General features: G+C 34.0%; 1 protein-coding gene across 3 annotated transcripts; it reads right to left on the minus strand.

Annotated features, from left to right (window-relative positions):
* Positions 1 to 20548: 20548 nt before the first annotated feature.
* LOC120422535 (carbonic anhydrase-related protein 10) lies at positions 20549 to 109263 on the minus strand. 3 transcript variants are annotated; one of them, XM_039585997.2, is made up of 9 exons: positions 109122 to 109263; positions 80046 to 80737; positions 58581 to 58628; positions 26265 to 26401; positions 25695 to 25886; positions 24780 to 24942; positions 24563 to 24717; positions 24364 to 24504; positions 20549 to 21446 (listed from the first exon to the last, which is right to left on the minus strand). In XM_039585997.2, the coding sequence occupies exons 2-9, from the start codon at positions 80095 to 80097 to the stop codon at positions 21318 to 21320; spliced, it is 1017 nt and encodes a 338-aa protein (XP_039441931.1). In that variant the 5' UTR covers positions 80098 to 80737; positions 109122 to 109263; the 3' UTR covers positions 20549 to 21317. The 3 variants fall into 3 exon arrangements, with proteins under 3 accessions (XP_039441931.1, XP_039441932.1, XP_039441933.1); XM_039585998.2 differs by having other exon boundaries at positions 109056 to 109183; XM_039585999.2 differs by having other exon boundaries at positions 21416 to 21553.
* Between the last annotated feature and the right edge of the window lie 34916 nt (positions 109264 to 144179).

Here is a 144179-nt window from a genome sequence, read left to right on the forward strand (position 1 = left end):
TTTTTGGATTACTTAATAAGGAAAGGAGCCAAAATTCCTAGAATTTAGGAATTTGGTACTTTTATTTTTTTTCAGTGTAGCTATTTGAAGTCAGCGGTTTCAAAAAACGGTTGCCACAATATCTCAACATTGCTTCGACCAAATCGGCTCAAAATTTTGATGAAGACTCGTTAAACCGGTCCCGTGTGATTTTCAAAAAGTTTATTTAAAAAAAAAGATAAAAATATTTTTCTGCTTTTCATATAAAATATCGCCAGTTTTTGAATTTTGTTTTTTTTTTTAATTCAAAATTTCATAATCGGGCTTCGTCGTGCACACGGGATATGTCTTGGGAGTCTTCACCCAAAATTTCAGCCAATTTGGTCCGTCCCATCTCGAGATATCGTGGCACCCGTAAATCAACTTGGTGTTCAGAGAAAAACGCTCAGAAAGTTAGACAATTTGCTTTGCGCATGGCAAAATTCGGAGCTTAAATCGTCTCTCACTCAGTTAAATCATGAAATATCTTTATGAAACTTTCAGGAGTGATTGAAATTCACAAAATAAAACACAAGAACTCAACCATTCGTCCTGGCTGCTTGCCCAGAACTCCCAAAATGGCCTAATTGACCATAATGATCAAAAGGTCATTTGACCTAAGCGTCAAAAATAACTAAATCTCTTTCTACAAACGACCAAAACGAACAAAATTTTCAAAACGACCAACTTTAAAAAATCGATCGAAATGACCAAAACGAGTAAAATTACCAAACGACCAAAATTACTAAAAATCGACAAAAATAACCTAACATTACTAAAATTACCAAATTGACCAATCGAGTAAAATGACAAAAAAGACCAAATCGACGAAAATGACAAAAATGAGCAATTCGACTAAATCGACCAAAATTACCAAAATGGCTAAAATGATTAAATTACTAAATCGACCAAAATAACCAAAACGACCAAAATTACCGTATAGACCAAAAGATTAAAACTACCAAGATGGCCGAAATGACTCAATTAACCAAATCGACCAAGATGGCCAAAATTACCAAAACGGCCAAAATGAGCAAGATTACCAAACAGACAAGATTAACCAAAATGACTAAATCGACCAAAATTGCCAAAACGACTAAAATTACCAAATTGAAGAAACGGTCAAAATGACCTAAATGGGCAAAATTACTAAAATGACCAAATCGACCAAAATTACTAAAATTACCAAATCGACCAAAATTACCAAAACGGCCAAAATGAACAAGATTACCAAATCAAAAAGGTCAACCAAAATGACCAAATCGACCAAAATTACCAAAATGACCAAAATGACAAAAATTACCAAAACGACCAAAGTTACCAAATTAGAGAAACGGTCAAAATGACCTAAATGACCTAAATGGCCAAAATTACGAAAATGACCAAATCGACCAAAATCACCAAAATGACTAAAATTACTAGCAAATCGACCAACATTACCAAATCGACAAAAATGGCCAAAATTACCAAAACGGCCAAAATGAACAAGATTACGGTCAAAATGACCTAAATGGCCAAAATTACTAAAATAACCAAATCGACCAAAATTGTCAAATCGACAAACATTACCAAATCGACTAAAATTACAAAAATGACCAAATCGACCGAAATGACAAAAATTACCAAAACGACCAAATGAATTTTGGAAGATCTTAAGAGATATCCCTTGATCCCAATTTTAAACCAAATCGGTTAAGGTTAAAGGGTTGCTGTTGAAGGTTGTATGGGAAAAATTGAAAAAATGTATGGGGAAATGCAAACATTTCAAAATTCAACCAAAAGGTGACGTTAAATGTGACGTTAACTTTGTCGAAGACGCAAAACGATCCGAGTGATTTACAGAACACGTTTTTGTATGAAAAGATTTTGAATTTGACGATCTAAAGCGACCCTTCAACCTGAACAGATTTCGCTCAAAATTGTCAAAGTTACTTATTTTTGCCTAATGAATCCCCAGTCATGACGTTCTAGCAGGATTCTAGGAGACTTCTTGCAGAGCTGGATATTCTTACAGCATTCTAGCAGAAATGTTCCACCGTTCTAGCAGGATTCTGACAGAACCAGCTCTGCTAGAATATTTCGTGACTGGGTCGAATCAGGATCCCTGAGGTCGATTTTTTTATTCCTACTGTACAGTCATTTTTATTTCCTACTGTACAGTCATTTTTTTAATTTAACTGTTTAGCTTCTTCTCAGCCAGTGTTTGAAATTTCTGAGTTTTGTTTTGTGGCGAGAGTCGTGCTCTCTGCTTGATCGTTCTCTCTTCGCTCCGAGAACGGGCGCTCTCCGAATCGACTGCTCGAACAATCTGCTCGAAAAGTTCTCATCCGAGCCTCGAACCTTTCTTCCCAGACACGAGTCTTTCTTGCCAGGGGTTTGAGCTCGATTTTAGCAAAAGCACAACCAAAGTAAGTTTATACACATCGAAATCCGAAGAACTGGGTGGTGCGGTGCGTAAACGCGCATCTTGGCGATCGCTTTTTGCTTGAGCAATCAGAGTTCGAGTCCCGGTGCCATCGACCACAAACAAAAAATGTGACGTCATCCTCAACTTAGAAACGATTTCTGGTAAATTTTCCAGTTTTCAGCGAAATCAAAAATCTCGGACCAGCTCAGTTTCAGGATTCAGGAAAGGGGAGGGAGGGTCAAGAGAGGAAGTGTTTGCGAAAACATGTGTGTGAGTGCGCGTGTACACTACTGTGCCGCGAGCTTGTGTGTGGTTATTTCAAATAACTTATTTGTAATTGTGAAGCTCAAGTTTCTTCAAAACTGGAATTTAAGGCACATGAGTCTGAAACTGGGTGCAGAATAGTGGTTCGCAAAGCGGCCTCAATTTAGAACTGTCAAAGTGGAACCAATTTACTGTTCGCAAAATGATACCAAGAAGTGGCAAGTATTGTAATCGATCTATAAATTAATTTTGTCGGTGGCGTCGAGCTTTTGAGGTATTAAAACAAATCTTAAAAAGAGGGTAGAAATCGAGATTGTGTAAATTCGTCGCTAGCATTTCAATAAGCGCTATGTCTCACGCAAAACCTACGTTTATGACGCTTTTTGAAATATTAGCGACGAATTATCAATAACTATGAATGGCACATGCCAAATAATATTGAATAATCTTACTCCAACATTATCACTGCGCTTCAAAGATACACAATCTCGGAACTTCGATTCGGTTGTTCTTCTGATTCACAAAATTCCACCCACTTCTGACGCAACATTTCGTCACGAGGAAATTAAAAAAGGCCTCTTTTGGCCGCTTATCGATTAGTCTACGAACAAAAAAAGTGCGAAGCCATTAAATGTTCAACGAAAATTTAAACATGAACAGATAAAAATATATCAAATCTAGATTAAATTTTCAAAAGGTCCTATCTGCATAGGAAACCCATGAGGGATAGGTTGTTTTGAAAATTTAATCTAGAAATATTCATTTCAGCAGCAAAAAATATGTCACGCTTGAGCTTGAACATAGCCTTCCACTTTGTTTATGTTTACAGCTGTAGTGCAGATGTATTAGTGAGGAGCAGTGGGGAGCATTCGAAAATCACGTTACGCATTCTGTCTTTTCAGCACCCAGGTCTGAAATTGAAAAATCTTCAGAAAATTCACAAAAATCGAATACCAAGTTGAATCGAACAAGTATTTCCATCTTGCAATCATCATCATGATGTAATGTTGGCATATCAGAACTGCTCAAGAAGCAACTCATAAAAAGCGTTTTCAACTGAAATCAAGTCAGCTTAAGGGTGAAACGGGAGGGGGAAGCTTGTCTCGACTCGAGTTTTTGAAAGCACCTTTGACAATAAGTACCGCCAATAACAACATTTATTTTTGATTCAGACGAAAAATTGGACGATGCAAGCAATCTACCGAGCCCAGAAATGCATTTTAGTGGACGGAGAGTTTAGTAAGAACGAAAGTCCCCAAAAATGACATTATAAAGTCTTTCTTTCCTACCAAACTTTCTGTTCACAGCATAAAAACTATGTTGTAAATTTTAATTATATAAATATTTATATATATTTCTATAAATAATAATAAAGCATTCGATTATTTTTTTTGTATGTGAATTCAATAAATTTAAGAGCGATCTTCAATAAAAATTATGTTGTCTTATCAAACATGAGATCCAAGAAAAATAATATTTGTGGTTTCATACGAATATGATTTGTCGCCGAGTTCAATGCCATCCTCTTTAATACCGTGTGTCCTCGCAGATCAAACATCGAATCCGCAGTTATTTGAAATTCTTCTTTCAAAATAAACGAAAAAAGGAATCCGCTCAAACCAAACCGACCAAATCCCACACTTCTTCGCACGCCGCCCTCGACACCACCGGATCATATCCGGAGAGGGTACTTTACACCGGTCTTCCAGTTCACTTGACATGACTTGGTCCCTCCCTCCGCGCCATTTCTTCCACACAGTACACACACACACACACACATCATCCAAACCAGACCATCTAATCCATTACACTCATTCACTTTATTGGAGTCCTGGGAGTGCTCCTACCTTCGTTTTTTTTTTTTCGAGCGCCTTGATCCTTGCTCGCCATTTGAAAGTAGAAAAAAAGCAAGCTCAAGAGCCAGAGGTTAGAGGAAACTGTGGTGTGGGAAAGATATTGATATGCCCGGAACGGTGATTTTCCGATTGAATTGCGATTCTCGTTTTGTCCGGAGGAAGGTACCACTCGACTCTTTTGCAGCTTACCTTCTTTTTTTGCAATTCATTTCTCCCGAAGTGATAGTGGGGGCTTTTATTTGGTTGGTTTCCTTTTTGGTTTCTTGCTCGAACACATACAAATAAAAGCGAAGAAAGAAAGTAAAAAAAGCCAAGTGTAAACACTTTCACGCTTGATTTGAAGCTTTTTAGTCGTGCTTTTGCTCTTTTACAGGTGCGGAACTGCAAAGGTGAACGGTCAATCGGAGGATTTTTTAAGCAAGGTCAATCGTAGAGGAGAAACGGGAACAATACTATTAGTTGATTTACAATTGAGATTTATAATATTTCTAGAGTTTTTTAAGGAAAAAATCCAGATTTTAAAGATTCTTTTTTTGCAATTCCGCTGTGAATCTTTCAACTTTTCCTGTCCTTCTGGAGAAACGACGCCTACTTTTCCCTAGCAATAATAACAAAATGGAAAATTAATACTTTTCAATACCAGGTGCTGAAAAGTTGAACTTTTCAACACTAGCATCGAAAAGTAACAGTTTTCAATATTTTTTTGTTTTGAAAGTTGAATTTACTCGGTGAACCTCGTTGGATAAATGTACAACTCGTGCCGAAAAAAACTTTTTTTTTATAATTTTATTAAAAGTTTTTGTCTCAAATTTTTAATATTTTGGAAATTTTGGAAATTTTGAAAATTTTGGAAATTTTGAAAATTTTGGAAATTTTGGAATTTTTGGAAACTTTGAAATTTTTTAAAATTTTGAAAATTTTGGAAAATTATGGAAAATTTTGTAAATTTTTTGAAATTTTGAAATTTTTGGATATTTTGGAAATTTTGGAAATTTTGGAAATTTTGAAAATTTTGAAAATTTTGGAAATTTTAAAAAATTTGGAAATTTTGAAAATTTTGGAAATTTTGGAAATTTTGAAAATTTTGGAAATTTTGGAAATTTTGAAAATTTTGAATATTTTGGAAATTTTGGAAATTTTGAAAATTTTGGAAATTTTGGAAATTTTGGAAATTTTGGAAATTTTGGAAATTTTGGAAATTTTGGAAATTTTGGAAATTTTGGAAATTTTGGAAATTTTGGAAATTTTGGAAATTTTGAAAATTTTGGAAATTTTGGAAATTTTGGAAATTTTGAAAATTTTGGTAATTTTGAAAATTTTGGAAATTTTGAAAATTTTGAAGATTTTGGAAATTTTAGAAATTTTGGAAATTTTGAAAATTTTGAATATTTTGGAAATTTTGGAAATTTTGGAAATTTTGGAAATTTTGGAAATTTTGGAAATTTTGGAAATTTTGGAAATTTTGGAAATTTTGGAAATTTTGAAAATTTTGGAAATTTTGGAAATTTTGGAAATTTTGAAAATTTTGGTAATTTTGAAAATTTTGGAAATTTTGAAAATTTTGAAGATTTTGGAAATTTTAGAAATTTTGGAAATTTTAAAAATTTTGAAAATTTTGGAAATTTTGGAAATTTTGGAAATTTTGAAAATTTTGAAAATTTTGGAAATTTTGGAAATTTTGGAAATTTTAGAAATTTTGGAAATTTTGGAAATTTTAGAAATTTTGGAAATTTTGGAAATTTTGGAAATTTTGGAAATTTTGGAAATTTTGGAAATTTTGGAAATTTTGGAAATTTTGGAAATTTTGGAAATTTTGGAAATTTTGGAAATTTTGGAAATTTTGGAAATTTTGGAAATTTTGGAAATTTTGAAAATTTTGGAAATTTTGGAAATTTTTAAAATTTTGAAAATTTTGGAAATTTTGGAAATTTTGGAAATTTTGGAAATTTTGGAAATTTTGGAAATTTTGGAAATTTTGGAAATTTTGGAAATTTTGGAAATTTTGGAAATTTTGGAAATAATAATAATCACCACGATCAATATTTCTGGTGAATGGTTTTCTGGGGAACGTGACACAATCTGTTTTTTTTTTTTTTTTTTTCACAGAAATTAAAAATATTTACAAACGGGCCCAAACATGCTTAATATTGATTATAAATGAAGTAAAATGAATTGATTTTTTTTTTAATTAAAATTCGTTTTCCATAAATCTTGATGTCTTTTTGCTCCTTGATTTACCTAGCCGATTTTAGTTCCAGCAATATAAAAAATAATAATTTAACATATTTCGTTAAGAACACTTGGAAAATTTGCCAACCAATTATTGATTTCCTTAGGAGGTATTTCAATAATTAAAAAAAACAACATTCAAATTTTCAATTTTTTATACAGGTTTTGGGTCAAAGTCCACATTTTATGACCAAGATAATGTCCTTGGCAAAATTGGACAAAGTTTGCCTTTATTTCTAGTAGTTTTTACCCTAAATAAAATATAATTACAAATTTAATTATAGAAATTCTTGGAGGGGATATATAAAAAATCAACAACAACTTATAAATGTTCAACTTAAAAAAAAATAGGGATGAAAGAACACACATTATTTGTTATTCTCACCTACCCGGAACTACATATCACGATTTTTTGTTCCTTTCAAAACAATAATTTAAATTTTAATTCAAGCGAAACATGTTTAAATGTTTAAAACATGTTTAAAATGAGTATTTTCCTTCTTTTTAAATTGTTAGGTTTTGTTTAAAAAACTGATTTTATCTCATCGTGGTGAGGTAGTGCCTATCTTACTCAAAAATCAAAGTAGTTATGTCGTGACATTACCGGAATGCCGATGAATAGTTTAGTTAATCGAGAGGTACTAGAAAGTCAATGATTGCATTCTAGGAACTTGACAAAATCTTCGCAGTGATTGAAATTTCAATTTCCTACCCCTGTCTCAAATCTGACAGCTAAAATCTAAAAATAATAAGTAATAAATGTAAATAATGACCCAACAAACACACACACACCCACTCATCTTACTTCCAACTCTTCCATGGCCGTCTGTGGTTAATGCAACTGAAATATTTACGACCCTCTCGCCGCACAACAACAAAGGTCCCATGACGACGACAGCCAGCAGCAGGCCATGCTGGATGCTGCTATTTACGTAAGGTTTTGAGCCCAGAACAACAACAGGACTCGGACTCGGATTCAGCAGGAGGACGATGCTGTCGACATGACAATAATAAAGTGTGTCCCTTCTGTGTAAATTCCACCCGCAAGTGCTGACAGTCCAGTCAGTACGGGGGTGGATGGCCATTACGGCATGAATATATTCAATCGAACAATAAATGCAGCATCAGCAGTTGTTGCTCCTCATTTGGTTGATGAATCTTGGGCATTGTTGTTCTCGAGTTAATTTACGTTTGTTGCACAAATAGTCCCATCCCATCCCACCACAATTGGGGCTGGATGTCACCGTCAAGCTCAAAAGGAGTGATTTATTGATGATAATTTCTGCCAGAGAATGATGATCTCATTTCCCATTCTCGCCAACCAAGCAGCAGCAGACCTAATTGAGTCACACTTCTGGACGATTGCCAGCAAAAGATACAAGTCGATAAAAAAAGTGCCAACGAGCTCTTGGTATAATGGCACCGAGAATTATATCCAACCATAAAATAAAAATGACAATGATGCCAGACAATGTGGCGCGACGGATTTTGCAAGTACAGTAAAGACTCACTAAATTCGAAAGAAAAAGCGATTCCCAACCAAAGAGATTACAAGATAGCTCAACATTACACTACAACCAGCCACCCAAAAAAAGAAAGGAAGTTTCCTAAAAGTTCCTTTACCCCTCACCATAACCTACGGGGTCGTGCATAAACCACGTGGCCTTTTTTTGGAGTATTTTTGACCCCCCCCTCCCCCCTCATGGTTTTTCGTGGTTTCACAGCAAACCCCCCCCCCCCCCTATATGACCACGTGGCTTTTTCCTCCCAAGCGAAAAATCTAAAAAAAAAAAAACAAAATTAGTTTAGATTTCAAAAATGTTTATCCACAAATTATATGCTGTCAGTGGGGATGACTTTGGGTCAAAAAACGATATTACTGTTGTTATTTTAACACAGTAAAAACATTTCAAATTATATCGAAATAAACAATGTTGAGGAATGTTCCTAAATGATTTACCAACATTTTCCCAGAAGTTGAGTATAATCACAGGTACAGAAAGTAAAAAAAAACTCTCAACAAAACAAGAAACTAAGTAAAACATATGCATTCAAAATTATGGAATTGCAGTGCAATTAATTGCATCCAGAATAAATATGCTTTAAGAATTAAAACTACTTTGTTATATAATCAGCATTCATGATTTAATTAAAATGCGCTTTTAAATATTTTCATTAAATCAAAATTATTAAATAAAAAAAAAGTTTTGTTTCAGGAAAAAATATTTTTATATTATTTTAAGGAAATTATCTAAATATGAAAGCTTATATTTATGTTAATATTAATTTTATTCCTAACATTCATAAAAATCCAATCTAAAGCTACAGTGGACTCTCTGGCTGTCGATCTTCTCGATATCAATATTGCTCCAGCTGTCAATAAATTTTTCAGTCCCTTTAAATAGATTGCTTTGATTTTCCGTTCTATAATTTGATCACTCCCGCTCTCGACGGTCCCTTCAATATCGACAACGAGAGAGTCCACTGTACTTTTCTTTTTAATTAAACATGATTGATTCCAAAGATTCAGTGTGTCCAAAAAAAGTCGAGTTGTGTAATTTATTTCTGCAACTATTTTTAAAAAAGGTACCTAAAAATTGCTATAACTTGAAAACGGTGCACTTTATGAAAATTTCACTGTAATTCAATTTTACATCGAAAAATAAAGTTGAAATTTTTTTGCGTTGAAAATTTGCGATAAATATATCGATTTTTTTAAATCATTATTGATTTAAAAATTCATAACTCAAACAAAGATTTTTTGCCCGTTCTGGAAATTTCTGAAAATTAAAAAAATACAAAAACCTGTTTAAGTGACAAAATGTGAAACAAAAAATCAGCAAAATAAATAACCATTTATCATTTTTTTCAGTGTAGTCCATATCCATACCTACAACTTTGCCGAAGACACGTAATAGATAAAAAAATTCCTTCAAAAGATACAGATTTTTGAATTTTCATATTTCAATTTGTATGGAAAACTATATGGACAAACTAATGATGCAAAATGGCTTCTTTGAGCATACCGAAGGCATCAAAAAAGTTTCAGACCGATTTTGTAGACCGATTTTGTAGAGAATTGCACGGCTGTACAAACAAAAGTTATGTGAAAATAATCGAAAAAATCGATTTCGTGTCTTTGGCAAAGTTGTAGACAACGCGCTAAAAACCATTCTTTTAATCATGGACCGCCAAATTGTTTAAGTCTTACTCTTACTTTAAATTGAATTTGCTGTCGACTACGTGTTTTGATAAATTTAAAAAAAGATTGAGCTTAAATTTGGAATTGATTTTACAATATATTTTCAGTTGTTTAAATAGGCTATCTGAATGATTAGGAAATTATCTACGATTTAAGATTTTTGATCCAACTTTTGGTTGCTGAGATATTACCTCAAAATATATACAAAAAAATAATTAAATATAAGTTATTTTTCCAATCTTTTCAATATCTTTGAAATTATTAACACTGGGACGCCCAACGTATGTCCAATATACACGGATGCCCAAGTCTCCCTAAAACGTTGGAACGGTAACTTCAACTCGCAGGTTTTCGGGCTTGTCTCCGCGGAATTTCTGGCGTTTTTTTACAAGAGCAAACAACAGTTGGAACGACATTTTTGATCGCAAAAATTACAGATTTGATCAAATCGAGCTATGCAAAGTTTTAAGATCATCTAGACATCCTTATAATTCACTCAAAAAAAATTGTCCCGGTTGGTTGAGTAATGCCCGAGAACCAACGAGTTGAAAAAACCGTTCCATCTTTTTAAGGAGTTTTATTTATGTTGATCTTTAACGGCATTGTATTGAAATTTATTTCACATATTGATATCGGTATTTGAAAATTAAGTGACTCTTTTAAACTCAAATTATTTTAATGTGTCTATATATTTGAGTGGTTTTATTTGAGGTATGAAGTTGAAGTTATAGGACATTTTCCCAGCTTAACCCTCTAATACTCAAATTTTTTTCGAATTTTTTTATTTTTCCCGTGTTCAGGAAGTCATTTTGAGCAACTTTTGTTCTACAAAAAACTTTACTTCTCTTGTTTTATGTTTTGCTTGTTTAATTTTAAGTATTTTAGTTTGCATTTATCTTGTTTAGTTTATGTTTGTTTTTGGTAGTATTTGGCCTATTTTCAAATTTTTTCTTGTTTTTACAGTCACTTTTTAATTTTGCTTGTTTTTCACATTTTCTGCTACAAAATAGCACCATTTTCATTAAAATTGTAACAAATCCCGTCTAAAGGCGGGGTTGGGTTCTTCGATCACTTATAGGACCAATAATCACCGTAGCTAAGATCTAAGATTTTGAAAATATATTTCTACATCTACTTTCAATGCAAATTTGCAAGCACATTTTTAGCTACAAGATACCATTAACATAAAAAAGAAATTTTGTTTGCATTTTTAGGGTATATTAACTTTGGATACTGTCACTTTATTTTTTAACAGTTCGTCAGCTGTGTGCTATCTTGTGACAACGACCATTTAGTACTATTCGAAAAAATCGATTTTTAAAGTTTGATGATAAATATTTTCAAAACTATGAATGGTAGAGCCAAATTTTTTGAAGCAATCGGTTCGCAAGCAATCGGTTTGTATACTATCGCTTAACAAACGCTCCAAGTTTCAACTAATTTGGTTACACCAGTTAAAAGATGCAGTAAATTATGTAATCAAAAATCTGAAAAGCACGTGTCACAAGTGTGTTTCGAAAGTAAAATTGTACTACGTGTCATAAGTGTGCACAGAATTTCCATACAAACAAAAATAGACTTAAATCAATAGTTTATCCGACTTAATCAGTATATTTTCAAAAAAAAAAAGATTGTATCGCCTTCAGAAAATGTGTATCAACAGAAATTTGTGAAAAACAAGACAAATTTTCCACATTTTCAAACAACATGTATGACGTGTCACAAGTGTGCACGATCATTTTGATGATAAATTGGTCTATGTCACAAGTGTGTATTGCGATATCCGGGAAACGGAAGCGAGTTTCCAAAATCGGGTTAAAGCATCTTGTAGTGTTTGTAAAGTATAGCAAAACGTCATCAATAACTCATTTTTGACCAAAATGGTCTATGTCACAAGATAGCACACAGCTGACGAGCTTTTAAACTTTTGTAAGAAGGAATTACATGAGTATTAAAAAGTGTTCATTCAATAACAGGCTCAAAGTATTGATATGAATCTGCTGATATACATAATTAAATATTGAATTGGAAAATATTGTGACATTGAAATATAAGCAATAATTCTAAACACAATAGTTGTGTGATTTTAAAGTGTAACAAAAAATGTATGCATATAAGTAAACTTAATGAGCGTATTTTTTTGTTTTTTTTTTATAGAAAAGATTTTTTTTAAAGGCCACGTGGTCAGCCGTCGACCCCCCCCCTCCCCCCCATGGCTTTTCATGGTTTTTTTCGGTCAGATTTTGGACCCCCTCCCCCCCCCTAAGGAGACCACGTGGTTTATGCACGACCCCTACAGCTTAAGTAACCACAATGAACTTGTGCAGCATTTTTTTTTATGGCCGCTCATCCCTTATTTTCTACACGTTTCAAGTGGTGAAAATCACGAAGAAAGCAACCTTTTTTCTGATGGGGGCGAGGAGGGAAGGTAAGCCCTTATTTTGGCCTTTAGTTTCAATTGCTTTTTGTAATCAACCGAAGCAGATGGACCGCCGCCAACTTGGTTTAGAGTTTGTGTGTATGGTTGTGTGTTTGCTGTGCAAGTTCATCTTTGGACGTCGGAACTCGGCGCCGCCTACTGTATTGGTTGGCCAGGGCAGGGTTAAGGTGAAACAGATTTTCAGGCAAAAAGTTTCGCCAGTCTGCCAGTGTGTAGGAAAAAGTTAGTGATTAAATTAAGCTTTGCTTTTGTTTCTTGCTGTTTTCCACCTGAACTTGGTGGTGGCCAGTCGAGGTGGTCGTCCCACCGGATGAAGGGAAAAACTCTACTAGTAGAACTAGCCAGTTCTGTAGGACTTTCGTCCGGTGGTCATGGGTTGGTGGGATGGGAGAGAGAAAAGTGTGTGCGAGGTGTTGGTCCTGAAAAGGAATTAATTTGTTTTCAAGTAGTGCTGAGCAGTTTCGTAGCGATACCATCACTTCTGGGAGTTAAACAAGCTACACCCGGAAGGGTTGGCTGCACTGCGATAACTGCTGGAAATTTCCTCTTTTATGGCATGCTTCGATGGGAGGATTTGGAAGGCTCTGTAACGGGTTTTACAGTTTTATTTAAACTCATCAGCTGTATTTTAAATTAAAGTAAGATTTTTTTAGAAATGTTAGAAACTATGTTGGTGTACCATGCGTCTCCATTAAAGTTAAAAATATCTATTTGAGTGATTTATTTCAAAAGTGGTGAAGAAGGAGATTATCTCTAGCTCCGATTTGGCTGAAAATTTCAGAGTTGAATGATGCAGAAAAAGAGCACTCAAAGACTAAGGACAGGCATTGGAAATCAAGAGCCCAAAAACATTAAAAATCTTAAAAAAGGGTCATAAAACCCCAATGTAAATTTTTATGTACAATGGTAAAAATCACGATTTATAACCAATTCGGATCACTGTTTTTTTATGCAAAAAAAAACTGACAAGACAATATCTCATTTTGGATCAACTACGGTCGGTCGGTATGATTAATTTATCAACATTGATTAAAAAATCAATTTTAAACCCGTTTTTTATTAGGCTCAAACTTTGTGGTGGCTTTTCCTATGATCAAAGAAGCCATTTTGTGTCATTGGTTCACCCATACAAGTCTCAACAATTTTAGCAGCTGTCCATACAAACGTCTGCCTGTGTGGATCAATTGGACCGCGCACTGGACTCACAATCCAGAGGTCGCCGGTTCGAATCCCGAGGCAGACGCAAAAATTCTAAGTGTTATTATAGGTATTCGGTGCCCTCTCCCCATGCCATACCTTCACACTTAGGAGACCCGGGAGGCGGAGTCTTGTCGCAAAAAGAACGGTACACGCCTGTGGATCCGTTGACGAAACCGCAAGGTTTAAGAGGGCCACATTATAAGGTGTTACGTCGATTCCATACAAAAATGGTACGTAAGTATTCGAAAATCTGTAACTTTTGAAGGAATTTTTTGATTAATTTGGTGTTTTCGGTAAGTTGTAGTTATTAATGAGGACTATTTAGCAAAAAAACAGATACAAAGAAAAAATTATGCCGATTTTTTTAATTAACGTTTTTCACACAAAAAAAACGATTCCCAAAATCTTTCACGGTATGGAGGAAGCAAAATATGATAAATCGAAAACACGCATAGGAGATTTATACGTAGAAAGTAGTGTTTCACCTTCCTGATTAAGAATATGTTCGATTCAAAATATTCTATCGGTCAAAATCGCGTTTTTCACAAAAAAATATGTTTTTTCATACTAATGGAGACGCACGGTAATAAATAAAAATAAAAAAAAAATAAAAAAAGTACTTATTTCGAAAGTTTATGCTAATCAAAGGTAAAAAATGTAAAACATTTTGAAACACGTCATATAATAAGGCTTATTAACAAATTATTAGAATTTACTTGAGCCACCATGCGCCTCCTCCCATGGTACTTTATATGGGAAATCACAGTTTTTCTGAAAAACCCAATTTTCACCGACAGAATATTTTGAATCGAACATATTCTTAATCAGGAAGGTGAAACACAACTTTTTACGTATAAATCTCCCATGTGTGTTTTCGATTTATAATATTTTGCTTCCTCCATACCGTGCTTTATTTCTTTTTTTTATTACCTTCTGTCAAGAAAGGTCGCAAAGTTAATCTTTAAAAATTGATTTACACGGATAAAAGTGATCCACGGAGGAATATATTTACGTTTATAGTGCAAATGCAGCATTAATAAATTCCTTCGTTGTTCTAAAAATTCATGAACACAATTCACGATTACGAGAGTTGTTTTTTTTTGTGTAAAAATACATTTTAAACCTTTTTTGATTGTACAAAGGAGTTCTAAAAACATAAGTTCTATCAAAGTGAAAAAATAATATCAGTAATTTATACTCAATTTTAGGACTTAGTTGCTCGCCTCCTTTTTTTAATTTTTGTTTTTTTTATGTTTAACCCTTTTAGGCCTAAATTTTGAAGAAAAAAAATCATTTAAAGATGTGAAAATGGTTTTTAGAGCCTTACGAAAACTGTAGACTAGATTAGAAAATTTTGATTTTGGGTCAATATGAACAATGAGACCTAAACTGCCCATGTTCGCATAAATGTCCCATATGCAAAAACAGCAAGCTGAGAAAAACGCATTTTGAACCAAACTGCATCAATAACTCGAAATCGATGAAAATGCATATGGGACATTTATGCGATCATGGGCAGTAAAATGGTTGAGGGAACAAAAATCACAAAAATCCGCAACTTTTGAGTAGGGTGCCCAGAAAAAATGACCCCCTGCTCCACAAGCGGAAAACGGTTTATTGGGTTATTTTAAGCATCTGTGCAAATTTTGAGCAAAATTGATTGAGATTAACCGATTGATACCCGAGCCTAAAGTTTGTGAAAATGTTTTTCATGCATACATTTTTTCGATTTTTCCCATACAAACTTCACCTTCGAGTATCAATGGGTAAATGTTGACCGATTTTGCTCATATTTGGCTCAGAGTCCTAAAATAGGTCAAGGAACAATATTTAGCTTGTGGAGCGAGGTTTTGAGAAAAAGTCCCATACTCTGGGCACCCTAATTTTGAGCCATCGAAAATACGGACGAAAATGTTACCGGCGAGTTATGTTTTTTGATAAAAAATGTCTCTTTCAAAATTGGCCCAAAAATAAAAAAAATCAAAAAACATAAAACTTTCCATGAATATAAAAGTCTAATCTAAAACAATCCAAAATGATTTTCCACTTTGATAATCATATTTGGCATGTTTTAGTTTGTTTAAAAATATTTTGAATTTTCATGAAATTCTGATGAACAGAACCGTAAGTAATATCGTAAAATTTTGAAATCAAGTCTAACATTTCAACAGGGCATAGAACAATCGTCCAACTGCATGCGAAACTTATTTTGGGATACCGTGGAGATTTTCCCATGTTCCCTTTAAAAAAGTGGAGCATCAACACTTCCAAATCCCTTTCCTAGTCTCTGGAGCGTGGTGAAGATGGGGACAGCCAGCAATGGACGGCTGTCATGGTGTTGAGAATCTGGTTCAGATGGAGTTGGTTTTATTCACAATTATCAATTCCTAAGCAATTTGTTTTGGAAAATCATCACATCTCGGATTAGTTTTCAAAAAGACGTAAGAGCCATTGGTTAACAAAGCCTTTTTTGCATCGGTATTCAACCTACTTACGAAAAAACAATTTCAAAAATGCTTGAGATTGTTCATCTACACGTCCTTCAATCGCCCTAAACTTCAAACAAATGAAATAATGTTTCAATTTTGAGAAAAACGAAAATTAGTGCCGGAGATCGCGGTGGCTCTTATGCCTTTTTGAAAAATCATCCGAGACATATACATGGCGAAATCCAGTCTGCAATCCACTAAAAAACGTCTCCAAGCGAAGAAAAATCATGATTAAACTTTGAACAATATTTACAAAAAAACATGTTTATTAGCAAAACTGCCACTAAACAGATTATCTCATTCCAAGTGCAAAACCCAACAACAAACCGAAAAAAAACAACAAATCAACTTTGATCTTCCCGCATCCTGTGACGAGGAAAACAGTACCGACGCCCACCACCACCCAGCCTGCTGTGATTGCGTGCCAAGTTTGTTAATGCAAATTGCGTGTTTATTTACCTTTCGTGCGCGTGGTTATGTTTTCTTCGCCAAGTCTTATTATAGCCTCCCCACCAGCACCAGGTTGTTGGCAATGATGATGGTCCAAAGTATGAGTTCCGCAAACAGAAATTAAAGAATACCAATAAAAGCACCAACTTTGTGTGGCGCGCAGTTATCCTCTCGCGGCTGCTTGCAGGCTGGTTGAAGGGGAAAGTTTCCACCAGCACATCATCAAGCAACTCATTAAAAGCAACCGATCGAGGGAGGAGCGACGACTTTGGAAGAAATGAAATAAAGCCAATGGGGGATGAGAAAATTCATAAAAAAGAAGCATATGCAGCATGCTCACGTAATTCCGGAGCAGAATTAAGACAAGATTAGAAGCGGTGTGGCTCTCGAATCGAAAACATCATCATCATCATCCAAGGATGCCTTGGATAGCCTTAGGAACCCGTGCACGGGTAGGACAAACTTTTTCGATCAACTTTTTGCTGGTTTTGTGAAGTTTTTTTCTGATCCAATTTTTCTTGTTTTATGTCTTCCTCTGCTCATAGCACTATATTCGAGCCCGGAAAATTGAGCAGCCCTTTGTTGGTTTCTTTTTGCCTTGTTATTACGACGAAGATTTTTTTTAAAGATTTAAGGTCGTTTGTCATCACTTGAAAAAAGTCAAACAGTGAAATTGATTAATCACTTTTATTTATTTTATATATAATTGTTTTTGTTTTCTTGTTTGGGCTGCAGTTTTCGTGTTTTGTTTTTTTTATGGTTAAATAAATTCATTACGGTATAGTAATAGCTTCAATTGGTAATATTACTTGCGTTTTTTGCCATTACAATTATGCAATTCAGTTTTTTCTTCTTTTATTTTTGATTCGGTTAGGAGTGGAGGGTAGTAATAATTTCGACGAGTATTCTCGTCATTTTCCTAATGCATTTGTTATAAATTCCATGTTTCACCTTTCTTTCTTTTTGCTGTCAAATGTTCCATTAAGCGCATGTTTTGTTTTTTTTTTGTTTCGTAACAATTATTCGACGTAAGTGTTGTTGTTAAGTATTTTTTTGGATGCTGAGTATCGCAACAGTAACTGCCGAAATAATTTGAGTTCGTTTTCCAGCTAGGTAGTGTTTCACTAATTGATGCCCGTTTATTTGATGATTGACAGATGCTTTGCTCGGTGACGTTCGCTCGACGCAGTCATACGCTCTCACTTCCAAACACACACATACACATTTTCATGACAGTCACGCAAAGAAGAACGCGCTCGTAACTCAAAGCCAACTTTGATCCCGAAAAACTGGACTAGCACGCACGTTGTGCTTGTGCAAGGTAGATGGATTGTATGAGGTAAGGCAGATTCATATAGAGAAATTCAGAAAAGAGAAAATGTTATCATTTTTTGGGAAAACTTCATCCAATTTCCCTGTTTTTTTTTAACATTAAATTAAAAACCGTACTGAAAAAAATCCGGTGAAATTTGCACGAAAAGCTTCAAAATTTTAACATTTGAGCAATTCTCTTCCAAAACCGGAAATCGATTTTATTTGTATTTTTTTATTTGGCTATAACTTTGTGGGGGCCTTCCCTATGACCAAATAAGCTATTTTGTGTCATTGGTTCACCCATACAAGTCTCCATACAATTTTGGCTGCTGTCCATACAAAAATTGTATGTAAATATTCAAATAGCTATAACTTTTGAGTCAATTTTCTGATCAATTTGGTGTCTTCGACAAAGTTGTAGGTGTTATTGAGGACTTTTGAGAAAAAATAGGTACAAGAAAAAAAAATTGCAGTTTTTTTAATCAACTTTTTTTCACTGAAACTCAATTTCCCAAAATACGTATTTTTTGATTTACGAGATTTTTTGATATGTTTTAGGGGACAAAAATCCATAGAGAAACATGGTCAAAAAATCTGCCGCCAAGTTATGAATTTTTCAAAAAAATTTGATTTTTGGAAAAAATCGAAGTTTCATGCAAAAACAAATTTGACATTATTTTTTATGCAAAATTGAATTTGCAATCGAAAAGTACATTACAGATTTTTTGATAAAGGGCTCCGTTTTCAAGATATAGACACCGAAAGTTTGATTTTAGCGAAATATGTGCAGTTTTTAATTTTTTTTAAATAGTAACCAGGAGTGACCATTTCTAAAAATATTTTTTTTAAAAGTTCAGAAAATTTGCTATAAAATTGTCTAAGAGACATTGTAGATTGGACCTCAGGTTGCTGAGATAGAGCCGCTTTAAGAAAAAGAAACACGAAAATTGAAGTTTTCTAAATCTCACCAAAACAACTCACCATTTTCTAATGACGATATCTCAGCAACTAATGGTCCGATTTTCAATGTTAAAACATGAAACATTCGTAAAATTTTCCGATCTTTTCGAAAAAAATATTTTCAATTTTTTTTAATCAGGACTAGCATTTTAAATGGGCGTAATATTCAATGTTTGGCCCTTTTAAAATGTTAGTTTTGATTTTAAAATCTTGAAAATATTTTTTTCGAAAAGATCGGAAAATTTCACGAATGTTTCATAAAAAACATATCAAAAAATCTCGAAAATAAAAAAAACGTTTTGGGAAATTGAGTTTAAGTGAAAAAAAAGTTGATTAAAAAATCTGCAAAAAAAATTTCCGTACACCTATTTTTTTCTCAAAAGTCCTCTACAATACCTACAACTTTGCCGTAGACACCACATTGATCAGAAAATTCACTCAAAAGTTACAGCTGTTTGAATATTTACATACCATTTTTGTATGGACAGCTGCCAAAATTGTATGGAGACTTGTATGGGTGAACCAATGACGCAAAATATCTTATTTGGTCATAGGGAAGGCCCCCAAAAAGTTTGAGTCAAATAAAAAAATACAAAAAATAAAAATGGTCGAAATTGGCCGATTTCGTAGAGAGTTGCTCATTTCTGAAAATTTCAGTATGAAATCCGATTTTGTGCTAACCTTGGTGGTGTGAGCTGTCAGTTATGGTTAAAGTATTTAAAACAAAAATGTTAGCTAGAATCGTTATTTTATATCGCGTAAATATTTTTATATTTTTCAACCAAAATCATATTTACCACTGATTAAAACTTGAAAACACAAATCACATTTCAAGTAGAATGAATTCATCAGTATCAGGTACAAACCCAAATTTCGCCTGCCTTTTGAAAAATGCAAGGATTTTTTTAAACAAAATTTCAAAAAATAACAGTTATTTGAACACCTTCATTGCTCTAGTAATCATCAAAAGGAAAAGCACAAAGCTAAAGCGACAAATTGTAAATAGAAAAAGATCATACAAATACTGCCGCTCTAATCGAGTCCGTCCCATATCTAAAAACAGCAAGCCGAGAAAAACGCATGTTAAATTTGTCCCGCCCATAAGGCAACGTGTTAGAATTTCACGAAAAAGTGGATTTTCTCCGGTTTTCTAGAACAAAGTACTAAATTTTATTGGTTGTTCTGATAGTTCACATGATTTCAATCCAAACTGCATCATTACCTCAAAATTGACGAAATTACATATGGGACGGACTAGCTTCGAGCGGCAGAATTGTACACACAACTTTTCAATAAATACAATTGATTACTCACAACTGTCAAAGATCATAAAAATAAAAAATAAACTTTTTGAAAATAAAAACTTTGGTTCGAAAATCTGGCATACCTTGAGCTTTCAAAATCTTGAAACGCTGGTACAATCTTGACAGACCTCGCACCAACTAGGTGCTAACTTTAATTTTTGACAGCTGAAAAATCCGCCTTACCTTGTAAAATACAAATACCTTGCTGCTGCGTGCGCGAAAGGGTTGCCAGTTTTTTTGCGGGGGAAATTTTCTATAATTGTCGCAGACGCCAGCAGTTTTTGTTCGTATGGTGAGATTGTTCAAGTTCTCGCTTTTTTTCTGTTTAGGAAAAACTTTTTACAGAGTTTTATTACGCTACTATTATCAACCTAGCAAAGACAGGGGGATCAACATATTCGATAAACGCTTGGGGGTTTAGAGGCATCACGTTATATAAAAATGGCTACAAGAGTTAAGGATTTTTTTTTTCTCTAAAGGTTAACTCAACTCGCTGTATTTTGTGTGTGATTAATACTGCTAAGGTGTTACTTTGTTTTCGTTAGAAGCACTTTTTATCATGTTTTTTTTCGGAATTGAGGCTGGCATTTATTTACACAGACACACAGTTTTGTCTCAACAGGAGCCGTTTTCAAGCAACTATGAGGGTGGACTGGAATGTTGTTTTATACGTTTGTTGTTAGTGTTGTTCAAAAAACAATACATTCAATACCTAAAGCGCAGCACTTTGCCAAAATGATGCACGAGGCTGAGACAGAAATGGTTTATTTTTTTAAAGGTTGATGGAAACTCTAAATGACTTGAAATGTTTGAATTATTGTCCACCCCAAAGGGGGCTCCGTGAATAAATAACCCCACGTGTTTTAAAAACCTTTCTAGTCTTCCTAGTCCTGGCAATTCTTTGGCAATCATTTATTCGAGGAAACACCTTCTATTCCGCCATTAGTTAGTATAGAACTAATAACAATTTCCTTTTTTTATACAATATTGTGTACTTTGCACTTTTTTTCTATTCTATACGTCCATCCGTTCGTGTGAGTTTTTCATAAAAATAGGAATTTAGTTCGGTTGGTTTTATTTTCTACACAAGCCTAGTCGGGGGAATTGGCCGCCACGGCACTGCTGCTGCTGCCACTTCTACCCGCAGCGGCAGTGTTGCCAGTGGTGCCCCCGCGCCAGTTCCACTACGGTAGCGACTGGAACACGGTGTCAATGTCTGGAAGACCTCGCTCGCGGCCCCGGGCCGCTATTTCCGACGTCCAACGGTTCGCCTTGTAGTACATGTCCTTGGACATGGTCGGACAGTTTTGATTCTTCGTTTTTGGGAAAGTTTAGAGTTGTAGAGTCGAAATACTTATTTTTAAAAAGCGGTTGCAACTCAAAAAATATATATATTTTGATAAACAAAAGCTTGATATTTCTGAAAAGTAAAAATAATGTCAGTAAACGCTTAAGGTATGATAAATTTGGACTCTCTAAACACGCTTCAATCGACAAAATTAAAATTTGGTGAATTTCGAGCGACAAAAATAAATTGAAATTTCGTGATAATTAATGCACTCGATCTTAAATTCTCGACTCAATTTCCCAATCGTAACTTGTCGTAAAAATTCAAAAAATTTAAAAATTTCAAATTTTTTTAAAAATATCAAAAATTTTAAAAAAGTTTAAAATCAACAAACAAATCCTAAGCAAACAAAATTACATAAAAATAATATTTATTTTTTTATTTTTTTTAATTACTAAATTTTTTGAAAGCATTGAAATTTTATAATTTTTTTAAAAAAATTCAAAATTTAGAAGTTAAAACCTTGAAATTTTTTTTTAGATCTTCTGAATTTTTTAAATTTTTTAAATTGTTTGAAGTCAGGAAAGAAATAATTTAGTTTTATTGAAATTTTGTTGGTTTTTACATCAAAAAAATAATCTTAGATTTTTTTAAATATTCCGTTTAATTTCAAACATTTCAAAAAATAAAAGAAACTACAAATTATTTTTTCAGGAATTTAATAAAAAATCCTCAAAAAATCTTTTTAGACTTGAAAAAAAAATCTTTTTAAATTTTCAAACTTTTCAAAATTTTGAAATTTTAAAAAATTTAGAAGCTATACTTTTAAACATTCTTAATTTTTAAATATTTTCCGAATTTTTGAATTTTTTTGATTTTTTTAAATTGTTTGAAGTCAGAAAAAATAAACCGTCGTAACTTGTCAATGGTAGATTTCAAAAATTTTGAAAAATTAAAAAAAAATTAAAAAAAACTACAAATTATACAATGAAATAATGTCAGTAAACGATTAAGGTATGATAAATTTGGACTCTCTAAACACGCTTCAATCGACAAAATTAAAATTTGGTGAATTACGAGCGAAAAAAATTAATTGAAAATTTCTATTATAAATGCTACGGAATCAACTATCGTGATGATTAATGCACTCGATCGTAATTTCTCGACTCACAATCGAGATTTCCCAATCGTAATTTGTCGTAAAATTTCAAAAATTTTAAAAATTTCAAAAATTTTAAAAATATTAAAAATTTTAAAAAAAGTTTAAAATCTACAAAAAAAAATGTTTTGGAATTAAATAAAAGAAATCCTGGGAAAACAAAATTACATAAAAATAATATTTTTTTTTATTTTTTAAATTACTAAATTTTTTAAAAGTATTGAAATTTTTTAAATTTTTTAAAAAAATTAAAAATTTAGAAGTTAAAACCTTGAAATTTTTTTTTAGATCTTCTGATTTTTTTATTTTTTTAAATTGTTTGAAGTCAGGAAAACAATTATTTATTTTATTAAAATTTTCTTGGTTTTAACATCAAAAAATTAAACTTAGATTTTTTTTTTTAATATTCCGTTTAATTTCGAACATGTAAAAAAATAAAAAAAAAATTTTTTTTTAGGAATTACATAAAAAATCCTAAAAAAACTTGTTTGACTTGAAAAAATTTCTTTTTAATTTTCAAACTTTTGAAAATTTTGAAATTTTAGAAAATTTTGAAGCTAAACTTTTAAAATTTCTTAATTTTTAAGTATTTTCCGAATTTTTGTTTTTTTTTTTTTGATTTTTTTAAATTGTTTGAAGTCAGAAAAAATAAACCGTCGTAACTTGTCGATGGTAGATTTCAATAATTTCAAAAATTTAAAAAAAATTAAAAAAAACTACAAATTATTTTTTAAGGAATTAAATAAAAAAAACTTTAAAAAAATTAACTTGAAAAAAAAATTAGTTAAAATTAAATTTTACGAATTAAATAAAAAATCCTCAAAAAAAAATTTTGACTTGAAAAAAAATCTTTTTTAATTTTCAAATTACTAAATTTTTTGAAACTTTTGAAAATTTTAAAACTTTCAAAAATTTAGAAGCTAAAACTTTTTGAATTTCTTAATTTTTAAAAATTTTCCGATTTTTTAAATTTTTGGATTTTTTTTTAATTTGAAGTCAGAAAAATATAAACCGTCGTAACTTGTCGATGGCAGATTTCAAAAATTTCAAAAATTTAAAAAAAAATTAAAAAAAACTACAAATTAATTTTTTTAAGGAATTAAATAAAAAACCAAAAAAAAAATAACTTGAAAAAAAATATTTAAAATTACTTGAAAATTAAATTACTAAAAAAAAATAACTTTTAAAAAAAATAATTTTATTAAAATTTAGAAGTTAAAACTTTTATAATTTCTAAATATTTTAAAATTATCTGATTTTTTGAAATTTATGGAGTTTTTTAAATTGTTTGAAGTCAGCAAAAAATTAAATTTAGTTTAATTTCTCTATTGTAAATCGTAATTTGTCGATGGTAGATTTCAAAAATTTCAAAAATTAAAGAAAAAAACCACAAATTATTTTTTTAAGGAATTGAATAAAAAAAAACCTAAAAAAATTTTAACTTGAAAAAAAGGTTTTTTTTTCATTTTTGGATTAATACTAGGAGCGTGTTCAGGAAGCCCAAATCTATCATACCTTGAAACTAAAGCGTTTACTGGCATCAAATTCAAAAATGTCGAGTTGTGTTTTTCAACACAACAACATATTTGGAAAAAAAAATCGAGGCTACTACGATTGTTTGCGTATTTTTCGTCATTTAGTAAACGAGTGCATTCGGCCTACTTGTTAAGAAGGTTGCCGTAAAAAAGCATATTGTTAGGGCATCTCCACCGCGCGAGTCCAACTGGGAGGCTAAACAGTTAGAAACGCTCGGCGGAAATGCCCACAGCGTGCAGGTACTTACCTTGCTGGCCCCCGTGTGGGCAAAGTCGATGTTGGTCCGTACCGTCCGGTGGTGCAACGCCTGCAGTGGCCTCGCATTGTTGCCGAGGGGCGCCTTCGGGGTCTGTTCCGACCCTTGCATCAGCTTGCGCAGCGCGTACAGCTGGGAAAAGGGTTGTTGGCGTTAGTTGATGTTAATTTTTGTAAGTTTTTTGTTTCACCTCTTGCTTCGTGATGTAGATGGGTTTGTTCAGGATGATCCATACCGTGCTCTCCCAGCACCCGGGATGAGTGGTGGACCCCTCGTACGTCATGTACTGCTCGGTGTTGGGCAGCAGCGATCGCAGCGAGATGTGGCGGATCGGGGTGGAAGAACCTGTCAGGGGGGGGAAATTTCGTGAGTGTGAGTAGATCCTCGTAGACGGTAAAATTACAGACCTTTGTAGAGCACCTTGTTGAAGGTGCTGGTGATTATCCGCAGCTCCGGGTTAGGCGTATCGCCGATCTGCACCATCAGCGAGATCCCGACGATTCCCTGGGCCTTGTGCTGCGCCTCGGACATGTTGTGGTACAGCTCCTTGTTGAAGCCGTATAATTGAATCTGCCCGGAGGTAGTGGAGAGAAAACGTTGTCGTCATCACGATAAAAAGTTTCCGATAAGACCACGTGGTTGGCCAGTTGGCGTCCAACGAAGGAACGGTTAATAAAAGGTAATAATCGTTTGGTTTTACAGTGTACATTAAAAAAGTAGCGTCAGGTTGGGCCAATCCCGAAGGAACATACGCCACTTCCGGTAGACCGGAGGATTACCCGACGGAAGTCAGGTCCACGGGAAAAAAAAAGTGAAAGCACGTACTTTGGGTCTCCGCTGAGCTCTTACAAAACACTAAATTACACGTTATTAACATTCCGTTTTCTTCGCCGGCGTCGCCTGCTTCGTCGTTACCCGAAGCCATTATTTCTGATTACCATCACGTTGTCTTAACTAGTTTTCTTTGGAATTTTTTGCTCCGTTCAACCAGGACTTTTTATTTTTTAGCCCTCCAGAAGGGGGAGGGGCAATGGGTAGGAAACTAGCTTTTTTCCCTTCTCTTAATAGCAACATCATGTTGCATTAGTACAAAGCCCCAAAAGTTGGGAGGTACGGCGAAAACAGAACATGGAAAATATACCGGAAACGTGCGAACGTGGTACTTATTTACATAACAAGCTTAAAACCTGACTTGTAACACCTTGCTGATGGTTATGCACTTCTCCCCGCGCTCGAAGGTAGTTTAAGGATTAAGTTCAAGTTGCTGGCCAACCTACGTGATTTTTAAGCAGAGTGAAAACACACAATTTTTGAAGAATTACCTCCCCCGGGAAACTGTACCCGTGCACGTGATGCTCCGAGCCCTGGTTGTTGTCCGTGCCGTAGTGGAAGTAAATCTCCTCAAACTGGTACCGGTAGGCCAGCGGGCCGCTGGAGATGTTCACGTGCTGTTTGGTGTCCTTTTCGACACGAAATACCAACGACTGGCCGGTATTGTGCAGCGTGCCGGAGATCTGGAACGAAATTGAATGGATTTTGAAATATGCTGCGAAATTCAATTCTCTTCACCCGGTAAAACCCTTATTTTTATTGCCTCGATGTTATTGCTGCGAAAACCACCGCCCAAAAGTACCTCTTTATAGAATTGAGCATGCAAAATCCCGAACCCAGCCCCAGTCTGGCAACACTGCGATGATAAATCCCTGTGCGAAACTCCGAAAAGACCCGGAAAGCCGCACCATAATCAAATTCACGGCGACGAAGTGCTCAAGAAGGTCTTTAGCTGCTCACCCCTAACGAACGAAGAGGGGAGGAAAACTTTTCGCGCGAAAATTGTCTTCGTCGTCGCCTTCTGCGATCCATAAATCCGTCCACCTTAAAGTCGCACCTACCTTGTGCTTGTCGATGTGTAGCGACCGCAGGTACGGGTCGAACAGCAGCTTGTCCGGCTCGACGTTGATCGGCGACTGGCGGCGCCCTTTGTTGCACATGTTCCACTGCGGGTTGATCAGACCCCAGAAGGCGGGACCTGGAGGTGAGAAACAAAAAAAAATATTTTTGTTAAATAATTAAAAAATGTGGAAAAAAATCCGATGCATCCAAGTGACCACTTGAAGTCATTAGCAGCCAGGGCTTGCTGTGACCATTGTTGGTTGTTATTTGGCGAATATTTTTGTGCAATGTCAGGTGAGATGAAAAAAAAATCTGGAGCTATTATTTGCAGACACTTTGCTTGTTCGATAACACTCACGTTTGAGTGGTCATTCAAAAATAACAGAAAAAAATCATTGAATCATTCTTTTTAAATTTAAAATATGACAAAACAGTTGACTGCAGCTCTGCACCCGATTCGAAACAATAACCACTATGAGTAATAAATGCGAATTTCACCCCACTGACAGAAACTTCCGGATGACGGAGGCTGTCTGTTTTGGTCAACCTGTCAGTCAGAGGAACAATCGGTTCGGTGTTAATTAAAATCTCCGACATGACAACTGATTGAAAACGATGATTGGAATGGTGATACAACAAATTCACCTCAATACAATAAACAAAAACAAGATTTTGGGGAGAAAATCAATAATTAAAAACAATCAACTTTCAAATTTTTCACTTTTTAAAATTGTATTAGAATAAAGACCACATTTCATGGCCAAAATAATGTCCTTGACAAAATTGGTCAAAATTTTCACATTTCTGGCCATATTTAGCAAAATAAAAAATAATAACAAATTGGGTTATGGACACTTTGAAAATTTTCGAACAAATTGTTGATTTCCTTAGGGGGGTATATCAATAATTTAAAAAAATCAACTTTCAAATTTTTCACTTTTTAAAATTGTATTAGAATAAAGACCACATTTCATGGCCAAAATAATGTCCTTGACAAAATTGGTCAAAATTTTCACATTTCTGGCCATATTTAGCAAAATAAAAAACAATTTCAAATTGGGTTATGGACACTTGGAAAATTTCCGAAAAAATCGGTGATTTCCTTAGGGGGTATATCAATAATTAAAAAAATCAACTTCCAAATTTTTCACTATTAAAAAAAGTTTTGAAAAAATTAGTCAAAATTTTCACATTTCTGGCCATATTTAGCAAAAAAAATAATAATAACAAATTGGGTTATGGACACTTTGAAAATTTTCGAACAAATTGTTGATTTCCTTAGGGGGGTATATCAATAATTAAAAAAAAAATCAACTTTCAAATTTTTCACTTTTTAAAAAAGTTTTGGAATAAAGACCACATTACATGGCCAAAATAATGTCCTTGACAAAATTGGTAAAAAATTTCCCATTTCTGGCCATATTTAGCAAAAAAAAAATAATAACAAATTCGGCTATGGACCCTTTGAAAATTCTTAAACAAATTGTTGATTTCCTTAGGGGGGTATATCAATAATTAAAAAAAATCAACTTTCAAATTTTTCACTTTTTAAAAAAGTTTTGGAATAAAGACCACATTTCATGGCCAAAATAATGTCCTTGACAAAATTGGTAAAAATTTCCCATTTCTGGCCATATTAAGCAAAAAAAAATAACAATAACAAATTGGGCTATGGACCCTTTGAAAATTCTTAAACAAATTGTTGATTTCCTTAGGGGGGTATATCATAATTAAAAAAAATCAACTTTCCAATTTTTCACTTTTTAAAAAAGTTTTGGAATAAAGACCACATTTCATGGCCAAAATAATGTCCTTGACAAAATTGGTAAAAAATTTCCCATTTCTGGCCATATTTAGCAAAAAAAAATAATAACAAATTCGGCTATGGACCCTTTGAAAATTTTTAAACAAATTGTTGATTTCCTTAGGGGGGTATATCAATAATTAAAAAAAACAACTTTCAAGTTTTTCACTTTTTAAAAAAGTATTGGAATAAAGACCACATTGCATGGCCAAAATAATGTCCTTGACAAAATTGGTAAAAAATTTCCCATTTCTGGCCATATTTAGCAAAAAAAAATAATAATAACAAATTGGGCTATGGACCCTTTGAAAATTCTTAAACAAATTGTTGATTTCCTTAGGGGGGTATATCAATAATTAAAAAAAATCAACTTTCAAATTTTTCACTTTTTAAAAAAGTTTTGGAATAAAGACCACATTTCATGGCCAAAATAATGTCCTTGACAAAATTGGTAAAAAATTTCCCATTTCTGGCCATATTTAGCAAAAAAAAAAAAATAATAATAACAAATTGGGCTATGGACCCTTTGAAAATTCTTAAACAAATTGTTGATTTCCTTAGGGGGGTATATCAATAATTAAAAAAATCAACTTTCAAATTTTTCACTTTTTAAAAAAGTTTTGGAATAAAGACCACATTACATGGCCAAAATAATGTCCTTGACAAAATTGGTAAAAAATTTCCCATTTCTGGCCATATTTAGCAAAAAAAAAATAACAATAACAAATTGGGCTATGGACCCTTTGAAAATTCTTAAACAAGTTGTTGATTTCCTTAGGGGGGTATATCAATAATTAAAAAAATCAACTTTCAAGTTTTTCACTTTTTAAAAAAGTTTTGGAATAAAGACCACATTTCATGGCCAAAATAATGTCCTTGACAAAATTGGTGAAAAATTTCCCATTTCTGGCCATATTTAGCAAAAATAAATAAATAACAATAACAAATTGGGCTATGGACCCTTTGAAAATTCTTAAACAAATTGTTGATTTCCTTAGGGGGGTATATCAATAATTAAAAAAATCAACTTTCAAGTTTTTCACTTTTTAAAAAAGTATTAAAATAAAGACCACATTTTATGGCCAAAATAATGTCCCTGACAAAATTGGTAAAAAATTTCCCATTTCTGGCCATATTTAGCAAAAAAAAAATAATAACAAATTCGGCTATGGACCCTTTGAAAATTCTTAAACAAATTGTTGATTTCCTTAGGGGGGTATATCAATAATTAAAAAAAAATCAACTTTCAAATTTTTCACTTTTTAAAAAAGTTTTGGAATAAAGACCACATTTCATGGCCAAAATAATGTCCTTGACAAAATTGGTAAAAAATTTCCCATTTCTGGCCATATTTAGCAAAAAAAAAATAACAATAACAAATTGGGCTATGGACCCTTTGAAAATTCTTACACAAGTTGTTGATTTCCTTAGGGGGGTATATCAATAATTTAAAAAAATCAACTTTCAAGTTTTTCACTTTTTAAAAAAGTTTTGGAATAAAGACCACATTTCATGGCCAAAATAATGTCCTTGACAAAATTGGTGAAAAATTTCCCATTTCTGGCCATATTTAGCAAAAAAAATAAATAATAATAACAAATTCGGCTATGGACCCTTTGAAAATTCTTAAACAAATTGTTGATTTCCTTAGGGGGGTATATCAATAATTAAAAAAATCAACTTTCAAGTTTTTCACTTTTTAAAAAAGTTTTGGAATAAAGACCACATTACATGGCCAAAATAATGTCCTTGACAAAATTGGTAAAAAATTTCCCATTTCTGGCCATATTTAGCAAAAAAAAATAACAATAACAAATTGGGCTATGGACCCTTTGAAAATTCTTAAACAAGTTGTTGATTTCCTTAGGGGGGTATATCAATAATTAAAAAAATCAACTTTCAAGTTTTTCACTTTTTAAAAAAGTTTTGGAATAAAGACCACATTTCATGGCCAAAATAATGTCCTTGACAAAATTGGTGAAAAATTTCCCATTTCTGGCCATATTTAGCAAAAATAAATAAATAATAATAACAAATTGGCCAAAATAATGTCCCTGACAAAATTGGTAAAAAATTTCCCATTTCTGGCCATATTTAGCAAAAAAAAAAAAAATAACAAATTCGGCTATGGACCCTTTGAAAATTCTTAAACAAATTGTTGATTTCCTTAGGGGGGTATATCAATAATTAAAAAAAAATCAACTTTCAAATTTTTCACTTTTTAAAAAAGTTTTGGAATAAAGACCACATTTCATGGCCAAAATAATGTCCTTGACAAAATTGGTGAAAAATTTCCCATTTCTGGCCATATTTAGCAAAAAAAAAAAAATAATAATAATAACAAATTGGGCTATGGACCCTTTGAAAATTCTTACACAAGTTGTTGATTTCCTTAGGGGGGTATATCAATAATTAAAAAAATCAGCTTTCAAGTTTTTCACTTTTTAAAAAAGTATTGGAATAAAGACCACATTTTATGGCCAAAATAATGTCCCTGACAAAATTGGTAAAAAATTTCCCATTTCTGGCCATATTTAGCAAAAAAAAAATAATAACAAATTCGGCTATGGACCCTTTGAAAATTCTTAAACAAATTGTTGATTTCCTTAGGGGGGTATATCAATAATTAAAAAAAAATCAACATTCAAGTTTTTCACTTTTTAAAAAAGTTTTGGAATAAAGACCACATTTCATGGCCAAAATAATGTCCTTGACAAAATTGGTGATAAATTTCCCATTTCTGGCCATATTTAGCAAAAATAAATAAATAATAATAACAAATTGGGCTATGGACCCTTTGAAAATTCTTAAACAAATTGTTGATTTCTTTAGGGGGGTATATCAATAATTAAAAAAATCAACATTCAAGTTTTTCACTTTTTAAAAAAGTATTGGAATAAAGACCACATTTTATGGCCAAAATAATGTCCCTGACAAAATTGGTAAAAAATTTCCCATTTCTGGCCATATTTAGCAAAAAAAAAATAATAACAAATTCGGCTATGGACCCTTTGAAAATTCTTAAACAAATTGTTGATTTCCTTAGGGGGGTATATCAATAATTAAAAAAAATCAACTTTCAAGTTTTTCACTTTTTAAAAAAGTTTTGGAATAAAGACCACATTTCATGGCCAAAATAATGTCCTTGACAAAATTGGTAAAAATTTCCCATTTCTGGCCATATTTAGCAAAAAAAAATGACAATAACAAATTGGGCTATGGACCCTTTGAATATTCTTAAACAAATTGTTTATTTCCTTTGGGGGGTATATCAATAATTTAAAAAAATCAACTTTCAAGTTTTTCACTTTTTAAAAAAGTATTGGAATAAAGACCACATTTTATGGCCAAAATAATGTCCTTGACAAAATTGGTAAAAAATTTCCCATTTCTGGCCATATTTAGCAAAAAAAAATAACAACAAATTGGGCTATGGACCCTTTGAAAATTTTTAAACAAATTGTTGATTTCCTTAGGGGGGTATATCAATAATTAAAAAAATCAACTTTCAAGTTTTTCACTTTTTAAAAAAGTTTTGGAATAAAGACCACATTACATGGCCAAAATAATGTCCTTGACAAAATTGGTAAAAAATTTCCCATTTCTGGCCATATTTAGCAAAAAAAAAAATAATAACAAATTGGGCTATGGACCCTTTGAAAATTCTTAAACAAATTGTTGATTTCCTTAGGGGGGTATATCAATAATTAAAAAAAAATCAACTTTCAAATTTTTCACTTTTTAAAAAAGTTTTGGAATAAAGACCACATTTCATGGCCAAAATAATGTCCTTGACAAAATTGGTAAAAATTTCCCATTTCTGGCCATATTTAGCAAAAAAAAAATAACAATAACAAATTGGGCTATGGACCCTTTGAATATTCTTAAACAAATTGTTGATTTCCTTTGGGGGGTATATCAATAATTTAAAAAAAAAACTTTCCAATTTTTCACTTTTTAAAAAAGTTTTGGAATAAAGACCACATTACATGGCCAAAATAATGTCCTTGACAAAATTGGTGAAAAATTTCCCATTTCTGGCCATATTTAGCAAAAAAAAAATAATAATAATAACAAATTGGGCTATGGACCCTTTGAAAATTCTTAAACAAATTGTTGATTTCCTTAGGGGGGTATATCAATAATTTAAAAAAATCAACTTTCAAATTTTTCACTTTTTAAAAAAGTATTGGAATAAAGACCACATTTTATGGCCAAAATAATGTCCTTGACAAAATTGGTAAAAAATTTCCCATTTCTGGCCATATTTAGCAAAAAAAAAATAACAACAAATTGGGCTATGGACCCTTTGAAAATTTTAAAACAAATTGTTGATTTCCTTAGGGGGGTATATCAATAATTAAAAAAATCAACTTTCAAGTTTTTCACTTTTTAAAAAAGTTTTGGAATAAAGACCACATTACATGGCCAAAATAATGTCCTTGACAAAATTGGTAAAAAATTTCCCATTTCTGGCCATATTTAGCAAAAAAAAAATAATAACAAATTCGGCTATGGACCCTTTGAAAATTCTTAAACAAATTGTTGATTTCCTTAGGGAGGTATATCAATAATTAAAAAAAAATCAACTTTCAAATTTTTCACTTTTTAAAAAAGTTTTGGAATAAAGACCACATTTCATGGCCAAAATAATGTCCTTGACAAAATTGGTAAAAATTTCCCATTTCTGGCCATATTTAGCAAAAAAAATAACAATAACAAATTGGGCTATGGACCCTTTGAATATTCTTAAACAAATTGTTTATTTCCTTTGGGGGGTATATCAACAATTAAAAAAATCAACTTTCAAGTTTTTCACTTTTTAAAAAAGTTTTGGAATAAAGACCACATTTCATGGCCAAAATAATGTCCTTGACAAAATTGGTAAAAAATTTCCCATTTCTGGCCATATTTAGCAAAAAAAAATAAATAATAATAACAAATTGGCCAAAATAATGTCCCTGACAAAATTGGTAAAAAATTTCCCATTTCTGGCCATATTTAGCAAAAAAAAAATAACAATAACAAATTGGGCTATGGACCCTTTGAAAATTCTTACACAAGTTGTTGATTTCCTTAGGGGGGTATATCAATAATTTAAAAAAATCAACTTTCAAGTTTTTCACTTTTTAAAAAAGTTTTGGAATAAAGACCGCATTTCATGGCCAAAATAATGTCCTTGACAAAATTGGTGAAAAATTTCCCATTTCTGGCCATATTTAGCAAAAAAAAATAACAACAAATTGGGCTATGGACCCTTTGAAAATTTTTAAACAAATTGTTGATTTCCTTAGGGGGGTATATCAATAATTAAAAAAATCAACTTTCAAGTTTTTCACTTTTTAAAAAAGTTTTGGAATAAAGACCACATTACATGGCCAAAATAATGTCCTTGACAAAATTGGTAAAAAATTTCCCATTTCTGGCCATATTTAGCAAAAAAAAAATAATAACAAATTCGGCTATGGACCCTTTGAAAATTCTTAAACAAATTGTTGATTTCCTTAGGGGGGTATATCAATAATTAAAAAAAAATCAACTTTCAAATTTTTCACTTTTTAAAAAAGTTTTGGAATAAAGACCACATTTCATGGCCAAAATAATGTCCTTGACAAAATTGGTAAAAATTTCCCATTTCTGGGCATATTTAGCAAAAAAAAATAACAATAACAAATTGGGCTATGGACCCTTTGAATATTCTTAAACAAATTGTTGATTTCCTTAGGGGGGTATATCAATAATTAAAAAAAAATCAACTTTCAAGTTTTTCACTTTTTAAAAAAGTTTTGGAATAAAGACCACATTTCATGGCCAAAATAATGTCCTTGACAAAATTGGTAAAAAATTTCCCATTTCTGGCCATATTTAGCAAAAAAAAATAACAATAACAAATTGGGCTATGGACCCTTTGAAAATTCTTACACAAGTTGTTGATTTCCTTAGGGGGGTATATCAATAATTTAAAAAAATCAACTTTCAAGTTTTTCACTTTTTAAAAAAGTTTTGGAATAAAGACCACATTTCATGGCCAAAATAATGTCCTTGACAAAATTGGTAAAAAAAAATCCATTTCTGGCCATATTTAGCAAAAAAAAAATAATAATAATAACAAATTGGGCTATGGACCCTTTGAAAATTCTTAAACAAATTGTTGATTTCCTTAGGGGGGTATATCAATAATTAAAAAAATCAACTTTCAAATTTTTCACTTTTTAAAAAAGTTTTGGAATAAAGACCACATTACATGGCCAAAATAATGTCCTTGACAAAATTGGTAAAAAATTTCCCATTTCTGGCCATATTTAGCAAAAAAAAAATAACAATAACAAATTGGGCTATGGACCCTTTGAAAATTCTTAAACAAGTTGTTGATTTCCTTAGGGGGGTATATCAATAATTAAAAAAATCAACTTTCAAGTTTTTCACTTTTTAAAAAAGTTTTGGAATAAAGACCACATTTCATGGCCAAAATAATGTCCTTGACAAAATTGGTGAAAAATTTCCCATTTCTGGCCATATTTAGCAAAAATAAATAAATAACAATAACAAATTGGGCTATGGACCCTTTGAAAATTCTTAAACAAATTGTTGATTTCCTTAGGGGGGTATATCAATAATTAAAAAAATCAACTTTCAAATTTTTCACTTTTTAAAAAAGTATTCGAATAAAGACCACATTTTATGGCCAAAATAATGTCGTTGACAAAATTGGTAAAAAATTTCCCATTTCTGGCCATATTTAGCAAAAAAAAAATAATAACAAATTCGGCTATGGACCCTTTGAAAATTCTTAAACAAATTGTTGATTTCCTTAGGGGGGTATATCAATAATTAAAAAAAAATCAACTTTCAAATTTTTCACTTTTTAAAAAAGTTTTGGAATAAAGACCACATTTCATGGCCAAAATAATGTCCTTGACAAAATTGGTAAAAAATTTCCCATTTCTGGCCATATTTAGCAAAAAAAAAATAACAATAACAAATTGGGCTATGGACCCTTTGAAAATTCTTACACAAGTTGTTGATTTCCTTAGGGGGGTATATCAATAATTTAAAAAAATCAACTTTCAAGTTTTTCACTTTTTAAAAAAGTTTTGGAATAAAGACCACATTTCATGGCCAAAATAATGTCCTTGACAAAATTGGTGAAAAATTTCCCATTTCTGGCCATATTTAGCAAAAAAAATAATAATAACAAATTGGGCTATGGACCCTTTGAAAATTCTTAAACAAATTGTTGATTTCCTTAGGGGGGTATATCAATAATTAAAAAAAATCAACTTTCAAATTTTTCACTTTTTAAAAAAGTTTTGGAATAAAGACCACATTACATGGCCAAAATAATGTCCTTGACAAAATTGGTAAAAAATTTCCCATTTCTGGCCATATTTAGCAAAAAAAAATAACAATAACAAATTGGGCTATGGACCCTTTGAAAATTCTTAAACAAGTTGTTGATTTCCTTAGGGGGGTATATCAATAATTAAAAAAATCAACTTTCAAGTTTTTCACTTTTTAAAAAAGTTTTGGAATAAAGACCACATTTCATGGCCAAAATAATGTCCTTGACAAAATTGGTGAAAAATTTCCCATTTCTGGCCATATTTAGCAAAAATAAATAAATAATAATAACAAATTGGCCAAAATAATGTCCCTGACAAAATTGGTAAAAAATTTCCCATTTCTGGCCATATTTAGCAAAAAAAAAAAAATAACAAATTCGGCTATGGACCCTTTGAAAATTCTTAAACAAATTGTTGATTTCCTTAGGGGGGTATATCAATAATTAAAAAAAAATCAACTTTCAAATTTTTCACTTTTTAAAAAAGTTTTGGAATAAAGACCACATTTCATGGCCAAAATAATGTCCTTGACAAAATTGGTGAAAAATTTCCCATTTCTGGCCATATTTAGCAAAAAAAAAAAAATAATAATAATAACAAATTGGGCTATGGACCCTTTGAAAATTCTTACACAAGTTGTTGATTTCCTTAGGGGGGTATATCAATAATTTAAAAAAATCAACTTTCAAGTTTTTCACTTTTTAAAAAAGTTTTGGAATAAAGACCACATTTCATGGCCAAAATAATGTCCTTGACAAAATTGGTGAAAAATTTCCCATTTCTGGCCATATTTAGCAAAAAAAATAAATAATAATAACAAATTCGGCTATGGACCCTTTGAAAATTCTTAAACAAATTGTTGATTTCCTTAGGGGGGTATATCAATAATTAAAAAAATCAACTTTCAAGTTTTTCACTTTTTAAAAAAGTTTTGGAATAAAGACCACATTACATGGCCAAAATAATGTCCTTGACAAAATTGGTAAAAAATTTCCCATTTCTGGCCATATTTAGCAAAAAAAAATAATAATAACAAATTGGGCTATGGACCCTTTGAAAATTCTTAAACAAATTGTTGATTTCCTTAGGGGGGTATATCAATAATTAAAAAAATCAACTTTCAAGTTTTTCACTTTTTAAAAAAGTTTTGGAATAAAGACCACATTTCATGGCCAAAATAATGTCCTTGACAAAATTGGTGAAAAATTTCCCATTTCTGGCCATATTTAGCAAAAAAAAATAAATAATAATAACAAATTCGGCTATGGACCCTTTGAAAATTCTTAAACAAATTGTTGATTTCCTTAGGGGGGTATATCAATAATTTAAAAAAATCAACTTTCAAATTTTTCACTTTTTAAAAAAGTATTGGAATAAAGACCACATTTCATGGCCAAAATAATGTCCTTGACAAAATTGGTAAAAAATTTCCCATTTCTGGCCATATTTAGCAAAAAAAATAATAATAACAAATTGGGCTATGGACCCTTTGAAAATTCTTAAACAAATTGTTGATTTCCTTAGGGGGGTATATCAATAATTAAAAAAAATCAACTTTCAAATTTTTCACTTTTTAAAAAAGTTTTGGAATAAAGACCACATTTCATGGCCAAAATAATGTCCTTGACAAAATTGGTAAAAATTTCCCATTTCTGGCCATATTTAGCAAAAAAAAAAAATAATAACAAATTCGGCTATGGACCCTTTGAAAATTCTTAAACAAATTGTTGATTTCCTTAGGGGGGTATATCAATAATTAAAAAAAAATCAACTTTCAAATTTTTCACTTTTTAAAAAAGTTTTGGAATAAAGACCACATTTCATGGCCAAAATAATGTCCTTGACAAAATTGGTAAAAATTTTCCATTTCTGGCCATATTTAGCAAAAAAAAAATAATAACAAATTCGGCTATGGACCCTTTGAAAATTCTTAAACAAATTGTTGATTTCCTTAGGGGGGTATATCAATAATTTAAAAAAATCAACTTTCAAATTTTTCACTTTCTAAAAAAGTTTTGGAATAAAGACCACATTTCATGGCCAAAATAATGTCCTTGACAAAATTGGTAAAAAATTTCCCATTTCTGGCCATATTTAGCAAAAAAAAAATAACAATAACAAATTGGGCTATGGACCCTTTGAAAATTCTTACACAAGTTGTTGATTTCCTTAGGGGGGTATATCAATAATTTAAAAAAATCAACTTTCAAGTTTTTCACTTTTTAAAAAAGTTTTGGAATAAAGACCACATTTCATGGCCAAAATAATGTCCTTGACAAAATTGGTGAAAAATTTCCCATTTCTGGCCATATTTAGCAAAAAAAAAATAACAATAACAAATTGGGCTATGGACCCTTTGAAAATTCTTACACAAGTTGTTGATTTCCTTAGGGGGGTATATCAATAATTAAAAAAATCAACTTTCAAGTTTTTCACTTTTTAAAAAAGTTTTGGAATAAAGACCACATTTCATGGCCAAAATAATGTCCTTGACAAAATTGGTAAAAAATTTCCCATTTCTGGCCATATTTAGCAAAAAAAAAATAACAATAACAAATTGGGCTATGGACCCTTTGAAAATTCTTACACAAGTTGTTGATTTCCTTAGGGGGGTATATCAATAATTTAAAAAAATCAACTTTCAAGTTTTTCACTTTTTAAAAAAGTTTTGGAATAAAGACCACATTTCATGGCCAAAATAATGTCCTTGACAAAATTGGTGAAAAATTTCCCATTTCTGGCCATATTTAGCAAAAAAAATAAATAGTAATAACAAATTCGGCTATGGACCCTTTGAAAATTCTTAAACAAATTGTTGATTTCCTTAGGGGGGTATATCAATAATTAAAAAAATCAACTTTCAAGTTTTTCACTTTTTAAAAAAGTTTTGGAATAAAGACCACATTACATGGCCAAAATAATGTCCTTGACAAAATTGGTAAAAAATTTCCCATTTCTGGCCATATTTAGCAAAAAAAAATAAATAATAATAACAAATTGGCCAAAATAATGTCCCTGACAAAATTGGTAAAAAATTTCCCATTTCTGGCCATATTTAGCAAAAAAAAAAAATAATAACAAATTCGGCTATGGACCCTTTGAAAATTCTTAAACAAATTGTTGATTTCCTTAGGGGGGTATATCAATAATTAAAAAAAAATCAACTTTCAAATTTTTCACTTTTTAAAAAAGTTTTGGAATAAAGACCACATTTCATGGCCAAAATAATGTCCTTGACAAAATTGGTAAAAATTTCCCATTTCTGGCCATATTTAGCAAAAAAAAAAAATAATAACAAATTCGGCTATGGACCCTTTGAAAATTCTTAAACAAATTGTTGATTTCCTTAGGGGGGTATATCAATAATTAAAAAAAAATCAACTTTCAAATTTTTCACTTTTTAAAAAAGTTTTGGAATAAAGACCACATTTCATGGCCAAAATAATGTCCTTGACAAAATTGGTAAAAATTTCCCATTTCTGGCCATATTTAGCAAAAAAAAAAAATAATAACAAATTCGGCTATGGACCCTTTGAAAATTCTTAAACAAATTGTTGATTTCCTTAGGGGGGTATATCAATAATTAAAAAAAAATCAACTTTCAAATTTTTCACTTTTTAAAAAAGTTTTGGAATAAAGACCACATTTCATGGCCAAAATAATGTCCTTGACAAAATTGGTAAAAATTTCCCATTTCTGGCCATATTTAGCAAAAAAAAAAAAATAATAACAAATTCGGCTATGGACCCTTTGAAAATTCTTAAACAAATTGTTGATTTCCTTAGGGGGGTATATCAATAATTAAAAAAAAATCAACTTTCAAATTTTTCACTTTTTAAAAAAGTTTTGGAATAAAGACCACATTTCATGGCCAAAATAATGTCCTTGACAAAATTGGTAAAAAATTTCCCATTTGTGGCCATATTTAGCAAAAAAAAATAACAATAACAAATTGGGCTATGGACCCTTTGAAAATTCTTAAACAAGTTGTTGATTTCCTTAGGGGGGTATATCAATAATTAAAAAAATCAACTTTCAAGTTTTTCACTTTTTAAAAAAGTTTTGGAATAAAGACCACATTTCATGGCCAAAATAATGTCCTTGACAAAATTGGTGAAAAATTTCCCATTTCTGGCCATATTTAGCAAAAATAAATAAATAATAATAACAAATTGGGCTATGGACCCTTTGAAAATTCTTAAACAAATTGTTGATTTCTTTAGGGGGGTATATCAATAATTAAAAAAATCAACTTTCAAATTTTTCACTTTTTAAAAAAGTATTGGAATAAAGACCACATTTCATGGCCAAAATAATGTCCCTGACAAAATTGGTAAAAAATTTCCCATTTCTGGCCATATTTAGCAAAAAAAAAATAATAACAAATTCGGCTATGGACCCTTTGAAAATTCTTAAACAAATTGTTGATTTCCTTAGGGGGGTATATCAATAATTAAAAAAAATCAACTTTCAAATTTTTCACTTTTTAAAAAAGTTTTGGAATAAAGACCACATTTCATGGCCAAAATAATGTCCTTGACAAAATTGGTAAAAATTTCCCATTTCTGGCCATATTTAGCAAAAAAAAAATAACAATAACAAATTGGGCTATGGACCCTTTGAATATTCTTAAACAAATTGTTGATTTCCTTAGGGGGGTGTATCAATAATTAAAAAAATCAACTTTCAATTTTTTCCCTTTTCAAAAAAATGTTGGTATACAGACCACATTTAATAGCCAAAATAATGTTCTTGACAAAATTGGTCAACATTTTCCCATCGTTCTGACCATATTTAGCAAAAAAAATAATAATAACAAATTGGGCTATGGACCCTTTGAAAATTCTTAAACAAATTGTTGATTTCCTTAGGGGGGTATATCAATAATTTAAAAAAAATCAACTTTCAAATTTTTCACTTTTTAAAAAAGTTTTGGAATAAAGACCACATTTCATGGCCAAAATAATGTCCTTGACAAAATTGGTAAAAATTTCCCATTTCTGGCCATATTTAGCAAAAAAAAAATAACAATAACAAATTGGGCTATGGACCCTTTGAAAATTCTTAAACAAATTGTTGATTTCCTTAGGGGGGTATATCAATAATTAAAAAAATCAACTTTAAAATTTTTCACTTTTTAAAAAAGTATTGGAATAAAGACCACATTTCATGGCCAAAATAATGTCCTTGACAAAATTGGTAAAAAATTTCCCATTTCTGGCCATATTTAGCAAAAAAAAAATAATAACAAATTGGGCTATGGACCCTTTGAAAATTCTTAAACAAATTGTTGATTTCCTTAGGGGGGTATATCAATAATTTAAAAAAATCAACTTTCAAATTTTTCACTTTTTAAAAAAGTTTTGGAATAAAGACCACATTTCATGGCCAAAATAATGTCCTTGACAAAATTGGTAAAAATTTCCCATTTCTGGCCATATTTAGCAAAAAAAAAAAATAATAACAAATTGGGCTATGGACCCTTTGAAAATTCTTAAACAAATTGTTGATTTCCTTAGGGGGGTATATCAATAATTAAAAAAAATCAACTTTCAAATTTTTCACTTTTTAAAAAAGTTTTGGAATAAAGACCACATTTCATGGCCAAAATAATGTCCTTGACAAAATTGGTAAAAAATTTCCCATTTCTGGCCATATTTAGCAAATAAAAATAATAATAACAAATTGGGCTATGGACCCTTTGAAAATTCTTAAACAAATTGTTGATTTCCTTAGGGGGGTATATCAATAATTAAAAAAAATCAACTTTCAAATTTTTCACTTTTTAAAAAAGTTTTGGAATAAAGACCACATTTCATGGCCAAAATAATGTCCTTGACAAAATTGGTAAAAATTTCCCATTTCTGGCCATATTTAGCAAAAAAAAAAAAAATAACAAATTGGGCTATGGACCCTTTGAAAATTCTTAAACAAATTGTTGATTTCCTTAGGGGGGTATATCAATAATTTAAAAAAATCAACTTTCAAATTTTTCACTTTTTAAAAAAGTATTGGAATAAAGACCACATTTCATGGCCAAAATAATGTCCTTGACAAAATTGGTAAAAATTTCCCATTTCTGGCCATATTTAGCAAAAAAAAATAATAATAACAAATTGGGCTATGGACCCTTTGAAAATTCTTAAACAAATTGTTGATTTCCTTAGGGGGGTATATCAATAATTAAAAAAAATCAACTTTCAAATTTTTCACTTTTTAAAAAAGTTTTGGAATAAAGACCACATTTCATGGCCAAAATAATGTCCTTGACAAAATTGGTAAAAAATTTCCCATTTGTGGCCATATTTAGCAAAAAAAAATAACAATAACAAATTGGGCTATGGACCCTTTGAAAATTCTTAAACAAATTGTTGATTTCCTTAGGGGGGTATATCAATAATTAAAAAAATCAACTTTCAAATTTTTCACTTTTTAAAAAAGTTTTGGAATAAAGACCACATTTCATGGCCAAAATAATGTCCTTGACAAAATTGGTAAAAAATTTCCCATTTCTGGCCATATTTAGCAAAAAAAAATAATAATAATAACAAATTGGGCTATGGACCCTTTGAAAATTCTTAAACAAATTGTTGATTTCCTTAGGGGGGTATATCAATAATTTAAAAAAATCAACTTTCAAATTTTTCACTTTTTAAAAAAGTATTGGAATAAAGACCACATTTCATGGCCAAAATAATGTTTTTGACAAAATTGGTAAAACATTTCCCATCGTTCTGACACTATTTAGCAAAATAGAAAATAATAACAAATTGAGTTAAAGACACTTTGAAAATTCTTAAACAAATTGTTGATTTCCTTAGGGGGGTATATCAATAATTAAAAAAAATCAACTTTCAAATTTTTCACTTTTTAAAAAAGTTTTGGAATAAAGACCACATTTCATGGCCAAAATAATGTCCTTGACAAAATTGGTAAAAAATTTCCCATTTGTGGCCATATTTAGCAAAAAAAAATAACAATAACAAATTGGGCTATGGACCCTTTGAAAATTCTTAAACAAGTTGTTGATTTCCTTAGGGGGGTATATCAATAATTAAAAAAATCAACTTTCAAGTTTTTCACTTTTTAAAAAAGTTTTGGAATAAAGACCAAATTTCATGGCCAAAATAATGTCCTTGACAAAATTGGTGAAAAATTTCCCATTTCTGGCCATATTTAGCAAAAATAAATAAATAATAATAACAAATTGGGCTATGGACCCTTTGAAAATTCTTAAACAAATTGTTGATTTCTTTAGGGGGGTATATCAATAATTAAAAAAATCAACTTTCAAGTTTTTCACTTTTTAAAAAAGTATTGGAATAAAGACCACATTTCATGGCCAAAATAATGTCCCTGACAAAATTGGTAAAACATTTCCCATTTCTGGCCATATTTAGCAAAAAAAAAATAATAACAAATTCGGCTATGGACCCTTTGAAAATTCTTAAACAAATTGTTGATTTCCTTAGGGGGGTATATCAATAATTAAAAAAAAATCAACTTTCAAATTTTTCACTTTTTAAAAAAGTTTTGGAATAAAGACCACATTTCATGGCCAAAATAATGTCCTTGACAAAATTGGTAAAAATTTCCCATTTCTGGCCATATTTAGCAAAAAAAAAATAACAATAACAAATTGGGCTATGGACCCTTTGAAAATTCTTAAACAAATTGTTGATTTCCTTAGGGGGGTATATCAATAATTAAAAAAAAATCAACTTTCAAATTTTTCACTTTTTAAAAAAGTTTTGGAATAAAGACCACATTTCATGGCCAAAATAATGTCCTTGACAAAATTGGTGAAAAATTTCCCATTTCTGGCCATATTTAGCAAAAAAAATAAATAGTAATAACAAATTCGGCTATGGACCCTTTGAAAATTCTTAAACAAATTGTTGATTTCCTTAGGGGGGTATATCAATAATTAAAAAAATCAACTTTCAAGTTTTTCACTTTTTAAAAAAGTTTTGGAATAAAGAACACATTACATGGCCAAAATAATGTCCTTGACAAAATTGGTAAAAAATTTCCCATTTCTGGCCATATTTAGCAAAAAAAAATAACAATAACAAATTGGGCTATGGACCCTTTGAAAATTCTTAAACAAATTGTTGATTTCCTTAGGGGGGTATATCAATAATTAAAAAAATCAACTTTCAAGTTTTTCACTTTTTAAAAAAGTTTTGGAATAAAGACCACATTTCATGGCCAAAATAATGTCCTTGACAAAATTGGTGAAAAATTTCCCATTTCTGGCCATATTTAGCAAAAATAAATAAATAATAATAACAAATTGGCCAAAATAATGTCCCTGACAAAATTGGTAAAAAATTTCCCATTTCTGGCCATATTTAGCAAAAAAAAAAAAATAATAACAAATTCGGCTATGGACCCTTTGAAAATTCTTAAACAAATTGTTGATTTCCTTAGGGGGTATATCAATAATTAAAAAAAAATCAACTTTCAAATTTTTCACTTTTTAAAAAAGTTTTGGAATAAAGACCACATTTCATGGCCAAAATAATGTCCTTGACAAAATTGGTAAAAATTTCCCATTTCTGGCCATATTTAGCAAAAAAAAAAAAATAATAACAAATTCGGCTATGGACCCTTTGAAAATTCTTAAACAAATTGTTGATTTCCTTAGGGGGGTATATCAATAATTAAAAAAAAATCAACTTTCAAATTTTTCACTTTTTAAAAAAGTTTTGGAATAAAGACCACATTTCATGGCCAAAATAATGTCCTTGACAAAATTGGTAAAAATTTCCCATTTCTGGCCATATTTAGCAAAAAAAAAAAATAATAACAAATTCGGCTATGGACCCTTTGAAAATTCTTAAACAAATTGTTGATTTCCTTAGGGGGGTATATCAATAATTAAAAAAAAATCAACTTTCAAATTTTTCACTTTTTAAAAAAGTTTTGGAATAAAGACCACATTTCATGGCCAAAATAATGTCCTTGACAAAATTGGTAAAAATTTCCCATTTCTGGCCATATTTAGCAAAAAAAAAAATAATAACAAATTCGGCTATGGACCCTTTGAAAATTCTTAAACAAATTGTTGATTTCCTTAGGGGGGTATATCAATAATTAAAAAAAATCAACTTTCAAATTTTTCACTTTTTAAAAAAGTTTTGGAATAAAGACCACATTTCATGGCCAAAATAATGTCCTTGACAAAATTGGTAAAAAATTTCCCATTTGTGGCCATATTTAGCAAAAAAAAATAACAATAACAAATTGGGCTATGGACCCTTTGAAAATTCTTAAACAAGTTGTTGATTTCCTTAGGGGGGTATATCAATAATTAAAAAAATCAACTTTCAAGTTTTTCACTTTTTAAAAAAGTTTTGGAATAAAGACCACATTTCATGGCCAAAATAATGTCCTTGACAAAATTGGTGAAAAATTTCCCATTTCTGGCCATATTTAGCAAAAATAAATAAATAATAATAACAAATTGGGCTATGGACCCTTTGAAAATTCTTAAACAAATTGTTGATTTCTTTAGGGGGGTATATCAATAATTAAAAAAATCAACTTTCAAGTTTTTCACTTTTTAAAAAAGTATTGGAATAAAGACCACATTTCATGGCCAAAATAATGTCCCTGACAAAATTGGTAAAAAATTTCCCATTTCTGGCCATATTTAGCAAAAAAAAAATAATAACAAATTCGGCTATGGACCCTTTGAAAATTCTTAAACAAATTGTTGATTTCCTTAGGGGGGTATATCAATAATTAAAAAAAAATCAACTTTCAAATTTTTCACTTTTTAAAAAAGTTTTGGAATAAAGACCACATTTCATGGCCAAAATAATGTCCTTGACAAAATTGGTAAAAATTTCCCATTTCTGGCCATATTTAGCAAAAAAAAAATAACAATAACAAATTGGGCTATGGACCCTTTGAATATTCTTAAACAAATTGTTTATTTCCTTTGGGGGGTATATCAATAATTAAAAAAATCAACTTTCCAATTTTTCACTTTTTAAAAAAGTTTTGGAATAAAGACCACATTTCATGGCCAAAATAATGTCCCTGACAAAATTGGTAAAAAATTTCCCATTTCTGGCCATATTTAGCAAAAAAAAAATAATAACAAATTCGGCTATGGACCCTTTGAAAATTCTTAAACAAATTGTTGATTTCCTTAGGGGGGTATATCAATAATTAAAAAAAAATCAACTTTCAAATTTTTCACTTTTTAAAAAAGTTTTGGAATAAAGACCACATTTCATGGCCAAAATAATGTCCTTGACAAAATTGGTAAAAAATTTCCCATTTGTGGCCATATTTAGCAAAAAAAGAAATAACAATAACAAATTGGGCTATGGACCCTTTGAAAATTCTTAAACAAGTTGTTGATTTCCTTAGGGGGGTATATCAATAATTAAAAAAATCAACTTTCAAGTTTTTCACTTTTTAAAAAAGTTTTGGAATAAAGACCAAATTTCATGGCCAAAATAATGTCCTTGACAAAATTGGTGAAAAATTTCCCATTTCTGGCCATATTTAGCAAAAATAAATAAATAATAATAACAAATTGGGCTATGGACCCTTTGAAAATTCTTAAACAAATTGTTGATTTCTTTAGGGGGGTATATCAATAATTAAAAAAATCAACTTTCAAGTTTTTCACTTTTTAAAAAAGTATTGGAATAAAGACCACATTTCATGGCCAAAATAATGTCCCTGACAAAATTGGTAAAACATTTCCCATTTCTGGCCATATTTAGCAAAAAAAAAATAATAACAAATTCGGCTATGGACCCTTTGAAAATTCTTAAACAAATTGTTGATTTCCTTAGGGGGGTATATCAATAATTAAAAAAAATCAACTTTCAAATTTTTCACTTTTTAAAAAAGTTTTGGAATAAAGACCACATTTCATGGCCAAAATAATGTCCTTGACAAAATTGGTAAAAAATTTCCCATTTGTGGCCATATTTAGCAAAAAAAAATAACAATAACAAATTGGGCTATGGACCCTTTGAAAATTCTTAAACAAGTTGTTGATTTCCTTAGGGGGGTATATCAATAATTAAAAAAATCAACTTTCAAGTTTTTCACTTTTTAAAAAAGTTTTGGAATAAAGACCAAATTTCATGGCCAAAATAATGTCCTTGACAAAATTGGTGAAAAATTTCCCATTTCTGGCCATATTTAGCAAAAATAAATAAATAATAATAACAAATTGGGCTATGGACCCTTTGAAAATTCTTAAACAAATTGTTGATTTCCTTAGGGGGGTACATCAATAATTAAAAAAATCAACTTCCAAATTTTTCACTTTTTAAAAAAGTATTGGAATAAAGACCACATTGCATGGCCAAAATAATGTCCTTGACAAAATTGGTAAAACATTTCCCATTTCTGGCCATATTTAGCAAAAAAAAAATAATAACAAATTCGGCTATGGACCCTTTGAAAATTCTTAAACAAATTGTTGATTTCCTTAGGGGGGTATATCAATAATTTAAAAAAATCAACTTTCAAATTTTTCACTTTTTAAAAAAGTTTTGGAATAAAGACCACATTTCATGGCCAAAATAATGTCCTTGACAAAATTGGTAAAAATTTCCCATTTCTGGCCATATTTAGCAAAAAAAAATAACAATAACAAATTGGGCTATGGACCCTTTGAATATTCTTAAACAAATTGTTTATTTCCTTAGGGGGGTATATCAATAATTTAAAAAAATCAACTTTCAAATTTTTCACTTTTTAAAAAAGTTTTGGAATAAAGACCACATTTCATGGCCAAAATAATGTCCTTGACAAAATTGGTAAAAAATTTCCCATTTCTGGCCATATTTAGCAAAAAAAAATAATAATAACAAATTGGGCTATGGACCCTTTGAAAATTCTTAAACAAATTGTTGATTTCCTTAGGGGGGTATATCAATAATTAAAAAAAATCAACTTTCAAATTTTTCACTTTTTAAAAAAGTTTTGGAATAAAGACCACATTTCATGGCCAAAATAATGTCCTTGACAAAATTGGTAAAAATTTCCCATTTCTGGCCATATTTAGCAAAAAAAAAAAATAATAACAAATTGGGCTATGGACCCTTTGAAAATTCTTAAACAAATTGTTGATTTCCTTAGGGGGGTATATCAATAATTAAAAAAAATCAACTTTCAAATTTTTCACTTTTTAAAAAAGTTTTGGAATAAAGACCACATTTCATGGCCAAAATAATGTCCTTGACAAAATTGGTGAAAAATTTCCCATTTCTGGCCATATTTAGCAAAAAAAAATAAATAATAATAACAAATTCGGCTATGGACCCTTTGAAAATTCTTAAACAAATTGTTGATTTCCTTAGGGGGGTATATCAATAATTAAAAAAATCAACTTTCAAGTTTTTCACTTTTTAAAAAAGTTTTGGAATAAAGACCACATTTCATGGCCAAAATAATGTCCTTGACAAAATTGGTGAAAAATTTCCCATTTCTGGCCATATTTAGCAAAAATAAATAAATAATAATAACAAATTGGCCAAAATAATGTCCCTGACAAAATTGGTAAAAAATTTCCCATTTCTGGCCATATTTAGCAAAAAAAAAAAATAACAAATTCGGCTATGGACCCTTTGAAAATTCTTAAACAAATTGTTGATTTCCTTAGGGGGGTATATCAATAATTAAAATAATCAACTTACAAATTTTTCACTTTTTAAAAAAGTTTTGGAATAAAGACCACATTTCATGGCCAAAATAATGTCCTTGACAAAATTGGTAAAAATTTCCCATTTCTGGCCATATTTAGCAAAAAAAAAAAATAATAACAAATTGGGCTATGGACCCTTTGAAAATTCTTAAACAAATTGTTGATTTCCTTAGGGGGGTATATCAATAATTAAAAAAAAATCAACTTTCAAATTTTTCACTTTTTAAAAAAGTTTTGGAATAAAGACCACATTTCATGGCCAAAATAATGTCCTTGACAAAATTGGTAAAAAATTTCCCATTTCTGGCCATATTTAGCAAAAAAAAATAATAATAATAACAAATTGGGCTATGGACCCTTTGAAAATTCTTAAACAAATTGTTGATTTCCTTAGGGGGGTATATCAATAATTAAAAAAATCAACTTTCAAGTTTTTCACTTTTTAAAAAAGTTTTGGAATAAAGACCACATTACATGGCCAAAATAATGTCCTTGACAAAATTGGTAAAAAATTTCCCATTTCTGGCCATATTTAGCAAAAAAAAATAACAATAACAAATTGGGCTATGGACCCTTTGAAAATTCTTAAACAAGTTGTTGATTTCCTTAGGGGGGTATATCAATAATTAAAAAAATCAACTTTCAAGTTTTTCACTTTTTAAAAAAGTTTTGGAATAAAGACCACATTTCATGGCCAAAATAATGTCCTTGACAAAATTGGTGAAAAATTTCCCATTTCTGGCCATATTTAGCAAAAATAAATAAATAATAATAACAAATTGGCCAAAATAATGTCCCTGACAAAATTGGTAAAAAATTTCCCATTTCTGGCCATATTTAGCAAAAAAAAATAATAACAAATTCGGCTATGGACCCTTTGAAAATTCTTAAACAAATTGTTGATTTCCTTAGGGGGGTATATCAATAATTAAAAAAAAATCAACTTTCAAATTTTTCACTTTTTAAAAAAGTTTTGGAATAAAGACCACATTTCATGGCCAAAATAATGTCCTTGACAAAATTGGTGAAAAATTTCCCATTTCTGGCCATATTTAGCAAAAATAAATAAATAATAATAACAAATTGGCCAAAATAATGTCCCTGACAAAATTGGTAAAAAATTTCCCATTTCTGGCCATATTTAGCAAAAAAAAAAAATAACAAATTCGGCTATGGACCCTTTGAAAATTCTTAAACAAATTGTTGATTTCCTTAGGGGGGTATATCAATAATTAAAAAAAAATCAACTTTCAAATTTTTCACTTTTTAAAAAAGTTTTGGAATAAAGACCACATTTCATGGCCAAAATAATGTCCTTGACAAAATTGGTAAAAATTTCCCATTTCTGGCCATATTTAGCAAAAAAAAAAAATAACAAATTGGCCCTTTGAAAATTCTTAAACAAATTGTTGATTTCCTTAGGGGGGTATATCAATAATTTAAAAAAATCAACTTTCAAATTTTTCACTTTTTAAAAAAGTATTGGAATAAAGACCACATTTTATGGCCAAAATAATGTCCTTGACAAAATTGGTAAAAAATTTCCCATTTCTGGCCATATTTAGCAAAAAAAAATAATAATAACAAATTGGGCTATGGACCCTTTGAAAATTTTAGAACAAATTGTTGATTTCCTTAGGGGGGTATATCAATAATTAAAAAAATCAACTTTAAAATTTTTCACTTTTTAAAAAAGTATTGGAATAAAGACCACATTGCATGGCCAAAATAATGTCCTTGACAAAATTTATAAAATATTTCCCATTTCTGGCCATATTTAGCAAAAAAAAAAAAAATAACAAATTGGCCCTTTGAAAATTCTTAAACAAATTGTTGATTTCCTTAGGGGGGTATATCAATAATTAAAAAAATCAACTTTCAAATTTTTCACTTTTTAAAAAAGTTTTGGAATAAAGACCACATTTCATGGCCAAAATAATGTCCTTGACAAAATTGGTAAAAATTTCCCATTTCTGGCCATATTTAGCAAAAAAAATAACAATAACAAATTGGGCTATGGACCCTTTGAATATTCTTAAACAAATTGTTTATTTCCTTTGGGGGGTATATCAATAATTAAAAAAATCAACTTTCAAATTTTTCACTTTTTAAAAAAGTTTTGGAATAAAGACCACATTTCATGGCCAAAATAATGTCCTTGACAAAATTGGTAAAAAATTTCCCATTTCTGGCCATATTTAGCAAAAAAAATAATAATAACAAATTGGGCTATGGACCCTTTGAAAATTCTTACACAAGTTGTTGATTTCCTTAGGGGGGTATATCAATAATTTAAAAAAATCAACTTTCAAATTTTTCACTTTTTAAAAAAGTTTTGGAATAAAGACCACATTTCATGGCCAAAATAATGTCCTTGACAAAATTGGTAAAAAATTTCCCATTTCTGGCCATATTTGGTAAAAAAAAAAAAATAACAAATTGGGCTATGGACCCTTTGAAAATTCTTAAACAAATTGTTGATTTCCTTAGGGGGGTATATCAATAATTTAAAAAAATCAACTTTCAAGATTTTCACTTTTTAAAAAAGTATTGGAATAAAGACCACATTTTATGGCCAAAATAATGTCGTTGACAAAATTGGTAAAAAATTTCCCATTTCTGGCCATATTTAGCAAAAAAAATAATAATAACAAATTGGGCTATGGACCCTTTGAAAATTCTTAAACAAATTGTTGATTTCCTTAGGGGGGTATATCAATAATTAAAAAAAAATCAACTTTCAAATTTTTCACTTTTTAAAAAAGTTTTGGAATAAAGACCACATTTCATGGCCAAAATAATGTCCTTGACAAAATTGGTAAAAATTTCCCATTTCTGGCCATATTTAGCAAAAAAAAAATGACAATAACAAATTGGGCTATGGACCCTTTGAATATTCTTAAACAAATTGTTTATTTCCTTTGGGGGGTATATCAATAATTTAAAAAAAATCAACTTTCAAGTTTTTCACTTTTTAAAAAAGTATTGGAATAAAGACCACATTTTATGGCCAAAATAATGTCCTTGACAAAATTGGTAAAATATTTCCCATTTCTGGCCATATTTAGCAAAAAAAAACAATAACAAATTGGGCTATGGACCCTTTGAAAATTTTTAAACAAATTGTTGATTTCCTTAGGGGGGTATATCAATAATTAAAAAAATCAACTTTCAAGTTTTTCACTTTTTAAAAAAGTTTTGGAATAAAGACCACATTACATGACCAAAATAATGTCCTTGACAAAATTGGTAAAAATTTTCCCATTTCTGGTCATATTTAGCAAAATAAAAAATAGTAACAAATTGGGTTATGGACACTTGTTTTTGATTTCCTTAGGGGGGTATATCAATAATTAAAAAAAATCAACTTTCAAATTTTTCACTTTTTAAAAAAGTTCTAGAATAAAGACCACATTTCATGACCACATTCATGGCCAAAATAATTTTCCCATTTCTGGATATATTTAATAGCAAATAAAAAATAATAACAAATTGGGTTATGGACACTTTAAAAAATTTCGAACAAATTGTTGATTTCCTTAGGGGTATATCAATAATTAAAAAAATCAGCCTTAAATTTTTTCACTTTTCAAAAAAAATTGGAATAAAGACCACATTTCATGGCCAAAATAATGTCCTTGACAAAATTGGTCAACATTTTTCCATTTCTGGCCATATTTAGCAAAATAAAAATTACAAATTGGGTTATGGACACTCAGAAAATTTTCGAACAAATTGTTGATTTCCTTAGGGGGGTATATCAATAATTTTAAAAATCAACTTTCAAAAATTTCACTTTTTAGAATATGTTTGGAATAAAGATCGCATTTCATGGCCAAAATAATGTTCCTGACTTAATTAGTCAAAATTTTACCATTTCTGGCCATATTTAACTAAAAAAAATTATTATGGACATTATTGTAGTTATGTAATTACCAATATTTTGTAAAACATCAATTAATTAATAAAAGTTTTTGTTTTTCTAAAATTATGTATCTTTTCCGATCTGAGGACCCAAAATTAAAAATTTGAGAAAAGTCTATAGTGCTCTATTTGATTCAAAACACAGGAATAAAGGTTGAACAATTTTTTTAAATAAATTTCACAACCAATTGTACAACTTTTTCATTTTTTATATATTTTAACCACAAAATTTAAAAATAAAATTTGCAATTCCCAAAACTATTCAGAAAATTTAAATTTTTAGCTTCTTCTCAACCAGTGTTTGAGATTTTTGAGTTTTGTTTTGTTGCGTATTTCGAGTTTTGCTCTCTTCTCCATCGTTCTCTCCTCTCTCCGAGCACAGGCTCTCTTCGAGTTGACTGCTCGAAAAGCTTTCTTCCAAGGCTCGAACCTGTCTTCCCACGAACACGAACTTTTCTTGTCAGGTTCGAGCTTGACTTTGGGAAAAGCACAAGCAAAGCGAGTTTTTCCTCCTATATTTCAGACATCTGCTCAGTTCGATGCGGAAACGCGCCATTACAGTTTCGCTTTTTGCTAGGGCAGTCTGGGTTCGAGTATCGGTGCCATCGACCACAAACGAAAAATGACGTCATCATCCTCAACTCCGCGGTTTCTGAACATATTTCCTGTTTTCAGCGAATTCAAAAATCTCGGACGAGCCTTGAAAAACTCAGTTATTTTACGGCAGTTTTTTCAGGGGTGTGCGATTTGACCACAAACGAAAAATGACGTCATCATCCTCAACTCCGCGGTTTCTGAACATATTTCCTGTTTTCAGCGAATTCAAAAATCTCGGACGAGCCTTGAAAAACTCAGTTATTTTACGGCAGTTTTTTCAGGGGTGTGCGATTTTGAACCTGTAGAAATATAGATGGTGGTGATAATATCCAATGTTCGGGCTGGATTTTTGAGAAATAGTCAAAAAGCCCCCGCACAAACAACCTGTTCTAATTAATGATTAAACGCCACAGTAATTTTAAGCCTAATTTTTCATAGTTTTAAAGCAAATTATCAATAAATGAGGCTGGTACAAACAAACAAAATATATTTTATGCAAGGGCAATTTTGACACATTTTTTTAAATTGACTTTTTTTAATGTTGAAAATTATGTCCAGCTTCTTCCATCCTCTTAAACAATTAAAATGGTGAAAAAACAAGGATAGAAATTCTGTAAGCTAATCCGTTTCCAAAATCGTCAACATTTTTTTCGATTTAAAATAAAATTACAGCGAAATTGAAAAAAAAATTGACGATTTTGAAAATTACTCAAAAAAGAAGTTCAAACAACCGAATTTTCAACCTTCCAAATTCAACTTTTTTTTCTGTGAAGGCAAAACGATAAACCATTTTCAAATCAAATAATAACAACTTATAAAACTCATCTTGCAATGCAGTTAACCTCGGGCAAACAAGTCTACTTAGCATGTTAAACAGATCCTTCCCGGGGACACACACTGCTGCCCGGAATCGTAACCCGGACCCATGTCGTCCACGTAGTGGTTGCCTCCAAGGGAGCGCCGCGCGGAACAAAACAACCCCGAACCGAAAGTAGAAGTGGAAGAAAACTTTCCCAAACCCATCGCAACCACCCACCCACTGTGGAAAAGTTAATCTAATCGGGGTTTTCGACAACTCACCAACTGAACCCCCCTCCAGGGTCGGTTGCATACCATTCGGAGAAGAGAGGGGGAAGAGGAGGGTGACCAGAAAAATAAACAAACCTTCGCCGAACGTGAACGCACACAGGACGGGAGGGGTGGTCTCTCGAGGAGGGGTTCAGTGGGAGTGGGTCCGTAAATAGAGATAAAGCGCACCAGATAAGAAGCTGCTGTTGCCTTGCAAGACCGTTTGGCGGCGCTTAGAAAGTCAAAAAGGTGCCTGGGATGAAAATAGAAGCGACCCTTTGGAGGCCAATGGGGCGTGAAAATATGCTAAAAGGTGAAATCCGTGAATTTTTTTTTAGATTTTTTTATTGTCTTTTTTTTCTTCAGATAGGGGTGCAAAAAAGATTTGGGCAAAAGTTTCATTAAAAATTTGAGTTTTTAGCATGAAAAAGAACGGTTTTGGCAGTGCTCCGAACACTGATTCCCATTTTTTTGTAGGGCACAAAGGTATAGAAGGTTATGTTACAGACATGACCGATATGACAAAGAACTTAGCAGACCATCTTTTGAATAATAGATTATTATTGTGTACAAAATCTAGCGGGTAAACTTCAACTGTAACACCATCCCCTCAAGGGTTAATCAACCCATCCAGAAGTGAATCAAGAAGTCAAACTTTTTTCTCCCTCCTTCTCTTTTGGCATTGAGGGTGTGGGTCACCTCATCGGTACAAGTGTTTCCGCAGCCGTCATCGTTTCGGGGAGGGGGGTCGCATGTTTGCATTCACGGAGCCCAAAAGAGAAAAAAAAGTGAGGAAAAACAATAGAAGCGACTTTCCCACTTTTCCACCGAAAGCCACGCTGGCCACACGTTTCTTGATAAGAAAGAAAGGGGGGAAATGTGTCTTGAGCGGGAAGGGTGGGGGTTCCCGAAGACATATTTGGCCTAAACATGCAAAAGTGTTGTTCGTTCAATTTGTGGAGAGTGTGTGAGCACATTGAGTGAAAGAAGTGTTGATTTTTTTAAGCTGATTGCGTTTGAAGAGGAGCGGCGGTTGGTTTATTGCCTCGTCTGACAGGCCGATGAAAGCTGTGCAAACATGGGAAAGTTTATAATTTATGAGTCAAACGTGTCTGTTAATCTAAATAAAATTTAGATTCTTTTTTTTAGAAAAAAAAATACAGAGTTGTATCAACATGTAAAAAGAACAAATAGCCCAAAGCAGCGGATAACTCATCCGAGAGGACTGAGAGTAAAAAGATGTCAAGAGTATGAGATTCTTGAGAGCTTTTCCTCTAAGGTTAATTCACAAAAATGTTTACTCATAAAAAAGTGTTCATATCGAGAATCAAACCCTCGACGAATCTGTGCCTTTACAGTATCGGCCACCACGATTCACTGAATTTGAAAAGGATATTGCCTAATACAACACAGAAAAAAATGATGGTGAATATTCATCAGGTTCACATTTTTACATATTTTTTATGTAATATTACTCAAAAGAGAGGTAAATATTCAACCTACCAAATTTTCAACATTCCAAAATTAAACTTTTTTTTGCTGTGAAGCCACTCATACACAATTTTGTGTTGGTGTGCGTACAAAGGCGAATTGAGAGAATTATTCTCTCCGAATTGGCCTGATTCTCTCAGTCAAATTCAAGACCTATATTATCTCAGCAGTCTGTTGAGGGTGAAATATTAATCTGTACTAATCTGTATCTTAAATCAACACCTCCCGAGATAACAGCTATGCGCAGGGTGACCACTTAAAACCCATTTTGAAATTCCCAACTTTTTTCCGACTTTTCCAGAATCTCAAATAATAGGCATTTCTTATCTAAAGAATGATTTCAAACAAAAAACTCTTTATCAAAACTTAATATAAACCATAAAAAAATCTATATGAATTCAAGGAAAATAAAACTATTGACAATTTTCGTTAAAACAAAAATTTAACTCACAAAAAACTTTAAAAATTGAAGCACTCATTTTTTTTAATTCCGATTAGAAACATTAACAATTAGTCTTTGAAAAATAGCCGAAAACTTAATAATATTTGTAATTTCAATACTAATTCTTAAAATTGGCAAAAGTATAGTTTTGGATACTTCGTTTCAACTGGAAATGACAAAAAGTTAAAGATGATTGCTGTTAATATTCTTTAAAATAATTTTGAAAATATCTAGGAATTCGTAACAAAATGTTTTAACTAAGTTTCCTTTTGAATTGTGTAAATTTTTTTATTTAATTTTTGAGTTAATGTTGATTTTTTTAGTTGTCAGTATTTAATTGCTTTAATTTTTATTTTCAATTAAAAAAACAATTTGATAAGATGTTATGTTTTACCACTTATTTTATGTGAAATGTTTGAAAGAAAAAAATCTTTTAACATATTTGCAATAACTTAACCCAAAATTTGTTGGGTTTTCCGATAACTGAAAATCAAGCTTTATCTAAAGTAATTTATCCATACTCACAAAAAATTCAAGGGAATCAAATGACTTAATGAATTTAGTTTAACAATTAAGGACGTTGCAAATATTTTTCAAAGTTTATGTCGCCCCCCCACCCCCCCCCCACCCCTCCCCCCCCCCCCCAAAATATTTTTTCGAAAAACTTCAAAATTTTAATGAAAATTAAAGTTTAACCAACTGAAAACCAGTTAAAATGCATTTTCCCGCGTTTATAATCATATTTAGCATGTTTGAACTCCTTTGAAAACATTTTAAATTTTCATGAAATACCAATGTACAGTCCCACAAAAAAAAATTTTTTTGGGGAAAAAAAATTCCGTCAATACCTCGATATTTTCAAAACTAATGATTGGAAAGCAACTGTACGCCTGTAAAAAGCATTTTAAAACACTTTTTTCATCCAAATGTTGAAACCTAGGCTTGTAATTTCAATTTTTATATTTTTTTATCCCCCCCCCCCTCGACTTTGGTCAGAGCCGAGGGACATAAACTTTGAAAAATATTTGCAACGGCCTAAACATATTTACCACAAAAAAAAACAATGCTAAACTTAAGTTGGAATCTTTTATCAAAGATTCAATCAATGTGATAAAACGAAACAGAATCATACGTTTGCGCTAGCCATAATCGTTAAAATTAGGCTCAATTTTTATATAAATTTTTCATTAACTTTATTGTTGTTTTAAGTTATAGTAAGAGGTAATGTTTGATAAACACAAACAAATTAAAAAAAAACTTTTGATTAATAAGAAAACATTTAAAAAATCTGTGTCAAATACATCCAGTGTTTATTAGTATTTTTAATGTCTTAAAAAACCTTTTAATTCTCAAATAGATTGAAATAGTGAAAGAAACCTTAAATTTAAAGTAAGTTACTAAAGAAGAATTGAGTGAATTTAATTTGAAAATTGTTCAAAATATTACAAAATAATTCAAGATTTAGAAAAAAAAAAAAATATCAAGTAGGTATGCTTGGGATTCCCGACTTGAGTGGCCACCCTGTATGCGTCAAACTTCAAACACAAAAATCACGCTTGCAAAATTTCTCATGTTCTCAATGATTAAGTCGAAACTCGCCCCTCCTTTTTTGTGCCACAATCAACATGTCGACGAGCAGCGGAAAATTAAGCGGTACGTGATTAGCGTTCAATTGTCTTCCACTTTTTCTCCTTTTAACCACAAATCCCTCACACAAGAGGAAGTGCGGCAGCGGGCGGGTAACTGTTTCCGGTTTTCTACCCCCCGAGAGTGCAAAAATGTTGTACGTGAAAAGCAATTACAAGCGCTCCGTTCCACGCTGGAGGCGAATTCGTGCTTTTTCTCCACTTAAAATTGAGCTATTTCCCTTGCTGGATGCTGCTGGTACTAACGCTAACACGATGCTGTCAGAACAACCACACATACACCCACATTGTGAAAAACACAAATACCAGAATTCCGTGCTTCTTTCCGGGGAATACCAATGAACCTCCTTCCCTTTTTTCTTCTTTTTTTTTTTGTGGCTCCCCGACGGAGTGAGAGATCCAAGGAGACATACGCCAGACACTTGCCCTCAAGTCACCGCCAGCAGACACAAAGTAAGCCATGACGGGAGAAAATTTGAATTGGCCTCAGAGCGCAGTGCAAACGTTGGCGGTGGAGGTGGGAACTTTAACAGTAAGATTCCATGGCCTCCTTCTCTTTGCAGGAGGAGAAAACTTCGTTTTCTAGAAGTGTTATTTTCACTGTAGATTTTCCTGGGTCGCAAGGAGTTCAGGAGGAGAAATCTCCCTCGGATACCTTTCCGTTCCTGCAGTAAGCGAAAAGAAATGATCGTAAATGGGAATAATTGATAAAGCTGAAGCGAAATTGTTTGGATTCTTCAATCCAGGGCATCGAGGAATTTGCTTGTTTTCCTAGTTGAATCATCGCCGGCAGGGTGGAATGTTTGCCCCCCTTTCGCCACCTCCTTCCCCAACCGAAAAATTCTTTCTACGAAGTGAAAGCGAATCGATGAAGATTTAACCTGCTCTTAAAATTGAGTGTTATTGGTGTCGTAGCAAAATTCGTACTTCCCGGACACCAATTTTGAGCAAACGATTTCCACATTCCCTAAAAGCTGCGCTAAAAACAAAAACACCACACGAATTCATGTCATTTTACCGCTATATTTGCCCTTATCGTTGCCATTCAAGTCTGTGGCACCTAATAATAATCAGTTAGCAGCAAGGTCTCTTTTAACCCCTCCCCACACACGACATCGGACTCGCTCTCTCGCCTGACTTGCACTGTTTCGTGACGAACAGCACTAAAATATGCTGCATAATGGACATCCTGCCACCGTCCATTTGCCGTTTGCCGTCGTTTTTATTTAGTTTCGTATCGCACCATCTGCCGTTGATGGCGAGATTCTTGATTTCTATATTTTCCACCTCTTTGTATTCCAACGAATGGACTCACCTGAGATGCCGTCGTACGTCCACCATTCTTCCCAGCTGGCTTTGATTTCTGCAAAAAAAAAGAGTAAAAACAAGAAAGAAATGTGATTAGATAGACGTCTTTAAAAACAAAGGAATCGCTGAAATCAGCAGAATCGTAGCAACCCGTAGCGCTCTAGTTCTACTTTCGAAGAAGTCGGACATCCCCGGCAAAACATCATCTAGTATGCAGTGCAGTTGTGCTGGGCATGCATGATTCAACTTTCACACACATGAACAGACGAGCTTGGATTACATGAATAATAAATTTTAATCCAATCAAAGCAAGAGGATTCTCGGCTGCGACAACGACTGCGAAAGTGTTGCGATATTAAACATACACGAGAAAAGCGGTTTTTTTTTTGGTGAGGGATGACGTTTGACGGGTTCAATCGTGCCCTCATTTAAAGGTTACTTAAACCGTAACATTGAGAAAACAACTTAGGTTTGATACAAACACAAAAAACTGCTTTTTTCTCAATGGGAAAACCAGGGCTTGGAAACAAATAACATTTTCTGTTCTAGATTTATTGAGGGGTCATTAAAAAACGTAATCAAAATTTTTTTCATAGAAATATGAGTGTTTGAAAGAAATAATTATTTAATCTTTTTTAAGATAGTAGTCTTCCTTTTTGAATTTTTCACCATAAAAACAAAACGAAGAGTATTCCAACAAATAATTTTAATTGTTATGGAAATACTAAAACAAACATGGTAAATCTTTAGAACTTTCGAGAAACAATGATTAACTAAGAGTGAAAAAATACTTTCAAAAAGGTTTTAATTTATGAATCTTATAATGGCTATAGCACACTTATATACGTTGTGATTATTGCATTCGATCGTAATATTACGATCGTAATTTCTCAAAATTTCAAAATTTCAAAACTTTCAAAAAATTCAAAAATTTCAAAACTTTTAAAAAATTAAAAAATATCAAAAAAAATAAAAATTTAAAAAATTTCAAAAATTTCAAAAATTCAAAAAAATTCTAAAAATGCAAATATTTAAAAAAAAAATCAAAAAATTTAAAAAAAATCAAAAAATTTCATTTTTTTTTAATTCCAAAATTTTAAAAATTTCAATTTTATTTAAAAAATTCAAAAAATTTTAAAAATTCAAGAAATTCAAAAATTTAAAAATTCAAAAATTCAAAAAATTCAAAAATTCAAAAAATTCAAAAATTCAAAAAAATTAAAAAATTTAAAAAATTCAAAAACTTCAAAAAAAATTAAAAAAATAAAATTTTTAAAATTTTAAATATTTAAAAAAAATAAAAATTTCTTAAAATTTCAAAAAAAAATAAATTTTAAATATTTACAAAAATAACAAAAAATTAATCAGAAAATTATATAAAAAATATATATAAAAAAGTATTAATGGCGAGAAAAGATCTGCTATATTTAGGGTAAATTATCAGGCTTGAGCTCGAGTTGCCCTGCTTGTATGCAATTTAAAATTAAATCTTAGAAATTTTTAATTTAAAAAAAATTAATTTTTGAATTTTAAATATTTTTTTGCGATTTTAGATTTTTTCAATTTATTTTTTAAATTTTGAATTTTTGATTTTTTTTAGAATTTTTGAAATATTTGTTTTTTTTTTAATTTTTTAAAAATTTTTAAAAATTTTTAAATTTTTTAAATTTTTAAAAAATCTAAAAAATTTGAAATTTTTAAAACTTTTAACATTTTTGAAATTTTTGAACTTCTTAAAATTTTTGAAATTTTTAAAATTTTAGAAATTTTTGATATTTTTAAAATTTTTGAAATTTTTAAAATTTTTGAAATTTTTGAAATTTATGAACTTAGATTTTTTAAGTATTCCGCTTAAATAAAAAAATATTCAATAAAATGGTGTTACAAAATACGATCGTAATTTCTAGATCCACAATTTGTCGATGGTAGATCGAGATTTGTCGATGGTAAGTCGTAATCTTACTATCGAGAAATCTCGATCGTGAGTCGAGAAATTACGATCGTAATATTACGATCGAATGCAATAATCACCACGATAATTTAGCAAAAGAAAAACGTTGCAAATTCAATATACGGTTCAGACTAAAAGCCTCGATTATCCAAAGTTTCGTTTGTCCTAAGTTCGATAATCCAAATTATCCGGACTTCGGATAGACGAATAATCAACATATTTTCTGTTGTATTTTTTGATTTTCTTAATTTTAATATCAAATACGACCCCATTTCAGTCGAATTTGAATAGCGTATTACCTATTAAATAATATAGTTATTTTTTTTTTCAAAATTTATTTAATATTTCCTCACCGCCGTTTTGACACCCACCTTGAATTTGAAACTTCATACTTAAGCAAGACAATAAAAAAAAATAAGACAGCGAAAAGAAATTTTATTTGTGATTCGGTGATCCGGAGTGAAATTTTTGCAAGGCCTTCACTAAAACTTGACTTGCAAGAAAAAACACTATTTTTAATTTTTTGATATGTTTTAGGGGACACGAAATGCCAACTTTTCAGAAATTTCCAGGATTTGCAAAAAAATCTTTGACCGTGTTATGTATTTTTGAATCAATAACATGTTAGTCTACTAAAAAAAATGAAAAGCTGAAAAAAATCTCTATATTTTGCTTTTTTGAAATTTGTTGATACGAGCCTTATTTGTTGAGATATTGCAACAAAGTTTTAAAAACAGGAAAAGTGATATTTTCTAAGTCTCACCCAAACAACTCATTATTTTCGAATGTCGATATCTTGGCAACTAATGGTCCGATTTTCAATGTTAAAATATCAAATCACCTCCGTGTACGCACGAGAGCAAGCAGCAGTCAAGTGCCAAGTGCTCCATTGTTTTTTCGAATTTTTTCGCCGTAATTGATTGTGGTTACCCGCGAGTTTGCTTCTCCAGCATGCCAAAGGCCGGCCGTGGCCGTGGCAGTTCGAGTGCGGCCTCGAAAAACCCGCGAAGTTCGTCTACCGGCCGTGTGCAAAAAGGTAAACAAACCAACGCCGTGTCGACCGCCATCGCGCAGGGGAGCGTGAGCGCAGAAGGCATCGACAAAAAGTTACTACATCCCGGATATGTTCCGAGATCACCAGTGCGAACCCGTTCAGGTACTTCCGGTGCCACGACCAGTGGCACATCAACATCCGCCAACATCCCCATCAGGAACGAGTTCCAGATGCTGAGCGATGACGAAGAAAACAACAACAACAACACCGACGGTAGCAGCACTACCGACGACGACGAATACGACGGGCGTGCACGGAAAAAAGTGTCGACACCAAAAAAGAACAATTCTCCAAAGGAACGTAGACCACCTCCAATTTTTGTTTTGGACACGCTGGCGGACGATGTTGACGAGTTGCTGGAAGGCCTCGGATATTGTCTGAAAATCGGTAAGTCGGCAGTGCAAGTGATCACACTGACCAAAAAGAATTTCGACCTGGTGTTTGAAGAATTGAAGCGTAGCAACTTCAACTTCTACACATTCAACCCCGAGAAGCCCCCTGTTAAGGTCGTCTTACAGGGTTACCAAGACCGTCCAGTTTCCGACCTGAAGAAGCACCTTTCGGACGCCGGAATAAAACCGCGAGAGATAAAAGTGCTCTCGCGCAAGACAACGGTAACAGGTACACACACACTGTACCTGTTGTACTTCGACCGCGGCACCGTCAAGATCCAAGACCTGCGGCGTATTAAGACGTTGGACGGTTTTTGGGTAAACTGGCGGTTTTACACCAAGAACCCGACGGACGTAGCGCAATGCCACCGTTGCCAGAAATTCGGCCACGGCTCGCGGAACTGCAACCTCCGGCCCCGCTGCGTGAAGTGCGGTGAGTCGCACCTCTCGGAGGCGTGCGCACTGCCACGAAAGGCGGACTTGGGGGACAAGGCAGAACAAACCAAGCCGCGCGTAAAGTGCGCGAACTGTGACGGCAACCATACCGGCAATTACCGCGGATGCGTCGCGCGCAAGGCCTACCTCGAGGAGCAGGAAAAGAGGAAGAAGAAAGCAGCAGCGTCCCACCCTCCTCAGCGAAGTACGAGCGCAGCCGTTCCTGCAGCTGGACAGCTTACGGTTCCAGCGGAAAACTCAGCGTTCCCTCCTGGTTGGGGGCGTTCGTTCGCCAGCGTGGTCGCTGCCGGTAGCGGTAGTACGGCCCAGCAAGAAGTCACCGGGGAAGATCTCTTCACCCTGCCGGAGTTCTTTGCTCTCGCGGGGGAGATGATGACGCGGTTTCGGAGCTGCCGGAACAAGGCGGAACAATTCCTGGCCCTTGGGGAACTGATGATCAAACACATCTACAAAGGATAAATAATCTGTGATCTAGATATAAGCTTTCTCTTCCTCTATCCCCTTTCCTTTGCAATTTCTGTAAGTTTTTTTTTTTAATTTTTTCTTACTCTTGCTATTGCCTTAGTTAAAGAAATAATTGTTCCAAAATGGATTATGATGCAACACACAGCTGTAAGGAACTCCAAAACTCTGTTATGCACTTCAAAATAACTCATTGTATCTTGATTATTCACCAATAAAACCGAATTGAATTGAAAAAAATATCAAATATTTGTAAAATTTTCCGATCTTTTCGAAAACAATATTTTTTTTCATTTTTTCATGGCCAACATTTTAATAGGGCCCAACATTCAATATTACGCCCTTTCGAAATGTTTGTCTTGATATAAGCAAAAATTTAAAAAATTGTTTTCGAAAAGATCGGAAAATTTCACGAATGTTTCATATTTTAATATATTTTTTTCAAAAGTGGGCAAAATTTAAAAAAATGCGACTATTTTCGAAAAAGTTACCTAAAAATGGCTGTAACTTGAAAATGGTGCACTTTATCAAAATTTCACTGAAATACTTTTTAATTGCAAAATCCATTTTACAAAAATGAAGTTGAAAAAATTTGGCGACCAATATTTCGATTTTTTGAAAAAATCAGTATTGATTCAAAAATTCATAACTCGGTCAAAGATTTTTTGCCCATTCTGGAAATTTCAGAAAAGTTGGCATTTGATGTCACCTAAAACATATCAAAAAAAAAAATTTTTTTTCAGTGTAGTCCCTATCCATACCTACAACTTTGCCGAAGACACTAAATTGATCAAAAAAATCTTTCCAAAGATACAGATTTTTGATTTTTCATACATCATTTGTGTATGAACAGCTGCCAAATTTGTATGGGAAAATATATGGACAAACTAATGATGCAAATTGGCTTCTTTGGGCATACCAAAGGAACCAGAAAACTTTCAGCCGGAATAAAAATACAAAAATTAAAATTAATAAAAAACGACCGATTTTGTAGATAGTTGCTCATATGTATTTTAATTTTCTTTAACAATTAAGAAATTATAGAAACAAACATTTTATAAATTTATTCATATTGTGTAATTATTTTTACAGTAGCACTCCGTTAAAAAAGAGCGTTGGGACCATCCATAAACTACGTGGACACTTTTTTGAAAATCTCGAACCAAATTGGCCTTATCCAAAGATTTGAATATCCGTTATGATTCTTTTTACGAGGACTTAGGATAATCGAGTGTGGACTGTTTACCCCACTAAAACTCTTTCTACTCCTAGAAACAGGCTTTAATCACCCTAAACATAAATTTTATTACCTACCAAGTAAAATCAAGTTTCCGTCTCTAGACTTCACCAACTCCAACAAGATGAGTCAACAAATCAAACCCATCAAGCCATCAAGTCGGCACACACTCTTGGCTGGTTAGAGTGTGAAAAATGATAAACCCAGCTCGAAATTAATTTTCAGTGGCCCAATTTCACCCCACCGCAATTGAATTGTATCTCCGGCCCCCCGGAAAACCACATCGCAACTGGTGCAGCTGGCGAATTGCATTTTCCAGGGTCGAATCTAGGGTTTGTGGTTTTCATTGTACTAACAAACCCCAACCCACTTTTTTGAATGACTAATGAAAATCAGAACCATCAGAGAGGAGCTTGCAGAGGAGGGGTGTAAATCGCATTTCCCAAAACCGCACATCGTTTTGCATTTGTTTAGGGACCCCAAAACCGTGAAACCAACCAAAGTCGGAAAGTGGTTGAAATAATATTCGGAAAATTGGGGAGGGAGGGAAATGTGTGAGCAGACAAAATCATGTACTAATTATACGAACATCCTGCAGAGGAAGCCGGAGCCGGAGTAAGTGGTCTCGTGCCAGATTCGTTTGTTTTCAGGCGCCGCCACAAATGTTGACGCTGGCGACAAACAGGCACCGGCAGGTTGTGGGATGGGGACACAGAGCACGATGTGCGAGGCCTAATTTGGTAGTAATTTCATAATTGCATGCATGTATAAGAGCATTGTGCGCTGCTGATGAACATATAAAAAGGGGTTATTTGGTGCAGGAGGACAGATTTGTGATTTTAATTTTTTTTTTTTTTTCATGGCAATATTACACAAATTTCTGTCTCTAAACTTTGAATATGGCACATTTACACCATTAAAATTAATCTTACGTGAAATGGACTAAACAAGCAATTATGTTACACCAATTATGGTTCCATTGATCTGTTGTTTACAAGATAAATCTAATTCCACACACAATTACTTCTCAAACAAAACATTGTAAATTGTCTCGAAAACAATTTTTTGCCTAAACAGCTTATCATATTATTGTTTTACGAAGGCGAATGATGTAACTTTTGAAAAGCATCATTTCACCCTTCTTCAAAAATTACGCTAGACTGATTTCATTAGCCTCGCCGCGGATAATACTACGACAGCCTACTATATTGACGATGACGACCTGGTGTGATGATGATGATGATGCTACCGTGGATGTTATTGCCTCGACGTTCCGGCGTGAGCCAGCAAAAGGCCCGGCACGTACGGTCAATTCACGCGGATATAATTTAATTTGTCGGATTCCTAATTATTATGTTTTCATTAAAATGCAACCCGGCAATTAGGAATTATACGGCAGGCAGGGCTGCAGACTTTGCGTGTGATTGCGGCCTTTTGGAAATAATTCAGTTTTTGGGAAAGAGTCACGAATTGAATTTCAAACGGCTTTCTCGAGTAAATGCAATTCTGTGCCCATCTTTGACTTTTATGAAATATGAATATCATGAAATTTCGGAATGATATCAATTTATTATTCACTGCAACAACATACTTCATCTTCCATCTTGATAGATTAATAGTTTTATTTTTTCATCCCCTATTTTCCGGCTCACGTTACTCTACTCAGCTCAGCTCAGCAAGCAGCATCAGCAGCAGTCAGATCTCCCCTTTCTATTGTTCCCCCCCACTTTATGCTCGCAGATATTTTCCGACTGCCGTGAGCACACTACTGGTGTCGGAGGGAAGAAGCCAAATTTCATCTGGGGCAGCATCCAACCGGCAAACGTTAGAATCAGTCATTGGAGGGTGAAATGACGTATACGCCAATTGATAATTCAATCGTGAAAAAGGCGCTTACGCCACTTGCTCGCCAAACGGCAGCACTGAAAGGCTACGGCAAACAAAAAACGTGGAAAAGGAGCAAAATTTATTGTCCCGGCATAGACTCACGCTTTCGAAGATACCCACTTCCGTTGGTGTTTTTTTCTTCTTGTTCCTCAACGCGCGTGCCTTCGACCGAATCAAAGCCAAATCCTAAAGTCAGCTCTCGGGTTTTTTTTTTGCTCTCAACTTCAAACGTGAGGGAAAATGTTATGATCAAGTGCATTTTTGATTATCCTGGCATGCTCTCGTTTTATTATAGAAATTATTTTGCTTGGTTCGTCTAAATTTCTGATTTACGAACAATTTAAAATAGTCAAACACAGAAAAATGCACATTACTTTAGAGTTAGAAAAATGTTGGATGAAATACAATTACAGTCCAGATTTGATTATCCGAAGGCCTTTTTTTAATGTCGAGCTTAGGTATGACCCCTAAACTTCTCTAAAGTGGGTTAAAACATTGGAATCAAAGAGGGCGGCCAAAAAAGCGGTGATGAAATACTAAAAATATTGATTTTGTAATTAAGTAGGCAACCACTCAAATTTCACTAAAATTTTGTCGCAAAACTCGAATTTGATGTAAAAAGTGAGAAAAAATATAATCGAATAAAAAATATTTTTTTTTTGATTAGGAAAAGGACTTATGGACTGTAGTAGTTTTTCATGAAATTTGATAGAAAAAATTAAAGATTAGATAGGTTAGAAGTTTCAGTACAAATAGTATTTTTAATTGTTTGTCTGTAGCACAACTGTAATAATGTATTCATTTTGTGAAAAATGTTACAAATAAGACTAGAAATTTGTAATTAAGTTTTCTTGGTTTGAACCCTAGGGACAAAAGTTTAAATAAAATTTGTAATAGGCTAATCGGCGATAACCGACGCTAACCCAAAATATATTGAAACATTGAAAAAAAATTACCAAGACATTTTTTTTTTTGCAAAAATCCAATAGAAAAAAAACTCACGCTCATGTGCGTTTTCTCAAACAGTGTTGATTTTTATGAGATTTCTGTTTCTGTTGTTGGGAACGCTCTCTTGAGAAGAGAGAGATTGTCTCTTCTCTATCGTTCTCTCTTCGCTCTCCGAGTCCACTGCTCGAATTTTCTTTTGAGGCTAGAACCTTTTTCCCCAGACACAGTGCTCGAATTTTGGAAACAAGCATAACAAAAGCAATTTTTATTTTACTCTAATACAACTGTTCGCGTGGCACAGAGTGAAGGCGCACAGGCACACCATCTCTTTTTGTCAGAACAGCCTGTGTTCGAGTCCCAGTGACACCGATCACAAACAAAAAATGACGTCATCTCAAATCTGGCGCGATTTCTGGACAGTTTTCCAGTTTTCAGCGAATTCAAGATTTGGATCAGCCAAAAAACCACAACCGTAAGAGGAGGGAGGGGGAGGAGGAGGGGGAGGAGGTGGGGGAGGAGGAGGGTGAGGCAGGGAGGAGGAAGGAGGAGGAGGGTGGTGGTGTGTTGTGGTGGGTTGGGTGAGAGATAATATGCCGAGTGTGTGCTGAAAAATTATAGAAGAGGGAGAGAGGTTCCCAAGTTTTCGTCGGCTTCTGGGCTGAAATTTAAAAATCCTCAAAAATTTGTAGTTGCGACAAAAACTTTGAAAAATATTTGCAACGGCCTGAATAAACTTTGAAAAATCGGCCTTTGTCATGCACACGGGACTGGTTTCACGAATCTGAAATTTTGAGCCAATTTGGTCAAGACAGTGTTGAGATATCGTTGCTGTTTTTTTGAAACTGCTTAACATGATATAGATAAAAAAAAAAATTGTTACAAATAAGACTTGAAATTTGTAATTTAGTTTTCTTGGTCTGAACCCTAGAGACAAAAAGTTTAAGGGGTTACATACATGTAAATAGGCAAAAATGTCAGAGGTTGGTTTGAGCACACACTTGAACTTTTTTCAAAATCTGTTTTCAGGGCATTAAAATAAAAATTTTCATCAATTAACAAAACAAATTTGAAGACATTTGGTTGTATCATTGCCGAGATATCACAATTTGAAGTAAGCAGTTTAAAAAAACGAGTGCCACGATATCTCAACATTGCTTCGACTAAATCTGCTAATAATGTTGGTGAAGACTCGTTAAACCAGTCCCGTGTGCATGACGAAGATCGATTTTAAAAAAGTTTATTTAAAAAAAAGATAAAAATATTTTTTTGTTTTTTATGTAAAAAATCACCAGTTTTTGATTTTTGTATTTTTTGAAAATTCAAAATTTCAAAATCGGACTTCGTCATGCACACAGTATTTGTCTTGGGAATCTTCACCCAAAATTTCAGCCAATTTGGTCCGTCCCATCTCGAGATATCGTGACACCCGTAAATCAACGTGGTGTTCAGAGAAAAAACGCTCAGAAAGTTAGACAGTTTGCTTTGCGCATAGCAAAATTCTGAGCATAAATCGTCTCTAACTCAGTTAAATCATGAAATATCTTCATGAAACTCTCAAGAGTGATTGAAAATAATCTTTTGAGTGGATTTAATAAATTTTCTGTAATATGACATTTTGTGATTTTCTACATATATGTAAACCCTTAAGTAAAATTTGTTATAGGCTTTTCGGTGACAACCCACGCTAACCCAAAAAATATCGAAACATTGAAAAAAATTACCAAGACATTTTTTTTGCAAAAATCCAATAGAAAAAAAAACTTTCGCTCATGTGCTTTTTCTCAGACAGTGTTGATTTTTAAGAGATTTCTGTTTCTGCCGTTGGGAACGCTCTCTTGAAAAGAGAGACAGATGGTCTCTTCTCCTATCGTTCTCTCTTCGCTCTCCGAGTCGACTGCTCGAATTTTCTTTTGACGCTCGAACCTTTTTTCCCCAGACACAGTGCTCGAATTTGAGAAAAGAGCACAAGAAAAGCGTTTTTTTTTCTTTTATATTCCAACTAATCGCGTGGAGTAGAGTGAAAGCGCGCAGGCACACCTACTCTTTTTGTCAGAACAGCCTGGGTTCGAGTCCCGGTGACACCGATCATAAACAAAAAATGACGTCATCTCAAGTCAGGCGACGATTTCTGGACAATTTTCCAGTTTTCAGCGAATCAAGATTCGAATCAGCCAAAAAACCACAACCGCAAGAGGAGAGGGAGGGGGAGGAGGAGGAGGATGAGGAAGGAGGAGGAGGAGGGTGGTGGTGTGTGGGGTTGGGTGAGGAGAGATAATATGCCGAGTGTGTGCTGAAAATTGTAGAAGAGGGAGAGAGGTTCCCAAGTTTTCGTCGGCTTCTGGGCTGAAATTTAAAAATCTTCAAAAATTTGTTGTTGATTGTTGTTTCAACTTTTCGCAACGACTGTCGAATTTCATGTAGAAAAACTGAAAATGACATATTTTTCAATCCATGAAAGTTTAAACTTTCATGATGACATTTCATTATTAAAGAGCAATTCCATGTCAAATAGGGAATCGGTTGTACCCGACCCTCTCCGATTTCAATGAAACTTTGTAGACATGTTATCCTAGGCCTATAAAAGCCATTTTTTGTGTATATGGAGCCAGTTACACTCGATAATGACATTTGAGAAGGGCGTAAGTGTTTTCAATATTTTTGTATTTCGTAATTTAAATATTGCTGTATCTCGAAGCCGTTGCATCGTATCAAAAAGTGGTCAAAGACAAACTTGTAGGAAATTTGACGGGCTTTCCGAAAAAAAATACACTGAAAGAAAAAAGCACTCCACTTTTATGAGATTTTTTGATTTTTAAGTTTAAAGTCAAATTTGAAGGTGAGCCCACGATTTTTTTTTTCGTTCAAAATTTTTATGAAAATAGCCTAAGATGTTACAAAAAGACTCACGAAAAATGCAGGATGGAGCAACTCACCTAAAAAAATACAAAAATCATTTACTGAAACTGTTTTTTTCAAAAGTGCTCTAAACGTCAAAATTTTCAAAAACCGAACACGAGAGTCGATTCTTCAGACAATTTTACATAAAAGTCTCCATATTGACCATTGTCCTAAGTCCAATCCTTGTGAAGTTACAGCGGTTTTAAAAATAAAAATGTTGAAAAAATAGGTTTTTTGATGGTTTTTGGCAATTTCTATATGACAAACTTGATTTTTCAGTCTCGAAAATATTTTTACCGGAAAGCTCGTCCAATTTCCTATAAGTTTGTCTTTGACCACATTTCAATTGGATGCATGGGCTTGCAGATATAAGCTAATTTACTATCCAGGTTACTACACTACACTGAAAAAATATTATGTTTTCAGTTATGAGCAATGTAATTAGCTTATATCTGTAAGCCCATACATCCAATTGAAATGTGGTCAAAGACAAACTTATGGGAAATTTGACGAGCTTTCCGTTAAACATATTTTCGTGACTGAAAAATTTAGTCTGTCATATAGAAATTGCCAAAAACCACCAAAAAGCATATTTTTTCAACATTTTTATTTTTAAAACCACTGTAACTTCACAAAGATTGGACTTAGGACAATGGTCAATATGGTGACTTTTATTTAAAATTGTCTGGAGGATCGATTCTCGTGTTCGGTTTTTGAAAATTTTGACGTTTAGAGCACTTTTGAAAAAAACAGTTTCAGTAAATGATTTTTGTATTTTTTTAGGTGAATTGCTCCATCCTGCATTTTTCGTGAGTCTTTTTGTAACATCTTAGGCTATTTTCACAAAAATTTTGAACGAAAAAAAAATTCTGCCGAAAACAGAAAAACTGATTTCTTCGGCAGAAAAATGCCGAACTTCGGCAAAATAACTTTCATTTTTCGCCGAGAATTCGGTACAATGACTCACATTTTGCCGAGATTCGGCATATATTTCTGCCGAGCGATAAGTTGTTCTGATTTCGGCAGATTTCTGCCGAAGTTCGGCATAAAAATCTGAGTGTGTTGAGATACCGTGGCACCTGTTTTTTTTTAAACTGCTAAACTTGAAATCGATAAATGCATTTCTCATTGATTTTTATATATTTTTTTTTAAATATTTATATCTGCCTAAATAATTAATTTGGATGGTAATAAAAAATATGCACTTGATTTTCTCGGCTTTGGCTGAACGAATTTTGTCCGGATGTGGTTTACTAGGTCTTGGTATTGAAATTTGCAAAGTTTCATCAAATTGTTCAAAAATTATGATCAAAAAACTGTTTAGACGACTACAAACAATGCTGATTTTCAACATAACCTCAAATGGACGGGTCTGATCTTCACGCAAAGCCGTGTAGAGAGTTGCCATTTTCTTCAAAAGCGGTGTCTGTTTATTTTTGACAAATAGTATGAAATTTTATTAAATCGGAAAATTTCTATTTCAGAAAATTCTTTATAAATGAGGTGAATTAACGTTTTTAAAATCAATTCTAAGATGTTTGTCCTAATGGCATTGTTGTCGAAAGAAAAATGCCAATTTTAAGCGGTTTTTTATGTTCGACATTATGAAGGTTTCAGTGATTCAAGAAATAAGACAAACTACCCTAAATCTAAGCAATGTCTTGATAGAAACAACATTTTCCCTGCTTAAATATACACACAAACAAGCAGTGTAAGGCGTAGAACCCGTCTACCCTTCTCATCTTGGTTTGCATCCTTCCAAAAACTAGCTTCGTAATAAAATAATCATGGCGCCAGACATTTTGACGCCGAAATATTTTTCCACATAATTTTCCCGGGCTGCTCTTCTCTTCACTCCATTTTTCTTCCACCCATTTTTCATCTTTTTTTTTCGCTTTTCGCTACATTATAGCAACGTTTGGTCTCTTCTCACTGTTATTGTATTTGGGTTGAATCGCGATAACAAACACACTCACCCTGGGTGGGGGGAGGTCGTGAGAAGAGTTCCATATAAAAATTGCTGACACAGCAGCAGCATCCTGGAGAGCCTTGGGATGGGGGGTAAAGTGGCGTCCACTTGGCGCCAGAACAACAGACCGTCTCCTAGAATGACGTCGTTTTTGGGGGATGCACGGAAAAATGTGCATTTTTCTTAAATTTTTTAATTTTGAAAATAGTTTGTAATTTTAACAAATCGTGTAAAAGTTAAGATATTAATTTTGAAAATTACGTTTGTAAAATTGATTTTTTTCCGTGTTCTCGCTACCGGAAAGACCCAAGAAACTATCTGTTTTGGCATCATTTGCTTGTGTTTGATTGTGTGTATGTGCCAGTTTTTCCTCGAAAGAAAAGTCCACCCAAGTCCTGCTGCTGTTGAGAAAACGCTGAGAGAATAATTTTTTGTCGATGATTTAGTGGCGGGGTCGATCGTTCAACCTCTAGCAGCAGAAGAGGAACTACTCAACTCAGCAGGGCTGGGAAACAGCTTCACTCCGTTGGCACTCTGTCAACCGGGACCAAGATTGATGGGGGGTTGCTGCAGTGAGGGTTAAGAAGGCGGTAAATAAATAGACGTCTTGTGTGCAGAGTGTGGTCTGGCGCAATCCTGGGCAATTATTTTAAGTGATTTTCAGATTGATAGTGGAATCTTGGTGTCACATCAAGACTATTTCAATGATAATACAGTCCAGACTCGATTTTCCGCCTCGGCCTCGGAAAAATTTCACTTCGGATAATCGAATCACGAAAAAAATATTTTTTTCGTTGTCCAATTTTTTATTGTCGAGCTTAAGTATGAACCAAAAATTACTTTAAAATGATTTAAAATTTTTAAATCCAAGATGGTGGCCAAAATGGCGGGGTTGAAATATTTAAAAAAAATGCATTTTTCAATTTAAAAGGCAATCAAATATTCAAATTTGACTTAAATGGTGTCGCAGAACTCAAATTTAATGTTAAAAGTCAGAAAATAGAAAAATATGAAAAAAAAATTTTTGGTCACGATTCGATTATTTGAAGTCCCATACAAACCTTCGGATAATGGAACTTCGGATTATCGAAACTACGGATAATCGAGGCTTCGGATAATCGAGTCTGGACTGTACTATTTTTTCAAAACAAATTGATGGCAACTATAAAAACAAGGGCAATTATGTTTTTTTTCTTAGGTATTTGAAGTAATTTGCTTAAGAGTTCGAGATGCAAACAGACAAAAAATACAAATTGAATTGAATTTGATATCAACAAATCGGTTTAATTCCCAGAACGCCAGTGTATCAAACTGAACCTCATTGCACTATGGGGTATTTCTATAGAAGCAAGCGGCCAAAAATATTTTTTTACTTTTTTGTGACTTTTTAGTCTTGTTTGTACTTATTATAATGAAAACAAATGAAAATTGATATTAAAAAAAAAAATCAAGTTTTTCATATATTTGAGCCCACATGCATTGAAGTGGTGAATTTTAGTATTCTTGCTCTGTCTATTTGATGCACGGAATGGCGGCTAATGCTATGTTATAGTTTCTGGTTTGCTTTCAACCCCCCTCCCCTTCCTCTTGAATTAAAATCCACCTCTCTTTGAATCAAAATGTTTGAAATGGCATAACTCATAAAGTGCACATTTGTGCACTTTGAAATTTGGAGACAATTTAGGACATGGTTCAAATTTTAAGCTAGAAAATTTTCAGATCGCACAAATGCACACAAAAAATGGACTTCATTAACAAAGTTGAAAAAATCTAAATTTTGAATAAAAATCCATCTTTTTGTATTTTTTTTGTATTTTTTAAGCCTATAAAAGCATGTTTTGCTGAATTTTATTGAAAAGTTGAATCAATTACCTTTCTGAATATATATAATGATGCAGGAAAAAATACATAAACAGCTACACAGTACAACTATGAGAAATTTAATAATTTTTTTGTCAAAAAACATGTTTTTTCTTTCCATTTTCAACTTTGAAGGTCTGCCATTCAGTGAATTTTGAACTTACAACCTTCAAACTCCGAATTTTTCTTAGTTGGAATTTTTATTTTCGAAAAAAATACCAAAAAAATAATTAGAGTGTGTCGTTTTTTGGTTTATGGCCGCCTGATACCCCATAGTGATTGGCAGTACACAGTCGACACTGCCCGAAACCTAATTCCGATCACAACCAAAAAAAATCTCATTCTGTCAATCAGTGATGCTAATAAATCCTAATCAACCAGCTCGCGTGGCCGAGCTCGTACGGTACAACGTTCTACTAGGCTACCAATCATCGCATAACTGTCCGATAAGCTGAAGAAAAACTAATTTTATCTTCAACAATTTAGGTATAATTTAACAAATGAAATCAACTTGAAAATAAAATTACATTTAAAAAAATATCAAAAAAGACATTTATGCCAACACGACCAGTCATGTTTGTCATGAAAGTAAATAAAATATTAAATCTTCCTGCGGCAATCCACGCGCTCGCGGCCAAATCTCATCAATGGAGCCGGACCGCACTGGAATCGTGGAATCGCCGAGGCCGCGGCCACGCAAAAACAAGCCACCACCGAAATGTTGGAGAGCCCGTTTCCTGTCGATGAGTTCGGTGGTGCAACAGTGGCCAATTCCTAGAGGGCGCACATTTCGAGCAAAACCGCACACACACACACACACGGATTCGCAGATTTTCGATTATCGCACGTGGTCTTTCGTCAATCGAGAGTTGTGGAAGCGGGGGGAAAGGGGATTTTTTGTTCTGTTTTGCACATGTACAAACATCCTTCCTCCGGTGTTACCCCCGGCCCCGCCTTCGGAAAAACAGGAAACAAATCTGGCCAGCAGCGGTCATCTGGTGCAGCTTAATGAATTTAGGAGGCTTCCACGCGGCTAAACTCGCCTGTTCGTGGCCAATGACGGCGATGATGATGTTGATCGTGATGATCCCCATCTATACTATTGTTTCGCCCCCTGGAGCAAATCATCGACGGCAGCAGACAACGAAACGTCCCGCCCTCATCCGTTCGTCCGAAAAGCCATTCTAACCACCCATTTTCGGTATTGTTGAGCCCTTTTGTTTGCTGGGCGGATGAGGATTAGATGGGTGAGGGCCGGGCTGTTGACGATGAATTGCCGTGAAGTAAGGATTTTCCCCAGTAGAGGAGCTTTTTATGCAAAATTAAAGAGGTAGGAATCGAACTCTTTAATGTCCACAAGCATTCAATTTGAGTTTATTCTATAAATAGCAGCATGTATGCAAATGTCACATACATTCATTTATTTGTTCATAAATTAAAGGATCTTTTGGGATTTCTCAAAATTCTAAATATATTATAAGATAAAGAATAATTCCTCGTCTCTGTTCGATCTAAAAAAACTAAATCTCAAGCCTGCTTTTAAAGCCTGTTCTCCAAAGAAAAAAATCTGCCATATAGGCTTTCTAATATTTAAACAAGTCTCCAAACAAATTTGAGGTCTGTCCATAAAAGGACTGTTAAAATATTCTAAAATCTCGATCTTCGAGTCTTCAAGAAAACTGTACATTTTAATAAAGACTATTCGAAAAAAATGATAAAAAATCTCAAGTTATAACTTTTTGATTGCAAATTTTATGTTACAAATACAGTATGGCCCATAAAAAAATGCGACATGTGCATTTTTTGGTTCCATTCTGAAATGTATTCAACAAACTGATTTTTTTATGTATCCTAGTGTTATTTTAGTATGTTTTGAAGATATTTTCATGACATTTTTTTGCAGTTTGCCAAAATTGAGTATTGGTGGGCTACAATAATGGATGTATTTTTGGTACAAAATTTACCTGAATTTCATACCTTATATCTTCAAAACGAAACAGTTTAAAATATCCAACCCTTGTGTCAATAGCATCGTTAGAAGTCCCTCTTAAATACGCCCAATCGAGAAATAATCATAAATTTTGATAGAATTAGTCATTTTAGAGAAAAATGCCATTTGGGTTATCATCTTGAGTAATTCGGTCTAAATAAATTAATAACTTAAAACCTATGGTGATGGCTCTAAAGGGTGCCCAACGGCTCCATACTGTTAAAAGTCATATCAGGGCATCTGTTAGAGTCAATTACCATCATTTGTTGCATTATTTTTTCCCTTGAATCATTGCAGGCTCGAAAAACTCCTAAAAATTGAAGCATTTTCAGAATCGGGATATTTTTAAAAAGTTCACTGTTTCAGTATAACTGGTGAATGCGTGAAATTCGATGAAATTAATTGTTACACGTCTCAAAACAGTAACCTCGGAGGCTGTTTACTTTTTAATCCATACAAAACTTCACAAGTGGCTCTTCAGATCGACTAACAAAGAAAAGTAATTTTTCCTTTATATGGCCTGGGCTGGGAGCAAATTGGAGAATTTTTAGTTTAAATGTTCTGCTCGAGGTTCTGCTACATTTTTTAAAGCTAAAGAAAAGGTTTTCAATGCATTATTTGTTTGTTTGGAACCTATTTAACATGTACACATGCTACATACATTGTTAATAGTCAAAACAGGCCCGATTTCCACCTAATAACAATGTCGCATTTTTTTATGGGCCATACTGTATAAATTAAGTCAAAATTATTATTTCGACTTTTTCCCACGATTTTTTTCAAACTGCCAACGCTGCTCACGTTTTTTTTTAAAGTGTTTTTTCAAGCTGGCAACACTGCCAATCGTCATCTAAAAAAAATCCTCAATCCAATTTTTTGTGTGAAATGTTGAATTGAAAAAATGGTAATTTTTTAGAGTGTAAATATAATTAGTAAGTGGTATCCCGATTTTGGCAACACCCAAATTAATTTGGTATTTTAAAGTCTCGTAATACTTTCCAAACAAATAATAATACGTTATTACTTTATTTATAATTGTTTTTAATGCAAATAACATGTTTTATCAAAAATCATTTTTTTTTTTGAAAGTCAAAACATCATCTATTTCGTTCGTCATTATGAATGTTCCCTTAAACCACACCCGTCATTATGAAGGGTTTACAATATTTATTGATGGTTTTCAGTTCTCACACAAAAACAGTAGGATTTTCCTTAAAAATAAAATTTTCAAGAATTCCAGAATTAGGCAACATACAAATCACGTCGTGTTACACAAAACTATCGGCCTAATGGTTTTTGAAAAAAGGGGGATTGAGGAAATAAAAAAAACAATCATTAGTTAAAAAAAAATAAAAAAAATATTACAAACGCAGGGGATTGCTTTTAATATTATTTTCAGCTGATTACACTTGAAGTTTCATTTAAATTTTTAGATTTGTGGAATGAAAATTAGCTTCTTTAATTTTTTAAAAGGATGTTACAAATTTAATTTTAATTTTTTGTCCCTCAATTCTGGTCGATTTCGAAAAAGGAGGCGAAACAACAAAAAAAAAACAAATTTCAAGCCTAATTTATCCAAATGTTTGAGCAAAATGTTTTACAGAAATTTCGATTATCCGAAGGTTTGTATGCAACTTCGGATAATCGAATCAAGATCAAAAAAACTTTATTTTTTATTTTTTTTATTTTCTTATTTTAAATATCAAATTCGAGTTCTGCGACCCCATTTCATTTAAATTTAAATGATTGATTGCCTGTAAAATAAAATAAAAAATTAATATTTCGTCATCGCCATTTTGGCCGCCATCTTGGATTTTACAATTCTAAATCACATAAGAGTAGTTTGAGGGTCTTACGAAAGCTCAACAATCAAAATTAGACAAAGAAAAAAAAATAATAATAAATAAATAATCTATATATATAACAAATTTCGATGGTTTTGTTCGAACGCGAATCAGTTCAACACGGAACGTCGGTTCAAGGCGCTTTTTGTTGCGTTAGGTTCGTGTAAGCCCAAGGAAGGTTTATATGCTAAAAAAATGCCACTTTGGCCACTCTGGGACCGATTCCGGAGCACCTGCAGATTGTATGGTAAAAATTACGTAAAATCAAATTTTGATCACAGGAGGCTGAATACGTAAACAAACTAAAAACGTCAAGAAACAAGAAAAGGCAAGACGAAGTTTGTCGGGTAAGGCTTGTATAATATAATAAATAATACAATAATATAATAATATAATAATATTGAATGTTTGACCCTTTTGAAATGTTAGTATTGATTCAAAAATATTTTTTTCGAAAAGATCGGAAAATTTCACGAATGTTTCATATTTTAACATTGAAAATCGGACCATTAGTTGCTGAGATATCGACATTAGAAAATGGTGGGTTGTTTAGGTGAGACTTAGAAAACATCAATTTTCCTGTTTTTAAACCTTTGCATGGCAATATCTCAGCAACTAAGGGTCGTATCAACAAAGTTCAAAAATGCAAAATATAGAGAATTTTCTCAAATTTTCAAAAATATTTAATTCAAAAGTGGGCAGACACGTGCACTAATTTTATAAAATGAAAAACTGCGACTATTTTGAAAAAAGTTACATAAAAATGGCTATAACTTGAAAACGGTGCACTTTATCAACATTTCACTAAAGTACTCTTTGACAAGGGTCCTGATTTTCGGCTCAATGAATAGAAACCACTCACTCATTGCCTATCCATTCGTCACCTATTCCAACCCGCTAGCATTCATGAGCGAATGAAACTCGCATCCATCCAGCGAGTGGCCCGAACTGTTCACTCAGCGGACAAATACATCGTGAAAATATTTGCCTACTCCGCCGCTCGACGACACTCACACACTAACATGCTCAGCGAAGAGCCACTCTCACAAAATGCCAGCGCGGCAGTCTTTTTGTCTTCACGCCCTCAGTTTGCCATCAATTTGATTTTTTCTTTGTGGAAGTTTCTTTGAATGGTGTCTATAATGTTATGAAATCAAAATAAATGTACAATTTAATTGATAACATTGATTTTAGGCAACCCAAATCAATGAGTATAACGCAGCGCATCAGAGAAAAAATGTGTACAGTTCAGAGTGATCGGCGACGTTCGGCCTGCCTGACTCGTTCGGAGACTGAACCGATCAGAGAGAGAAGGAGAGTAGAAAAGAGAGTATTCGGGAGCGAATGGAATGAAAGTGACAAACGGTAGGAATTCATCAGGGTTGATTTTGAGCAATCAGGACCCTTGCTCTTTAATTGCAATTTTTGCGACCCATTTTTCGATTTTTTGAAAAAAATTGTATTGATTCAAAAAATCATAACTCGGTCAAAGATTTAGTCCATATCCATACCTACAACTTTGCCGTAGACTTCAAAAGGATCAAAAAATTCCTTCAAAAGATACAGATTTTTAAATTTTCACATATCATGGACAGTTGCCAAATTTGTATGGAAAATTATATGAACGAACTAATGATGCAAAATGGCTTCTTTGGGCATACCGAAGGCACCAAAAAAGTTTCAGCCGGATTAAAAAATACAAAAAAAAAATCGAATGACCGAAATCTCAGAGAATTGCTCATTTGGCTCAAAATTGGCACAATTACTTATTTTAGAATCGAGCCAGGGAGTATCTCTTACGACTTTCGTATATATTTTTCTTGTATCCATGTTTCCGATTTGTGCTCCAAAATTATTTTTTTTATATAATTGAATTGAAATTTATATTGGCCTAAACGCCTAAGATATATTTTGCTTCTTTTGAAAATGAAAATTATTTTTCAAATGCCTAGAAAACATATTGATTTTCTAGAATCTCTGAAATTGTTTTCCATCGGAAAATTGAACATTGAATTTTGAGTAAAAATTGCTGCCCAAAAATGAGTTTCATCAAGAAGCCAAATTACCACGACTCGACTTGACTTCCACAGCATCCACCTTGAAGCATTTAACCGCAGTGAAATACGATAATGGAACATGACATTAGCCTTTGCGATTGTCTGTGCGAGTGTACACGTGTGTGTTTGTGCATACCACACATATCCTTCCTGCGACTCGTTCCCTCCCGAAAACTTCCGGGATAAAATCCGGGTAATGTCTGCATCTTTTCCTGCCTGTCCCACCCCCCATCATCCCATCTCATCACCCAATTCCGATCCATTAGCAAGTCGTACGTGCCGAGATGGGCTTCTTCTCTCGAACAATGCCATCAACAACGCCTCTATTGTTCGGCATGAAATTTGTGCCACAACCGAAATGCATTCAACTCAAGGTTGCCCGATATTTAATTAATGGAGTCATTACGGGGGAGGGAAGGAAAATTCCTTCTTGAATTATCGATTAATTTAAGACGATTTTCACTTACCTTTTCCTAGAATTAGAAGAATAACTATATTTACACTTAATTTAGCTAACATTATTGTGCTGCGCTAGACTGCGCACTGCTCCTTCAGGCTGGTTCACTTTTTTCCCACCGAAATTGGCAGTCTAATTATGGGACCACGTTGTCCCTACACGTTTAACAAGCAATTATTTTTAATTAACCCGCACATCAAAACTAATTCGCGTTTTTTTTTCTATGCTTTGACGCGCTTCGGGAAATTAAAACATTTTCCTTCTTCTTTCACCAATTTTCACCACACACTTTTCACACTTCTTCCTCTCCGTACAAAACTTCAACAAGCTGTCGCAGCAAGCCGGTTAGTTGTGCAACTCATTTTTTCACAGCACTTTTTTCTGCTCTGGTTAAAGGGTTTTCACAACTTTTTTCTTTGCTCCGCCAACTGTTCGGGGAGTTGACTTTTTGTTTCAATTTTTCTCGAGTGCAGTCGGAAAACTCTCCTCCGACGACTGGTGGTCCGGACCGGCGGCAGTGGCGTCGTCATCCGGGACCGGTGAAAACCGCAATCGAACTCATGTACGGCAAACGTTTTTTCCGCTTCTCTCACTTTAAATGCTTCTAATGCACTCTTTGGTTCACTTATCACGTTCTTTTCTTCAGGTTGGTTCTTCGCTTTTGGGCTCCATTCGCGCGCACCTAAATCACTCCCTGGAGAGCTAAGGGATAGAGCAGAGTGGAATCATTTAATTTAATTTTCGCTTGGGGGCAGAGATTTTGCTCATTATTAAATTGTTCTGGTGATGTTTTTGGTGCTGCGTTTGAGGGTGTGTTTTTTAGTATTATTTGTTTTTAGCTGATTTTAGTTTCAATTCGAGAACAAACCTTTATTTAAAATTGATAAGTCAGGTCTTTTTTAAATTCAACAAAAATGTTTTAACTTTATTGCATTTGAGTAATTCTCGCTGAAAGTGGACCACTATTTACACAAGGTGCTCAAAAATCAAAAGCAATGTACTTTTCCAATAGCCCCCACCAAATTATGAATGAAACCATGTTTGGTTGGTTTTATTTGTCCTCACCTCGGCGCCACAAAGCTAAAACATTTTTTTAAATTGGTAATTTTTTGACTTAGGCGCGTCTACAAAATTGCTCATAACTTTGCAAAACTTCAACGAACCCTTGATGTTAAGGGGTGTTTTGGAAAGGAAATGAGCAGAGCTTTCGAATGAACTTGTCAGAAAAATACCGTTCCATACATTTTTTAGCCACAAAACACCAATGTATTTTTAAAAGTCATTTTTGAAGGCCGGCGCCCCGCTTTATCGAAAAACTGACAAATCCATTCGAAAGCTGAGACGATTTCACATAAAGGACCAATAAATCTAAGGTGTATGTTCCTCCTATCTTTTTTAATCTTATTTTGATTCTGCGAGCACAGCGCTCCGTCCGCATTTCGGGTGCCCAAAATGTTGTGATTTGCTTGCCCCATTTTAAGGTTTTGTCAAAAAATATAGGTGCTCACTTTTTAAATGATAGTTTATTGTCCAAGGATCAAAATGCACTTACGATAATTGACCAATATTTATATTTTTGGGTTCTTCCAGGCAATTTAATGTCGAAAAATTGTTTTTTTTTACTTTTTTTTTGTAAAATGCTCACTTACAATTGGGTGGACTTTTTTTCAGTAGAACTAATGAATGTAGCATGTAGGAAATTTCACTACGAACCTTTTTTCTCTAAAAGAAAACGTAATTTCGATACTCCAGTGCCAAGATATTTTAGTTTTAGTGCGAAAAAAAAGTGCCAGTTTTACAAATTTCTCAGAATTAACAAGCACGGCCTATTATTTACATGCGGCCTATGTTTTGGAGGCCAGAGTATGGTTTCTTATAGTTATTTTGGTAGCTGAATTCGGATCTGGAATCAAATTTCAGATAAGCAGTTAAATTAGGAGCCACGCCCAAAAGTTATTTGCTGTAATATGCTGTAATTTTAATCGCTAGTGAATTCGGTCATATTTCATCTTTCGCTCACCTTTAATTGATATTTTACTAACGGATTTTTTTATGGAGAATGTTTTTTTCAACTTCTGATTGTTTTGAGAGGCCTCGGTTGGTTAGCGGCTTCGGCTGCCGATCCCTAAGTGGCTATGGGGAATACACGCCAATAATATTTGAGCGTGACTAAAATATCACTGTTCACTGTTTATCTGAAATTTGATTCCAGATCCGAATTCAGCGACCAAAATAACTATAAGAAACCATACTCTGGCCTCCAAAACATAGGCCGCATGTAAATAATAGGCCGTGCTTGTTAATTCTGAGAAATTTGTAAAACTGGCACTTTTTTTTTGCACTAAAACTAAAATATCTTGGCACTGGAGTATCGAAATTACGTTTTATTTTAGAGAAAAAAGGTTCGTAGTGAAATTTCCTACATGCTACATTCATTAGTTCTACTGAAAAAAGTCCACCCAATTGTAAGTGCGCATTCTACAAAAAAAAAAGTAAAAAAAAAACAATTTTCGACATTAAATTGCCTGGAAGAACCCAAAAACATAAATATTGGTCAATTATCGAAAGTGCATTTTGATCCTTGGACAATAAACTATCATTTAAAAAGTGAGCACCTATATTTTTTGACAAAACCTTAAAATGAGGCAAGCAAATTGCAACATTTTGGGCACCCGAAATGCGGACGGAGCGCTGCGCTCGCAGAATCAAAATAAGATTAAAAAAGATAGGAGGAACATACACCTTAGATTTATTGGTCCTTTATGTGAAATCGTCTCAGCTTTCGAATGGATTTGTCAGTTTTTCGATAAAGCGGGGCGCCGGCCTTCAAAAATGACTTTTAAAAATACATTGGCGTTTTGTGGCTAAAAAATGTATGGAACGGTATTTTTCTGACAAGTTCATTCGAAAGCTCTGCTCATTTCCTTTCCAAAACACCCCTTAACATCAAGGGTTCGTTGAAGTTTTGCAAAGTTATGAGCAATTTTGTAGACGCGCCTAAGTCAAAAAATTACCAATTTAAAAAAATGTTTTAGCTTCTAGGCGCCGAGGTGAGGACAAATTCAACCAACCAAACATGGTTTCGTTCATAACTTGGTGGGGGCTATTGGAAAAGTACATTGCTTTTGATTTTTGAGCACCTTGTGTAAATAGTGGTCCACTTTCAGCGAGAATTACTCATTTATGACATTTTCTGTAAATTTCGTAGCGAAATCAAGGTACCTTTTTATATTATTTTCAATATTTTAACTGTTTACTAAAGTTTTAGTTTAACCCTTTCAAGCCTGAATCTTAAAAAAAAGAAGTTAATGATGGGAAAATGATTCTTATGACCAAATGAAAATTATGGGCTCGGTTTGGAAATTTTGATTTTTGGGTAACTGAAATAATAAAAAACAAGTACCAAATTCCTAAATTCTAGGAATTTTGGCTCCTTTCCTTATTTAGTAATTGGGTTTTTTGGATTACTTAATAAGAAAAGGAGGCAAAATTTCTAGAATTTAGGAATTTGGTACTTTTTTTTATTTCATTGCTCAGATATAACCCATTAGCCCTGAAAGAGTTAAATATGGTTTAAATTACGACCCTGACAAAATTGGGACAAATTATCCCATAGGTTTAGCCATATTTATTGGATTCTGGAGGTATATCAATAATAAAAAAATAACTTTCAAAATTTCAACTTTTGATTTAAGTTTACGTTTAAAACACACAATTAAAGGTCAAAAAAATTACCGCAAACAATATTGGTCAAAATTATCCCATAGTTATAGCCATATTCAACCGATTCCCTTTGGGAGGTATATCAATAATTAAAAAAACAGCTTTCTAAATTTGAACTTCTGATTTAAGTTTAAGTTTAAAAACCACATTTCACGGCCAAATTATCCCATTATTCTAGCCATATTTATCGGATTCTCTTAGGAGGTATATCAATAATTTAAAAAAAAACAGGTTTCAAAATTTCAACTTTTGATTTAAGTTTAGGTTTGAAGACCAGATTTCACTGTCAAAAAATGGCCGCAAACAAAATTGGTCAAAATTAACCCATAGTTCTAGCCATATTCAACTGATTCCCTTTGGGAGGTATATCAATTATTTAAAGAAAAAACAACTTTCAACATTTACCCTTGGGGCCTTAGGGGGTACATCAATAATAATAATAAAAAAAAACTACTTTTATTGCATGGCAAAAATAATGATCCCGACAATATTGGGCCAAATTATCCCATAGTTCTAGACATATTTATCGGATTCTCTATCCGAAGTGATTTTTTTCCAAGGCTTTCGGGCAGTATAGTCTGGACTGTATTTATTTTAAATTTGAATTTTATTTTATGTTTTAGTCTTTCCAACCTTCAGATATAAAAAAAAATCATGAGAAAAAAAATGCTGATAATACAAATATACTGAAAAGTTTCACTTTTACAACACTTTTGAGCTTTTGGCAATTTGGAAAAAATATTTTAGTCCTTATTGATGTCCTTAAGTAGGTCCGAGAGACAAGAAAATTAACAAAAGATGTAATAGCCTTAGGCCAATGCATATTTTTTTAAAAGTTAATGTCATTTGACACTGCCCTTAGTTGAGGAGGGAGGACGGCTAAGTGGGTAAAGGGTAAAACACCAGAACAGAATTACAATTATAGTTTTCAAATATAATTTAAGTTAAAAAAAAATGAGAATAAAACTCTTTACGGTGTACATTGAATTTTCATAAAAAAAAAATAAAATATTGGTGCAGTCAGACTTTAAATTATGATAAAATATGATAAAATAACACCACACAAGAAAATTTCGGCGCAGGCTTTACTCGAGGGAAAGCATGAACTTTGGGGTTCCCAAAATCATGTACATCTTGAAAAAAAAAGTTTTTTTCCAAAAGTTTGTCTTTTAACCCTCTACTGCCCAAATTTTTTTTTCGAAAATATTTATTTTTCCCGTGTTCAGGAGGTCATTTTGAGCAACTTTTGTTCTACGAAAAACTTTACTTCTCTTGTTTTATTTTTAGTATTTTAATTTGCATTTATCTTGTTTAGTTTATGTTTGTTTTTGGTAGTAATTGGCTTATTCTACCACCTATTATAATTACATTTTGCCTATCTTATTTTTTCACGTTTTTGCATGTTTTTCACATTTTCTGCTATAGAATGGCACCATCATCATTTAAATTCGAAAAAAGTGCGTAGAGGCATAGTCTGGGACACTACAAAAATTACTGCATACTTCTTTTTACTGAAAATATAGAAAATGTTACTAAAAAACACAGCCAAAGTTGACCCCTAAAAAAATGACATTTTTAAAAACATTGGCAAAGTCACATAAAACAAGTTAAACTTTCAACCCTGAAATTTTCTAAAATTTTAAGAGTTCTTCTTTCCAATGCTTTTTAGAGATCAAAAATCGGTTGGAAAATTGATTTTTGGCGATTTTTTAGATCGAAGCCCGCCTAAAGGCGGGGTTAGGTTGTAGAGGGTTAAGCTTTACTTTTAAGCTTTCTCTCAGGCAGTGTTGGTTTTTGTGATATTTTTGTGTTTCGTTTTGATGTTGTTTGGAAAGCTCGCTTGAAGAGAGAGTGAGACTCTTCCTCTATCGTTCTCTCTTCTCTCTCCGAGTGGACTGCTCGATTTTTTTCTCCGAGGCTTGAACTTTTCTTCCCAGACACAGTGCTCGAATTTGGGAAAAGATCACAACAAAAGCGATTTTTTCAACCTTTATTAACTGTCCATAGGGGGATGGCATCGCTATTTTTAGACCACGTTTTCCACTTTTTCTCATCGAAACCGACTACTTTATCGACTTCATTTTGCTGGGCGAGATAGGACGCCGTCTATTTTTAGACGATGACTCAGCACTTTTACACTCTTGCACTTAAAAAAAAAAACAGGTGGCAGCATCGATAAAGTAGTCGGTTTCGATGAGAAAAAGTGGAAAACGTGGTCTAAAAATAGTGACGCCATCCCCCTATTGAGTGGCTTATATTAACAAATGACCGCCACTTTACCACCAAACCGTGGTAGCCGATACGCCAAGGCGCAGTTCAATATGGGGGATGGCGTCGCTATTTTTAGACCACATTTTCCACTTTTGCTCATCGAAACCGACTACTTTATCGACTTCATTTTGCTGGGCGAGATAGGACGCCGTCTATTTTTAGACGATGACTCAGCACTTTTACACTCTTGCGCTTAAAAAAACCAGGTGGCAGCACGATGTAACGCCACGTCCCTATGTGGCGCAGAGTGAAAGCGCGCTGACACTCAATTACTTTTTGTCAGAGCAGCCTGGGTTCGATTCCCGGTGCCATAGGGACGTGGCGTTACATCGTGCTGCCACCTGGTTTTTTTAAGCGCAAGAGTGTAAAAGTGCTGAGTCATCGTCTAAAAATAGACGGCGTCCTATCTCGCCCAGCAAAATGAAGTCGATAAAGTAGTCGGTTTCGATGAGAAAAAGTGGAAAATGTGGTCTAAAAATAGCGACGCCATCCCCCTATTGACCGCGACCGGACCGACCACCAAAAATGACGTCATCTCAACTTTGGCGACGATTTCTGGACATCTTTCAAGCCAAAAATCTCGATCCAGAGTAGAGAAGGGGAGGGAGGGGGAGTGGAGGAGGAGAGGCGAATCTCTTAGTTGTTGGGTGGTGGTGTGCGCGTACGCGGCTTGATTTGGTTTGTTGATGAGGCTAGCTGAAGTTTGAAAAAATGTACCAAATGTTGGATTTGAGTTGAGTGAACAACAATTTGTCTGTCGTTGTTTGGGATCTGTTTTTTATTATAGGCTGCCATTTTTCCTATCTCAAAACAAACAACATCTTAAAACGCTTCTGAAAATTCTCGAACCGGAAATGAGTAAATTGTTGACAGCTTTTAATACACTCTTCCACCAAAAAAAAAGATAAATGTTTTCACCTCAAAGAGAATAAAAAAAACAACGTCAAGAGAAGATGCTCCGGAAAAATCCCTCTTATTTGTTTGCGCTTTTTCACCGCAAAAAATCGGTTTAGTGAAAAGGCTTTTTCCCCCCAGCCATGCTGTTTGTTCACCGGGCGCTTTTCAAGGGCCATCATCATCATCACCAGCGCTACAGTGAGAGGTGAGAAAACACTTGGCGGAAAAAGAGCACAAAATCACTTTTCCAAACACCGGAGCTTAACGAAGGTGTGTGTGTCTGTGTGTGAGTTTATGTTTTATTTTTTTTCCTCACTGAATAAAGAGTGTGGTTGCATTATCCCATTATTCGGTGAGCATTTTTCCACTCTTTGAGTTATTCAGATTTTTTTCTCCCTCCTGGAGGACAAAATTAATTTATTATCTTTCACGCCACAGGACAACCGCCCAACCGCCGGCCAAGTGCTTCTGCTCTGTTCATAAAGCCAGCAGCATCCTCTTCATCGTTTGCACCTTCGTCGTCGTCGTCATCGGAGGTGTTGCAAAGTTTCGCCACTTCATTGTGGCGGGAAAATGAGTGGTGGAAAAACGGTGGTCTTTATCATCATCAGCACCGTTGTTTACTTTGAGCGCACTCATTTAGAGCGTTGACACTTTTCGTCGCCGAGCTGAGGTGGAATTAGTTCATTAAGACAGACAGCACACAGCTTGGGAAGTTGATAAATTGAGAAAGTAATTGTGGAAAGTGTAAAGGAGAAATAAGCATTGAAATTTGAGGTTTAAAATTGAAGATTTCTTGAGATTTAATAAACTTACACAGAACTCTCAAAATGACCAAATTGACCACAATGATCAAAGAGATCTTATTAATCAAATCGACCAAAATAACTAAAACGTCAAAATGACCAAAATGGCCAATCAAACAAAATTACCAAAATGATCCAAACGATCGAAATGACATGAATGACCAAAATTACCAAAATAACCAAAACTACCAAAACGAGAAAAATTATCTAAATGCCAAAAACAAAAAAAAAATACCAAAACGACCCCATCGACTAAAACTACCAAAACGATCAAAATTACCGAAATGACTAAAATGACCAAAACGACCGAAATTGCCTAAATGACAAAAATTTCCAATACGATCCAAGTGACAAAAATTACCAATTGACCAAAATAACCAAAACTACCAAAATGACAAATTTGACCAAAATGGCCAAAACGACCAAAACTACCAAAACGATCAAAATGACTAAATTGAAATCGACCGATATGGCCAAAATGACCAAAATTTCCAAAACGATAAAAATTACAAAAAAAGACCAATTGCCCAAAATAACCAAACTTACCAAAATGACAAATTCGACCAAAATGGCCAAAACGACCAAAACGATCAAAATTACTAAATTGACAAAAGAGACCAAAATCGACCAATATGACCAAATGACCAAAATTTACAAAACGATAAAAATTACAAAAAAGACAGAGGCGTCGCGTCCACCTGTTCAACCTGTTCATAGGACAGGTGATCATTTTGATTTCTTTTTGAAGAAAGAATTAAAATATGTTCATCAAAATAATTGAACGAACATGCCAACTCTTCTTGGAATAATGAAACAGCCAAGCGCATTCGTATCATAGAGCGTCAATGAAAATCCTCCCAAGCAGCCGCCAACCTGTTCGGATTTCTCCATGCACGAGTTCCCATACAACACATCCAAAAATACACAGAAAACCCCCCCTATTTGTACACGCTGGACGGTATGAATGTGGTAGTTCAAGGGGGTGCATGAAAGCTTTAGGACAGTCGACATAAAAGCGCGCGAGCCGAGACACGAGCAGGGAGAGAGCAACGTTCAAAGAGAGAGAGAAAGCTCCATATTTTGGCGGCTGCTTGGGAGGATTTTCAATGCGCGTTAGATTTTCATTGAGAGCTCTATAGGGGGATGGCGTCGCTATTTTTAGACCACGTTTTCCACTTTTTCTCATCGAAACCGACTACTTTATCGACTTCATTTTGCTGGGCGAGATAGGACGCCGTCTATTTTTAGACGATGATTCAGCACTTTTCCACTCTTGCACTTAAAAAAACCAGGTGGCAGCACGATGTAACGCCACGTCCCTAATAGGCGATACGAATGCGCTTGGCTTTTCCAGATTCCAAGACGATTTGGCGTGTTCGCTCAAATATTTTGTAAAACTTTTTAAATTGTTATAAATAGTAGAACGGCATGTTGCTTCCAATAAGCGATTTAACTGAAATAAAGTAATGAATAGCTCTGTTAAAAGTGAGCAAGCAAGTTCATCGACAGATTTGCAAAATAATTTGGAAGAAAATCGAACAAAATCTTTAACCTACCACGAATACAATAATTTTCTTTACATGTTAATTGTACAAAAACAAAAATCAAAACAAAGCTTAAATAAGCAGTCGTAATAATGTCTACTTGGTTTGAATTCTTGAGTTTTGATCGTTTAAATTTGTTTTCGGAAAATTTTATAAAGTGATATTTTTATTTTATTTTATGGATTTATATTGAGATATGAGATGCAGTAAAAAAACAAAAAATCTCAGACTTTTTATACTTAATTATGGCAATTATTTTTTATGTGTGGCTATCAATTCAAAATTTGTTATATGCTTAAAAAGCCCATTTTTAAAATCAATGCAAACATTAAGGTTAAACGTCTAATCGATTGCACGAGTTTTTGTTAAATGAAAAATTTAATTTTCATCGATATTAATTTTTTCCCTTCTGGGTTTTTAGGGAAATTGTGAAGAGAAACGTAAAAAACATTTTTTTATGGCCTAATTGTTTTGGTCAGGAAACTAGAGCACGTGATTTCAGGATTAGAATGGTCAACATCCGGAATGTTTGCTTAGTGAGATTTGAAAATAATGAATAATTTTTGCTCTAATCTAATCCAACGGAACATAAGAGAAGTCATTCTAAAGAAAACACCAGGGAAAACTTTTGGTTGGATTAGGCCTCATTTTTGAGTTTTTATTTAGTTTTTTATTTATTTACAAAACAAGCTAATTGGGTACTAAAGCCCTATGTAGATTTTTATGTACAACGGTAAAAAACACGATTAAAAACCTGATCACTTTTTTTTTTCATTTTATGCAAAAAAAGTTATTGACAAGACAACATTTTTTCGATGGATCAACTATGGTCCCCTTGGAACGAGCTGTCAAGTAGGAGCTTTTCTGTCAAAAAGGACCGCGAGGTTAATTTTTCAAAATTGATTAAAAAATCCATTTTTAAACTCTTTGTGGTCGTACAAAAAGTCATTGTTCTCAGAAAAATAAGCTTTATCGTTGTGAACAATAATATCAGCAATCTAAACTTAATTTTAGGACCCAATTATAGAAAACTACAATGTAAAAAGCAATTCAATTTTACACTTCTTAAAAAGGATGATCATTGCTGTAGTTTGAAAAAGTTACTATTTCAATAAAAATCATGTGATCAACAATTCTCACAACAATATTGCAAACATCATCTAATTTATCTTTATTATGTATAAAAGATATTTTTTTAATATAATTGAGCTAAAAAACTTGAAAATTACTGAAAAGATTGTTTGAACAGGTAAACATTTTGGCCACGCGTCGCCTCTGAAAAAAGACCAATTGCCCAAAATAACCAAACTTACCAAAATGACGAATTGGACCAAAATGGCCAAAACGACCAAAACTACCAAAACGATCAAAATGACTAAATTGGCAAGAGAGACCGAATCGACCGATATGGCCAAAATGACCAAAATTTCCAAAACGATAAAAATTACAAAAAAAGACCAATTGCCCAAAATAACCAAACTTACCAAAATGAAAAAAGCGATCACAATGAGCAAATTTACCAAAATTACCAAAACGATCAAAATGACTAAATTGACAAAAAAGACCAAAATCGACCGATATGGCCAAAATGACCAAAATTTCCAAAACGATAAAAATTACAAAAATTACCAATTGACCAAATTAATTTAAATTACCAAAAAGAAAAAATCGACCAAAATTGCCAAAACGACTAAAACTACCAAAACGATCAAAATGACTAAATTGACAAAAGAGACCAAATCGACCGATATGGTCAAAACGACCGAAATTACAAAAAAAAAATACCAAAACGATCAAAATACCAAAATTTGACCGAATCGACCAAAATGACAAATTTGACTGAACGGCCAAAACGACCAAAATTACCAAAACGATCGTAATGACCGACCAAAATGACCGGAACAGCAAAACGGATCAAATCTACCTAAAAACTAAAACAACCAAAATGACCAATACGAAAAAAAATACCAACGCGACCAAAACGACCGAATCGACCAAATGGCCAAATTAGCCAAATCAACCAAATAAGCAAAATCGTTCAAATAACCAAAATGACTAAATCGACCAAACAAACTAAAACGACCAAAATGACCGAAATTATTAAAATTACCAAAATGAGAAAATTGACCAAAATTTCTAAAACGATCAAATGACAAAAACTGCTAAAACGACTAAAATTGCCAAATTGATCACACACACAAATTGACCAGAGATGGAATTGAATGATTTGAAAATGCTTAAATAAGCATGAAAAAATTATTAATTCACGAAAAAAATATTTTCGCTGTCTTATTTTTTTTTAAATTTTATTTTGAGCTAAAATATGACCACAAACATGCTCTAATATGATTATCCGAATTATTAAATCCAAGATGGCATTGATGAATTATTGAGAAATTTGCATTGATGAATAACCGAGGCTTCGGATAATCGAGTCGGGACTGCATTGAAGTCTTCATTTAATAATACAGCATACATTTTGCAAAATAATTGTTGTGTGAAACAGCAAAACAAAATGGTTTCGAATTTATTATTTAGGCCAAAGCCAATGCTATTTCAAGATATTGTCTCCCACTCATCAAAAAAATCCCCATAAACAATAATTATTGCTAAAATTCAAAACTATCATTGACAAAACTTATACGATACAGTCCAGGCTCGATTATCCGAAAGCGTTGGCAAAATTTCACTTCGGATAATCGAATTTTTTTGATTTTTGAGCTTCAGTATGACCTATACTGCCCATGTTCGCATAAATGTCCCATATGCAAAAATAGCAAGCTGAGAAAAACGCATTTGAAGTTTGTCCCATACATAAGGCTACGTGTTAAGTTTTCGCGAAAAAAACTGGATTTCTTCCTGATTTCTAGAACAAAGTACTGGATGTTATAGGCTCTTTTGAAAGAGCACACGATTTTGAATCATACTGCATCAACAACTCAAAATCGACGAAAATGCATATGGGACATTTATGCGATCAGGGGCAGTATAAACTGCTCTAAAGTGATTTAGAATTTTTAAATCCAAGATGGCGACCAAAATGGCGGTGATGAAATATTGAACAAATTCATTTTTCAATTTAATACGCAAATTTTACTAAAATGGGGTCGCAGAACTCGAATTTGATGTTAAAAGTAAGAATCTAAAAAATGATAAATTTTTTTTTAGTGATTCGATTATCCGATGTCCTCTAAAAACCTTCGATTATCGAGTCTGGACTGTACTTTTAAGCTATTTACAAATTCCGAATTTTTGGACCACAGATCGGAAAAGGCGTAAAACTTGATCAAAATAAATATAATCTCATAAATTCAACGATATTTTGCAAATAAATTCTGAAATAGTGTATGAATCGTTTGGTGATGATTTTTGTCTCAAATTTTAAAAATAAGGCTTGAAATTTGTGAAAAATAATGTTTGCACAACAACTGGATTTGTGTAAAATTCATTTTTAAATCCTTTTTTCGTTGAAATTAAATGTTATCGTAAGTTCAAAAAGTATAAACTTTATCACAGAAAAAATGAACACTTTCCCTCAAACCATCCAGCCAGACCAAAATTGTCTCATTGACCCTGACCAATTTCAATTATCACCATTTCAGCGGAGAACCGAGCGTAATCCGCGCCCTAATCCTTCTAAGCCGCCCAAATTGTCCCACCATAACCGTGCCGTCGGGTGAAAAAGCGTCGTTCCGTCGCGAGCCGAGACGGGATCTGTGCTTGTGTGAGGACCAACAACAAAAAATAATCCATTCATTCATTCCCGGGGTGGGCTTGGACAAAAACCGTCCAGGCCAGGCCCAGACCTCCGTTACAAATCTCGGACTAGACGGCAGCTCATCACCAACAAAAAACGAAAACGAAGCACATGAATACAACGCGTAGACACACACACACATGAAGTACCTCCCTGGACCTTAATTAATCATCATACACCCCCCCCCCCCACCCAACCCTCGGCAACGCCACTGCTGCTCCACTGATGCAAATGTGTCACAATTCATTTTCCACTTGGACTCTTCTTCGCAGCGCGCCCTTTTTGGTTTGTTTTGGAGGGCACTTTTCCATCCGATCCCGAAAAGAGGATAAATAACTCAACTACACCGCTAGACTGCTGAACTTTTGTTGAACTATTTGTAGAAATGCCTAGCATTGAACAACCGTAGAATCGGCATTTTAGGAGGATTAATCGCTGTTAGAAGTTCACTTTTTTGCTGTAATTACCAGCACACATTCCACTCGTTTGGTCATTCATTGTTTTTTTTCCCGGGGAGTTTTTAATTTCGCGCTGCAGTAGAATTTGCAACACAGAGTAATATGGGAGATACAATTCTGGAATGCCGAGCCGGCCAGTTTTGCACCGAATTGCAGATGTGGTGGTGGTCTGCACGAGAGGGAAATAATTTTTAACTTTCCACTGCGGCAGTCAAGTGGCTTCCTGGAGGTTGCACTTTTCGAGTGCGTAGAAAGTTTTTGCGCTGAGCTGAAAAAAAGTCACTTTGGAATGAACTCTGCTGCGTAGTAGCAATTCTGTTGAAAATAAAAATTGAAATTGGAGAGGGCATTTGCCTGGGCTACTTGAGTTAAAGTGCGTCTTTCATAACTTGGAAACTGACAGAAAACTGAACAAGATTTTTTACGAATAATTTACGAAATTTTCGTCCCTCGGATCTAGTTGGGGTTGTAAAAAAGAGGGAGGGGTTCTCGAAAAATATTTTTAAATGTTTCTTAAATTTATTCATGATTCTTTAGTACAATTTTTGAACATTTGAAATTCAAATTTAAACAAGAAGTGATCAGATCTGGGATTTTTTCGGAATTTTCCAGTTGTTTTCTATATTTGTTATTTTTTTTATTTGGATGAAACCGCCTTCCCTATGTAATTAAAAAAAACTGTTCGTTTTTTTTTAATGACTTAAAATGCATCTGTTGCGCCTAAGTTCAAGATGGTGCAAAATCAGGATATTTTAATAAATCGTGGGTTTTTGAAAACCGGTTTTTTTTTAATTTAATTTTGGATGCAAAATTATACTTGTTATCGAAAAAGTTGGAAAAATTTGTTTGAATTAATTGTATTTTAGGCAACATGTGGCAAAAAGAAGATTTTTTCAACACTATTGATTTACGGTCTGATAGCCGTGAGGGCTAAGTCGCAGTCTCATAATCTCTGTGTGTTAGCTTTAAATCTCGCCCGTTTCAAATTGCAATGTTTTTTTCAGAGCATTCAGTGTGTAATATTACATGATAGGTGTGAGAAATTGTTTAGAAGTTTCCTTTTTTTCATTTAAAAATGGAGCCTAACATTTCAAAAGGGTACATAACTTTTGTAAACAAGAGTGTATTCCTTTCACTCGAATGACAGTTTACATAAGGTGTGAAAGGGGTACACTGTTGTTTACAAAAGTTTTGTGCCCAAATGATGTTGAAGGCACGAAATTATCCTGATTATTTATAAAAATTTCTAGAACAGTCCAGACTCTATTTTCCGAAGCCTTGATTATCCGAAGTTTCGATTATCCGAAGTTCGATTATCCGAAGATTTGTATGGGACTTCGGATAATCGAATCACTAGGGTTAGTGAATTTTCACGATTTCGCGGAGAGCGTGAAATTCGTGAAATTCCACAATTTCCGCGAAATCCCGTGAAATTCAAGAAATTTTTGGAAATCGATGCATAAAAAACAAATTTTACAATTATTTCAGTTACAAACATTTTAAGTGATTAATTTTCAATTGAAAAATGTAAAATAAGTATGCTAAAAATATAAATTTTTATTGAAATAAAAATTAGTACAATCGATTGCAAACATTTTTTTGTTTGTTTCAACGTATTAAAAAAAATTGTCACTTTAAAGTTTTCTACAAATTTGAATAATTGGAACCACGGATTAGAAATACCCGTATCACATCAGATTTTTCAAAGAATTTATTGATTTTTTGTACTTTTTTCACAGTACCATGTAAAATATATAAAACATCAATAGATACTTTATGTCTATTATAATTTAAAAAATAAAAGATTTAAAATTGATATTTATTGTTTTTTTTTTTTTAATTTTTGGAGACAAAATAATATTTTTTCTGATTTTTTTGAAATATTAAGTGAAAATAGAAGTGCAATCAACTGAAAACATTTTTTTTTATTGTCACTTTAATCACGATAGGGTTCGTTTGAAAACACTTTTAAAATTAGTAAAATTTACTTGTAAAGTTCGGCAATGAGTTCTTTTTGTCATATTATTCGTGATTTTTTTTTAATTCTAATTATAGTGTTTCATGCTTGTCCGCCATCGCGTCCGTTTGGTAGGCTCTTCAAGCGTGAAATGAAAAACCACGTCAGATGGCAGCACTGGTTGCTGCGATCGGCAAACCCCCCGCCGCCGCTGTCAAACGTCAGCGGCGAAAAAGCAACGGCGACCTGATCGACGGTTTTGGCGCGAAGAAAGAGCGCGCGCAAAGAACGAGAGAAAGAGGAAGTGCAAGAATTGTCATTCCGTTCGCAAGTTTTGAGTTGTCCAGACGTGTAATAAAAATCGGTCGAGTAGAAGTGTTTTAGAGAAAACGTGTGTTTTATTCCGTCCCAGAACGTGGTATACAGTCCCGCGAAGTCTCCAGTAAAACCATCCCGGGTTGAGGCAATCGGCCGCAACATTTGGTCCATTCGTACCGGACATTTGGACATTCGACCGTCGGATCCGCAAGAGAAGTGTGCAGTGGATTCCGGAAAATCGTGCGAGCGGAAGAACACATCCGGAAGAAGATTTCGAGTGTGTGCACTGGAAGTGAGAAAAGATCCTTCCGGAAGGCGACTCCGTGGCCTGCAACGGCGGAAACAGTGGCGGCAAGAGCCCGCAAAAGAAGTGCCAGAAAGTTTCGTGGAGTGAGTGAGCAGTGAAGAAGCGCAGCGACGCCATTTTGCAGTGGTTCCCACGAGTGGAACAATCCGTAGGGTGCAGGCGGCACAAGCGTTGCTGGTCTGACTCTATGTGGCGGTCGCTCCTGAAGCTGCACACGGAACCGGAAAGCGAAGAAGAAGAAGTTGAGGAGAAGAAACCCGTCGTCGAGGTGCAAGTGCTGTCCCCAGTGAAACCGCTGACGCCGAAGAAGCTGTGGGAGGAAACGAAGAAAGCAGAAATGGCGGACGGAGAGGTCAAGGTGCTTTCCAAGAAGCGAAGCCAAGTTAAAGGGAAACTCACGCGAATCCTGCATGCAGTGCAACCAAGCACGCAGCCCGGTGCCTTGCCGGGTGTCCAACCACGTGAGGCCGACGTTTCCCCGCCGCAGCTACGAGTTCACCAGCGCAACGTGGAGAAGTATTATGGTGAGTTTTGCGAGATCCATGATAAAATTCTGGACGTGGTGGAGGAAGACGAGGGGACCAAGCAGCAAGAGGCAAAGTGGCTAGAATTTGAGCAGCTCTACAACCGAACGCTGGTTGCGTTGGAAACGCTGGCCGCGCATAACGGACCGGCCGTTTCGACCCAGGCTGTTCTTCCGGCTAGTCAAGTCGCCCAGCAAGTCATCGTCCACCAGCAAGCGTTGCGTGCCCCACTCCCGACGTTCGACGGACGTTACGAGAACTGGTCAAAGTTCAAGGCCATGTTCCAGGACTTGATGTGCAATTCGTTAGACTCCGATGCCGTCAAGCTGTACCACCTGGATAAGGCGCTCGTAGGCGAAGCGGAAGGGAAGATCGACCTTCGAACCATCCAGGACAACAACTACCAGGGAGCGTGGAAGGAACTGGAGGAGCAGTACGAGAACACGCGACTAATCATCGATCTACACATCCAAGGCATTTTGCAGCTCAAGAAGATGGACAAGCGGTCATCGAAAGAGTTGCGAGATGTCGTCGAGCGGTGCTCCAGGCATGTTGAAGGACTACGCTTCCATAAGCAAGAGCTGTTGGGAGTGTCGGAGCTCGTCGTAGTCAATATCCTCGCATCGGCACTGGACCGCGAGACGAGAGAGCTCTGGGAAGCGACGATCGAGAAAGGTGAGTTACCGACGTACCAAGCGACCGTCGACTTCTTGAGAAAGCGATGCCACATTCTCGAGCGATGCGAGCTCTCCGACCTAGAGGCATCTGCTGTCACGACGACAGTTCCCAAGATGCAGTCTTCAACGAAACCCTCGGTGAATGTGTCCGCTGCAGCCACGACCACAAGCGAGGTGGTGTGCGAGTTTTGCGGTGGCAACCATCCGAACTACAGGTGCAGTGCCTTCTGCAGCATGTCTGTCCCGCAAAGGCTGGAGAAGGTGAGAGCAGCACGAGCCTGCTACAACTGCCTGAGAATTGGCCACCTGGTCAAGAAGTGTCCCTCTGTGTGGACCTGTAAGTGTGGAGAACGACATCATAATTTGCTTCACATGGACCTACCGAGAGAACAAGTGCCACCAATGTTCGAAGCTGTTCCCCAGTCTTCACCCACCGTTGTGCAAGCGCCCAGCAACATGAACTCAGCCGACAACCCCGAGCAGACGACATCGTGCTGTAACAGCGGGCTGCTGCAAACCTCCCGACCTGTGTTGTTGCAGACAGCAATCGTCAACGTAGTGGACAAGCACGGTCGACTACATCCATGTCGCACACTCCTGGACTCCGGATCGCAAGCCCACATCCTGTCAGCGGCGATGGCACGTAAGCTCGAGCTTCCGCTGACAAAGTGCAACGTGACGGTGATTGGAGCGAACGCCGTGAAAACTCCAGCGAGGAGAAGTGTCAACCTGAACTTTTCTTCGAGGTACGTCGACTTCCGGGATACCATTTCCTGCCTCATCTCGGAGAAGCCAACGGGAATCATTCCGTCCGAGAGGATCGACACGTCCGGATGGAAAATTCCCAACAGACTGCAGCTTGCAGATCCACAATTCTTCGAATCCAACGACATCGACCTGGTGATGGCGTCCAACTACATGTGGGATTTGCTGCGGTCGGACAAGGTGAAGCTGCGCAACGGCAGTGTAACGCTCCGAGAGACAGATCTGGGTTGGATTGTCACGGGTACCTACGATCCGTGCGACAAGGTGAGTCACTCTATTCTCCATGCGAATGTTGTGCGCCTGGATCAGTGGCGTACTAAGGGGGGGGCGGCGGGGGCGGCCCGCCCCGGGTGTCACCCATCTTGGGGTGACACCCGAGCTGATGGGGTGACACCTGACTCGGACGAAGAAAAAAATATAATTGACCTAAAATATGTTCATAAAAAAATCATCAAGTATCTAACTAATATAAACAAAACATACAAGTTAAATTTTCTGAAACATTCATTTTAGATGGGGGTGACACCCAAAAGTAATACTCATTTTTTAGAATATGTTTACATAGTATACTTATAATGATGAAGTTAAATATTCACAGTTAGTAAAAGTGCATGTTTATATGAAAACTAAAAACTTCAAAAATTTAATTTTCAGGGGTGACACCCGATCATCAAATAAAGAAATTTTGATAAAAATACTTATATGTAAGGGGTGTCACCCCTATAATATTAATGTACAAGCTTAATTGTTGTTTTAAATGTTTTCTCATAAAAATCTTCTTGTGACAAACCACTCTTGAGTTTGATTTTTTTTTAAATTTTCTCGGAATGTGGGTTTATTTTTGTTTCCTTCGGCAATGTATCAATTGAAAGCAAAAATAATAAAAAAAAACACTTTGAATTGAAAAATTAATAAAACAACTGTTTGCTATCAAAACTGGAAGCTAATAAAAGGGTACAGAAAACCCGGAGCCGAAACACGCAAGAGAAAATTGCCCTTGAACTTAAACAAAAATAATCGGTTGAAGATTTTTTTGTGAGTTTGATTGTTAACAATACTTTAATTATTTTATATCGTTTTGCTTACATACATTGTTGCTCTACGAAATGAGACAAGCCATTTTTCGACGTATGAAGTTACATCTGAAAGTGTAGTAATGAAATCGGTGTTTCACCGAACGGACTGATTTTTGTTGGTTACATTTTACCGATCTTTCGTGCACGATTAAGAAGAGCCATGTTCCTTTTCGCTTTTTTATTCGAACATGTACTTTTATTCATGTATTCAACTATTTTATATAAAAAACGGTGGTATTTCTTTTAGAAAGGTCAAAGTATAACCTAACAGTAGATACAGTTTCAACCGAAGATCCGTTTGAAAATGTGTTTAACATTTTGAACAATATTTGATTATATTTATTATTCTTTAGTATTAACATTTTGCACAAATTTTAAATTTTAATATGTAACAAGATTTACGTCCGTCTCAATCCCTTTTTATAAATTTCCTTTTAATAAAATTTCCTGTGCAAAAAATAATTGTTATTCAATTCGATACTTTAATCCAATTAAGTTTAAGGTTTGTTTCACCGAATTTAAGATTTTTGGAAAGTAATCTATTTCTCAGTTTTACAAATATGTTTGTACATAAATCTCTCTTGTAAAGAAACATTTTATTTACTACTCTTTTCAATTTGAATGAATATTGAAACATACATTTAAACAACAAAATCTAAAAAATAAATTTAATCAAAAATTACATCAGAGGAATTTATGTTTTGCAAAACAATGCATATTATGATGTTTTTCGAAATTCAATGTTTAATTGTAGAAAAAGATCCAAATATTTTTTTTTCTAAATCTGAACGATCTGACTGGAAGAAAACACACGCTTTTTCAATAAATAAATATTCCAGCTAAATTTTTACTAGGCAATAATGAGAGATACAAAACAATCTTAACGTTACCATTGTTTTCTTTTTTATTAAATTGACAGAGGATATTTAAAATTGAAAATTCCTAAAAAAAGTATTTAATTAGATTCTTGACTATTTTTTGTACCAAATTTTATCATTTCATAATTATTAATAAAAGATAAAAAAGTAAGGAATAAACATACAAATTATATGAAATATAATTGTATCATCTTTTTTTTTTTGTTATTCGGGTAGTAGAATTTAACATGAAAAATCCGAATTCGTTTCCTATTATTAGGATTATGTTTTTTTTTGTTTATAATGATTAAAATTTGTAACTCCTACTTGTTAGATAGTATTGATTTCAGATAGATACACATGATTCGAGATATTATTTGCAAAATATAGATTTAAAAATATCTCCATTTGTCAGGTTAATTTAAATTTGTTTATTGTTTATTATTTTTGTTTCAATGTAATTGTTTTATCGAACTTTCCTTCGACCGAGCACCATGTTTTAAATTTTATTTTAAAAATTGTCAAGCAGATCCGAAGGGGTCCACAGAATTATGATTTTGAAATTAATAAAATTTACTTTTTGAATATAGTTAGAATCTTTGTTTCAACAAAGGAAATAATTTTTTTCCATTATCTTCCCTTCACTTATATTTTTTAGTTTTTAACGTTTAATAAATCTTTTTGGAAAATGTGCAAAAAGCAAAGCAATCCACTTTAACGACCCCCGGGTCTTTTGTGGGCTCTGTTGCAAGTTTTTACTCATTTCTAGGCGTCCGAAGGTTATGTGTGGTGAGTCACTCAAAACCTCTTTTACGCTAATGGACCGACGTTTTACTTCCCCATCCGATAGAAGGCGTGATCAGGCAAATCTCGTCTCGAAAAATGCCACCGGGTCCGTCTGGGATTGAACCCAGGCCATACTGGGGTGAGAGGCTATCACGCTAACCACTGCGCCACCGGACCCGGCGTGCATGTTTATTCAATATTTTCCGAATACTCATAAATATATTAGGTATTAAAATGTAAAAAAATGGCAAGAGTGCCTAACAACCTTTTCAAACCCTATTATAATTGAAATAAACAAAAAAAGCTTTCATGCCAAAAACGTTGGATATTTGAACAAATATCCTAAATTATGATTAATTAAAAATATAAATTAACGAAACATTATACTACTTGTCACAAAAATCATTTTGATATTTTCACATGCAATTTAGTTGAAAAACAGCACCGTAAATCAAAAAAGGTAGAGTAATCGGCAATTCAATTAAAATACAGAATGCGCAATCTTTGCTCGTGTTTTTGTCGTGCTTCTAGATTATATGAAAATCCTTGTATTCGATTTTTTTTTGTTTTAGATTATAGTAAATTTAAGATAATCAAAAACACATGATTTTATGAAAGAGATAGTCAAAAAATGTCATGGCGGTATGATACAAAGTGCGATTTAAAAAAAAATATTAGGATGTTCTCATTGCATTTCAAAAGCACTTTTATGTTTTTATTTTCAAAATAATTATATAGTAAACTTAACTATTGTAAAGTTTATAGAAAATTACTAAAAGGCATTATTTTAAAGTAAAAGGCAATAAAGGACCAATTCATTTTTTTTAAGTAGTCCCAAGTATGTACATTTTTGTTGATTTGAAAAGATATAAAATTCTCTTACTTAGGATTTTGGAAATTTTAAAATTCAAAATAACAAAGGTATTTTCATGTTTTTTCAAATACCTTTCATTTTTCAAAAGAAGTTTTTTCTCAATGTTTTTTGTCAGCAATGTTATATCTCAACTATTATTTGTCTATTTATTTCAAATTCTGCAAATGTTTCCATAAATGGGCACTCTCTCTTGAAAAATGAAAATAATACTTATTTTTCGGAAATATTTCTGATGTATGATTTCCCATCAATCAATCAAAAAATCAGGATAAAAAATGCAGTTAACACTGAAAAAATACTTCAGACATTTTTTCTCGAACTTTCCATGAAAATCAGAAATGAGTTCATTCATATTTTAATTTTGAAAAATATGCTTAAGGGAAACTAATTTTCTAAACTTCCCTCATCAATACTTATGATTTGTCTGGTCCTCGGAAAGATTCTATTATGTTTCAGCAAAATTAAACAAAATATGAATGAAACTAATTAACACTTTTCAAGGAAAATTCAAGGCAAAATGTCTCAAGTATTTGGATTCAGTGTTAACCACTTTTTTTGATTCTGATGTTTTGATTGATGGGAAAACATGCATCAACAATGTTTGCACAATAAAAAAATACATTTCAATTCTCATTTAAAGACATCACCGAGTTCTTAATCTTTCCGGAATTAATTTTTAATTTATAAAATAATTAAAAATAAACTTTTAAACATGTATTTAAAAAAATTAAACCATTTCAAGATTTTTCGAACAAGCTGTTTTTTAAATGAACAAATATATTTAAAGCAAAAAAATAAAAATTAAATTATTGGTTGAAATAAAATTTTTTATTTTGAGCATGAGAGATCACCCATGGTTGCCCCTCCGTTGCTGAACAGAACCGTAATATCCTTTCAGCACTACTGATCATAGGCTTCGACGATCTAGTAGTGTTTCCCTTATCAACAGCATGTATGAATGCGTTGAAAAGATAAAACACCATGATTGCTAAAGCTAGATCAATTGCGAATAGGTAACAGTCATTGGCCACCAACGGCGCCCGCCATGTCAGTTTGTAGACCTCGATTTTAAGGGACGGGAATGTTAGTTAGCGCAGGTTGCTACTAGGGCAGCTGATTTACTCTGTGCTTACACCCCACGAGCGCCAGGAACCTGAAAACTTGTTAGTAGGATAGGGTGTTTGGTCAGGATTCATCATAGAAGATGATGATGCGACCCAAAATCGTAGTGTTTGTTGAAAGATGTTATATATTATTCTCAAGGCAAACAATCGGATGCTGCGGATGAGACATTTCCCGTTTATCGATTGTTAAATTTTAAATCAAATGGTCTAGTCTTAGACAGCCGGCTGTGGAAAGATAGAACCAAAATCATTTGTAATTAAAACTGAAGAGTTAAACAGTGTAATTTTTAACTTGAAATGATTTCACGAGTTTTAAATGATTGATGTTTAGTGAGGTACTGATTAACTTTGCGAGATGAAATGGTATGATAGGGTTTTGTTGTTGTTGCACGCCGCGACGGACACGAAAAATCTTGCGACCCGACGGAAAGGCATCGCAAATCGGACTCTGCCCAATCCTGTTTTTTTCACTTTGTAAACAAACACGACCATCCGCTCGCACTGATGGAACATAATTGAATGATTCCCCCCCGTCCAGCGCGTCCCTTCACTCAATATTTTTGCATGCACAATCCTGTTTTTTTCACTTTGTAAACAAACACAACCATCCGCTCGCACTGATGGAACATAATTGAATGATTTCCCCCCGTCCAGCGCGTCCCTTCACTCAATATTTTTGCATGCACAATCCTGTTTTTTCACTTTGTAAACAAACACAACCATCCGCTCGCACTGATGGAACATAATTGAATGATTTCCCCCCGTCCAGCGCGTCCCTTCACTCAATATTTTTGCATGCACAATCCTGTTTTTTTCACTTTGTAAACAAACACAACCATCCGCTCGCACTGATGGAACATAATTGAATGATTCCCCCCCGTCCAGCGCGTCCCTTCACTCAATATTTTTGCATGTACAATCCTGTTTTTTCACTTTGTAAACAAACACAACCATCCGCTCGCACTGATGGAACATAATTGAATGATTCCCCCCCGTCCAGCGCGTCCCTTCACTCAATATGTTTGCATGCACAATCCTGTTTTTTTTCACTTTGTAAACAAACACAACCATCCGCTCGCACTGATGGAACATAATTCTGTTTTTTCCGTTTTTATTGTTTTGATAACTTAATAGAAAATTATTGAGCATTTTTATTCGATTAACAAATTTTACAATTTGAAGTTTTATGTTAACACTGGAACACCCAACGCCAAACACCCAATGTCAAACTTACACGGACGCCCAACGGCAACTTCTACTCGCTGGTTCTTGTGCATAATTCAATCAATTTGGACGATTCTTTTTTTCTTTTTTGATTTGTAAGAATGTCTAAATGATCCTAGAAATTTGAAGTAGGGGAAATTCTCGTATGTTTGCTATTTATCACTCGATTTCTGTTGAAAACGCTTTTAATGAGCTGTAATTGAATGTCAAAGTGACATGGCAACATTAGAGGCACGCTGGATTTAGATGCTGTTCCCCTACTCGATTCAATTTGCGCAATTTGAGCGTTTAAAAAAATCGCCCAAAATTCCGCGGGGCAAAAAAAAACTTGGAATGACGTTTTTGATCGCAAAGAATACAGATTTGATCAAACTAATTGTTGATCAATCGCTGGAATGTTAAAAAAAAACTAATGAAATGTCAGTTTATCTTGTGTCAAAAATGTCAATTCAAGAAACCCAAAGTCCAAAAATGTTTTTTTGATCTGCAGTTCTTAGAAAAAAAACTTTAAAGTGTCTTTTCTAAAAAAAAAAAAACAACGGGAAATTTACGTTTCAAAATATCCTACCCTTAACCGCTTAAAATATTTTGCTTAGCTTTAATTTATTCTAATTCTTTTTAAGTTTAAACTGACAATTATTTTAGCTTCCAAAGATTTTGGAAAATATGGAATAGATGGTTTTTTAATTACGGCTATAAATTATGTATATTAAATCAAATCAGTTTGCTTTACTAAATTTGTTGCCTTTGGAAAAAGATTTATAAAGCTTGAACAAATGTCATGTCTTATAATTATTAAGAAAATATTTATCTTAACAAAATTTCTAGAGAATACTAATACCGCGCATTTTTTTTTCAAAATAAATATTTGAATTTAAATCAGCAAAATTTACGAATTATTCAATCTCGTATCGATTGTTGAGCGTATATGAATTTTTAATCTTTCTAAATTTTAAGAAAAATGATTTAGATTTTGATGTAAACACTATCAAATGATAAAAATAATGTATTGTGTATTTGATGACACAACATATATTCTGAATATTTTTCATTTTAAAAAAACTGTTATTTATAAGGAAAATCGCCGAGCTGAATGATAGTTTCTTTTTTGAGCTAGTTCTTCGATATAATTATTTCGATAATTATAATACGTGTATTTGCATATGGAAAAAAAAAATCAAATTATAAACACTTTTTGAAAAAGTCTTTGCTTTAATATAAAAAGTTTAATTTTCATTATTAAAAATATTTGTATTTTTTTATATTGCAAGATTTTTGCTCATTGCAGAGTATTATTTAGAATTCCAGTTTGTAAGAAGAATACCATGTGACATAAGTTTGGTGGGATTAAACCTAGAAAGGGGTGTGTGAGAAGGGGGGGGGGAGGGGTGACACCGGGTAGCCCGCCCCGGGTGACACCCGACCTTAGTACGCCTCTGGCCTGGATGCCCTGAAAAAGACTGTAGAGTCAACACTCCTCTCCGCCGAGAACGAAAGGGTCGATAGTCAAGTACAGATAACCCACCGCCGTAACGAGAACGATCACTTTGTGCTTCAAATTCCGAGTCCGATCCCGGATACCCGAATTCCTCCGCGCTGTGCTGTTGAGCCAGACGCTACTCGCTACAAGGACACACTGCCGTCGAAGGGCCCTGTACCGAACCTCGAGCAGAAACTGAGTGCAGCCACGTACCAGCCAGCTCGCCCACAGATACTCGATAGCGATGGCCGCTTGAGAGCCGGTGATCGTATCCAAGAACCAAACCTACCAGATGAAGCCAAACACCAGCGGAACCTGCCGCATCGTCCAGAAACCTACTCCACAACAGATAACGACCAATCCCGACCAACTACCTGTAGAACCTTCCAAGTGGCACCACCTTGTCGCCAAATTCTACCCGGAATCGGAGCATCCAGTCCAGATCGTCGACCAGAAGAAGCTTCAAGGCTTAAAGGAGTTTCAGCTTCGCAGCGGGCGGGAGAATGTCCGCCATCGCGTCCGTTTGGTAGGCTCTTCAAGCGTGAAATGAAAAACCACGTCAGATGGCAGCACTGGTTGCTGCGATCGGCAAACCCCCCGCCGCCGCTGTCAAACGTCAGCGGCGAAAAAGCAACGGCGACCTGATCGACGGTTTTGGCGCGAAGAAAGAGCGCGCGCAAAGAACGAGAGAAAGAGGAAGTGCAAGAATTGTCATTCCGTTCGCAAGTTTTGAGTTGTCCAGACGTGTAATAAAAATCGGTCGAGTAGAAGTGTTTTAGAGAAAACGTGTGTTTTATTCCGTCCCAGAACGTGGTATACAGTCCCGCGAAGTCTCCAGTAAAACCATCCCGGGTTGAGGCAATCGGCCGCAACAATGCTCAAGGTTTCTAGAAGAAAATTGAAGTTTCAAAATGGTTTTATTCCATATTAAAAACTTGGGCTTAAAAATATTATTTAAGTCTTATAACCAACCCTTCTGCATCATTAATTTTTTTTTTTCAAAGTCTCGTGAAATTCCCAAATATATAATTGTTTGATTTAATGGTCATCGTGAAATTATCTGCTTAAAAACTCACTTAGCATGGATGCATAATATATAATAAAGTATATTAAAATCTTGATGGTTGTTTAACATAGGTATAGGTTATTTTACATTTTTCACGTTCCGTGAAATTTTGTGTTTTCGAATTGTGGTCCCCGTGAAAATTGCATTTTTTTAGCGTGAAAAATCACTAAGCCTACGAATCACAAACAAAAAAAATGTTTTCGTATTTTTTCATTTTCTTGGTTTTAACATAAAATTTAGTTCTACGATCCCATTTTAGTCAAATTTGAGTTGTTTAATGCCTATTAAAAAATAAAATGCATTTTTTCAATATTTCATCTCCGCCATTTTAGCCGCCATCTTGAATTTTTTTAAATTACTTTAGAGTAGCATAGGGGTCATACTTAAGCTCGACAATAAAAAAATTAGACTACGAAAAACATTTTATTTTTCGTTATTCGATTTTCCGAAGTGATTTTTTTTCCGAGGCTTCGAATAATCGAGTCTGGACTGTATTGAGGATCAAACCAACAGTCATTCTCTAAAACAAATAAAAATAAATATAAAAAAAAACTAGATTAAAACTTCGTATTTGGGAGGTCAAGTGACAAAAGAAATAAAAAACAATTTATATTCCGATATGGTCTGTATTCACAAAACATTCCTGATTATTACGTACAACTTTGCCGAAGACAAAAAATCAATTAAAAAAAAAAAACTCTTCTCAAAATACAGATGAAAAGCCCGCAAAATATTGTAAAAATACGAAATGGCTTCTTTCGTACATAGATACGAATATTTTTGCCGGAGAATATCAATCAATCCGTAAAAAAAACTGTTTCATTTTAATATCCGAACAGATTTGCATATTATCTTATTTATTTTTTCAATTTTAAGTTTTTTTTGTTCGAAACAATGTGACCAAAAACCAATAAAAATTAAATAGAAAATTAAACTGTTTCGAAAAATTCTGACGTGAAATTCTGGAGACTTATTCAAAGCCAATTATAAAACTTATTACAAATTATTCGTAAAAAAATAAAACTAAACTTCAAATTTCAAGCCCAACTATAAAAAAAAGATAAGGAAAAAATATCACAAAATTATTTGAACAGCGTAATAGTTATGCATCTGTCACAAAATTTGCAAAATATCGTGAATTCGCGAAAAAAAATCCCATTGTCTTTTTTTCGATTGTGGTTCCAAAATTAAGTATTTGGAAAAAGCTTTAAAATGCTCTTTTTGATTAAAAACGCAGAATCAATGTATCCTAAATAGTTTTAAAATGATTGTACAAGTTTATTCAATGTTAATTTATTTTTCAGATATTCAGATTTTTCGAAGAACTTTTTTAGCTTGAAATAAAATTTGCAATGGAATAAATTTTTAATTTCAAAAATGAAATTATATTCAACATTTCACAAGATTAATCAAAACAAATTAACGTGAATGTTTGAAAAAATAAAAAAAGAGAACAGCATGTAATTCCATCAAGCACCTAAATTTTCACTATATCTTTGCAAAATATGTTGTTCAAATAGTGAGAAACAACAATTTGACCTGTCAAATATATGATATATACATGATATATATTACAATTTTTAAACCTAAAAATTATCACTAAGAAAACATCAATACAGTCCAGACTCGATTATCCGAATGCCTAGAAAAAATTTCACTCCGGACAATCGAAAAAAAAAATCTTTATCCTATTTTTGATTGTCGAGCATAAGTATGACCCCTAAACTACGCTTAAATGATTTAGAATTTCTAAATCAAAGATGGCGGCCAAAATGGCAGTAATGAAATATTGGAAAAAAGCATTTTGTAATCAACTATTCAAATTTGACTCAAATGGGGTCGCAGAATTCGAATTTCATGTTAAAAAATAAAAAAAAACACGAAAACAAATATTTTTTATTCATGGTTTGATTATCTAAAGTCCCTTACACTGTACTTGATTTCGGAAGCAGAGAAATCAATGTATGAATTCAAATAAGAACCGTTGCAAATATTTGAATCCATCGTTTCTAGCTTTCATGTTTTCTCCAAGGCTTCCCTTAAAAAATTGTCCAAATATTTACTCCGAGATTTTCCTTCACTTCCCTTTCACGAAACCGGATACTAATTAAATATCACTTAATCAAACGTCAAAAGTTAACCACCAAAAACGCACACACACAACCCCCAAACGAAGCACGGAAAACACGTGTCACTAATTTTCTTCCAGAGTCCGCACACAGCAGTAGGCCACGCCACCACAAAGTGTTTCCGTCGATTACCGGTGACCTCTCGGACGGACACACACACACTTGCACGAAAACACCGTACAAATTAGCCTACTAATCGCCAAATTATTCACGACAACTGCAGCAACAAACAAACAAAGCAGGCGAAATTTGCGTGATAACGCAGGAAGCCAACCCCGAGAGGAGGCGACTTTGTTCTGAATTTAACACACACACATGCAGAGACAAGGACACACTCTGATCAGCTGATCAAATTCGGGCTTGCTGCACACGAGTTGTCAAAATCCACGACTTTAATCACCGCGTTAACAGCTGAGCGGGGGAGAGAGAGGTTATCCTTTTGGTCCGGTTTCACTCCATAGCTTACTTTGTGTTCCGAGCGGGAGAAAGCACCGTTTCGCGACCGGTTCGAAGGGCTGTCGAAGGGAAACTAAACGCAAAACGGCGTGCCGATGCCGCACTGTGGACTCACACAGTTAACAAGCTGTGTTCGGTTTCGACCGTTTGTTATCACTGTTTACATCGGCGTGCGAGCGGGACGGGGAGCTTTTTCGAGTGAGAGCGAACGAGACGACCGGAGGAGGCACCCGGAGAGAGCCGAAGTGTTGTTTTCGGGGAGGAAATGTGGGTTGCTTGGATCGGGGAAAAGGGGTTTGGCGCGTGCGCACGGACAAATGTTGCTACGTTAAGGAGCGGATATCGCATGGACGAACGAGGGATCAAAACAAAAGCGGCGATTGAAATTGTTGTTAATTTTTCAACATGGAGGGTTGGTTGAATGCGATGGGTGAAAGGTTTGAGGTTCCTGTGGAGTGGTAAAGTAGTTATTGGCATTTGAACATAAATTCCACTTTCTGTTTAAATTTTGTTGCTCTCGTATCTTTAAGCATTCCAGAAGCATTTTAGAACTCGACACGACCTAAACTACTAACATTTCAATTTAACAAAATAAGACAACCATTTCATGTAATGAAGTGAACACAGAGAAAAATATTGAACTACAGTCCAGACTCGATTTTCCGAAGGCCTCGGAAAAAATCACTTCGGATATCAAATATTCGGATAATCGAATCAATAAAAAAAGATATTCGTTGTCTTATTTGTGTTTGTTGAGCTTAAGTATGACCTTTAAACAACTCTAAAGTGATTTAAAATTTTTAAATCCAAGATGGCAGCTAAAATGGCAGTATTAAAAAAATGCATTCAGTATTTTTTAAGACAATCAACCATTCAAATTTGACTAAAATGGGATCGCAGAGTACGAATATGATGATTTACAATTCTCTAAAACTTTCCCGAAGATAGTATGGTGCTATCTTGCTCCTGTCAAAAGATGCAGCGTCCTCAAAACTGGTCTAAAACGTGTTTTTTTTCCTTAATTTTGACGCTGTTGTGTTGGTTTAAAAAAATAAAGGAAAATAAAAATGATAAAAATCTGAACATTAAAAAGGTTTTTCCATATAAATTCCCATACAAAATTGAAATGAAAAGCGCAAAGTGTGGACGCAACTAATCGCTCCTACAATTTGGGAAGTTGTAGGGCCTAAAAGCTACCGAATAAACCTTGCTCTGAAAAAATCGATCTAATCGAGCCAACCTACTATTCACTGTACAGTAGGGTGCCCAGAAAAAAATGACCCCCATGCTCCACAAGCGAAAAACGATTGGGCGAAATTGGTTGAGATTAACCCATTGAAACCCTAGCCCGGGGGGATGGCAACCCTATTCCGACCAAAGCAAACTGGCAACAGTCGACATTAGCAATTTAAACGATAAATTCCTGAAAAAACACGTGAATTGAGTTGCTGATGGCAAATTCTATCATATTCTTTTAGATTCCATCCCAATATTGGCTGAAATTTCATATCTAAAAAAGAGATATTTCTGTTTACCTTTTTTTGATTTTTTTTCTTTTGGTCGACAAAACAGTGCGCCCGTACACTGAGAATCGGCATCACACATTTTTCAGTTTGCTTTTACACATTTGCATTTGACACATTTGACTTTTGAGTTCAACCAGGATAATACACTTCGTGTAACCATTAGAGTGTAACAAAAATGACTTTTTGGCGGGCATTCAGGGGTTTGTTTCAGTGGGCATACTGAGCCTAAATCCCAATTATGAGCTTGATTGGACGTCACAGGAGCTGGCGCTCCGCCCTTCAATTTTAAATGGGAATTAACCCGTAAAAATAGATTTTTTTCAAAAATGTCACTTTTTGAGGCATTTTGGCCACCAATGCGTTTACCAAAAACATCACTGGCGTGTAGGCCAGACCCTTGCGCATCTTTTGGTATATATAACATTGATGTTTGGAGCATCCTGGAGCTCGGTACAGACCTTCAAAGTTTGGCATTTTTTCGAAAAATCGGCGCCGGCAAAAAACCTCGCGACGCCCGAGACGCCATTTGATTTTGCTGGGACCAATTTTTTGAAAAAATGCCAAACTTTGAAGGTCTGTACCGAGCTCCAGGATGCTCCAAACATCAATGTTATATATACCAAAAGATGCGCAAGGATCTGGCCTACACGCCAGTGATGTTTTTGGTAAACGCATTGGTGGCCAAAATGCCTCAAAAAGTGACATTTTTGAAAAAATCTTTTTTTACGGGTTAAATCCCATTTAAAATTGAAGGGCGGAGCGCCAGCTCCTGTTAAGTCCAATCAAGCTCATATTTGGGATTTAGGCTCAGTATGCCCACCGGAACAAACCCCTGAATGCCCGCCAAAAAGTCATTTTTGTTACATCCTAGTAACCATAGTAATATGTATAATACTGATTCTCAGTGTTTGTTTGCTGGACTTCCAAGATGACGTCTTCTTCGCTACCCCCTGCCCTTCATACAAAAAACATATTTTTAAATCGATTATAATAAAGGATCGAATTTTACAGCTTTGGTATTTTCTACAAAGTTGTACAGCTTTAAATTTCCAATGAGAATCTCACTTCAGGGAATACTTGGATGAAAGTAACAGACCGAACCGTATGAAAATCGTTTTTTAAACATTTTTTTTTATTTTTCCCATACAAACTTCACTTCCGAGTTGGTAAATGTTGATTTTGCAAATATTTGGGCCAGAGTTCCAAAATAGGTCAAGGAACAATATTATTGATTTTCCCGTTTAACAGTCAGGACCCGAAGCCTGATTTTTCTGGTACATTCTTATTGGAATTCCATATAAACTGTAACGGGGATTGCAGGCACCGGGTCCTGACTATTAATCTTCGATCACTTAGATTTTTCTACCGCATTCGGTAGTAGAAAAATCGGTAAAGTTTAGATCGGTAAACCATCTGTCAAAATGAACAAAATTTTACCGAATTTCGGTTGTACGAACTAACAATAATGAACTGCATTACCAAATTTTGGAAAGTTTTTACCGAATTCAGTAATTTTCAGTCTACCGAACTGTTCAGCAGTTGAAAATTCGGTAAAATTTACCGAAATCGGTAAAAAAAATCTAATTGTGAAAGCTATATTAAATGTCCTAAAAAGCCCGACTAATCACCTATCTTTAGAAACGTGGCGAGCTACAATCGTCCCGGGAATATGATTTTTAGAGAAAAAAAATGTTTTTTGCGGATACAGTCCAGACTCGATTATCCGAAGTCCTTGGAAAAATTAAATCTTCGGATAATCGAATCACAAAAAATGCTAAAAGTGAAAAATAGGCAAACCGAAAAAAAATTGTTCGTGATTGGATTCCTTCAGATAATCGAAACTTCAGATAATCGAGTCTGGTCTGTTTCGTAAAAAAAAACGCAATTTTTAAGACCACCCTATTTTACGTAGGATAACCGTGAATGTCAAACAAAAACATACTGGTCTATTTATTTCGAACAAATTTGAGCCAAATAGAAACACTTTTGATCTAGATCCTGCTGATTCGACAAGAAATTGGAAATTGTAAGTTTATATAAAATTACATCAGCTATTTTGAACTCATTTTGCGTCAGAGGGTTAAGATTGTTAAAATTGCACAACTCATCAAAACACTTCTTCCGAATTCTTTCAATATTTTCCACATGCTGTTCCTTCGGTTGGCCCACTGCGCAGTCGCTTCAACAATTACGCGTCTTCCCCTTCTTTTCCGAGCATTCTCTGCTCCCACAGAAATCCCACGGCCTGCTGCTCCCTGGGAAAACAAAGTTCTACCGCGCTCCAGAGGCTCCAGAAATTCTCCACTCTCAGCGCAGAAGAGCTTCGTTCTTCTTTTGTCGCTTTTGTTGTTAAACATTTGTATACAAGGTTAAATCGTATGTTTTTCATGTGCCACCTCCTCCCACCTCTTCACGTTGGATTGTAGGTCGAAAGATGGCTGTGCCAAAATTTATTGAGCCCCGGTTGCTGCCGAGATAAATTTTCTTCCCTGCCAAAACTAATGCTATTTCTCAAGACTTGTGTGGGGGGCTCCGGCGATAGGTAAGGTTAGGAAAAATCGATTTCGGCTGACTGGTTAAAGATTTCGCGGCCTAGCAAAGCAAGCCATGGCAAAGAAGGCGGTTCCATGCTTTGTGTGGGAGGGCTCAGAAATCTTTTGCTTCGCAGACGCGCGCCTGCAAGTTATGCAACGTGCTAAACAGCTAGACATCCAGCGTGCCAGAGTGGGAGTTGTTGAATTTTGAAAAGAAGGGGATTTTTCGATTCTATCTCGAAGCGGGCATGGTGTTGCCCAGTGTTGTTGAATGTTTAATGCGGCGTGACTAGAATGTTCTATTTTTGCACCCGCTCACTCAGACTTTCTGTCAAGAGGTCAACTTTAATTTTGGCCTTTGGCTTTCCGGTCGTCGTCGCCGGTGTGGTCGTGGCGTGAGTGAGTCCGTCGTATGGGTTAAAAATAACTCTTCCTGGCTGGTCGACGCCGCCGCCGACTCCTCGGTAGGAACCGGTTGCAGCAGCTTCGGGAAATAAATGGGACTAACTTTTTTTTTGCTGCTCTCCTTGAGTTTGCTACACAACCAGGATGATAGCCAGTCAGATGGGGAGCTGTTCACATGTTTCTAGTTGAGAAATATTTTCTTGGCCAGAGGGAAAATCAATAAAACTAGGGGCAAAATTAAGGTCAAAAAGTTTCAGACGATGACCTAGAGACAAGGTGTGATAAGGTAAAGTGCATTTGCTTATCACTGTGGGTTGAATTGATTGAATTGAGTTAAGATTTAGATATCAAGGCTGTGAGTCATGATTGTTTCCAATCGATTGAACATCTAATTTTCTTTAAAAGAGTCCTGGATTGAACTACAGTCCAGACTCGTTTATCCAAAGTTTCAATTTTTCAAAGTTCGATTATCCGAAGGTTTATTTAAGACTTTGGATAATCGAACCACGAACAAAAAAATAATTTTCGATTGCCTATAAAATCAAAAAATGCTCTCTTTCAATGTTCCATCACAGCCATTTTGGCCGCCATCTTTAATTTAAAAATTCTAAATAACTTTAGAGTAGTTTAGGGGTCATACTAACAGTCTGGACCCGATGCCTGATTTTTCTGTTACAATCTTATTGGAATTCCAATAAGCTGCCTCTCGCCTCTCTCTAATCGCCTTCACAACTCTATCTTTATCAACCAAGCGCCGATCTGTCCTCTCTTTGTTTTTGTCTGCTTCTGCCTTCATATTCGCTTCCAACTTTTCCTCCATCTTGATTTTCGCTCGCTTTACTTACATTTCCAGTGCGTCAATTTCACAACCTCTAAAACACATAGGGGGATGGCGTCGCTATTTTTAGACCACATTTTCCACTTTTGCTCATCGAAACCGACTACTTTATCGACTTAATTTTGCTGGGCGAGATAGGACGCCGTCTATTTTTAGACGATGACTCAGCACTTTTACACTCTTGCGCTTAAAAAAACCAGGTGGCAGCACGATGTAACGCCACGTCCCTATTAAAAATCACCGCTAATCCGTCGGAATTCGTGTTACACGTAGGAACCGCCACGTTACACGGCGTTGACACTAAAAAGTTTGGACAAAATCCGCCAAAAAACACGTCAAACAAGCTATTTTTTGCGACGATCACGACCCGGTCTCGAAAACGCGTGCTCTCTCGGCCGACTCTCGGCTCTCTCTGCAGTCGACTGCTCAAATTTTCTTCCGATGCTCGAACCTTTCTTCCCGGACAAAGTGCTTGAATTTGGGAACAGAGCACAACTAACCGAGTTTTTATCTGATCATTTTGAAAAAAGCCGCGTGGCGTAGTGCGTCGGCGCTTACAAAACTGATCTCTTTTTGTCAGAGCAGTCTGGGTTCGAGTCCCGGTGCCATCGATGTTGTTGTTTTTCGTGTTCGACCACAAATAAAAAATGACGTCATCTCAACTTTGACGACGGTGGTTTCTGGTCAATTTTCAAGTTTTCAGTGAATTTCAAAGTCAAAATCTCATCATCAATATCAGTTGAAAAAGAAGAGGGTGGTCGGGGGTCGGTCGGTGGAGGGGTGAAATCGTCAAAAAAAAGTCCACCAAGAACTGCTTTGTTGGATGGATTTCAGTAAAAAGTTGGAATTTAAAAATCGTCAAAGTGGTGTACCAACAAGCCAAGGCTTGGATAATTTGAGTTGAGATGAAGCTTTCGTTCGACTTGTAAGCAAAGAAAGATTTTGATAACAACAAAATAACATTGATTTTTAAATTAATTAAACAGCATAAATTTTTTAATTCAATTGATTGTGGAATTTACTACGCAAGATTGCCAAATAAAGATCCTGATTTCATACAAATGAACTCAATTTGTCACCTAGTTTCCACATTTGTCTTTCCTTAATCCAGTAATCTTCCTACACTAACAAGGTTAGGTAGGTTAGGCAGAAACAAGATTTATAAACAGACGCAAAAAAAAACTCCAAATTACATATGTAGCAACTCCCCCCCTTCAAACGCCTCAAATCACCCAAATTCTCCCTTTGTCATCGCCGTTTTGAGTGACGAAATAGGAAAAGTTTCGCATCCCTCTTCGACTTACTTGCTTGCTTGATTCGCCCCACGAGGACAACACTGCAAGACGAGAGAAAAAAAAAAAAGAATGAAAACGCCGTAAAAAATTCATGAATAAAGTGATTTTCTCCCACCATTTCACTACCCCCGCAACAAAAAAAAAAGGAAACTTCGTCACCAAGGTTCAGAGCGAGAGAGGGCGATCTTGTTTATTTTCCCACCTTCACACCTTTTTTGTATGGCCGAGCGGGATCATTTCTGTGTTTACATTTCAAAAGGGCGTGTAACCTCAAATGTAAACTCAAAAGTTCGTCGTCGTTTAAAGTGAGAAAGATATTTGAGATTACACCCTTTTGAAAACTATGCACTGATTTCCTGATGGAGAAGAGAACGTCCCCAAAATATGAAAGTAACCTGACTATTGTGCGATTGTTGCTCGTCGTCGCTCTGCCGTTGTTGTGATGGGACGCTAATGGCACCAACAAACTGAGCAGGCCACTTTGTATCCCGAGCAGGTGGAAATAACGGGATTTCATTTTTTTCACTCAAATGTTTTAGTATAAAGGCCACATTTTATGGCCAAAATAATGTTCTTGACAAAATTTGTCAACATTTTCTAATAGTTCTGGCCATATTTAGCAAAGTTTAAAAAAATAATAACAAATTGGGTAATAGACACTTGGAAAATTTTGAACAAATCGTAGATTTCCTTAGGGGGTATATCAATAATTAAAAAAATCAACTTTCAAATTTTTCACTTTTCAAAAACGTTTTGGTATGAAGATCACATTTCATGGCCAAAAGAATAACCTTGATAAAATAAGTCAGAATTTTCCCATAGTCTTGGCCATATTTAGCAAAATAAAAAATAACAAATATATTTTTTTTAAACATTAAAAAAAACAAAAAATAACAAATTCTGGAGTTTTTTTTAAAGGGCCAACAAACCAAATTTCCTGTTTTTGCTTTTTGGGTGTTTTTGAAATTGCCATGAGTCAGGGGTATTAAAACACTAAAAAAGCAAAAACTGAAAATTTAGTTTATTGGACCTTTAAAAAAACTCCAGAATTGAGTTCTAAACACTTCGAGTATTTTGAACAAATTGTTGATTATCTTAGGGGGGTACATCGATAATAAAAAAAATCAACTTTAAATTTTTTTACTTTTCAAAAAAGTTTTGGTATGAAGACCACATTTCATGGCCAAAATAATGTCCTTGATAAAATTGATCAAAATTTTTCCATAGTTCTGGTTGTTGCTTTCCTTAGGAGGGTATATCAATAATTAAAAAAATCAACTTTAAAATTTTTCACTTTTCAAAAAAGTTTTGGTATAAAGACAACATTTAATAACCAAAATAATGTTCTTGGCAAAATTGGTCCAAATATTTCCATTTCTGGGCATATTTAGCAAAATAAATAATAATAACAAATTGGGTTATAGACACTTTGGAAATTTTTGAACAAATTGTTCTGTTCAATAACATTTTTTAGACTAAGTGTTGAGGATGTTAATATTTTTTCTTCTCGTTAGGCCGTTGCAAATATTTTTCAAAGTTTATGTCGCCCCCCCCTTCAAAATTGGTCTGAAAAATCAGGGGGCAAAAAAAATATTTTTCCAAAAAACTTCAAAATTTTCATGACAATAGTTGTCTAATCAACTGAAAACAATCTAAAATGCATTTTTCTGCATTGATAATCATGTTTAGCATGTTTGGGCTTGTTTAAAAATGTATTGAATTTTTATGAAATTCCAATGTACAGCACCGCAAAAAATTTATTTTTCGCAAAAAATAAAATTTTTGTCAATACTTAGATATTTTGGAAACTAATGATGGCAAAACAACTGGACAGGTGTATAATGCATTTTAAAACACTTTTTTCATTAAAATGTTGAAACCATGGCTCGTAATTTCAATTTTTATACTTTTTTTTATTTTTTTGCCCCCCCCCCCCCCTCGACTTTGGTCAGAGTCGAGGGACATAAACTTTGAAAAATATTTGCAACGGCCTTACCGATAATAATAATTTTTGAAAACAAAATTAGATATTTTAACAGGATTTGTTGTTAAAATGATCTCCGTTTTGTTATTTCCACCTGCCCGGGATTTTTCTGCTGTGCGTCGTCCTTTCGGTTGGAGTCCACCCCCGCCGGGGCTACAGGTTCATATTTCATAAAAATGTTTTATTATTTTGGAATGCTTTATTCCATTTTTTTTTTTTTTGCTGCTACCTTTTTCACCTGTCTGTAGCAGGAATTCGTGTTTCCCTGTTTGGTTTATGAATGTGTGAATAGGAATGGTTACATTTTTTTATCCCTTTTGAATGTCCGCGTCATTTGATAGAAATTTCAAATAAACAATTTTAGAAAACTTTTAGTTTTAAAATTGTGATTATGGAGCGCAAAACATGAATAAATTCATGATGTCGTGAATAAAATTGGTAAAATTCATGACAATTTAGTAATTTTAATTGTAATTCAACACAAATATTATTAAACCCGAGCAGATGGAAATAACTTGGGAATAACATTTTTTGATATTTGAAAATACTAAGCCAATAACATTTTATGTTATTTATAACAAGATTTGTTATTCGTCGTTATGATTTTTTTGTTATTAGATTGTTATTGTAATAACAGACTAATAACATTTTTAGTTGTTCTTCGAACAAATCTTTGTTATTATTTTTTGTTATTTTAACAACTAATCCGATCATCCCAATAGCAGTTTGAGTTATTCTTCCATAATAAGAAATGTTTTTCCAAAGTTGTTTTGGATTTCATTCAATATCAGACCAATAACAAATTTTGTTATGATAACATAAACTGTTATTAAACTCTTATGCAACAATGGATTTTTCAAGAAGATTCCATAACACTTTCTGTTATTTTAACAGTATTTGTTATTGAAATGGCATGAATTTTGTTATTACCGTCTGCCCGGGAAATTATTATTAAAAGATTTTTTTTTTACAATTCCGTCGTGAAAATTCTTACTTTTCGTGTCATTCTCGAAAGACGATTGATCTTTACCTTATTTTATTTTCTTATTTTTAACATAAAATTCGAGTTCTGTGACCCTATTTAAGTCCAGTACAAACCTCTGGATAACACTTTCGAACTTCAGATAATCGAGTCTGGTATGGTCACTTATATTCAACATTGGATTTCAACAGGCCTAAAAAATGTGATTTCATGATAAAAACTCCTGAAGTTATGAATCAAATCCTTTGAGCCATAAACAAAAACAATAGGTCGTGAATGAAATTAGTAAAATTCATGAAAAATAAGTAAATAAAATTCTAGTAGCTCTTTTCCAAACCCATTCACGTTGGAAAACTTATAACAGTATGTCTGTATTAAAGCCAATTTTCACACATCGTTTAGGCAAACCCTTCACGTTTAACCCCCAACCATGCAAAACACGATTCGCCGCGTTCTTAATGATGTTGTAAATCCGCGATAACATCGATTCAATATCCTTTCCCTACGCGGCTGAATTTCCCTCTTTTTTTTGCGGGGATCTTTTCCCGTCATGGGTTTCCTCTTCTCAAGGAAGCTGCTCCACACACAACACTCCCTCGCTGATAATGAAACGAACAACTGATTTGCTCTTCTCGATAACCCAACCACGCGCAGGGAGTCCTCTTAAAAATGGGGGCACTTTGCTGCCGGCAAGTCTACAAGCCAGTTTTTGGAGGGGCTTTCTTTGGTTAGGGTTGGCAAACTGAAAAGTTTAATTTAAATTTGTATAAAAAATTGTTTAAAGTAATTTTTTCGTTCAAATAATTTTAACAAAATAAATAATCATAAAGTTGAGAAAATCTTGAAAAAATAAACTTTTGCCATACCCTACCTCAAATTTTCGTCAGATATCTGAAGAGTGCATCTTTTTCCCATCTTCACGAAACCGTCTTTTCCATCGAGATCCTCCGCTCATTGTACGGAGTGAAAACGGATTCTCGCCTCAGGGGATTCCCCCCGGTTCTTGTACACCCGCTTTTCCACTCTTGTGTGATACCATAAATTCCATCCCGAAACCACTTCGGCAGTGGTCGTTGCAGACTACCCACCATCCGGCTCCATTTTTTTGTCGGTCGATTTGGTGAACGGAAGGGACGCATCCTTTCGAGGATTAGCTGATAGTGACACACATTCCCAGCTCGAACACGTCTTTTAATGGTTGTTTATTTGCGGAAAGCTGATACGAATATTTTTTTTTAGAATTTTAAAATTCCCAAAAACTCGTTTTTTTCAGCACTTGTCATATCTTTCCTACTTGGCAAGCCTTGTTGAATAAATTAACGATTCGTGCATATGGACCTTTTTGATTCCACAGTAACTTTTTTTTTAATTTGAAAAAAACGATAAAATACCAAACAGGACCGTAATATCCTATCAATACAACCGACCATACGCTTGAACGATCTAATGGTGTTTCCCTTATCAACAGCATGTATGAATGCATTGAAAAGATAAAACATCAAGATCATTAAAACTAGATCTGAAGCAAATAGGTAACAGTCATTGGCCACCAACGGCGCCCGCCATGTCAGTTTGTAGATCTCGGGGGATTGGGACGGGAATGTTAGTTAGCACAGGTTGCTACAAAGGGTGGGTTCTATACGATATCCACACTCCCACGTGTGCCGGAAAACTACTTCTACTTGGGATTTTGTTAGTGGGTAAGGGTAATGGCCAGGATTCAACATAGAGGATGATGATACGACCCAATAATCAATAAATTTTGTTCAATGGTGTGATGTATTATGCATTCTCAAGGCAAACAGTCGGAGGATGCGGATGGGATTATTCCCGGTTATTTGGTGTTGAGTTAGTCAATTTTTTTGTCAATTTTGTAAATTTTTCATTTTTTTTTTAATTTTGTCAATTTTGTCAATTTTGTCAATTTTGTCAATTTTGTCAATTTTGTCAATTTTGTCAATTTTGTCAATTTTGTCAATTTTGTCAATTTTGTCAATTTTGTCAATTTTGTCAATTTTGTCAATTTTGTCAATTTTGTCAATTTTGTCAATTTTGTCAATTTTGTCAATTTTGTCAATTTTGTCAATTTTGTCAATTTTGTCAATTTTGTCAATTTTGTCAATTTTGTCAATTTTGTCAATTTTGTCAATTTTGTCAATTTTGTCAATTTTGTCAATTTTGTCAATTTTGTCAATTTTGTCAATTTTGTCAATTTTGTCAATTTTGTCAATTTTGTCAATTTTGTCAATTTTGTCAATTTTGTCAATTTTGTCAATTTTGTCAATTTTGTCAATTTTGTCAATTTTGTCAATTTTGTCAATTTTGTCAATTTTGTCAATTTTGTCAATTTTGTCAATTTTGTCAATTTTGTCAATTTTGTCAATTTTGTCAATTTTGTCAATTTTGTCAATTTTGTCAATTTTGTCAATTTTGTCAATTTTGTCAATTTTGTCAATTTTGTCAATTTTGTCAATTTTGTCAATTTTGTCAATTTTGTCAATTTTGTCAATTTTGTCAATTTTGTCAATTTTGTCAATTTTGTCAATTTTGTCAATTTTGTCAATTTTGTCAATTTTGTCAATTTTGTCAATTTTGTCAATTTTGTCAATTTTGTCAATTTTGTCAATTTTGTCAATTTTGTCAATTTTGTCAATTTGTCAATTTTGTCAATTTTGTCAATTTTGTCAATTTTGTCAATTTTGTCAATTTTGTCAATTTTGTCAATTTTGTCAATTTTGTCAATTTTGTCAATTTTGTCAATTTTGTCAATTTTGTCACTTTTGTCAATTTTGTCAATGTTGTCAATTTTGTCAATTTTGTCAATTTTGTCAATTTTGTCAATTTTGTCAATTTTGTCAATTTTGTCAATTTTGTCAATTTTGTCAATTTTGTCAATTTTGTCAATTTTGTCAATTTTGTCAATTTTGATAATTTTGTCAATTTTGTCAATTTTGTCAATTTTGTCAATTTTGTCAATTTTGTCAATTTTGTCAATTTTGTCAATTTTGTCAATTTTGTCAATTTTGTCAATTTTGTCAATTTTGTCAATTTTGTCAATTTTGTCAATTTTGTCAATTTTGTCAATTTTGTCAATTTTGTCAATTTTGTCAATTTTGTCAATTTTGTCAATTTTGTCAATTTTGTCAATTTTGTCAATTTTGTCAATTTTGTCAATTTTGTCAATTTTGTCAATTTTGTCAATTTTGTCAATTTTGTCAATTTTGTCAATTTTGTCAATTTTGTCAATTTTGTCAATTTTGTCAATTTTGTCAATTTTGTCAATTTTGTCAATTTTGTCAATTTTGTCAATTTTGTCAATTTTGTCAATTTTGTCAATTTTGTCAATTTTGTCAATTTTGTCAATTTTGTCAATTTTGTCAATTTTGTCAATTTTGTCAATTTTGTCAATTTTGTCAATTTTGTCAATTTTGTCAATTTTGTCAATTTTGTCAATTTTGTCAATTTTGTCAATTTTGTCAATTTTGTCAATTTTGTCAATTTTGATAATTTTGTCAATTTTGTCAATTTTGTCAATTTTGTCAATTTTGTCAATTTTGTCAATTTTGTCAATTTTGTCAATTTTGTCAATTTTGTCAATTTTGTCAATTTTGTCAATTTTGTCAATTTTGTCAATTTTGTCAATTTTGTCAATTTTGTCAATTTTGTCAATTTTGTCAATTTTGTCAATTTTGTCAATTTTGTCAATTTTGTCAATTTTGTCAATTTTGTCAATTTTGTCAATTTTGTCAATTTTGTCAATTTTGTCAATTTTGTCAATTTTGTCAATTTTGTCAATTTTGTCAATTTTGTCAATTTTGTCAATTTTGTCAATTTTGTCAATTTTGTCAATTTTGTCAATTTTGTCAATTTTGTCAATTTTGTCAATTTTGTCAATTTTGTCAATTTTGTCAATTTTGTCAATTTTGTCAATTTTGTCAATTTTGTCAATTTTGTCAATTTTGTCAATTTTGTCAATAGGGGGATGGCGTCGCTATTTTTAGACCAAGTTTTCCACTTTTTCTCATCGTAACCGACTACTTTATCGACTTCATTTTGCTGGACGAGATAGGACGCCGTCTATTTTTAGACGATGACTCAGCACTTTTACACTCTTGCGCTTAAAAAAACCAGGTGGCAGCACGATGTAACGCCCCGTCCCTATTTTGTCAATTTTGTCAATTTTGTCAATTTTGTGTTTTACTAATTAAGACGAAAATGGAAAAAAATCGAAGAATTCAAGAATTTAAGTTTTTAAATATTTTAGTATTTTTGTATTTAAAACGAAAAATGGAAAAACGACGAATTCAAGAAGTAGTATTTTAGTATTTTAGTATTTTAGTATATTAGTATTTTAGTATTTTAGTATTTTAGTATTTTAGTATTTTAGTATTTTAGTATTTTAGTATTTTAGTATTTTAGTATTTTAGTATTTTAGTATTTTAGTATTTTAGTATTTTAGTATTTTAGTATTTTAGTATTTTAGTATTTTAGTATTTTAGTATTTTAGTATTTTAGTATTTTAGTATTTTAGTATTTTAGTATTTTAGTATTTTAGTATTTTAGTATTTTAGTATTTTAGTATATTAGTATTTTAGTATTTTAGTATTTTAGTATTTTAGTATTTTAGTATTTTAGTATTTTAGTATTTTAGTATTTTAGTATTATAGTATTTTAGTATTTTAGTATTGATAAAACACCAAACAATAGAAACAACTATTTAGCAAACACCGTTCCTTCCTCCCATTCAAAACCAGAAGCTGGCATCCAGCGGCGGTTTCTTGGTGAACCTCAGTAGGCGCCGCCATTCAATAGATTTTCCACTTTGGTGCGGCGGTGGTGGTTTCAATTTCATCCCCCAGCCTGCTGTGTTGCTGCCGCTGTCACAGCCACAGACAAACGGACTGCCCCGTTTCGATGGACGTGAAGTGGCGAGTGATTGAGTGCCAACGGGATTTTTTTTTCTTCTTCTTGATGTTGTCGATAACTGACGACCATCACGAGAGCGAGTACCGAACCGAGATTCCTTTGCAGTCAAGCGAATCAGGGACAATGAAGTTCGTGTGTGAGAGAATTTCCTGATGCTTGTTAGCCCTGGCTGGGAGGAAATCAGTTCTTGGCAAGGTTGAGGGTTGGAAAATGCCTAGCGGTTAGTGGAAATGTTTTTCCTTTTCCTTTTTTTACTTTTTTTCATTTTCTTGTTCCCTCAAAGGACACAGACAGACACGAAATTGAGAATGGCATTGTTGTTTCGTAGTCCAGAGTGGCGAAAGTAAGAAAAAATGGGAACAAGAACATACAGCGGTTCATAGGTTAGGTCGCATCATTATACGCTTGTTAGGTATTTATCCTTAATAGTGTTATCGGGTTTTTGTGGAATTCTTCGCTGGTGATAAAAATAGCCCCCGCAGGCAGGACAAGTTTCCACTTTTTCGAGAAGGGGTAGATTCGTGTTTGACAATACTGAGAATTTTCTACATTCATTTCAACTACACTGTCGTCCTTCTAAAAACAGACGACATTTCATTTCAGCACCATCATCGGTCTCCCTCTCAATCTCTGTCATTAGACCCTCCCGGCGACACGCAAATGACAGAAACAATTTTAATTGATTTTGATAAAGTGTCATCAATCATGGCCACGTCCACGGCACCAGCCGTGGAGGCTTCATTGTGTTCGATCACCTTTCCAAGCTCTGTTCACAAAATGTTCTACATATTATTCGCCAATAAATCTCCATTCGGTACCCCCCCCCGGACGGTAGCATAGCAGTAGGCCGGAAATCGAAGCAAGCGAACCGAAGTCTGTCTGGCAGTGGCGTATCATACACGGGGACACTTGAGTCTGAAGCTTCCTCCGGCACATAATAAACAGCCAACTGTGATTGAGAAGGTCCGGCGACGACGATGTGTTTATAATGAACAACAACAATTGCTATAGGTATCGGTCGTGCCAGGCCAACTTGATCCTCTTTTTGGGGGGGATTTTGACTAAGGGTGTGGACACAACGATGACCAGGGAGGACTAGGCGGCGACGACTGTCGTTGTCATAATTTATCAACCGTTGGGGGTGTCGCGTCGTCATCCAAGTTCGGACAATCTCGACCACTGACAGAGGGCACTGCAAAATTGAATGGATTTGCCGGGATGACATAGCGGAAAGATGAATGAGTAAACACAGCAAACGAATGCGTTCTGGTTTATTTTAACAGAGTTTTTAAAGTGATGGTTGTTCTAAAGCATTTGATAATTTTAAAATTTCGTTTAAAAAAATTACTTAATCCACCTTAAGGTGGTTGATGCCTTCCTGACATTCACAGAAAAAAAAAATGATGGTAATATTCATCAGGAAATGGTGACAGATTTTGTGGCAAAAAATATGTGTAATATTACATCAGGAATTGATGAATTTTCATCAGTTTCTGATAAATATTCATCAGGTTCACATTTTTACACATTTTTTATGTAATATTACTCAAAAAATGATTAATATTCAACCAACCAAATTTTCAACATTCCAAAATTCAACTTTTTTTTGCTGTGTTCTTATATCGTAAACTAGGGTGACATTGATAGCCCGGGGCGACATTGATAGAAATTTGATTTGGCCACTAATTTTGATACATCGAATATAACATTCACATTTTTGCATATATGTTCGACAATAAGTTATCCCTCAATGCTTACATACTCAAAATTCTCAAAAATGTTGAGATATTTATTTGACGGGCATTTGAAAAACCTATCAAAGTCACCCCAGTTTACGGTAGTAAATACTTTTAGTCAAAATAGCATCATTCCCTCTTAACATGTTTAAAAAATTAAGCTTCATTACTAATTTCTAGTGACAGCGTTGGGGGATGCAAAACCGAGGCGTGCTTATGGGATTTTGGGTATATGGGAGACATTGGCTATACAGTCCAGACTCGATTATTCGAAGGCCTTGGCAAAATTTCACTTCGGATAATCGAATGACGAAAACATATATTTTTTCGCTGTATTATAATCGAGGCTTCGGATAATCGAGTCTTGAATGCAAGCATCAAAGAATTATACTGTTTTGGATTTGGGATGATGGTAGCTATCATTGCAATTATAATTACATGAAAATTTTCACAAAAAATACCTTTTTTTTCTGTATTTTGAGAATGCCATTTTTTCCCTGAAAAAAAACCTCAAAATAATTGTTTTTGCAATATGGATATCAAATGATGGTTTTTTTTCCATACATTTCGAATGTTATTCCATTTTTTATTGAAATTACTCAAAATTATCACAAAACTACACCCAAAATTCAGAGTCGAGATAATCGTTCTCTCAAAATTTATTGAGGGCTCAGTGCCAAAATCGATAGAATAATGGTACCAACTCACACCATCATAACAAATAGGGGGATGGCGTCGCTATTTTTAGACCACGTTTTCCACTTTTTCTCATCGAAACCGACTACTTTATCGACTTCATTTTGCTGGGCGAGATAGGACGCCGTCTACAGGGGGATGGCGTCGCTATTTTTAAACCACATTTTCCACTTTTTCTCATCGAAACCGACTACTTTATCGACTTCATTTTGCTGGGCGAGATAGGACGCCGTCTATTTTTAGACGATGACTCAGCACTTTTACACTCTTGCGCTTAAAAAAACCAGGTGGCAGCACGATGTAACGCCACGTCCCTATTTTTAGACGATGACTCAGCACTTTTCCACTCTTGCACTTAAAAAAACCAGATGGCAGCACGATGTAACGCCACGTCCCTATAGGGGGATGGCGTCGCTATTTTTAGACCACGTTTTCCACTTTTTCTCATCGAAACCGACTACTTTATCGACTTCATTTTGCTGGGCGAGATAGGACGCCGTCTATTTTTAGACGATGACTCAGCACTTTTACACTCTTGCGCTTAAAAAAACCAGGTGGCAGCACGATGTAACGCCACGTCCCTATAGGGGGATGGCGTCGCTATTTTTAGACCACATTTTCCACTTTTGCTCATCGAAACCGACTACTTTATCGACTTAATTTTGCTGGGCGAGATAGGACGCCGTCTATTTTTAGACGATGACTCAGCACTTTTACACTCTTGCGCTTAAAAAAACCAGGTGGCAGCACGATGTAACGCCACGTCCCTATGAGTTCATTCGTTAGTTGAATCAATAAATCTCCAACAAGTGTTATACATCGACTTCTGACTTCTCTTTGGTCACCAAGCTGTGGTGGCCGAGGCAGCTAAGTCATTGGATTGGTTTGTCAAAGGTCTCTGGTTCGATTCCCGTTGTCGACACTTTTGGTTTTTTGTTTGACGGATGAACTTTTTTTGCAAATGAACCTCGAGAGAATAGGGACGTGGCGTTACATCGTGCTGCCACCTGGTTTTTTTAAGCGCAAGAGTGTAAAAGTGCTGAGTCATCGTCTAAAAATAGACGGCGTCCTATCTCGCCCAGCAAAATGAAGTCGATAAAGCAGTCGGTTTCGATGAGCAAAAGTGGAAAACGTGGTCTAAAAATAGCGACGCCATCCCCCTATAGTTCTATCGCCCATCTCGAGCTGTGTTCTCTGCGTCCGTGAATGGTACCACTATCCTCTCGACTCGAGACCATCATTCTCTCGGACTAGCGCTGCCAGTTTTGGGTGTACGTATTTTCGAAGAAATACTCAAAATTTCAGTTTTTTACAATATGGGTATCAAATGATCGGGATTTTGTCATACATTTCGAAAGTTATAACACATTTTTTTGAAAATACTCAAAATTTTCACAAAACTACGTATTTTCGAAAAAAAAATACTCGAAATTTTAGTTTTTTTGGGTATCAAATGATCGGAATTTTTTCATACATTTCGAATGCAATATCATTTTTTTTTAATATTCAAACATTTCTCAAAACTGCGTATTTTCGAAAAAATACTCAATATTTCTGTTTTTCTCAATATGGATATCGAGCGATCGGGATTTTTCATACATTTCGAAAGCTATAACAGAAATTTTTGAAAATACTCATCAATAACGGGTAACGGGTCCATAACAATATGGGTATCAAACGATTGGACAAAAACATATAACTTAACAAATGAACTAACAACATTTCATAATAAACACTAAAATACTTATACATAACACTAACATGTTAAATGGACAAAAATACTACAAATATATAATTTTTCACGATAAATATCACTTAATCTTCTATGGATCTTAATAAATTTCAATAAATTTACAAAGTTATGTGAAAATGTTTAGTATATTATTCATTTAAACATGTTAAAGTTAAATATACATTCGACATGTACACCCAAAGATAAAGCACGAGGGGATAGTCCTCACGAAAATGCATAACGGAGGAAAGTGGAAAACAATACTTGCATAAGAACAATAAGTCCTTACCGCGAGTTCATATCAGTTCTAATTGAACAGTTCATCCTATGAGTGGCTTATTAATGACAAACGATCACGCACACTTTAGTTTTCACAGCACCATGTGCCCATAACTGCAAAGGCACGGATCAATAACCAAGTCTTGGTTCGAGTCTCGGTACCGGTATTACTTTTTTTTTGAAAGACATTAAGAAATTTTATTTTGAAAATGAACCTTGAGAAAAGTACACCTCGGTAATTTAGGGATTTTATTCCAAAAAATCACAGGGTCCGCACACATTTAACTATTTACTACCGAAACGTGGCTCTATTATTTCAAGCATCGTATGTGCCGATGACCCCAGATCTGGGTGTAACGAAAAAAATGTTACAACAATTTAAGATTTTCGACACCCAATATTGTTTCAAGGTGGCCAGCAACCCAACTTTAGGCAAACGCTACTTTTTTTTGACAAATAACGGTTAGTTTTCGCGAACCATAAAATAGTACTTTCAATGGGACTGTTTCAAATACAACATCTCTGATATATTGAACGCAAAATGCAATAACAATAATTTGAATAGTGTTTACTCGAGACACCTCGGCCTCGTTAGAATACTATGGAGGAATGTCTCCCATATAGCCCAAATCGCTCTACTTATCCCCGTGCCTTTTCAGTTTAAGCACTGAGAACCGTGCTTAACCGAGGCAGCTGAACGAATCAAAACCGGGGCAGTGCAAAACCGAGGCGTGCAAAACCGGGGCATGACTGTATAACTTCTGATACGATGGTCAGATCTTCGATATTTTGGACTTATTAGAAAGATCTTTTGATTACACATCCAACGATGGATTGCATGATTGATCTGGACATTACATTCAGCAAAATATTTTAGATCCGGCCTCAAAAAGTGTATAAACAACACTTAAGTGCTTATAACTTTTGATAGGGTTACCGGATCTTCAATATGTTGGAAAGGTCTTTTAATACCTTTCTAAAAAATTATAACATGAAGGGTTTTCTTACAAAAACCACAGTTTTTAAATCTTTCGGACTTTAGTCGAAATCGTTTTTTAGCATAACTTTTGAAGTATTCAACTAAACTTCACAATTTTCTATAGCGACTTAAGGGAACTCAAGACGGATTGAATGAGTCCAAAATGGACAAAATCGGTTCAGCCACCACACACACAGACATTTGCTCAGAATTTGATTCTGAGTCGATATGTAATACGTGAAGGTGGGTCTACGAGGTAAAATTGCTAAGGTTAATTTTCGTGGGATTTTATAGCCTTCCTCATTGAGGTGAGTAAGGCAAAAGAGTTTAGTTATAATTGCATAGTTTTATTTTTGGTACTAATCCTGCTCTAAAAATGCACTTTTCACATAAAAAGCTTTGAGACACACCTTCATGTATACCTATCACCATGCAAATTTCAATTTAATGAGTCGTGAAGATTGATGTTCCGGTTAACCTGTTTTAACATAATTTAGAATAAAATGAAAATATGAACACCAAAAAAGATATTCCTTTTAAAAGATGCTGTTATAAAAGCCACTTATTGTTGCCACAATTTAGCCAAAAACCTCAAAAAGAAAATAAAGCAAATACACTCGACACAGATGTCATTCACTGGGTGCATTTTCTTTTCTGGCTGCACATTTAGCTGACGCAAACAATCAGTTCCAAAGAGCTACGGAGAAGAAACTGCATCTGGAAGCTGTTTTTCCTTCCTCGAAACAGAACCGGAAACAAAAAGTGGAGTGGCTCCCCAACACTTTCCCCCCATTTTTCCTCCACCGCTGATGAAAGTCATCTTGCAAAAAGGGAAGAAACCTCCCGAGTTGCATCACGACGCAAGCCAAAGTGCAAACTAAATGATAGTAATGATTCGCTTGACTGACGCGCTCGGGTTTCCCTCCCAGGGGGGGAGTGGTGGAGAAAATCTTGGCGCAAAATGGCACCTTCGTTCTTCTGCTGGCTTCAATTTCGCACTCTCCCCCGATTGGCATCACGCTGCTGTTCGTCACGTGTTCAATTTGCCGTGTGTTGGCTTTATGTTTTGCCACCTTTTGCTTCTTTTCCTGCGGGAAAATTGCTGCTCCTGGAAAATTTCAAACCAGAGAGATGAAGAAAAAAACAGCAGAAATCACAGCACCGCAATGAAAACCTCCCGACTTTTAGCGCCATCGCGCCGAGTTGAGTTTTAATGGAAATATAATTTTCCAACTAATTCCATCTGGGGGGAAAACACCCCCTCCCCCCCCCCCGCCCCCCTTCTACACCACACCTTCGCCCGAACCTAACCTAATCTTGTGGATGTTTCGCGCCGTTAACTAATCCCGAAAGATGCTTTCATCTCTGCAAAAAGCAAAAACGTGGGAGAGAGGAAAAAAAACTTTTAAAGTTTACTTTGAAATCATGCTTCATGAAATATTTATGCAATTAATTTTTACATTTCACTGTGGGAGGAAGTGGGGCAAGGAGGTCACGGGGGCGGTCACGGCGAAATGAGATTCTTGAACTAAGGTCGGGGGCGGGATGAGTGTTTGTCAGTGAGTCTCTCTCGAGGACTGACTTGGCGCGAAATGAAAGATCACAGGAAATGTAGTCCTGACCGCATCATCTGTGGTTCGGTTTTTGAGGGGTGGGAGATGATAAACATGAGCTGCGTGTTGCTTGAAAATTGAGTATGCTTTTTATTAGCAGATTATTTAAGATTTTTTAATAAGTTTGTTGCTCTCGTTCAAAGTTTCTATACATAATTCAGTAAATAAAAATTGAGAAACTTCCAATTAAACCTCATGGGTACATCAATGTTAAAAGTTGAAGTTAGATTTAATTTGTAATCAAACAGTAGTTTTGAAGTTTTTTAATTGAGTGCAACTTGAAAAAAGTAGTCATTTCTTATTTTAAAAATAGTGTTGAAAATACTCTGCTTTTTTGTATTGTTCATCCGACCTTTAAGGCCATCGTCGGTCGGATGAACAATATAAAAAAATGCAGAGTATTTATTTTGGACACTGACTTTTTTGACTTCTTTTTTCAAGTTGCACGTAATCAAAAAATTTCAAAACTACTTTTTGATTACAAATTAAATTTAACTTCAACTTTTAACATTGGTGTACCCCGTTGACAATTTTTGAAAATAGCTTGCTATCGTCCTATTTTTCGTCGGCAACGCTTTTTTTATAACGGTATTTTCCTCAACAGTGTGGACCCGATGCCTGATTTTTCTGTTACATTCTTATTGGAATTCCATATAAACTGTAACGGGAATCGCTTACAACTTCTTCTCAGACAGTGTTGGTTTTTGTGAGATTTGTGTGTGTTGTTGAGAGAGCCTCTTCTCTCTCCGAGTCAACTGCTCGAACTTTTAGACACCAGACACAGTGCTCGAATTTGGCAAAAAGCTCAAGTAAATCCAGTTTTTTTCATACTATCTTAAAAGTCTGATGTGGCGCAATGACAAAGTGCGCACCACATCTTTCGCTTTTTGTCAAAGCGACCTGGGTTCAAGTCCCGATGCCATCGGACGGGAGGGGGGGGGGACTACAAACAAAAATTGTATTGATGATACTTCATCTATTCATACCACCCCCCCTCCTCTCCCCTAATCTCCCTCAACTCATGTTTGCGGTTTATAGGGACGTGGCGTTACATCGTGCTGCCACCTGGTTTTTTTAAGCGCAAGAGTGTAAAAGTGCTGAGTCATCGTCTAAAAATAGACGGCGTCCTATCTCGCCCAGCAAAATGAAGTCGATAAAGTAGTCGGTTTCGATGAGAAAAAGTGGAAAACGTGGTCTTAAAATAGCGACGCCATCCCCCTATGGACTAGCTTACGAGAAGTCATCGTCAAACATTATAAAATCTTGCGTGCGCACGTACTGAAAAAATCAAAAAATGTGAAAAAGATACTCAGTGTGATTGTTGGTTGAATAGGGGGATGGCGTCGCTATTTTTAGACCACATTTTCCACTTTTGCTCATCGAAACCGACTACTTTATCGACTTCATTTTGCTGGGCGAGATAGGACGTCGTCTATTTTTAGACGATGACTCAGCACTTTTACACTCTTGCGCTTAAAAAAACCAGATGGCAGCACGATGTAACGCCACGTCCCTATTGATTCTGTGTTGTAATCTGGCTAAAATTTAAAAATCGTTCCAAAATTCTAAAAAAATGTAAAAAAATGAGTAGGTAGGGGAGGTGGGGGTAAAGACGGGTTAAGGGAGAAGTCTCATAAAATTTACACAACAGATTATTTTCATTTCATTTTATTAGGTTGCTTTTACAATAACATTGGTGCAGTTGTTATCCTGAGCTGAGATATGGACTACCTTTCAACAGCTGATTTGTTCAAAATGGGGAGAGTGTTTACTGGTACTAAGGAGAACGAATTAGACAGAGAAGGAAAAAAAATTGCAAAAATAACCTTCGAACCAGATTATTTTGATCTCAAATTACATACATATTGTTCTACTAGTAGTCCATTATAGAAATGACATAAATTAGTTGGTATAAAACCAACTTACAATACTTTTCAGCAATTTAAAAAAAAAATTGAAATCGTATATATGAAATACGCGGGGTAAGACGGCCAGTGCGATAAATTAACTTAATAACTTTGCTAAATCCATCCAAATACCTACATGGTTGGTTTAACAGACTACTCTGAACATCATAACTATTTTGGTTGAAAAACATAAGTTTCAAACGTGAAGAAAAATGCTGTTTAAAAATATACATACAGGGTGTTTGGTTCATGGATGCGGATACTTGCTGGTCCCCTAGAGGACCCCGAAACATGAAAAAAAGTCTTCTACGGCATGGTCGAATTCTCATCCTAAACCGAGTTAAGTAGAATTTACTGTTTTGAGGAGTTTCTACACTAAAATCGATTTATCTCATGATTGTGATCATGAAAAGCTTCGCTTCTGATTTCTTGCGAAAGCTGAGTAAATTTCACGATAAAAAATGATTTTTGAAATTTTTTAAACTTTAGTTAAGTTTGCCTACAGAGCCTTTACATTTTTTTCTTGCCCTAGTGTTGTTAGTTTTTTGCATTTATTTTGCGTAAATGGCAGGTAAATGGTTGGTTTTATGTATCAAAACGATACTCCTAGATCCCCTCTACAAATCTCTCTAAATAACCATTTCCCGATTTCTTTTCCTAAAGCCGCTATTTTAATTTTATTGGTGAAAAAAATCGAAGCCAGAAAACCTGACATGGTATCTTAATAAATCAAACCGACGCCTGTCAGAGCATCGCGCAAAGCATACTTGATCGACGCGCGCGCGGCCGCGTGTTTGCTGGAAGGAGGGTGACAGTAAGAAAACAAACCACGTGTGCCCATTGCATTGTGGAAAAAAGTTCGTTTCACAATTGTTACAATACCGGAGGTATTTTGTCTCGCGTTCTTTTTGCAAACGGTAAAAACAAAAGTTAAGGGACGGCTATTTAAGGGAAAGAAGGTGCCAGTTTTTAAAATGAGTGAAAATGCAATAAGTGCGGCATAGGGTCTCGTTGAAGGATTTCCACTGTTGTTCAGTGTGCGGATCGTTTGACCCACACAGGCGGTACAACAGTAAATAATTGAGCTGATTAAATCAAACATTTAAAACAAGCCCATTGACAATGCAAGTAAAAGTTTAGTTAGCAGGAAGTAGATACTTAGTTTTTTTAGAGTTCTACTTTTTTTTACATTACAAAAAGGATAAGTTGAATTGTTTAAATCCAACATGTATCTAAGTTATTTCTTGCGTACATAGGACAATAGCATACATTTCCATCAAGCACCAACGATAACGAAGCTTAACATTGCAATTCATTGCAAACTTAGGAAGAATTTTGAAAAGACTTCGCTGCTATGCTGAAGGATGCCATCCATGAAGAAAGTACTTCACGCGATCAAAATCATCATTCAAACTTTTTTGGTCGCTCTTGCCTCCGCGGAATAGGGCCGGTAATTGAAAATTACGTTTAGCGAAATCGGGAGTCAAAAGTTGACAAAACAAAGAAATTACAGTAATGTTATAAAATCATTGGTGTAGTTGCAAACAGAATTGCCACACACCCAGTCGGCCTCGGTCCGATCACTGTGCCCGATCCCGCCCGAATTTCTTGAGACGAGAAATGTGTCATCACTACTTCTATCGAATGGGGAAGTAAAATGTCGGTCTCGGCCTCAGCTGTTGTACGGTCGATAGCTTATCCCACATGGAGAAAAAAAAGTTCCGTTAAGGTGTACCAGTTGTCCGCTGGAATAAGTACACATAACACACCAAACCAAACCAAAGCCTTGGAGTCGTTGATCGGCGGTTGGAATCGTAATCCAATGATCGTCAGTTCTTGCAACAGAGACCACAAAAGACCTGTGGGCTGTTAAAGTAGATAGTTTGTTTTTTTGTTAATCTCCTTAGAGTTTTTTTTTTATGGAAAAAAGATAAAATGAGGTGGTTAATAATAAATAAAAAAAATTATAACTTGTTTGCATATTCTGGCAGTTTCAGTAATTCTAATTTTAACGTTTCGACGTTGTGTGCTATCTTGTGACACGTCCTAACTTTTTACAGCAGACGTGTCTCAATAAAGTACAAACTTACCAGTTCGGTAAATAGCAGAACAAATTATTTATTTTGTTAACACTCAAAAATTTTTATTACCTTCCTTAATATGGAAAAACTTTGTTTCCATTGTACATTTTTACATTTTATTTCATACAAACTTAAAGGAAACATGCAAAAGGCACAAATTTGGTGCATTATTTTTGAATTAATAAACTTTTTTTTGAAATGATAAAATTAAAAAATTAAAAAATAAAAACTAAAAAACTAAAATGTAAAGTGAAAAAATTATACTATGTCGAAATAATTAAATACAACTCGAAACATTTAAGAAAGACAAGATGAGGATGCAAGGATCTTGTCTACGAGGGATTAATTTAAATTTAATAATTTAATAATTTAATAATTTAATAATTTAATAATTTAATAATTTAATAATTTAATAATTTAATAATTTAATAATTTAATAATTTAATAATTTAATAATTTAATAATTTAATAATTTAATAATTTAATAATTAAATAATTTAATAATTTAATAATTTAATAATTTAATAATTTAATAATTTATTAATTTAATAATTTAATAATTTAATAATTTAATAATTTAATAATTTAATCATTTAATCATTTAATCATTTAATCATTTAATCATTTAATCATTTAATCATTTAATCATTTAATCATTTAATCATTTAATCATTTAATCATTTAATAATTGAATCATTTAATCATTGAATCATTTAATCATTTAATCATTTAATCATTTAATCATTTAATCATTTAATCATTTAATCATTTAATCATTTAATCATTTAATCATTTAATCATTTAATCATTTAATCATTTAATCATTTAATCATTTAATCATTTAATCATTTAATCATTTAATCATTTAATCATTTAATCATTTAATCATTTAATCATTTAATCATTTAATCATTTAATCATTTAATCATTTAATCATTTAATCATTTAATCATTTAATCATTTAATCATTTAATCATTTAATCATTTAATCATTTAATCATTTAATCATTTAATCATTTAATCATTTAATCATTTAATCATTTAATCATTTAATCATTTAATCATTTTAGGTATCACGAATCTGAGGTACATTTTTCAGGAACTTGAATTCAATTTAGTTTTAATAACATTTATTTTTCAAAAGCTTCATGAGCTTCAAGGATAAGCCGTTCATCAATGACAAATGTATTCGATGTGGTGAAGAATATCACTTAGAACAACATGGAATCATCAGGTGGGTAGATTTTGCTGTTGCATGTGGTGCATTGTGATATCATTTCCGTTTTTTCACTTTCTACAACTACTAAGATTGAAAAATAAATGTAAATTTAAAGACAGTTTCTTTTATTTTGAGGATTCAGGTTCACCAAAAAAAAAATCAATGAATCTATCAATTGAATTGTTAATCAAGTATTTGGTTATGTCACCTAAGTGAAATCGCAACGATTATACAAATTTCCTTAGTGGAAAATTTAGCCATGCGCAAAGCGAACTGTCAAACTTTGCGAGCGTTTTTCTCTGAACACCGAGTTGATTTACGGGTGCCATGATATCTCGAGATGTGATTGACCGAATTAGCTGCAATTAGGGGGGAAGACTCGTAAGACATATCCCGTGTGCATGACAATGCTCGAATTTGAAATTTTACATTTTTTTAAAGTACAAAAAATAAATTCACGGGTCCCGTGCTATCAAAGTATTTTTTATCCCGACTTAGAGACATTTCAATGATTCCATTTTTTTTAATGAAAATTTAAAAATAATTTAAAAAAAAATGGAATTCAAGTCATTTTAGCGCACTTTTTTGACTTTGTCAAAATTGATCAAATTTTTTTCATAGTTTCAAAAGAAATTGATAAAATTCTGTTTTAACATACCATACCAAAATGTGGTATTTGACTTAGAATTTTTTTCAAAATTATAAGTAATTTCTTTAGGGAGTATTTCAAAAATCTTTAAAATCATGTTTGAAATGATCGGTTTTTTTTTTCGGTATTCGCTTGGAGACTTCTTTTTAGCGCAAAATTAATGACCACGTCAAAATTGGTCAACATTTTCCTATAGTTTCAGAAGAAATTGATAAAATACATTAATACCAAAATAATAACAAAATGTGGTGTTCGATCATTGACAAATTCTGCAATTTTGCAATATCAAAGATACCTTAAGTTGGTATGATACCAAAATGGGCACTAGCAAGATCCTATGAAAAATTTCTAGGAATACCAAAATTTGGTATTGATAACAGAGAAAGGTATAATTAGGCATTTCCTTTGTTATTTACCCATGCTCGGGATGTCACCCCTGATGACAATAGTTGTTTTTTTTGTGAATGTCTGCCCCGATATTCTTCAATGGAGTTCCCCTACAAGGAAAGAATTATTTTTATTTACCAAAAACATTTCAAATCCATTTTTTGGATGGCAAAAGATTCCAGGGAAAGAATTTTTAACTCGATAAGCATTCATGCATAGCATGGTAGTTTATCATAATTTTTTAATTAATTAATTCGGTTTTATTGGTGAATAATCAAGATACAATCAGTTCTTTTGCAATTCATAACAGAGTTTTGGAGTTCCTTTCAGCTGTGTGTTGCATCATAATCCATTTTGGAACAATTATTTCTATAACTATGGCACTAACAAGAGCAAGAAAAATTTAAAAAAAAAAAACTTGCTAAAATTGCAAAGGAAAGAGGAAAGAAAGAGAAAAAGCTAATAACTAAATCACAGTATTTTATCCTTTGTAGATGTGCTTGATCATCAGCTCCCCAAGGGCTAGAAATTGCTCCGCCTTGTTACGGCAGGTCCGAAACCTCGACATCATCTCCCCCGCGAGAGCAAAGAACTCCGGCAGGGTGAAGAGATCTTCCCCGGTGACTTCTTGCTGGGCCGCATTGCCGCTACCGGCAGCAACCACGCTGGCAAACGATCGCCCCCAGCCAGGGGGGAATGCTGAGTTGTCCGCGGGAACCGTACGCTGCCCACCAGCTGGCACGGTTACGCTCGTACTTCGCTGAGGAGGGTGGGACGCTGCTGCTTTCTTCTTCCTCTTTTCCTGCTCCTCGAGGTAATTTTTTCGTGCACTGCATCCACGGTAGTTGCTGGTATGGTTACCTCCACAGTTGGCGCACTTGATGCGCGCCTTTGTTTGCTCTGCCTTGTCCCCCAGGTCCGCCTTGCACGGCAGTGCACACGCCTCAGAGAGGTGTGTTTCACCGCACTTCACACAGCGGGGCGGGAGGTTGCAGTTCCGCGAGCCGTGGCCGAATTTCTGGCAACGGTGGCATTGTGCTGCGTCCGACGGGTTCTTTGAGTAGAACCGCCAGTTTACCCAAAACCCGTCCAACGCCTTAGTTCGTCGCAGGTCTTGAATCTTGACGGTGCCGCGGTCGAAGTACAACAGGTACAGTGTGTGTGTACCTGTGACTGTTGTCTTCCGCGAGAGGACTTTAATGTCACGCGGCGTTATTCCAGCACCCGAGAGGTCCTTCTTGAGGTCGGAGATCGGGCGGTCTTGGTACCCCTGCAAGACGACCTTAACGGCTGTCTTCTGCACGGGGTCGAATGTGTAGAACTTGAAGTTTTTACTCTTCAATTTCTCCACAACCAGGTCGAAGTTCTTGTTGTCAAATGTGTAGACTTGCACTGACGACTTACCGATTTTCAGACAATATCCGAGGCCTTCCAGCAACTCGTCAATATCGTCCACCAACGTGTCCAAAACAAAAATTGGAGGTGGTCTACGTTCCTTTGGAGAATTGTTCATTTTTGGCGTCGGCACTTTTTTCCGTGCACGACGATCGTCATCGTCGTCGTCGGTAGTGCTGCTACCGTCGGTGTTGTTGTTGTTTTCTTCGTCATCGCTCAGCATCTGGAACTCGTTCCTGATGGGAATGTTGGCGGATGTTGACGTGTTGGTCGTGGCACCGGAAGTACCTGAACGGGTTCGCACTGGTGATCTCGGAACATATCCGGGATGAAGTAACTTTTTGTCGATGCCTTCTGCGCTCACGCTCCCCTGCGCGATGGCGGTCGACACGGCGTTGGTTTGTTTACCTTTTTGCACACGGCCGGTAGACGAACTTCGCGGGTTTTTCGAGGCCGCACTCGAACTGCCACGGCCACGGCCGGCCTTTGGCATGCTGCAGGAGCAAACTCGCGGATAATCACGGTAATTTACGGCGAAAAAATCGAAAAAAAACTATGGAGCACTGAGCACTTGACTGCTGCTTGCTCTCGTGCTTACACGGAGGTGTAGTTTATCATAAATAAATCAAATAAATAAACACTTTCTCAAATAAATAAAATAAGTAAGCACTTCCTTAAATGACTAAATCTGTGTTTATTCATGCAAAAGTTTTTAAGTTTTCTTAAGAAGTTTTGTTATTGTAAGCGTGCATTTTTTTATTTACTTTAAAACCAATTGCAATGTTTGAAAATGGTTGAAAATATCAATTCACGTTAATAAACAAAAATCTATCATAAAACGATTTTCAACATGTTATGATTAAAGCACAGAGGTAAGAAACTCTTTCTATTAAATTGGCTGATTTTACATTTTTATCAAATTATGATCACATTCCGAATTAGGTCTTGATTGAGCTATTCAATTAAAAATGCTTTTCAAAAGTTTTAATTGTACAAAAGGTTGCTGATATGCCAACATTTGGTGCTTGATGGAAATGTATGCTATTATCCTATGTACGCAAGAAATAACTTAGATACATCTTGGATTTAAACAATTCAACTTATCCTTTTTGTAATGTAAAAAAAAGTAGAACTCTAAAAAAGCAAAGTATCTACTTCCTGCTAACTAAACTTTTACTTGCATTGTCAATGGGCTTGTTTTAAATGTTTGATTTAATCAGCTCAATTATTTACTGTTGTACCGCCTGTGTGGGTCAAACGATCCGCACACTGAACAACAGTGGAAATCCTTCAACGAGACCCTATGCCGCACTTATTGCATTTTCACTCATTTTAAAAACTGGCACCTTCTTTCCCTTAAATAGCCGTCCCTTAACTTTTGTTTTTACCGTTTGCAAAAAGAACGCGAGACAAAATACCTCCGGTATTGTAACAATTCTGAAACGAACTTTTTTCCACAATGCAATGGGCACACGTGGTTTGTTTTCTTACTGTCACCCTCCTTCCAGCAAACATGCGGCCGCGCGCGCGTCGATCAAGTATGCTTTGCGCGATGCTCTGACAGGCGTCGGTTTGATTTATTAAGATACCATGTCAGGTTTTCTGGCTTCGATTTTTTTCACCAATAAAATTAAAATAGCGGCTTTAGGAAAAGAAATCGGGAAATGGTTATTTAGAGAGATTTGTAGAGGGGATCTAGGAGTATCGTTTTGATACATAAAACCAACCATTTACCTGCCATTTACGCAAAATAAATGCAAAAAACTAACACCCCTGGGGCAAGAAAAAAATGTAAAGGCTCTGTAGGCAGACTTAACTAAAGTTTAAAAAATTTCAAAAATCATTTTTTATCGTGAAATTTACTCAGCTTTCGCATGAAATCAGAAGCGAAGCTTTTCATGATCACAATCATGAGATAAATCGATTTTAGTGTAGAAACTCCTCAAAACAGTAAATTCTACTTAACTCGGTTTAGGATGAGAATTCGACCTTGCCGTAGAAGACTTTTTTTCATGTTTCGGGGTCCTCTAGGGGACCAGCAAGTATCCGCATCCATGAACCAAACACCCTGTATTTTGGCTCAGTAAATTTCATATTATTGCGACTACATTTTATGAAAAACTGTGAATTTTTATTACAAAACAAACACAATTTTATGCAAAATAATTAATTTGCGTATTTCGATTAGAATAAGAAAATCAAAATTATGTAAACAATATTAAATTAGCGATTTTTATAAAAAATTTGATAGGATTCCATACTATTCAATAAGTTTTTCTATATCACAGTAAAGAATGTTGTCGAAACGGTAATTAACAGCATTTTGATCAAAAATGGATAGTTTTATTGAAAAAGCTTTTCCTTATCTACAAATATGTCTTAATAGTCATAGAACCGTAAAAAATATATCCTATATCAAATAAAATTTACAAATTACGGGTGGCCGTCTTACCCCCGGAGGAGGTGGCCGTCTTGCCCCCAAATAAATTATTTTTTTAAACATCTTTTTGCAAATAGCTCATCGCATTTTTTAAACTTTTCCGAGGGACATAATCTTGGGAAAAAATTACATCCAGTTTTAAGTTCAAAAATTATTTGTTTATTTTGAGCTATTTTTATACTATTTCAAACAATATGTTTGGCAAAGGTGACTCCATATGCATTATTTAGCATGAGGAACAGTATTGCTAAACATTTTAGTAATATTCATTAGTATACTTATTAAAACAGTGGGGTGGCCGTCTTACCCCCAGCTCCCCTACAACAACTTTCAAATAAATCTTGTTTAAATTTGCTGCTGCTAACAATTTTTTAAATCCAAACAGCGATACTCCCTCCTCCTCTCCTCTCCCTCCTCCCCTTGTCATCTTACCCCCAGCTTCCCTAGAGGTAGTCGGTGTTTCGTTTGAGGAAAAGTGGAAAAAGTGGTCTAAAAAAATGACAACGCCATCCCCCTTATGGGTTTATAAGAATATCAAAAATAAAAACTCAAAATATTACCAAAATCTATATATTTTAAAAAGCTCAGAACATTGCTTTCCCTAAAACTTAACCCAGGATTATCTCGTTCGAAAAAATATATTTTTGAGGGTTTGCTTTGGTGTTTCGACAAACTTAATAGGGACGTGGCGTTACATCGTGCTGCCACCTGGTTTTTTTAAGCGCAAGAGTGTAAAAGTGCTGAGTCATCGTCTAAAAATAGACGGCGTCCTATCTCGCCCAGCAAAATGAAGTCGATAAAGTAGTCGGTTTCGATGAGAAAAAGTGGAAAATGTGGTCTAAAAATAGCGACGCCATCCCCCTATTGGATTGGCATCCCCAACAACTTTTCCGAAGAGAAAAGAATAAAATCAAAAATATTCCTGGAAAGTATGATTTTCTTCAACATTCAAATCGTGAATCATCCTAATCCTAGTCAAAATTTGCTACAAAACATATAAACCTTTAAGAGCGATTCTCTACGAAATCGGTATATTTTTTATTAATTTTAATTTTTGTATTTTCTAATCCGTCTGAAACTTTTTTGGTGGCCAAAGAAGCCATTTTGCATCATTAGTTTGTCCATATGATTTTCCATACAAATTTGGCAGCTGTCCATACATACATGAAAATTTAAAAAAGAAATCTGTATCATTTGAAGAAAATTTTTGATCGATTTGGTGATTTCGGCAAAGTTGTAGGTATCCCACTGAGAATTTTGGCTCGAGATCGAGCCTGAATCGAGTCGAGGCTCGAGCCAAAATTCTCAGTGGGTATGGATAAGGACTACACTGAAAAAAATATACAGGGTAATTTTTTTGTGATTTTTAATTTCACATCTTGTCACTAAAACTTGATTTGCAAAAAAAAAAAAACTATTTTTATTTACCGTAAAACGGGGTGACTTTGATAGGTTTACGATTTTTCCGCAAAATGAAGAGTACAATTAAAATACGTAAGGAATGGTTTAGAATCATACTGACCGTGGTAGAGAAGTGTTCAAAGTACCTCAAGAAGAACTTTTAATAAAATTTTGACAAGTTTAAAAAGTTAGTTAACTACAGTTAAGAAAATGTTGCTGAAAGTCATTATTTTAAACTTCTCAAAGTGTCATGATTTTCTCAATGAACATGATTTTTAATCAGAAAACGGAATGCATTTTCGGATTCTTTGGAAAATTTTCCACTAGGAGAAGGTTAAAAAGGTTTGTAAATAATAAATAATATGTGTTTTTGAAACACAATTAAAAAAAATCTCCAAATTGATAGGCACTATTAATTAATGTAAAATGTGAAAACTTGTGATTCGTGCTACGAATTCAGTATAAAATGCAATATAAATCGATAATTTTATAACAAAACTGATTTTAACAAATTTCAGGCAAAATTCCGACTTTTTAACAATTTTACGTAAAATTTATATGTATTTAGTTAAAAAGCTTATACACTTATTTAACTAAATATAAACATTGTTTTTTTTTCTTAAAAACTATATCAGCTACTTTAGTGATGGTACATTTAGCGTACAAACAAATTTTGAACATCTTAAATATGATTTTAACAAGAAAAACTATGACTATCAAAGTCACCCCAGAATAAAAACTAAGAATTTTTAGCGTAACAATTTTTCTAAACATTATTGAAAGAAACTTTTTTTTTCCGAAATAGTGCATGGACTTTGTGTGGCCTACCCCAGTACATGTTTTAAAAATAATAATCTTGAGAAAAATCTTACCTGTAGGAAAATATTCTAAAAACAAATTAAAATCCTATCAAAGTCACCCCGGTTTATCTGTTTTCTGATATGTTTTAGGGGACATAAAATGCCAACTTTTCCGAAATTTCTTAAACGGGCAAAACATCTTTGACCGAGTTATGATTTTTTTGAATCAATGTTGATTTTTTTCAAAAAATCAAAATATTGGAAATTTGCGAAATTTGATAAGATTTTCACATTATTAGAGTTTTGTTATTATGTCGCAATCTATTATTTTGTCAAGCAACTTTTTTAAAATTTATATTCTTTTTGATTTTTGAAGTAATAGATTGTTGCAACTTACGATGTTATATACAGTACATCCAACATAAGAAGAGATATTTAGCTTAAAAGCTCATAATTTTGCACCAGGTTAAAAAACCCTAAAGTTTACAAAATCCTCCTCCATTTTCCGAGCTCTTCCTCCTGCCAAACTGTCAATTTCTGGCACACACACTTTCAAGTGATTTCTCAATTCCAATAATGGATGCTCTCACTGGGAACGGCGGTAGCGGCGCCAGAAAAACACTTCTGGTATGATGTGTTATTTGCGTTTTGGTGCACTCTTGCGGATTGTGGGACAACGACGACGTCGCTCCCTGGAACCGGCGCGATGTCGTAAATTGAAACGATGACTGTCGGTCGGGGGAACCCCCCCCATCCTGGAAATGTAACTAGTTTTGCAATTCTGCCAGAGTGAGGACCAACTCTGCGAAAAGTTGTGCCACAATTCTACAGCAGAACACAGAACAACGAGAGTCGAGACAAGCATCTCTGGAGATGCTGGCAGATTGCGGGTCGTCGGTTGCGAGCTCTAACCGAAACGAGGAAGCGGAAAGTCAAATATTTGCCCATGAAATGGCGCCACCGAGACTGGGAAACAGACAGTAGTGTCAGTAAGGGAGAGAGAGAGTTCACAATGCTGTCCTTAATTCAATCAAAAGTAATGAAATTGCAATATGTCATCACAACTCACTGAATGGTTCCCATTTCTTTTTTTTTGGTTGGAGAGGAGGAAGTTTTGCCATTTTTCGTACAGCTGTCTGGCTGGGTGACATTCCGGAGAGTCTGTCACAAATGAATGAACAATTTTCACTGTTGACATTTTGTATTTTTTGCTGTTTCAATGTCGCTCAATAACGGGCCAGTGTGGGAATCTGTGTGTCACCCT

Source organism: Culex pipiens, chromosome 1, assembly GCF_016801865.2.
Source record: "Culex pipiens pallens isolate TS chromosome 1, TS_CPP_V2, whole genome shotgun sequence".
Taxonomy (NCBI): Eukaryota; Metazoa; Arthropoda; class Insecta; order Diptera; family Culicidae; genus Culex; species Culex pipiens.

Excerpts from the sequence above, each read along its gene's own strand:
- LOC120422535 (XM_039585997.2), bottom strand. The coding sequence starts at position 80,097 with ATGTTAGCTAAATTAAGTGTAAATATAGTTATTCTTCTAATTCTAGGA. Across the intron at positions 25,887-26,264 it reads TACACATCGACAAGCACAAG|ATCTCCGGCACGCTGCACAA; the intron begins GTAGGTGCGACT and ends ATTTCGTTCCAG. Across the intron at positions 24,505-24,562 it reads TCTACATCACGAAGCAAGAG|CTGTACGCGCTGCGCAAGCT; the intron begins GTGAAACAAAAA and ends CCCTTTTCCCAG.